Raw genomic sequence first — 141,709 nt, 5'->3', positions numbered from 1 at the left:
AACAAGCGCGATCAAGCACGAGTCAAGCGCGGGTCCACTCTCAGAGAGCGCTAACAGTGTGCTGTAACGGGGAGCAGCCGTTGGCTGTTAACGGAGTGCAATTACAGGCTGTTGCTCTGTTAGAGCTGCTGCCCTGAACAGAATGTAAGAAGAGATCTCTCACCGTTTGCAACGAGATGTGTAAGGAATGAAAACTTTTTTAAGTTAAGAAAATAGCAGAAATTTAGGTCTGCTAAAGGCTCTACGTACTTGTGGGAGTAATCATGTATCTACATATAGGAAACAGCAAAAGCTCCTAAAACAGGAAAGATATCTTTTATATTAATGCCTCTATCTTCCTTTTCTACTATGTAATCTATCTGTAAAGATTGCCCATTTCATTTCGTGTATCCAACTCTCACTCACCTTCTTTCTCGCTCTTTCTCTTTGTGTTTACAGGTGCGTGCCATGGAGCAGCGGCTGAGTGAGTGGCCCAAGCCTCCCGCACAGCCACATCCACACCCACAGCCGCAGCAGCAGCAGCAATCCCCCAATCACCAGCAACAGCAGCTGCAGCAGCAGACACCTACATCCGCGACAGCAGCAGCAGCAGGAGGAGGAGGAGCAGCAGCAGCCGCAGCAGCAGCACTAGCAGCAGCAGGAGTTCCAGGAGTCCCACCCCATCGAGGCTGAGCGGACCATCACCTCGTTGGAGATCCAGGTGGAGGAGCAGCGACAGTTGCGACTGCATAACGCCCGCCAGATCGAGGCGAAGGCGGCCAAGATCAAGGAGGGTGAACAATAAGCTGCGGGATCTCGAGGAGCAGAACCAGGTGCTGCGCGAGCAGAACGTCAAGTGCAACCAGCAGCTGGAGCTGCTGAAGAACCACATCGCGAACCAGTCGCAGCGGCACAGCATCGTTGGACCCGTGCGGAACAGTTTGAGCTTGGACGTACAGGACTTTGCCAGCGGATCGGCGGAGACGCGCAGGCGCAGCGAGAGCCTCGATCCCTCGCAGGAGATCATCAGTCGCCCGCTGACCAGCTCCTATCCGCACCACCAGCACCGGCGCAATCTCTCAATGGAGCCGCAGGAGCTCGAACGCAATCTGGTGGCGGCCGTCGACGGCCTCACCCTGGCCCCCCTCTCTAGCATCTCCAGCAAGGCGCCCTCGATGGGAGCAGTGGCCGGGGGGGGATCGCTGCCGCGTCCGGACAGCTCCGATACGGACACGGCCCACGACTATGCGGAGATATACACGCCCTCGGGCGAGAAGCTGCCCGCCTGGATGAAGAACAATCCCGCACTGATGGCCAGCGGCGGCAACAGCAGCACCACCACCACAACCACCAGCGACCTGGGCGTGCCCCGGCCCCCGACACCGCCGCTGCACCGCTTCCCCAGCTGGGAGGCCAAGATCTACCAGGTGGCCAACGATGGGTTGGCCGGCACGGGCACCAGCACCGCCGAGAGCACCGCCACCCACGAGCCAGATGCTGGCACCGCCACCGCCAACAATACCCTGTCGAACGGAAGGTCCCGCCACGGGACACACGGCCATGGCCATGGGGGACACGGACATGGACACAAGCATGGCACCGGCACCGGCACGGGCGGTGATGGCAATGGAACACTGGGCAGCACCGGCACACCGGGCACACCGCAGCCGCCAACGCGGCAGCAACAAACCGCCAGCGGCGGCTTCTGTGATATTTCGGTGCCCGTGTACGCAACGGTGAAGGGACGGGCCTCCCAGATCCGCTCGATGCCCTTCACCGGCGACTCGAGCGACGACTCCAGCGATGGGGAGGACCATGCCGTGATGCTCACCCACAATTCGCACAACTCCAGCAGCACGGACAACACGGAGACCTCCACCTCCGGCAGCGCTTCGAGCCCCTCCAAGAGCCTGAAGACCTCCTCGAGCCTTAGTCCCGCCAAGTGCAGTGGCTCCGAGAGCCCCAAGAATGTCAAGGCGCGTGGTATGTACCCAGAACTTGCGATAGCTCCCCCCCTCCCAACAGTAAACCCACCCTGCACCACCAGCCTTGAGCCACTCTGTTGCTGGTAGCCCCTAGCCACCCCCCCCCCCGCGTAGTACGTAGGTATCGTAGCCCCAGAGACGCACGGCACACAGCAGGAGGATATCCTGCAACTAACACACACACACACACACACAAACACAGTACCCAGCAATCCCTCAACGATCCCGATCCCGATCCCTGATCACATTCTTGCACTACCTGCAACCCTTTCCCAGTATTCTAGTGCTACCAAGTCCCTTTGGATGCCTTTTGGATGGTTCACTTCCGTTTCATTGCCGCATTCCGCATTCATTTTGATTTGTGTTTCATTTCCAGTTCAGTCTGAGTTCAATTTTTCCATAAATTCCGTTTTCAGTTTCAATTTCATTTTTCTATCTGTTCCAATTCCATTTATGTGCCTGTCACTGTGCCACTATCCACATCGTTTCTACTGTTAGTTATTCTTCCTATTTACCCTTTGTCGCCGCCCTTAGTTCAATTTCCTTTAACTCTCTTCCTTCTCCCACTTAATCTGATCCCAAATTCCCCTCCAAAAATGTTGCCTGTTCTTCTTACTACCAGATCCTTCTTCACTCCTCCTAGAACCTCCCCTCCTAGAACAAAATAAAACTAATTGAACAAAAACTAACAATTTGCGACAACTTTTGCCCATTTAAAACCATTTAAACCCATCAACCACCACTCAACCGATCCACCGATCCACTGATCCGCCCTGCCATCATGTAACCGACACTAACCCGCTCCATCCGCCACCCACGCACCGCACCACAGTCCATCTCCATCAGCCACGCACATCCACACAGCCACAGCCACAGCATCTGCACCTGCACCTGCACCAACCACTGCACCACCAACATCACCACACCACATTGCCCCACCAGGGGCTGACGCTGACGCTGTCGCCGACATTCCTGCCACTGGGCGCGGCAGGGCAGAGTACGCTGCCACGTGCCCACCAGGCTGCTGCGGCTACGGCTAAGGCTACGGCTACGGCTACGATGCGGCCACCAGTGCCACCGATCGTCTCGCCCCGTTGCATCGCCTCTGCATCCAGTACCCAGCACATGCGTGGCACAGTAATTTCAGATCTTTCCTTTGAATCAGGCCTCTCGGACGACTACGCCCTGCCCCCGGACGCCGTGTCGGAGTCCACCTGCATGGACGCCTCGATGCCGTCGCTGCTGATGCGCGCCTCCTATGTGGATTCGCCCAGCAAGAAGATTGAGTCCCTGGAGAAGGTAAGTCCATCCTGAGAATCCTCAGAGGAGCTCCTAGATCTAATCTGTGTCCCCTGCCCTTCAGATGGGTCACCTGGCCAAGCTGGGTGGCAAGCTGAAGACGTGGCGCAAGCGCTGGTTCGTCCTGAAGAACGGCTCCCTGAACTACTGGAAGAGCCAGCATGATGTGCAGCGTAAGCCGCAGGGGCAGATCCAGCTGGACGAGGCATGCCGCATCAATCGGGCGGAGGGAGCCTCCACCTTCGAGATAGACACCGGCAAGAAGGTCTACTACCTGACGGCCGACTCCCATGCCACCATGGACGACTGGATCCGCGTGCTGCAGAATGTGCAGCGTCGGAATGCCACCAAGCTGCTGCTCAGCCGCGACGACCAGAAGCCCACGGTCCAGGGCTGGGTGACCAAGGTGAAGAATGGCCATGCCAAGAAGTGCTGGTGCGTGCTGCTCGGCAAGATGTTCCTCTACTTCAAGGCGCCAGCGGAGACGGTGAGTTACCCGAGAGATTCCCACCACAGGGAATACTCACTCACTCCCTTTGTATCTGCTGCAGAATCCGCTCGGGCAGATCAACATGCGCGACGCACGCGTCGAGGAGGTGGAACACGTCTCGGACTCTGATTCGGAGGAGCGCGAGGATGCTGCCCAGGACCAGGCTCGGCTCACCGTTGCCATCTATCCGGCACACCAGGGACCCACCTACCTGATCCTGTCCGGCAAGCCGGAGCGCGACAATTGGCTCTACCACCTGACGGTGGTCTCTGGCGGCGGTCCCAGCGCTGGCACCCAGTACGAGCAGCTCGTACAGAAGCTCATGGAGACAGACGGAGATCCAAGTGAGGAACCAAACGCTCTCTCTCTCCAGCGAACGGCAGGCTCATTCACCCATTTGCTTGCTCCCTTGCAGATTGCGTTTTGTGGCGTCATCCGATATTGCTGCACACCAAAGACACCATCACGGCACCGCTCACGTCCATGCACACGGAGACCATGCAGCCGGAGGCCATTAAGCTGTTCAAGGTAAGCCTCAGACGATGGAAAGGGGGCAAGTCCGAACTGATGCCAAATGATACCATTCCCATTCGTTTTGCAGAGCATTCAGCTGTTCATGTCGGTGGCTGTGAACCAGCCGGGCATCGATTACCATGTGGTGCTGGCACAGAATGCACTGCAGCATTCGCTGGACATGCCCGAGCTGCAGACGGAGATGATCTGCATACTGATCAAGCAGACCTCCCGGCACATGGGCCAGAAGCTCAGTGTCGGCGTCCAGGTAAACAAGAAGCTGGGCAAGCAAACGCGCGTAAGTTTTTTTAGTTGCAAAGCTTCTTACATCCCCCCGCCACCACCCGGGCATCTCCCCACCAACCTCTGTATGTTTCACCCGTTAACCCCAATCCAACAAAAATAATGTTTAGTTGAATGAATAACCCGTACCCTACCCATAAAATAGTTGGTTTTTGATTTGATGTAGAGTGTTCTTCTTAACCCCCATCCTCCCACGAAATTCCCCTACTAACTTACAAAAACTTGCGCCTCCCGGCCCACGCCCCACCGAAAAGAAAAATTAGCACCATCTAGGCACCAGACTGGGTGAATTGTGAGGTACCAGCAAATGCCGAATGCCACCAGTCACATGCCACATCATGCTACCTACTATTGTTTGCTCCGCTTATCGATGAAACAGCAGAAAAAAGAGAGATATCTGTTGCACATATACTCTGAATAACTGAATAACACATACATACATACATACATATGTACAATGCCTAACAACTAACTTAAGTCTAAGCAGCATATCAATAGCATAGTAGAGCATGCCTAAATCTAATCACTCGTATTGTAGCCGTCTCTGAGATCATTTCCTAAGTTTCCTTTTCCAAGTTTTCGTTTTTGTAGCAGACAGACAATGAATTTCCCCCATAACTGTCATACATGCCATACATATGTACAACATCTATCTGTATATATATATATCACATATATATGTACACCTATATAGTGTATAGTATGTTAAACCAATCTGTATAAAGTATTTGCTGTAAATTGTACATACAAAGAAAACAAACATTAGAACCACAACAGATTCCATAGAACCAACACAGGCACAACCCACCACCTACAACAACAACATAAGCAACAACAACTAATACTACCAATGAATAATCCACCAACTCAATAAAAAAACCATCAACAAACAAATTAGAACATCAGCCAGCAGTACAGCAGTACGCATACATTTAACGCTCAGTGTTAATAGAGTTATTTCGCCATCTTTGTTTTTAGCGCTTTGAATGTCTCTCTCTCTCGCTCTCTTGCTCTTTCTCAATCTGTCTCTGTTTTTGCCTGGTTCATTCGTTCGTTATGCCGTTAAATGTTTGTTTGAAGCTTAAACGTTACACAACACTGAACAGTAAACACACACACACACAGATCAACAACACTGTTGAACACTGATTACATTGCTGATTGAGTAAACTGAAAATCAAAACAATCAAAACAAAAACAGAAAAACAACTGATGATTGATGATGGCTTCTCTTCCTTATTCTTATTCCTTATTTACTTTGAATTGCGAATTCGATTGATTGATTGATTGGTTGATGTGTGTCGTCGTCGTTTTGTGTGATCAAAAATCCAAAAATTGTTGAACCACGTTTCCCAACACTGCGTACCCACCGACCGATGACGACTCTTTTGACGAACACTTATTACAGCAACTACTGTTGTGCGCCACCCAAAGCCTGTTCACCTGTGATACCCAACAGGCGGGCAATGCCCATGCCAATGGCAGTTCGCCCACATCCATTCAGGTATGACGGGAAAATCTTTCGTCTCTCGCTTTTACGTTCTTTTGCCACTTATTGTTTTGTACACGTAAACGTACACGTACTCGTACAGTTGCGTTCGATTCCAGTAGTTCGATAACAGTAGATAACAAACAAAAAACACTCCTCTAACCCCCACAAATAAGACTAACCTTAACCTTGGGCCTTAACAATTAACTCGAACTCTAACCGAAACCGAAACCCATTCGGTATCTATCTGATATTGTATGCTGATCCATGTTTGTCGATCGATTAGGCACCCGTTGCCGCGCCCATCATTGACTGCAAGTCGAATCCGCCGGCGTACAGCTTCGTGCAGGGCTGGCAGCTGCTTGCCCTGGCCGTCTCCCTGTTTGTGCCCAAGTCCAGTCGCCTGCTGTGGTACTTGAAGCTGCATCTGTCGCGGAATGCGGACACCAAAACGGAGACGGGCAAGTATGCGGCCTACTGTGAGCGGGCCCTGGAGCGCACACTGAAGAACGGCGGCCGCGAGACGAAGCCCTCGCGCATGGAGGTGCTGTCCATTCTGCTGAAGAACCCATATCACCACTCCCTGCCCCATGCCATACCCGTGCACATGATGAACGCCACCTACCAGGTAAGGGATGCAAATCGGAGCATGTCGAGCTCACCTAAGTAACTCCACTCCCACGTCTGTTTGCTCCCTGCAGGTGGTTTCCTTTGACGGCTCTACGACCATCGAGGAGTTCCAGGCGACTCTCGCCCACGAGCTGGGCACCCGCGATGCCAGCAATGGCTTCTGCCTGTTCAGCGATGATCCCATCGAGAAGGATCTGGAGCACTATCTGGAGCCGCTGGCCAAGCTGTGTGACGTGATCAGCAAGTGGGAGACGGCGCTGCGGGAGAAGGGCTCTGGCAAGTTCGAGAACTCGCGCGTCATCCAGCTGAGCTACAAGAACCGGCTCTACTGGAAGCACACCATCAAGTGCGAGACGGACAAGGAGCGGCTGCTGCAGTGCTACCAGACGAATGCCCAGATCGTCCAGGGCCGCTTCCCCCTGTCCCGCGAACTGGCCCTGGAGCTGGCCTCGCTGATGTCGCAGATCGACATGGGCGACTACTCGCTGGAGAAGTCGCGCGACGTGGGCGTTGGCCTCAAGGGGCTCGACAAGTTCTATCCGTACCGCTATCGGGACGCCCTCGGGGCCGAGCAGCTGAAGGAGGTGCAGGAGCTGCTCATCTCCAAGTGGATGCTGCTCAAGGGCCGCTCCACGCTCGACTGCGTCCGCATCTACCTGACCTGCTGCCGCAAGTGGCCCTACTTCGGGGCCTGCCTCTTTCAGGCCAAGCCCCGCCAGAGCGAGACCTCGCACGTGGCCTGGCTGGCCGTCGCCGAGGATGCCCTGAACGTGCTGGAGTTGTCCACAATGGCGCCGGTGGCGCGCTATCCCTACAGCTCGGTGATGACTTTCGGCGGCTGCCAGGACGACTTCATGCTGGTCGTCTCCCACGACGACGGCACCCTGGCCGGCGGCTGCGAGCAGAAGCTGCTCTTTGCGATGAGCAAACCCAAGATCTTGGAGATTACCCTGCTCATAGCCGACTACATGAACGCCCTGGGCCACACGGTGCCCGGCACACCGCAGATGAATTCGCTGACGCGCAACGGATCACATCGCTCGCTGCGGACCTCGAATCGGCCTGCTCCCGGTGCTGGGAGCACTGTGGTTGCCTCAGGCCTTACCAGCATTGGCCTGGGCATTGGCACAGGCGGACCGGGCAGTGGCACTGGCTTCTCCACCAACGCCACCACCACGGCCCACAACACGCTCAACTCCCATGCCACGCACACTTTGAACTCCACCCACTCGCACACGATGAGCAGCTCGCATCACGCCACAACCGGCGGAGGTAGTCATCCTGGAACACTCAGCTCGGGCCACCATCATCACCAGCATCACCAGCAGCAGCAGCATCACCACCACCAGCCGGATATACTGAAGAGCACGCCCGACCATCAGCGGATCAAGTAGAGCATGGATCCTCCCGTATTGTACATAGGCGCCGGCATACGCATTCAAAAACCGGAAACATATACGACTAATCTACACGCCCACACATAAAGGGATACACACAACACACACACACATATATATATTTACGTAGAATAAGAGGAGCGTGGGATTCCACGCGATCCACTCCACAGGCACTACTCAGCACTGTTCTTTCCTAAACAACTAGCAACGGTACACGTACTCTAATCGTATGACTCGATTAATTATAGTCTCTCGAGTTTTTTTTTTTGATAGTCCTAAGAGCGTACCCCAAAAATACGAGCATGTAAGGTATCTGAAACAGAACACAAATTTTGAATCTCTTTTTCGTTAGTTTAGTTATTTTTTTTTGTTTTTGTTTTTGTTTCGTGGTTGTAGTTCCCTCAGATACAGATAAAGATAAAGATACATATATATATGTAGATATAGAGATACATATATAGTATGTGTGGTATATTCGAGTGTTCTTGCTCTTCGATGTGTAATGCTTTGTAATATGAGTCTCAATTGTCCCTCCATGCGCGATAACTGCCTTTTGAATTTATAGATGAGAAGAATAGAAGCCAGGAACAAGCCAAAACCAAAACAAAATAAGACCAGCATATAGCAAAAAGAAAAAAAAACACTAGCCTTAGCAACCAAAACCAAACCAAAGCAAAACAACAAAAAGAGAGATATTTTGTAAAGAGTTTTTCGAGCCAGATACAGAAAGTAGAAGAACATCTCCATCGATTACACTCGTATTAATTAATAGGTACTATGGTTTCCGCTTTGGGCGAGATTCAGGCAGCAGATTCAGCACTTTTATAGATACCTCAACTCACCACCCACCCAGCCCTCTAGATCATGCTAAATTTGTGTTGTTTTTAAAACGATTTTTAGCCCCCCCACTCTTTGGTGTCACAGAGCTTCTGTAGAGCACAGGTTTTAGGGCATTGATATATTGATATACAGAGCATACAAAATATACAGAAGCGATTGAAGATGGGGATTGGGGCACTCATAGAGAGACCTACTCGAGCATGGAATAGCATCGCTGATCCTTAGTTATCTGTTGGCTTTCGTTAAACTCACACACTTACATGCGCATATATAAAGATATATACAATATGGACACGTATATATATATACATATATAGAGGTGGTATACATGTATTCGGAATCGATATTTAACAAAATTATACACAAGCAAAAACTAATTATACAGAAGATTGATTATACATATAAACAGAGACAAACAGATGTATGTATGTATGCATGTATGTAAATGGCAAGCTGCGCCTTTTTTTCCTAATTGTAAAGATTTTATATAACCACATTTATGCGAGTACGAGCTATGTATGGAAAAGGGTGGGAGGGTAGCCCAACCCTAAGACCGGAACGAACCGAAACACCATTCTCATTGGTAAGCAGAATCAAACGTAGAAACGTATAATGTATAAAACTACATAGGCAAATGTATCACACACATCACTCGAACGAAACGAAATATATAAGTTTATATATATATAAAGGGAAATTAATAATTAAAACTAAACCAAACATCTGCCATGAGCATTTTCTGGGTGGGGATGCAATGGGGTACAATCAAATGGCGGGTATGTGTGTATTTTTTTTTAAACAATGTAAATTGATTTATTTGCCTTAATTTAGTAACTATATAAATTGCCTAAAACTTGTATCATTTCACTTTCTGTGCTTCCTTTTGTTTGCTTATTGCTTAGCTCCTAGTCGCAGTCGATTGGGTTCCCTAGGCACACTATCGTCATAGGCTGTTCCACATTTATATACGTACAAATTCGCACACACACACATACACTTAAAGTATTATAATTTCGCAGGGCTAAAACTTGCGGCTCACAAGACGGAGGCGGTGCTCATATCCAGCCGGAAAGCGGTCGAGACAGCCAGAGTGCAGGTCGGGCGGACGACGATCCAGTCCCAGAGGTCGATCAAATAACTGGGTGTCCACATCGATACGAGGCTGTCCTTCAAGGAGCACCTGGAGTATGCCCACAGGAAGGCCAGCGGGACCGCAGGATCGCTTGCTATGATACTATGATACTGCTGAACTCCAGAGGCCCAAAGCAGGCAACGAGGAAGTCGCTGACGAGCGTCGTGACGTCGCAAATCCTCTACGCCGCGCCAGTGTGGTCAGAGGCCGCGAAGGTGAGAAGCTATATGCGAGGTCTGGAGGCAACATATAGGCTTTGCGCCATTAGGATCGCGTGCTCGTTCCGGACCATCTCGGACGAAGCAGCGCTGGTCATCGCCGGGCAAATTCCTCTCGGGGAGCTTATCCGGAGAGGAAGGAGATGTTCGACGCCACGCAGGACAGTGAAGCGGCTCACTCAAAGCAAAGTGAGGTATCGCAAGTGCAAAGGTCGAGCAAACTAAATTTAATTCAAATCATAATAAAAATATTCAAGTAAACTATGGTGCAAACCATGACCATGGCCATGACCGTAACTGTGACTGCAACTGCGACTGGGTGTTGCGGGGGTGCTGGGTTAGATTTTGGGCTGAATTTTCGGGGTTTACGGACCGAGGAAATAGGATTTAGAACTTAAGTTATAAAAAGCTGCTGGATTCCATTGCAAGTTTAAATATTGCCCCTAAATTATGCATGCATATATATGTATGTATGTATATGTATGTGGCATATGATCCTGGTACATGTATGTGTGTTAGCCTAAATGTCTTTTGGCCGTTCGTCTTTGACGTTCAGACTGCCCGACACTGAGCACGCCCCACCTGCCGCTGCTGTTGCTGCCGCCCCAGTTTCGGCATCTAACTGACAACTGATTCTAAAACTAAACACAAACAGAGAGTGGGGGTGGGCGGGGGAACTAGCGAATATTACAAAACCCAGAAGTAGAGGAAAATTATGAAGAAAACGACACCGACAGCCGCCACCTTCATGACCAGCGACTTGCGGTTGAGCAATTTGGCATCCTTCTTATATTTTTGCGACATCAGCGACAGGTTCTGGGTCTTTGTGTCGAGGTCTGCAACCGAAAACAGAAACAAAAACAAAAACAGAGATTAGATACGAGGCTCAGATGTTGTGGCGTGGATGATCGAAAGGTATAGTTGTATATTGGTTTGGTTACCCGCCAAGACCGTGCCACGTTGTAGCACGTCGTCGATGTTCTGCACCATAATGCGCTGCACGTCCTGGAGCTGTGTGTTAATGTTGGTGATGTTGCGCCTGCGGTCCGTCAACTGCCTTTTCGCCTTCTGAATGTACACATCGAACTCGATGAAGGCATAGGGCCGGGTCACCGAGTTCACCCTCCGCCCGTAGTGGGTGTGGAACTCCTGGGCCAGGTCCTCCAGGTAGTTGAACGCCAGTCGCTTGGAATACATTTTATCGACCATGACCAAGTAGCAAACGTCATTCTCGATTAGATAGCTGCACGAAGGGAAAAGGGGAGGAAATTGAGCGATTGCCGGCTACGTTAGCTCCATTGCATCATCGTCTACATATACGACGTAGTACACAACAGGCGATCACTGCTGGTAGGTACTCACTGGAATAGATACGGTCCCGTCTCGATGCTGCTCCTGGCCGGCGAGTGTGTGCCCAGCTTGCGAAAGAGCATCTTCGCCTGATTCTGATAGTCCAAGATGCTTCGTCCGCTCTGAAAGTGAAAGTTTTGCGCTGTAGCTATTGAGCATGGAATGGTGGGATGTTGGGTTAATTGGTAACCTTTGACACTGACCTGCTCGTCATCCTGCATGGTGCCCACCAGTGGCAGGCCATCGATGACTCGGGCTATCATTGTTAGCATCGCCATTTTGAGGGCTCCTTCTCATTCGCTACGTGGACTTGGGTCTCGCGTCGTTCTGTTGCTTCAGCTTAGCGCTCTTTCTCTGGCCACGGCTGCACTTTGCCGCTGCCTCGTCCCGCTCCGCACCGTTGTTGTTATGGTCGCAGTGTTTGTAGCTCCAGCTACAATTCATTCAGCCTGTAATATTGTGATACATATATATATTTTTACATATGTTACATATGTAGAAAGGTTTCCCCCTGGCTACCATATCCACATCCATATCCATATCCGTACCTGTAACCTGTGCCTATTCCTGTTTCTGTGGTCGCTCCAGTGTCTCGCTTGTCTGCTGAACGAATGCGTGTGTCGTGGCCTAATCGGTGACTGGTCTCCTCTGGGGGGTCGGCATTGTTCGCATTTTAGTTTATGTGAAAACTATGTTGCAACGTTGGTTCGGCGAGGGGGACGGTCGCTAAAATCCGATTCGTGTTTTTGGCCTGAAACACGTCAGCTATAGAGCTGGAAAAAACATCGATGTAATATCGATAGTATCGATGTTGCTCAAAAATGTTCAGCATCGATGTTTTTTCTGCAAACATCGATTATCGTCACTTACAACCGAAAGACGCTCTTTGTAAGGGAAGGGAATATTTTATGCGAATTTGCTTACAAAAATTAATCTATTCTACTTACTTTAATATATAATAATTTGTGGTGTTGGCGTGGATCGTGGTAGCGCCATGGAAAAGTTTGTAAAAAGCAAGTATAATGAAATACAGTTAATTTTGTACAATGTGCACACATATGTATACATAGATGTATGCGAATAAATTTGTATACATGCATATACATATATGTATTCTCACTTTTTCGCATACTTGTTTACATATGTATGTATTTAAATGTGTAAAAAATTATCAAATTAACTATTTTAAACTAATTCCTTTAAAACAGTAACGGCAACTGTATTGGACGACGTTGGAAATAACGAGGAGGACATCATATCTAGTCCCAAGCGGACCAAAAAGGACCTCGCTAAAACCTAAAATCAACAAAAACAGCTTCCTATCAGATCTCAATAAAAAATTTAAGCCGAAAACAAATTTTTGTATATTTTCTGTCGATAATCAATTATAATCGATGTCTTCGTCCTAAAACATCGAAAACATGGTGGCAAACATCGGTGTTTTTCCAGCTCTAGTCAGCTATCGTTTATGCTATGTTGCCAAACTATTCCCGCAGTTGTTCATCAAAAAAAGCCAGATTTTACGGGAAAAAAGGGAATCGGCAGCACTGGTTTTTGTTTTGTTTGCGCCGCAAGGTGTGTGACGTATGACGTCAGAAAATTCAGAGCATTTAAGAAAAATAGCCACCTCACCACATAACTCACCGTGCGGGATTTTGTGCTTTCGAGCACACATGGTATATTTTGTCCGTCGGGGCTAGGGTGAGGTCCTTAAGAGGCCCTTAAAAAAGTTTGGCCGTCTTAATACTGGGGCCATACCTTGCCATGACCCAGTCGATAGTAAGCATTCAAAACGCTCTTCGGACTCATTTCTGTGTTTAAATTGTGAGCCACTATCGATAGTATCGATATTTTGATACGTTTTTGTGGTGTTGCCAGACTAGTGCAATTCGTAGTTGCTGCGGGCTGCCATACCATGATATTTTGTGATATGAAATTCTTAAATTTTGACATTCGGTTTAAAATTACTAGATAGTTAGCCCTCTCTGCCCCAAAAAAATTATTTTATCCAGTTCCTCAATGAATTTTGTTCAGGATTGGCTAGTTTTCAGAACTAGTTTTTATTGGATTGTTTACATAAAAAGGTTCAAACAAAAACGGCCAAAGCATAAAACGTAAATGTTGACTAAATGTGACGTCAGTGTTGCTGGTCAACCAAGTTTCTTCTATGCGTATGTACTTTTGTATTAATACAGGTAGCAACCCTAAGTAACGGATGATAAAAGTAAGTGACTTTTGAAAATAGTATCGGCAATGTGACACGCTGAGTTTACAACTAACTTCTGCTTGCTTTTCAACTCGTTTGTGCGTTTAATTCTAATTTCCCCGCGTAACTGTTTCTATTAAAAAATTAAAAAATCAAGCTGTCTTCTTTTTAAACTATCCATTCAATGATAATAGCCGGCATGTGTTTATACATATAGAGCATTTTTGACTGGGATTGTAAGTACAATTTTGATGTTGTACGTTATAATTATATTTTCAACTTGATATGCTTATGTAGATAAAGAATTGACAGTCTGTAGCTTAATTAAACCAAGCAGCTTCCATGAAGATAATGACAATTTAATAAGCACTATATCCATTTCCCACAGCACAATACCCATTCCATCTCATCATATATTATACGCCATTATTATACTTTGTATATTTAATAAAGTCAGTAAAACGAATAAAAAACGAAAATTAAATAACGTGTAAGATGCAGGGGCCTTAAAACCTGATTTTTCGTTTGGAAATTAGGTCTTTGTTTTTATTTAGACTTTTGTATCATCAATTCTCAGTCAGCGACTAAGAACAAAATAACAAAATTAAAAAGTGAATCAATGAATTTTTTAAATAACAAAATCCTACATTCCATTCCACAAATAGCTAGAATGACAAAATAAATATGTTAAATAACAAAAAAAACACAATCACTGTCCGCTGTCTGTTGTTTCAATTTCAATTATAGATTTTAAATAATTCAGCCTCGACCTGCCACGACTGTCCTCAGCTTCTCCGACGCCCCGATATACATATTTCAGCCCACTTAAGCCGCCTGCACAGCCAAAAGAAAGAAATAAAGAAAGTTCTGGTGAGTTGTATCGCTTTGTGATTTTATCAGGTAGATATAAAAATCTACGTAACAAGTTCTATAAACGTTTTGCTAGGACACGTGACCCTATTGACTGGGCGAGGTATGTGCAGCATGAGCGCGAATTCACCTTTCTGAATAAATTTGTATATAACCAGTACATTTCTGACGTTGAGAGGGGACTTAAAACCAATCCCAGGTCGTTCTGGCGCTTCGTAAGTTCCAAAAGATCGACGAGCTCGCTTCCTTCTGCTATGAGCTTAGGTGATTTGACTGCAAATACTGATTGTGGCAAAGCTAACTTGCTTGCTTCTTTTTTCAGATCAAATTTTGAACCTTATGCCGTTTGGCATGACTTAGGTAATCTAAATTCTATTCCTTCGGTCGTCAATATTGGTGCATTAGCTATATCTGACGCTGACATCTTGGAGGCTGTTGCCGATTTCGACAATTCTAATAAGCCCGACAGTGATGGCATTTCTCCCTTCCTTTTTCGCAATATGATATTGCTTTTTGTGATCCTCTCAAAATACTCTTCACAAGGTCTCTTGCCAAGGGTTGTTTCTGTGATAGTTGGAAGGCTGCCACGATTACGCCCATTTTTAAAAAAGGTGCTAAGAATTTGATCTCCAATTATAGACCAATTGCCAAACTTAGTAATGTGTCGAAGCTTTTTGAGCGAATCCTAGCCAAAAAGATAACATTCCTCATGAAGTCGTATATCAGCCCAAATCAACACGGGCTTATGGCGGGTAGATCCACGACCACTAATCTTGTCGCTTTCAGTAATTTTTGCACTCGTGCCTTTGAGTTGCACAGTTGACGCTGTGTATACTGACTTTGCCAAGGCCTTTGACAAAGTTTCTCACAGTGCCCTTATAGTCAAGTTATATCAACTATGGATACATTCCCGCCTGCTCGGTTGGTTCAGTTCATATCTTGAGAGACGGGAGTATGTGGTGTTGATAAATGGAAAGCATTCGGACCCATATGTGGCTACTTCCGGCCTTTCACAGGGAAATGCACTTGGTCCTCTGCTGTTCTTAATATTTATCAATGACATATGTCCCAGCATCCAAGACTCTGAGTATCTGCTCTTTGCTGATGAATTGAAAATTTTCCGGGCTGTCAAAACCTTAAGCGACAGTATCCTGCTGCAGCGCGATCTGGACGGAGTTGCTCGTTGGTGCAGACTTAACTCGCTCCCTCTCAACATTAGCAAATGCTATTCTGTTTCTTTTAGGAAGTGTGTCTTTAGTGTGATGGCCTCATATTCAATAGATGGCCATCCGCTTTTAAAACAGACGGAGATACTTGACCTAGGCGTCTTGTTCGACTCAAAATTTCTCTTTGTCGAGCATTTGAATTTTATACTGCCAAAAGCCTACGCTCTGTTCGGCTTTGTTAAGCGCAATGCATCCTAGTTCAGAGACCCATATACGAGGCTATGTCTGTACTCGTTCCTTGTACGCTCGCGGCTCGAGTAAGCTTCCGTTGTTTGGAACCCCACCGGGGCCGTGCAAAATTTCACGTATCGAGAGACTGCAAAGAAGGTTTCTAAAGTTTGCACTCCAACCCTTGTAATTATACCCGTACTCAAAAAAGAGTTAAGGGGTATATTAGATTTGTGGTAAAAGTGGATGTGTGTAACGCAGAGAAGGAACGTTTCCGACCCCATAAAGTATATATATTCTTGATCAGCATCAATAGCCGAGTCGATATAGCTATGTCTGTCTGTCCGTCTGTCTGTCTGTCAGTCTGTCTGTCTCGATGAGCGCCTAGATCTCAGAGACTATAAGAGCTAGGGCAACCAAATTTGGTTTCCAGACTCATGTGATATCCCACTGCTACAAGTGTATTTCAAAATTTCGCCCCGCCCCCTTCCGCCCACACAAAGGACGAAAATCTGTGACAGGCACATTTTTAAAGATACTATAAAACTAAAAACGCAGTAACGTAGAGAATGCCCATATCTACCAGACTGCCAAATTTGAATCAGATCGGATTATAATTATAGCCAGAATGAACAAATTAATTTTCAGTTGCTTCCTCTGCCCCCTCCTGCCAACGACCATGCAACTCATTTTCCTTCTCGCTCGCACACTCTGCCGCGTTCAGTGCGTGAGCAACCCCATAGCCGAGTAGATATAGCCATGTCTGTCTGTCCGTCTGTCTGTCTGTCCGACTTGTTGAGCGCCTAGATCTTTTGGTTTCCAGACTTATGTGATATCACACTGCTACAAGTGTATTTCAATTTCGCCCCGCCCCCTTCCGCCCACACAAAAGACGAAAATCTGTGGCAGGCACAATTTTAAAGATTCGATAAAACTAAAAACTAATCAGATCGGATTATAATTTTAGCTAGAATGAAGAAATACATTTTCTTTTGGTTCCCCCGCCCCGTCCAGCAAGAAACCACTCATTCTCTTTCTCGCTCGCACACTCTGCCGCGTTCAGTGCGCGAGCAACCCCTAGCGGAGGAGATGTAGAATATACATAATATATGTAGATAACAGATATAGCAAAAAAATGTAAAATGTAAAATTTTTTTTTGTAATTCTAAAATTAAAAAAAATTATATGCTCAAAAATGTATATACTGACTGAGTACGGGTATAAGTAGAGTCGCGTCCCCAGAAGCGACTCGCACATTCCATCTCGTTTATATTTTGTTGTTGTTTTTTATTATTTAAGGTAGAATTAAGCTAGTTTAGCCAGTTAAGGATATTTTAAATCTGTTGGCCAATAAATGAATAAAACATTAAAATTTAAGTCTACAAGTACAAAATTGAAGTGGTACGAAATAAATTTAAAATAAGATTAAATTCGTATAAATAATTTCAACACTTTCGTAGCAAATGAGCGACACGAGCGGACAACCGGGCAAGAGTCCGGCGCCCAAGGCTAAGCCAGAAGGCAGCGAGTTGCTGGATGAAGGGTCCAAGGACGTTTTCTTTGACTTGGAGGATGAAGATGTGGGGACCACCAGCTATTCGACAAGCAATTCGCTGTCGGATATATGGGAGCAGGGATTCCAGCAGCAGGCACAGATACACAAGCTCAAGAAGATGCTAAAATCGAAGTCGCACGAGCAGGACAACATGGCCCAACAGGCCGCAGAGACACGCAAGAAGCTGGAGGAGGAGCAGACACGTGTGGGCAGCATGGGGCAGCAGCTGAAGCGAGCCTGTCAGGAGAAGCAGCAATCGAAGGATCTACTGGCGGACACGCAGAAGAAATGCCGGAGTCTGGAGAGCCGCCTCGATAAACTGCGCGAGAAGAAGAAGTGGGCGGAGCAGTGCAATACCCAGCTTGAGTCCAAGTTGCAGCAGACCCTCATCCAGTGCAAGCAGCTCAATGAAAAATGCACCCATAGCGGCGAGATGCTGGATAGGAAACAGATCGACTTTGATAAAATCACAAAGCAATACAACGCCCTGGAGTCGGACTTTGAGGCCATGCTGCTGGAGAAGGAGGTCAAGATACATGAGTTGAAGGGCTCGCTCGAACTGGCCCAGAGTAGATGCCAGCAGCTGGAGTCAGAGAGCGTGCGCCAGCAGCAGTACATCAAGCAGCTGGAGGCCAGGCGGGCGACCTTGGAGCACAGCAATGCCCAGCTGAACAAGGAGCTGCTCCTGCTGCATGATCAGGAGCAGGAGGCACTACCTACCGTGGCCACATTGAGTGAGGAGAAAACGCGACAGCAACTGCGCCTTGTGCAAATGGAAAAGGAATGGGGCGCAGTAAAACAAAATTTGGCCACAAGCTATTCGCAGCTACAGCAGAAAATTAATCCGTTGATAAACGAACGGGATGCGCTGCTGTCCACGAAGCGGGAGACAGCGGATGCGTTGCGCCTGGAGCTGGATCGGCACCAAGGCCTCTTGGTAGCTGCCCAAACGGAGGTGGATCGACTGACCCAACTGCACGCAGAGACCTCACACGAGAAGGATGTGCTCAGCTACGAGCTGCAGGAGCAGCGCGAACAATTCGTCAAGCTCGAGCAAAGTCTACAGAGCTTCCAGTTCAATGCAGAGCAGCAGGCCAAAAGGCTGGCGTCAGAGAAGAAGAGTCTGCAGAGCGAGCTGCAGCAGTTGCAGAGCGAGCTGCCGCAGTTGCAGGCGATATGTGAGCCAGAGAACTGCAGTAGCTGTGCAGAGAAGTTGGCTGAAATTCGTAGTGCTGAGATTCAAATGAGCAGGCTGCAGAAGATCAACAAGAGGCAGGCGAAAATCCTAAAGGAACACTATGTGGATGTGGACAAGGCGTGGACGCTGCAGAGCCTCTGCGCCCGCACCACAACTGTGGACAGAGTCTGCTCACGGGGCTCAAGAGGAATGCCGAGCAATTCAAGTCGTTTATCAGCAGGAAAAGCAGGTAAAGCAGGGCGCCAGTAGTGATGCCACGCCCACCCATTCGAACATGAAACATTTTGGCTGAATTTTCTGCAATTATTTTTATACCCGTACTCAAAAAAGAGTTAAGGGGTATATTAGATTTGTGGTAAAAGTGGATGTGAGCAACGCTGAGAAGGAAACGTTTCCGACCCCATAAAGTATATTTATATATTCTTGATCAGCATCAATAGCCGAGTCGATATACCCGTTTGGCTATATTTGCTCTCCTCTACCTTTTTTCCACTGACCTTAACCGTTTCGTTGTTCAATGATTTTAGAGCACAGTTCTAACTCTTGCTTTGGTTTTTAGCAATGCCATGCGGCATGCGCCCGCTAAATGCTACCCGATACACAGCTTACCCGCATATACCCGCTACCCGCTATCCACTATCCGTAGCTTACACAGCTTACCCGATACCAAAGTTGTGTTCTTCTCGCCACGAACCGGGCTACAGTGGCTGCCGCAACGGGTAAAGGTAAATGCCAGTCCTCTTAAATATTGAGCAAATGGTTATTCAAATAAAAAAAGAAACGGCTATGGTTTCGAACACACACACACACGTACATATTACATATACTCATAGACACACTTGCTGTACATAAATAAATGCTTGAATAAACTTAATACATACATATATATATTTAAATTTATATAGATATATTTTGTGTCGGCCATCACCGCCGATTCAATACACATAAAATTTATGGATCTGGGCCACGTAACGAGGGGCATTCCACATCCGGAATGCACAGGGCAATGGTCATCCCGACGAACAGGAATACCTGCACTGTTCCCACCAGGATTTTCTTGAACATTTCCAAGCCCCACTCTGAGTCGTCCACTCGCGGTGCCGCGCTGAGCTTTCTGGAAGACTTTGCCCGTCCCCCGGCCAAACGTGTCGTCCGCTTCTTGGTCTTGAACCGAGGCCCACGGGCAATTGTTGATGGCTGTTCCTCTTCCTGGGTGCCGCATGGCACCTGTGGGGGAATGGGCAGCGAGGATATGGCTGTCAACAGTAGCTTCTCCACCATCGGCGTCCATTCATTCAGTGCCGCTCTGAGCTTTCTGGAAGACTTTGCCCGTCCCCCGGCCAAACGTGTCGTCCGCTTCTTGGTCTTGAACCGGGCAAGAGTCCGGCGCCCAAGGCTAAGCCAGAAGGCAGCGAGTTGCTGGATGAAGGGTCCAAGGACGTTTTCTTCTTGGAGAATGAAGATGAGGGGACCACCAGCTATTCGACAAGCAATTCAGCCATATCCTCCGAGTCCATTCCCCGCCCACTCCCCGCGCCGGACTCTTGACCGGTTGTCCGCTCGTGTCGCTCATTTGCTACGAAAGTGTTGAAATTATTTAATACGAATTTAATCTTATTTTAAATTTATTTCGTACCACTTCAATTTTGTACTTGTAGACTTAAACTTTTGTAGACTTTTGTAGACTCTAGGTTGTGGATTCGGTCAACGAATCTGACTAACTAAATATTATCAGTCGAATTTGTTGCTCAAGGCTACTGGCCAGCCTGCTGGGCTTCCTCTGCTAAACGTACAAAAAGTGTAGCCAAGTAAGCGTGTGATTTGGTTTTTTTTTTTTCATTGTAAGCAATTGTCACAGACAAATACTTACTTGCAGCTTACTTGCAGCTTACTGTTCACTGTCCACTGTCCACTGTCCACTGTCCGCTGTCCACTGTCCGCTGTCTGTTGTTTCAATTTCCATTATTGATCAGTCGCATATTTATGCATTAATTAATATTAAATAATATACACTTATCGAATAAGTCAGGTCGACCCATGTAACGGGAGACATAATAACAAACGACAAAGCATTGTAGCTGAGTCAACAATAACCGCTTCTTCAGCAATTCTGCCAACGATGCGATCGCTCTTCAGAGGGCAATAACACTGGTGCCATTGCTGACTATCACAATTGCCCAATAACACAATATCATATTATTCCCTTTTGCCATATTCTCACTAGACTCCGCACTTTCTGTACCTTTTGTTACCTATAAATAGAATTTAAGTTTGTTGAATAAAATCAGTATCAGAAACAGTACCATCACTGCCTGTTCACTCATTCTCTACAACTGCAATCAACAGAGGCTGTCGCCGTGTCTTCAGACCCTCATTTGCTCTACGTAGGAAACCTTCTCCGCAGTCCAACTGGTTCAAGTTCTAGTTGCGACGACAAATTTGTAAACGGTTTATGTACCGTATGCATACCAAATCACACACACACAGAAACACACATTAACATTTGGTGACCCCGACGCAGGAAAACCTGCAGATCACACTGAAGAAGTCACCAGGACTTTTCAACACAAACTGGCAGCAAGCCACATACTTACGGTAGAATCTCCTACCAATAAGTAGAGCAAATTGGCAGATCTGTCACTTTCAGCTCATCAGCCAACAAGATCAACGATTAATAATATCAAGATCACAAGTGCGTTTCACCAGCACAAAACCTCCATCCAGTACGTCGTCTGTACTTATACTTTGACCAACATCGGTTGCGAATAGGAGCGTATCCAGCTGCAAAGCGAATAAAAGACTCCCAACGGGTCATAGTATAAGTAAGAGGCGAAATGGATTCCCACAAGGAGGAACACGCTGTCACCACGGAGGCTTACAGAAAATTGCCTTCACTATGTCGCCGACAAAAGGCCATAGTAGAGTCCATAAAACGCATTCTGAGACAAATTCTCAAAGGCGGGAGGACGTACTTCAAGTGATTTGATAAAATCACTATGGACTCAAGCACAAGAAGTCCATTTTTCTATCCACGAGGAATATGATAACCCAGAAGAAGGAGGATACAAATGGAAGCCTACCTGACCCTGGAAAAAGAGGTTCAAAGAGCATTGGCAAAACCAGCCATATCAAACAATAATGACGTGCAGCTTCCACGCATCAATATTCCCAAGTTTGATGGGGACATACTAAAATGGTTCCAGTTCTATGACCTGTTTTCATGTATGATACATGAAACAAACATGCCCGCAGTTCGGAAGATGTGGTATTTAAAAACAACCGTAACTGGAGAGGCAGAAAGATTGATCCGACATATCGATCTAAAGGAAGAAAATTATTTGAGCGCCTGGGAAATTCTGATTGATACATACAACAATCCCAGAGATGTCGCTAGCACGGTATTGAACCGCTTCCTAAATTATAACACAGTTAATGACGACTCAAAGTCATTAACATAGTTTTACGTTACAATTAACGAATCCCTGGCATCACTAAAGGGATTGGGCATCAATATATCCACATGGGATCCAATATTGATTGCCGTCATCAAAAATAAGCTGGATGTCACTAACAGAGCCTTGTACGAGCAATCATTGGGAAGCTCAAAGGAAATACAGGCCTTGGACACAATGCTTCAGTTCCTAGAACAAAGAGTTTGAGTTCTAGGAACAGGCAAAAAGACACAAATGTCAATGTGCCAAACGGCACAACATGTGCAATAGTAAACACTGGAAAATCGAAGACGCCTCTCTGCTCATTCTGCAAGAAGGCAAGCCATTGGCTCTACAATAATTACAACCTGCAAGCTACAGCAAAAGTAGCAGTAGAAGCAAACATTGGACAGAGAGCCAATTTCAGAGCCTTGCTGGATTCAGGATCACAGATCAACCTGATCTCTGAACGAATGGCATCAATGTTGTCAGTAAAACTTAATGATACAACATTACGCATCGAAGGAATTGGAGGTCTTTTTATCCACTGTTTTATAGCGTTTTAACTGTTTTAAATCCGCTGTGAACTCAACTTGTTGAATCGTTCGTAGGATCATAGTGCGAGCACGCCTTAGTTCTCCTGCGCAAAGTGTCGTTGTAGGTGCTCTATTAGTTTTGTAGCAGAAGCGAAACATGTACGCTACAATACGTTGTAGTTTATTGAACGAGTTGCTATGTCTGCATGTGTATAACTCTTCTCCGAGAGAGCTAGATGCGATTGGCAAGCTGACATGCTTAGCCTTTCTCTCGAGATTGCTGGGCTCAATGATGGGTGGTTTTGTCCATTTATCTCCTGATCCGTGCAAGAATAATGGTCCGTATAGCCATAGACCATGATCCCTAAGCTTGCTTGCTAGGATTCCTCTTGAAAGGACGTCTGCTGCGTTGTTGGCTGATGAAACATGAAACAGTCGTCCACATAGAAATCGTTCTTCAATGCAGCAGATCCAATAGGTAATCTGTTTTGGCTCCGAGTTGCAAAATGATCCAGACAGAGCAGATGTGGTCCCATATGTGACTGTTTTTAAGCGATAGTACCTGATATCTTCAGATGGATTGTTTCTCCAGACTATCATCTGATGAAATTGATCCTCGGGATTTATCCACACTTGTCGGTACATTTTCTCGATGTCCGCTGTGAATACGAAAACGTAGTAGAATGGACATAAGTTCACTCTGAACTGTGGGTCCGGCATGCAGAATGTCGTCTAGAGACTTTCCGCTTGTTGAATTACATGATGTATCAAAAACGACCCGTAACTTTGTGCTGGTGCTCTCAGGTTTGAGTACACAGTGGTGTGGTATGAAGTAGTGTCTCTCCGGCACTTGAGTTGCTGGGACCATCTTCATGTGTCCAAGTCCTTCATATTCATTCGTGAATTCCACATAGCCTTTCCAGGTGTCTGGTGAAATCCGTCGCACTAATGCCAGGAATCTTTTCGTTGCAGTTTCCAAAGACCCCCCAGGGCTGAAGAGTGTTCGGAAAATGGGAGTTTTACTATCAACCTGCCATCCGATGCTGTTTGTAAGTTCTCTATAAAGTGAGCTTCGCAATGTGCTTCGATTGGCGTGCGTGGTTTTTCTTCCGTCTCTAAGTTGTCCAGAGTCCAGAATTTTTCCATTAGCTCGTTGAGTCCAATTGTACAAATGGATGCGAAGTTGTGTGCAGACCTGATTTTTCCTGCCACAGTCCATCCCAATTTTGTATTTTGCAGCAACGGGCCTCCTGAATTTGGCTGTTTTTGATCTGGGAGTAGTAGCGAATAATAGTGCTCTGCTCCGATGAGCATGTTTCCCTGTTTATAGAAATCCGGATCTGCCAGTGGGCAATTGGTTGGTATGTTCAAGTTCATTTCATCGAGTGCCTGCGCTGATTGATCAGCAATTATCTGAGGTAGTACGAATGCTTCAATTCTTTGCGTAAATCCGCCGTGAAGGGATTTTATTAGAACATTTACTCGTGCTCTGCTGGTCTTTGACTGAACGAGTCGTTTTTGATGCATCATGTAAATCAACAAGCGGAAAGTCTCTAAACGACATTCTGCATGCCGGACCCACAGTTCAGAGTGAACTTATGTCCATTCTACTACGTTTTCCTATACACAAGTACGTATTTACAGCGGACATCGAGAAAATGTACCGACAAGTGTGGATAAATCCGAGGATCAATTTCATCAGATGATAGTCTGGAGAAACAATCCATCTGAAGATATCAGGTACTATCGCTTAAAAACAGTCACATATGGGACCACATCTGCTCTGTCTGGATCATTTTGCAACTCGGAAACCAAAACAGATTACCTATTGGATCTGCTGCATTGAAGAACGATTTCTATGTGGACGACTGTTTCATGTTTCATCAGCCAACAACGCAGCAGACGTCCTTTCAAGAGGAATCCTAGCAAGCAAGCTTAGGGATCATAGTCTATGGCTATACGGACCATTATTCTTGCACGGATCAGGAGATAAATGGACAAAACCACCCATCATTGAGCCCAGCAATCTCGAGAGAAAGGCTAAGCATGTCAGCTTGCCAATCGCATCTAGCTCTCTCAGAAGAGTTATACACATGCAGACATAGCAACTCGCTCAATAAACTACAACGTATTGTAGCGTACATGTTTCGCTTCTGCTACAAAACTAATAGAGCACCTACAACGACACTTTGCGCAGGAGAACTAAGGCGTGCTCGCACTATGATCCTACGAACGATTCAACAAGTTGAGTTCACAGCGGATTTAAAACAGTTAAAACGCTATAAAACAGTGGATAAAAAGAGTTCGATCATTTCGTTATCTCCCTTACTAGGAGATGATGAGCTCATCCGAGTTGGCGGAAGACTCGAAGAAGCTCAAATTCCGTTCAACGCAAAACATCCAATCCTGCTACCGTACAACGACCCAATAGTCAAAATGATTATGCGAGAGCTTCATGAGGAAAATCTGCATTGCGGTGCCCAAGCATTAAGGGCAATCGCAAGACAACAATATTGGATTATCAACGACAAGACGATGGCTAGAAGCATCATACATAGCTGTATTAGATGCACCAGAGCCAGACCAAAGCTGATGCACCAGATCATGGGCAATCTTCCAGCACAAAGAGTCACGCAAGCACGCCCATTCCTTAACGCAGGCGTTGACTACTTTGGACCAATTATGATCCACCATAAAATCCGAGGAAAACGGCCAGATAAGGCAAACATTGCCATATTCTGCTGCTTCTCCACAAAGGCTGTACATCTGGAGTTAGTAAGTGACTTAACCACAGATGCATTCTTGGCAGCACTCCGGCGATTCCTTAGCAGACGCGGGAAGTGTCAGACTATTCATTGCGACAACGCAACAAATTTCGTCGGCGCAAATAATAAGCTAAAGGAATTGAAAGAAGCAATATTTAGCGAAAAGGCATATGCTCTGATCACAAATCATTGCAACAAAAAACAAGTGGATTTTAAATTCATTCCTCCTCGGGGCCCCATCGTTTGGCGGCCTCTGGGAAGCTGCGGTAAAATCAGCGAAAATGCTGTTAATTACAACCACAGAAACAGCATCCTTGACGTTTGAGGAGCTGAACACAGTCATAATCGAAATTGAAGCGATTCTCAACTCCCGACCCATAACTCCAATGTCAAATGATCCAACGGATACAAGTGCGCTTACTCCAGGGCATTTCCTGATCGGCGAACCTTTGACCGCAGCACCTGACACCTGACTCGTCAAAAGAAAACTCTGGTAAAGCGCTGGGAATTGGTTTCAGACTTAAAACATGCATTTTGGAAAAAAAGGTCTACGGAATACCTCCACGAACTACAAACTCGGCATAAATGGAAAACCACCGCTCCAAACGTGACCGAAGGATTATAAGTTTTGGTGAAGGAAGACAACCTTCCAGTAATGAAGTGGCCAATGGGTCGCATCATCAAAACTTATCCTGGGCAAGACAACCATGCACGAGTGGTTGATGTCAAAACATCGTCCGGTGTATACAAACGCCACATCAGTCGTCTCGCCCCATTATTCTCAGAGGAGGTAGCAACAAAACGCTCCAAAAATGCTATTCAAGACATTGCGGAAACAGAGGAGCCACCAACACAGCGAAAAAGGTAATCATTACCTACACTAACATCCACATTGTTTGTGTTACTTCTCATGCTGCCATTAGCATTTTCACAATCAATAAATGTGACGCAATTCGCAAACAAGCCTGGAAATTTCTATGAGAAACTTGGAACCTCAAGAATGACCATGATTGTATACTACGACTTGGATCCATATTGGAAGGATATGCAAGTCATGTCAGCCGGAATGTCCGAACTAAGACACATGTGCCCTGAACTAAAAAATGTCCCAGCCTGCAACTCCATATTTCAACACTTTCAACATTTGTACAAAGAACTACAAACAGGAAATATGCTAATGAAGGCCTCTCGACAACGCAGATCACCGCTGGATATAGTAGGAAACGTGGCACACCAGCTTTTCGGTGTACTTGACTCTATATATGATGAGAAAATGGCCAAAGTAATCGAAAAGGTACAAACCAACGAAGACTTTCTGCTACATCTACTACGAAATCAAACGTCAATTGTCGACTCCACAATGAACGTGATCAGGAAGGATAAGTCAGCCATGGACAACCGCCTAAAGGTATTGGAACAACAAGTGGCAACCATCAGCCGAGAAAGATGAACATATCACGGCGATCATCTAATTCAGTCATACCTAGGGCTCACAGCACAACTAACTCTGCTGACAACGAGTCTTCAACGTATGCAGTCTTACATATCTGATGTATTAATCGGCATTCACCATCGGACAATAAGCCCAACGGTAGTATCTCCTGAGCAATTAAGAGAGCAACTAGTCCAAATCCGGGATCACTTGCCAGCTGATAAAATGCTGCCTGTGACAACACAAAATGTGATACAATTCGGCCGCATGGCCACAAGGTACAGACTGCCCCACCATGACTTCTGCCGCAGCTGCAGGGACGAGGAGGAAATAGAGAGCATCCAGCACCTTCTCTGCAACTGTCCTGCACTCATGGGGAGGCGTCACCGAATACTCGGTGGCGCCTTCTACGAAGATCTGGACAGCCTGGCAAACATGCCTCTAGAGAAACTGGTGCTCTTTATAGAGGCCTCGGGATGGTTCGCGAAACCTCCCTAGGCAGCGGACAATATCCCGTGACGAGTGTGGGCATCACAATGGGCAGACTTGCCTCCGAGTGACCTCGACTTCAGTCGAGCAGCCCTATAAACCTAACCTAACCTAACAAGCTCATGCGAGTCGAAGGAACACTGACTGCCACACACGTCATTTTCAAGGTGACACTACCGTTAGTTTCAACAGTTCAGCTCGAAGTTTTCAGTATCATGCCGATTCCGGTCTGGGACTCAACAAGTTGGAGCTTGTTCAATCTCAAAACGACCATAATCACTGTGAACACTCACCGAGATCAATTCATGGGATTTACTCCAGAATAATTTCGACGCTGTTTTAAACTACTCAACGCAGAATACATCTGCTTTGATCATCAAACAGTCTTCAATGTCGACAATCGCTGTGAGTTTCAGTTGTTTAACAATAAAACAGCACCTTTATGTGAAGTGACCCACACGAAGGCGGACATGGTGTGGTCCAAAACTCAGCAAGCAAATAAATGGATTTTTGCAACACACTCTTCAACACACGACTTCAGGCAGTTTGCAACGGGTTTCCGTCAACCATACAACTGGAAGGAACTGGCTTACTCTCACTGTCACCTGTCACTGCTCGCAATACAGACATAAGCATCAGTACCTTCAGCACAACAATCAGTGAAGTCAAATCAACCTACACTCGATTTGGGGACATACGCTTACCAACGACACCCCCTTCGCCAGCAACTGTACAATTGGAGAACCAGACATCAGACTATCTTCAAGAATTGGAAGATTTACGCCTGCAATTAGTGGCAATCAATCAACAAAGGCTGCCACACCATCTCAACACAGTGCAGCATCATCAAATCGCTACTTATGCTGCCCTAGCAATATCAATGCTATTGATTATTGCGTTCATTCTCCGGAAGAAGTATCAATCATGGAACCCAAGGCAGTCAACAATCAACCAAGCAGACCCACACGGATCATCACCCCCGATCCCCATTCCACAACACTTTTCAGTCGACTTGGGCGACGGTTGAACACCAGTTCAACGGCCGGAGAATGTTCAGTCGCATATTTATGCATTAATTAATATTACATAGTATACACTTATCGAATAAGTCAGGTCGACCCATGTAACGGGAGACATAATAACAAACGACAAAGCATTGTAGCTGAGTCAACAATAACCGCCTCTGCAGCAATTCTGCCAACGATGCGATCGTTCTTCAGAGGGCAAAAACACTGGTGCACTTGCTGACTATCACAATTGCCCAATGACACAATATCATATTAAATCCAAATTAATTCAATATTAATTCCAATTCCCTTTTACCATATTCTTCCTAGACTCAGCACTTTCTGTACCTTTTGTTACCTATAAATAGAATTTAAGTTTGTTGAATAAAATCAGTATCAGAAACAGTACCATCACTGCCTGTTCACTCATTCTCTACAACTGCAATCAACAGAGGCTGTCGCCGTGTCTTCAGACCCTCATTTGCTCGACGTAGGAAACCCTCTCCGCAGTCCAACTGGTTCAAGTTCTAGTTGCGACGACAAATTTGTAAACGGTTTATGGTACCGTATGCATACCAAATCTTACACACACAGAAACACACATTAACAATTATAAACTTTAAATAATTCAGCCTCGACCTGCCACGACTGTCCTCAGCTTCTCCCACGCCCCGATATACATATTTCAGCTCACTTAAGCCGCCTGCACAGCCAAAAGAAAGAAATAAAGAAAGTTCTGGTGAGTTGCCGTTGCTGAGGCATACTGCCAGATACTTTAGCCAGATGACAGATGGTTGCAAATGAAAAAAAAAACGTCCCAAAAATTCCTCACAACTTCAAAAATCACATAGCTAGGAATAGTTGGCTAATACTCCGATAATACTTGAGATAATGGTGTATACTCGTAGCCGAAAAGCTTACTTAAGCGTGGCCCCACGATATATCGGACTGGGCCTAGTAGCCGGCCAGCTATACCTCTCGACTGAAGACTGAGCTGCACTCAATACAAGAAAAGACATTGATCTCTGATCAGCCAATGGTTGGCTGATTTAATCTTAACAAAAACCAAAAATAATTTCAGAAATTCAGCCAAAATGTTTCATGTTCGAATGGGTGGGCGTGGCATCACTACTGGCGCCATGCTTTACCTGCTTTTCCTGCTGCTTGATAAACGCCTTTAATTGCTCGGCATTCCCCTTGAGCCCCGTGAGCAGACTCTGCTGCGTGGTGAAAATGTCCACAGTTGTGGTGCGGGCGCAGAGGCTCTGCAGCGTGAGGGAATCGTCAAGTTGCAGCTCGACATCGAAGAGCTTCGCCTTGTCCACATCCACATAGTGTTCCTTTAGGATTTTCGCCTGCCTCTTGTTGATCTTCTGCAGCCTGCTCATTTGAATCTCAGCTCTACTGCAGTTCTCTGGCTCACATTTCGCCTGCCTTTTGGCCTTCTGCTCTGCATTGAACTGGAAGCTCTGTAGTATTTGCTCGAGCTTGGCGAATTGTTCGCGCTGCTCCTGCAGCTCGTAGCTGAGCACATCCTTCTCGTGTGAGGTCTTTGCGTGCAGTTGGGTCAGTCGATCCACCTCCGTTTTGGCAGCTACCAAGAGGCCTTGGTGCCGATCTAGCTCCAGGCGCAGCGCATCCGCTGTCTCCCGCTTCGTGGACAGCAGCGCATCCCGCAGCGCATCCCGCAGCGCATCCCGTTCGTTTATCAACGGATTAATTTTTTGTTTTTTTGTTTCACTGCGCCCCATTCCTCTTCCATTTGCACAAGGCGCAGCTGCTGTCGCGTTTTCTCCTCACTCAATGTGGCCACGGTACGTAGTGCCTCCTGCTCCTGATCACGCAGCAGGAGCAGCTCCTTGTTCAGCTGGACATGGCTGTGCTCCAAGGTCGCCCGCCTGGCCTCCAGCTGCTTGATGTACTGCTGCTGGCGCACGTTCTCTGGCTCCAGCTGCTGGCATCGACTCTGGGCCAGTTCGAGCGAGCCCATCAACTCATGTATCTTGACCTCCTTCTCCAACACCATGGCCTCAAAGTCCGACTTCAGGGCGTTGTACCGCTTTGTGATTTTATCAAAGTCAATCTGTTTCCTATCCAGCATCTCGCCGCTATGGGTGAATTTTTCATTGAGCTGCTTGCACTGGATGAGGGTCTGCTGCAACTTGGACTCAAGCTGGGTATTGCACTGCTCCGCCCACTTCTTCTTCTCGCGCAGTTTAACGAGGCGGCTCTCCAGACTCCGGCGTTTCACCTGCGTGTCCGCCAGTAGATCCTTCCATTGCTGCATCTTCTGACAGGCTCGCTTCAGCTGCTGCTCCATGCTGCCCACACGTGTCTGCTCCTCCTCCAGCTTCTTGCGTGTCTCTGCGGCCTGCTGGGCCATGTCCTGCTCGTGCGACTTCGATTTTAGCATCTTCTTGAGCTTGTGTATCTGTGCCTGCTGCTGGAATCCGAGCTCCCATATATCCGACAGCGAATTGCTTGTCGAATAGCCGGTGGTCCCCTCATCTTCATCCTTCAAGTCAAAGAAAACGTCCTTGGACCCTTCATCCAGCAACTCGCTGCCTTCTGGCTTAGAATTGGGCTTAACCTCTTGCCCGGTTGTCCGCTCGTGTCGCTCATTTGCTACGAAAGTGTTGAAATTATTTAATACGAATTTAATCTTATTTTAAATTTATTTCGTGCCACTTCAATTTTGTACTTGTTGACTTAAATTTTGTAGACTCTAGGTTGTGGATTCGGTCAACGAATCTGACTAACTGAATATTCCCAGTCGAATTTGTTGCTCAAGGCTACTGGCCAGCCTGCTGGGATTCCTCTGCTAAACGTACAAAAAGTGTAGCCAAGTAAGCGTGTGATTTGGGTTTTTTTATACCCGTACTCAAAAAAGAGTTAAGGGGTATATTAGATTTGTGGTAAAAGTGGATGTGTGTAACGCAGAGAAGGAAACGTTTCCGACCCCATAAAGTATATATATTCTTGATCAGCATCAATAGCCGAGTCGATATAGCCATGTCTGTCTGTCCGTCTGTCCGTCTGTCTGTCTTGTTGAGCGCCTAGATCTCAGAGACTATAAGAGCTAGGGCAACCAAATTTGGTTTCCAGACTTATGTGATATCCCACTGCTACAAGTACATTTCAAAATTTCGCCTCGCCCCCTTCCGCCCCCACAAAAGACGAAAATCTGTAGCAGGCACAGTTTTAAAGATACGGTTAAACTAAAAACGCAGTATTGTAGAGACTGACCATATATACCAGACTGCCGAATCTGAATCAGATCGGACTATAATTATAGCCAGAATGAAGAAATTAATTTTCAGCTGCTTCCCCTCCCCCTCCCGCCCACGACAACGCAACTCGTTTTCCTTCTCGCTCGCACACTCTGCCGCGTTCAGTGCGCGAGCAACCCCTAGCGGAGGAGAGATGAAATGTGAATGGAACATGTAAAATCTACATGTTAGATGTAGAATAGACATTGTATATGTAGATATAGATAGGAGATGTAGCAAAAAAATTTAAAATGTAAATTTTTTTTTTTTCATAAAATTCAAAAAAATCATAAGCTCAATAATGTATATACTGACTGAGTACGGGTATAAGTAGAGTCGTGTCCCCAGAAACGACTCACACGTTCCTTCTCGTTTTTTTTTTTTTTCATTGTAAGCAATTATCACAGACAAATACTTAACGTACTGCAGCCTACTTGCTGCTTACTGTCCACTGTCCGCTGTCTGTTGTTTCAATTTCAATTATAAACTTCAAATAATTCAGCCTCGACCTGCCACGACTGTCCTCAACTTCTCATACGCCCCGATATACATATTTCAGCTCACTTAAGCCGTCTGCACAGCCAAAAGAAAGAAATAAAGAAAGTTCTGGTGAGTTGTATCGCTTTGTGATTTTATCAAAGTCGATCTGTTTCCTATCCAGCATCTCGCCGCTATGGGCGCATTTTTCATTGAGTTGCTGGCACTGGATGAGGGTCTGCTGCAACTTGGACTCAAGCTGGGTATTGCACTGCTCCGCCCACTTCTTCTTCTCGCTCAGTTTATCGAGGCGGCTCTCCAGACTCTGGCGTTTCACCTGCGTGTCCGCCAGTAGATCCTTCGATTGCTGCTTCTCCTGACAGGCTCGCTTCAGCTGCTGCTCCATGCTGCCCACTCGTGTCTGCTCCTCCTCCAGCTTCTTGCGTGTCTCTGCGGCCTGCTGGGCCATGTTGACCTGCTCGTACGACTGTGCCTGCTGCTGGAATCCCTGCTCCCATATATCCGACAGCGAATTGCTTGTCGAATAGCTGGTGGTCCGTCAAAGAAAACGTCCTTGGACCCTTCATCCAGCAACTCGCTGCCTTCTGGCTTAGCCTTGGGCGCCGGACTCTTGCCCGGTTGTCCGCTCGTGTCGCTCATTTGCTACGAAAGTGTTGAAATTATTTATACGAATTTAATCTTATTTTAAATTTATTTCGTAGCACTTCAATTTTGTACTTGTAGACTTAAATTTTAATGTTTTATTCATTTATTGGCCAACAGATTTAAAATATCCTTAACTGGCTAAACTAGCTTAATTCTACCTTAAATAATAAAAAACAACAACAAAATATAAAAAATCAATCATGAAAAAGAAAAAAGTCGGAAAGTATCCATCTGACGGCTCTCTTCCCCTGGCAAAAGTCAAACCGCATCCCTGCTGGCAGCGCATTGTGTTGGCGGAGAGCCCTGGAGATGGGCTCATTATTGCCATAGTTGGTCCGATGCCGATCGACCACAAAAGGTGCATGCGCTCTTAGGCTCCTGGCAGGCGCACTGAAGCCAATCCGACTAAGCAGGTCAGGGCAATCAATGTTACCCACTAGTAGATTATACAGAAATATCTGTGCCGCGATGGTCCTACGATCCTCGAGAGAGGAGAGGTGCACAAGGCGGCATCTACGCTCATACGATGGCAAGGGGAGAGAAAATTGCAAGGGTTTGAGTGCAAACTTTAGAAACCTTCTTTGCAGTCTCTCGATACGTGAAATTTGCACGGCCCCGGTGGGGTTCCAAACAACGGAAGCGTACTCGAGCCGCGAGCGTACAAGGAACGAGTACAGACATAGCCTCGTATATGTGTCTCTGAACTGGGATGCATTGCGTTTAACAAAGCCGAATAAAATTCAAATGCTCGACAAAAAGAAATTTTGATTCGAACAAGACCCCTAGGTCAAGTATGTCCGTCTGTTTTAAAAGCGGATGGCCATCTATTGAATATGAGGCCATCACACTAAAGACACACTTCCTAAAAGAAACAGAATAGCATTTGCTAATGTTGAGAGGGAGCGAGTTACGTCTGCACCAACGAGCAACTCCGTCCAGATCGCGCTGCAGCAGGATACTGTCGCTTAAGGTTTTGACAGCCCGGAAAATTTTCAATTTATCAGCAAAGAGCAGATACTCAGAGCCTTGGATGCTGGGACATATGTCATTGATAAATATTAAGAACAGCAGAGGACCAAGTGCACTTCCCTGTGAAAGGCCGGAAGTAGCCACATATGGGTCCGAATGCTTTCCATTTATCAACACCACATACTCCCGTCTCTCAAGATAACCAACCGAGCAGGCGGGAATGAATCCCTAGTTGATATAACTTGACTATAAGGGCACTGTGAGAAACTTTGTCAAAGGCCTTGGCAAAGTCAGTATACACAGCGTCAACTTGAGTGTGCAACTCAAAGGTCGTGGATCTACCCGCCATAAACCCGTGTTGATTTGGGCTGATATACGACTTCATGAGGAAAGTTATCTTTTTGGTTAGGATTCGCTCAAAAAGCTTCGACACATTACTAAGTTTGGCAATTGGTCTATAATTGGAGATCAAATTCTTAGCACCTTTTTTAAAAATGGGCGTAATTGTGGCAGCCTTCCAACTATCACAGAAACAACCCGTGGCAAGAGACCTTGTGAAGAGTATTTTGAGAGGATCACAAAAAGCAATATCACAATTGCGAAGAAGGAAGGGAGAAATGCCATCACCGTCGGGCTTATTAGAATTGTCGAAATCGACAACAGCCTCCAAGATGTCAGCGTCAGATATAGCTAATGCACCAATATTGACGACCGAAGGAATAGAATTTAGAGTACCTAAGTCATGCCAAACGGCATAAGGTTCAAAATTTGATCTGAAAAAAGAAGCAAACAACTTAGCTATGCCACAATCAGTATTTGCAGTCAAATCACCTAAGCTCAAAGCAGATGGAAGCGAGCTCGTCGATCTTTTGGAACTTACGAAGCGCCAGAACGACCTGGGATTGGTTTTAAGTCCCCTCTCAACGTCAGAAATGTACTGGATATATATAAAAATTTATTCAGAAAGGTGAATTCGCGCTCATGCTGCATATACCTCGCCCAGTCAACAGGGTCACGCGTCCTAGCAAAACGTTTATAGAACTTGTTACGTAGATTTTTATATCTCCCTAGACCCTTAGTATACCACGGTAGCCTATAAGAGCCATGCACTCTTTTGGAAGCCCTACTTTCAATAATGTGACGAACAGTATTTACGAAACTGCAATAAGAAGCGTCAGCCACAGGATGCGACAGAACAGAAGCCCAGTTTATGTTCGACAAATCAACCCGAATAACATCAAGACTTTTATCAGTAAAGAAATAATCAGAAAATCGTTCCGCCCAGGGCGAATACCGATGGAATTTAGACGAAACTACCAAGGGCATATGATGCATGTCGCATTCTGCAATAGGCAATTCGCAACATTTAACACAGCAATCGATATCAGAACTAGCAAAAACTAAGTCTTGAATCTTATTTAACCTATTGAATACATTATTTACTTGGGATAAGCCCATACTAAAGCAGTCATCTATAAAAAGAATTTCTTGCGGCAAGTGAACATTGCTGGGCATCATAGCCGACGATTGAGGATCGGCGGTCCATACTAGGGAACCCAATTAAAGTCGCCAACAACGCAGAGCTGCTGACGGTTGTAGACTCTAGGTTGTGGATTCGGTCAACGAATCTCGACGAATTTCGTCCTCAAGTCAAAGAAAACGTCCTTGGACCTTTTATCCAGCAACGCGCTGCCTTCTGGCTTAGCCTTGGGCGCCGGACTCTTGCCCGGTCCACAACTGTGGACATTTCCACCACGCAGCAGAGTCTGCTCACGGGACTCAAGGGGAATGCCGAGCAGTTCAAGGCGTTTATCAAGCAGCAGGAAAAGCAGGTAAAGCAGTGCGCCAGTAGTGATGCCACGCCCACCCATTCGAACATGAAACATTTTGGCTGAATTTTCTGCAATTATTTTTATACCCGTACTCAAAAAAGAGTTAAGGGGTATATTAGATTTGTGGTAAAAGGGGATGTGTGCAACGCAGAGAAGGAAACGTTTCCGACCCCATAAAGTATATGTATATATTCTTAATCGGCATCAATAGCCGAGTCGATATACCCGTTTGGCTGTCTTTGCTGTCCTCTACCTTTTTTCCACTGACCTTAACCGTTTCGTTGTTCAATGATTTTAGAGCACAGTTCTAACTCTTGCTTTGGTTTTTAGCAATGCCATGCGGCATGCGCCCGCTAAATGCTACCCGATACACAGCTTACCCGCATATACCAGCTACCCGCTATCCGCTATCCGTAGCTTACACAGCTTACCCGATACCAAAGTTGTGTTCTTCACGCCACGAACCGGGCTCGCTGCCTCGCTGCCCATTCCCCGCCCATTCCCTGCGCCTTACTCTTGCCCGGTTGTCCGCTCGTGTCGCTCATTTGCTACGAAAGTGTTGAAATTATTTAATACGAATTTAATCTTATTTTAAATTTATTTCGTACCACATCAATTTTTTACTTGTAGACTTAAATTTTGTAGACTCTAGGTTGTGGATTCGGTCAACGAATCTGACTAACTGAATATTCCCAGTCGAATTTGTTGCTCAAGGCTACTGGCCAGCCTGCTGGGCTTCCTCTGCTAAACGTACTAAAAGTGTAGCCAATTAAGCGTGTGATTTGGTTTTTTTTTTTTCATTGTAAGCAATTATCACAGACAAATACTTAATGTACTGCAGCTTACTTGCAGCTTACTGTCCACTGTCCACTGTCCGCTGTCCACTGTCCACTGTCCACTGTCCACTGTCCACTGTCCACTGTCCACTGTCCACTGTCCACTGTCCACTGTCCACTGTCCACTGTCCACTGTCCACTGTCCACTGTCCACTGTCCACTGTCCACTGTCCGCTGTCCGCTGTCCACTGTCCGCTGTCTGTTGTTTCAATTTCCATTATTGTTCAGTCGCATATTTATGCATTAATTAATATTAAATAATATACACTTATCGAATAAGTCAGGTCGACCCATGTAACGGGAGACATAATAACAAACGACAAAGCATTGTAGCTGAGTCAACAATAACCGCTTCTGCAGCAATTCTGCCAACGATGCGATCGCTCTTAAGAGGGCAAAAACACTGGTGCAATTGCTGACTATCACAATTGCCCAATAACACAATATCATATTAAATCCAAATTAATTCAATATTAATTCCAATTCCCTTTTACCATTTTCTTACTAGACTCAGCACTTTCTGTACCTTTTGTTACCTATAAATAGAATTTAAGTTTGTTGAATAAAATCAGTATCAGAAACAGTACCATCACTGCCTGCTCACTCATTCTCTACAACTGCAATCAACAGAGGCTGTCGCCGTGTCTTCAGACCCTCATTTGCTCTACGTAGGAAACCTTCTCCGCAGTCCAACTGGTTCAAGTTCTAGTTGCGACGACAAATTTGTAAACGGTTTATGTACCGTATGCATACCAAATCACACACACACAGAAACACACATTAACATTTGGTGACCCCGGAGCAGGAAAACCTGCAGATCACACTGAAGAAGTCACCAGGACTTTTCAACACAAACTGGCAGCAAGCCACATACTTACGGTAGAATCTCCTACCAATAGTAGAGCAAATTGGCAGATCTGTCACTTTCAGCTCATCAGCCAACAAGATCAACGATTAATAATATCAAGATCACAAGTGCGTTTCACCAGCACAAAACCTCCATCCAGTACGTCGTCTGTACTTATACTTTGACCAACATCGGTTGCGAATAGGAGCGTATCCAGCTGCAATGCGAATAAAAGACTCCCAACGGGTCAAAGTATAAGTAAGAGGCAAAATGGATTCCCACAAGGAGGAACACGCTGTCACCACGGAGGCTTACAGCAAATTGCCTTCACTATGTCGCCGACAAAAGGCCATAGTAGAGTCCATAAAACGCATTCTGAGACAAATTCTCAAAGGCGGGAGGACGTACTTCAAGTGATTTGATAAAATCACTATGGACTCAAGCACAAGAAGTCCATTTTTCTATCCACGAGGAATATGATAACCCAGAAGAAGGAGGATACAACATGGAAGCCTACCTGACCCTGGAAAAAGAGGTTCAAAGAGCATTGGCAAAACCAGCCACATCAAACAATAATGAAGTGCAGCTTCCACGCATCAACATTCCCAAGTTTGATGGGGACATGCTAAAATGGTTCCAGTTCTATGACCTGTTTTCATGTATGATACATGAAACAAACATGCCCGCAGTTCGGAAGATGTGGTATCTAAAAACAACAGTAACTGGAGAGGCAGAAAGATTGATCCGACATATCGATCTAAAGGAAGAAAATTATTTGAGCGCCTGGGAAATTCTGATTGATACATACAACAATCCCAGAGATGTCGCTAGCACGGTATTGAACCGCTTCCTAAATTATAACACAGTTAATGACGACTCAAAGTCATTAACATAGTTTTACGTTACAATTAACGAATCCCTGGCATCACTAAAGGGATTGGGCATCAATATATCCACATGGGATCCAATATTGATTGCCGTCATCAAAAATAAGCTGGATGTCACTAACAGAGCCTTGTACGAGCAATCATTCGGAAGCTCAAAGGAAATACAGGCCTTGGACACAATGCTTCAGTTCCTAGAACAAAGAGTTTGAGTTCTAGGAACAGGCAAAAAGACACAAATGTCAATGAAGGAGCCAAAAGGCACAACATGTGCAACAGTAAGCACTGGAAAATCGAATACGCCTCTCTGCTCATTCTGCAAGAAGGCAAGCCATAGGCTCTACAATAATTACAACCTGCAAGCTACAGCAAAAGTAGCAGTAGAAGCAAACAATGGACAGAGAGCCAATTTCAGAGCCTTGCTGGATTCAGGATCACAGATCAACCTGATCTCTGAACGAATGGCATCAATGTTGTCAGTAAAACTTAATGATACAACATTACGCATCGAAGGAATTGGAGGTCTTTTTATCCACTGTTTTATAGCGTTTTAACTGTTTTAAATCCGCTGTGAACTCAACTTGTTGAATCGTTCGTAGGATCATAGTGCGAGCACGCCTTAGTTCTCCTGCGCAAAGTGTCGTTGTAGGTGCTCTATTAGTTTTGTAGCAGAAGCGAAACATGTACGCTACAATACGTTGTAGTTTATTGAACGAGTTGCTATGTCTGCATGTGTATAACTCTTCTCCGAGAGAGCTAGATGCGATTGGCAAGCTGACATGCTTAGCCTTTCTCTCGAGATTGCTGGGCTCAATGATGGGTGGTTTTGTCCATTTATCTCCTGATCCGTGCAAGAATAATGGTCCGTATAGCCATAGACTATGATCCCTTAGCTTGCTTGCTAGGATTCCTCTTGAAAGGACGTCTGCTGCGTTGTTGGCTGATGAAACATGCAACAGTCGTCCACATAGAAATCGTTCTTCAATGCAGCAGATCCAATAGGTAATCTGTTTTGGCTCCGAGTTGCAAAATGATCCAGACAGAGCAGATGTGGTCCCATATGTGACTGTTTTTAAGCGATAGTACCTGATATCTTCAGATGGATTGTTTCTCCAGACTATCATCTGATGAAATTGATCCTCGGGATTTATCCACACTTGTCGGTACATTTTCTCGATGTCCGCTGTAAATACGTACTTGTGTATAGGAAAACGTAGTAGAATGGACATAAGTTCACTCTGAACTGTGGGTCCGGCATGCAGAATGTCGTTTAGAGACTTTCCGCTTGTTGATTTACATGATGCATCAAAAACGACTCGTTCAGTCAAAGACCAGCAGAGCACGAGTAAATGTTCTAATAAAATCCCTTCACGGCGGATTTACGCAAAGAATTGAAGCATTCGTACTACCTCAGATAATTGCTGATCAACCAGCGCAGGCACTCGATGAAATGAACTTGAACATACCAACCAATTGCCCACTGGCAGATCCGGATTTCTATAAACAGGCAAACATGCTCATCGGAGCAGAGCACTATTATTCGCTACTACTCCCAGATCAAAAACAGCCAAATTCAGGAGGCCCGTTGCTGCAAAATACAAAATTGGGATGGACTGTGGCAGGAAAAATCAGGTCTGCACACAACTTCGCATCCATTTGTACAATTGGACTCAACGAGCTAATGGAAAAATTCTGGACTCTGGACAACTTAGAGACGGAAGAAAAACCACGCACGCCAATCGAAGCACATTGCGAAGCTCACTTTATAGAGAACTTACAAACAGCATCGGATGGCAGGTTGATAGTAAAACTCCCATTTTCCGAACACTCTTCAGCCCTGGGGAGGTCTTTGGAAACTGCAACGAAAAGATTCCTGGCATTAGAGCGACGGATTTCAGCAGACACCTGGAAAGGCTATGTGGAATTCATGATTGAATATGAAGGACTTGGACACATGAAGATGGTCCCAGCAACTCAAGTGCCGGAGAGACACTACTTCATACCACACCACTGTGTACTCAAACCTGAGAGCACCAGCACAAAGTTACGGGTCGTTTTTGATGCATCAATTAATTCAACAAGCGGAAAGTCTCTAGACGACATTCTGCATGCCGGACCCACAGTTCAGAGTGAACTTATGTCCATTCTACTACGTTTTCGTATACACAAGTACGTATTCACAGCGGACATCGAGAAAATGTACCGACAAGTGTGGATAAATCCCGAGGATCAATTTCATCAGATGATAGTCTGGAGAAACAATCCATCTGAAGATATCAGGTACTATCGCTTAAAAACAGTCACATATGGGACCACATCTGCTCTGTCTGGATCATTTGGCAACTCGGAGCCAAAACAGATTACCTATTGGATCTGCTGCATTGAAGAACGATTTCTATGTGGACGACTGTTGCATGTTTCAACAGCCAACAACGCAGCAGACGTCCTTTCAAGAGGAATCCTAGCAAGCAAGCTAAGGGATCATAGTCTATGGCTATACGGACCATTATTCTTGCACGGATCAGGAGATAAATGGACAAAACCACCCATCATTGAGCCCAGCAATCTCGAGAGAAAGGCTAAGCATGTCAGCTTGCCAATCGCATCTAGCTCTCTCGGAGAAGAGTTATACACATGCAGACATAGCAACTCGTTCAATAAACTACAACGTATTGTAGCGTACATGTTTCGCTTCTGCTACAAAACTAATAGAGCACCTACAACGACACTTTGCGCAGGAGAACTAAGGCGTGCTCGCACTATGATCCTACGAACGATTCAACAAGTTGAGTTCACAGCGGATTTAAAACAGTTAAAACGCTATAAAACAGTGGATAAAAAGAGTTCGATCATTTCGTTATCTCCCTTACTAGGAGATGATGAGCTCATCCGAGTTGGCGGAAGACTCGAAGAAGCTCAAATTCCGTTCAACGCAAAACATCCAATCCTGCTACCGTACAACGACCCAATAGTCAAAATGATTATGCGAGAGCTTCATGAGGAAAATCTGCATTGCGGTGCTCAAGCATTAAGGGCAATCGCAAGACAACAATATTGGATTATCAACGACAAGACGATGGCTAGAAGCATCATACATAGCTGTATTAGATGCACCAGAGCCAGACCAAAGCTGATGCACCAGATCATGGGCAATCTTCCAGCACAAAGAGTCACGCAAGCACGCCCATTCCTAAATGCAGGCGTTGACTACTTTGGACCAATTATGATCCACCATAAAATCCGAGGAAAACGGCCAGATAAGGCAAACATTGCCGTATTCTGCTGCTTCTCCACAAAGGCTGTACATCTGGAGTTAGTAAGTGACTTAACCACAGATGCATTCTTGGCAGCACTCCGGCGATTCCTTAGCAGACGCGGGAAGTGTCAGACTATTCATTGCGACAACGCAACAAATTTCGTCGGCGCAAATAATAAGCTAAAGGAATTGAAAGAAGCAATATTTAGCGAAAAGGCATATGCTCTGATCACAAATCATTGCAACAAAAAACAAGTGGATTTTAAATTCATTCCTCCTCGGGCCCCATCGTTTGGCGGCCTCTGGGAAGCTGAAGTAAAATCAGCGAAAAGGCTGTTAATTACAACCACAGAAACAGCATCCTTGACGTTTGAGGAGCTGAACACAGTCATAATCGAAATTGAAGCGATTCTCAACTCCCGACCCATAACTCCAATGTCAAATGATCCAACGGATACATGTGCGCTTACTCCAGGGCAATTCCTGATCAGCGAACCTTTGACCGCAGCACCTGACGTCAACACTGATCGTCAAAAGAAAACTCTGGTAAAGCGCTGGGAATTGGTTTCACACTTAAAACATGCATTTTGGAAAAAAAGGTCTACGGAATACCTCCACGAACTACAAACTCGGCATAAATGGAAAACCACCGCTCCAAACGTGACCGAAGGATTATTAGTTTTGGTGAAGGAAGACAACCTTCCAGTAATGAAGTGGCCAATGGGTCGCATAATCAAAACTTATCCTGGGCAAGACAACCATGCACGAGTGGTTGATGTCAAAACATCGTCCGGTGTATACAAACGCCCCATCAGTCGTCTCGCCCCATTATTCTCAGAGGAGGTAGCACTTCTCTTGCTGCCATTAGCATTTTCACAATCAATAAATGTGACGCAATTTGCAAACAATATTCTATGAGAAACTTGGAACCTTAAGAATGACCATGATTGTATACTACGACTTGGATCCATATTGGAAGGATATGCAAGTCATGTCAGCCGGAATGTCCGAACTAAGACACATGTGCCCTGAACTAAAAAATGTCCCAGCGTGCAACTCCATATTTCAACACTTTCAACATTTGTACAAAGAACTACAAACAGGAAATATGCTAATGAAGGCCTCTCGACAACGCAGATCACCGCTGGAAAACGTGGCACACGAGCTTTTCGGTGTACTTGACTCTACATTTGCTGAGAAAATTTCCAAAGTAATCGAAAAGGTACAAACCAACGAAGACTTTCTGCTACATCTACTACGAAATCAAACGTCAATTGTCGACTCCACAATGAACGTGATCAGGAAGGATAAGTCAGCCATAGACAACCGCCTAAAGGTATTGGAATAACAAGTGGCAACCATCAGTCGAGAAATCTAATTCAGTCATACCTAGGGCTCACAGCACAACTAACTCTGCTGACAACGTTTGCAGTCTTACATATCTGATGTATTAATCGGCATTCACCATCGGAAAATAAGCCCAACGCTAGTATCTCCTGAGCAATTAAGAGAGCAACTAGTCCAAATCCGGGATCACTTGCCAGCTGATAAAATGCTGCCTGTCACAACACAAAATGTGATACAATTATACAAGCTCATGCGAGTCGAAGGAACACTGACTGCCACACACGTCATTTTCAAGGTGACACTACCGTTAGTTTCAACAGTTCAGCTCGAAGTTTTCAGTATCATGCCGATTCCGGTCTGGGACTCAACAAGTTGGAGCTTGTTTAATCTCAAAACGACCATAATCACTGTGAACACTCACCGAGATCAATTCATGGGATCTACTCCAGAATAATTTCGACGCTGTTTTAAACTACTCAACGCATGCTTTGATCATCAAACAGTCTTCAATGTCGACAATCGCTGTGAGTTTCAGTTGTTTAACAATAAAACAGCACCTTTATGTGAAGTGACCCACACGAAGGCGGACATGGTGTGGTCCAAAACTCAGCAAGCAAATAAATGGATTTTTGCAACACACTCTTCAACACACGACTTCAGGCAGTTTGCAACGTATCTCCGTCAACCATACAACTGGAAGGAACTGGCTTACTCTCACTGTCACCTAGATGCACTGCTCGCAATACAGAAATAAGCATCAGTACCTTCAGCACAACAATCAGTGAAGTCAAATCAACCTACACTCGATTTGGGGACATACGCTTACCAACGACACCCCCTTCGCCAGCAACTGTACAATTGGAGAACCAGACACCAGACTATCTTCAAGAATTGGAAGACTTACGCCTGCAATTAGTGGCAATCAATCAACAAAGGCTGCCACACCATCTCAACACAGTGCAGCATCATCAAATCGCTACTTATGCTGCCCTAGCAATATCAATGCTATTGATTATTGCGTTCATTCTCCGGAAGAAGTATCAATCATGGAACCCAAGGCAGTCAACAATCAACCAAGCAGACCCACACGGATCATCACCCCCGATCCCCATTCCACAACACTTTTCAGTCGACTTGGGCGACGGTTGAACACCAGTTCAACGGCCGGGAGAATGTTCAGTCGCATATTTATGCATTAATTAATATTACATAGTATACACTTATCGAATAAGTCAGGTCGACCCATGTAACGGGAGACATAATAACAAACGACAAAGCATTTTAGCTGAGTCAACAATAACCGCTTCTGCAGCAATTCTGCCAACGATGCGATCGCTCTTCAGAGGCCAAAAATACTGGTGCACTTGCTGACTATCACAATTGCCCAATAACACAATATCATATTAAATCCAAATTAATTCAATATTAATTCCAATTCCCTTTTACCATATTCTTACTAGACTCAGCTTTTTCTGTACCTTTTGTCACCTATAAATAGAATTTAAGTTTGTTGAATAAAATCAGTATCAGAAACAGTACCATCACTGCCTGTTCACTCATTCTCTACAACTGCAATCAACAGAGGCTGTCGCCGTGTCTTCAGACCCTCATTTGCTCTACGTAGGAAACCTTCTCCGCAGTCCAACTGGTTCAAGTTCTAGTTGCGACGACAAATTTGTAAACGGTTTATGGTACCGTATGCATACCAAATCACACACACACAGGAACACACATTAACAATTATAAACTTTAAATAAATCAGCCTCGACCTGCCACGACTGTCCTCAGCTTCTCCCACGCCCCGATCTACATATTTCAGCTAACTTAAGCCGCCTGCACAGCCAAAAGAAAGAAATAAAGAAAGTTCTGGTGAGTTTCCGTTGCTGAGGCATACTGCCAGATACTTTAGCCAGATGACAGATGGTTGCAAATGAAAAAAAACGAGAAGGAACGTGTGAGTCGTTTCTGGGGACACGACTCTACTTATACCTGTACTCAGTCAGTATATACATTATTGAGCTTATGATTTTTTAGAATTTTAGAAAAAACGAGAAGGAACGTGTGAGTCGCTTCTGGGGACGCGACTCTACTTATACCCGTACTCAGTCTGTATATACATTTTTGAGCTAATGATTTTTTAGAATTTAAAAAAAAAAATTTTACATTTTTGCTACATCTGTTATCTACATCTAAATCTACAATGTATATTCCACATCTAACATGTAGATTGTACATGTACCATTTATATTCTACATCTCCTCCGCTTAGGGTTGCTCGCGCCTGAACGCGGCAGAGTGTGCGAGCGAGAAAGAGAATCAGTAGCGTCAGCAGCGCTGGAGAAGGAGAGGGAACCAACAGAAAATTCATTTCTTCATTCTGGCTATAATTATGATCCGATCTGATTCAGATTCGGCAATCTAGTAGATATGTTATTTTCTACGATACTGCGTTTTTAGTTTTATCGTATCTTTAAAATTGTGCCTGCCACAGATTTTCGTCCTTTATGGGGGCGGAAGGGGGCGGGGCGAAATTTTGAAATACACTTGTAGCAGTGTGATATTACATGAGTCTGGAAACAAAATTTGGTTGCTCTAGCTCTTATAGTCTCTGAGATCTAGGCGCTCATCAAGACGGACAGACGGACGGACGGACGGACGTACGGACGGACAGACAGACAGACATGGCTATATCGACTCGGCTATTGATGCTGATCAAGAATATATATACTTTATGGGGTCGGAAACGTTTCCTTCTCTGCGTTACACACATCCACTTTTACCACAAATCTAATAAACCCCTTAACTCTTTTTTGAGTACGGGTATAAAAAGTCCCAAAAATTCCTCACAACTTCAAACATCACATAGCTAGGAATAGTTGGCTAATACTCCGATAATACTTGAGATAATGGTGTATACTCGTAGCCGAAAAGCTTACTTAAGCGTGGCCCCACGATATATCAGACTGGGCCTAGTAGCCGGCCTGCTATACCTCTCGACTGAAAACTCAGCTGCACTCAATACAAGAAAAGACATTGATCTCTGATCAGCCAATGGTTGTCTGAATTAATCTAAACAAAAACCAAAAATAATTGCAGAAAATTCAGCCAAAATGTTTCATGTTCGAATGGGTAGGCGTGGCATCACTACTGGCGCCCTGCTTTTCCTGCTGCTTGATAAACGCCATGAATTCCTCGGCATTATCCTTGAGCCCCGTGAGCAGACTCTGCTGCGTGGTGGAAATGTCCACAGTTGCGGTGCGGGCGCAGAGGCTCTGCAGCGTGAGGGAATCGTCAGGTTGCAGCTCGACATCGAAGAGATTCGCCTTGTCCACATCCACATAGTGTTCCTTTAGGATTTTCGCCTGCCTCTTGTTGATCTTCTGCAGCCTGCTCATTTGAATCTCAGCACTCCAGTTTCAGCCAACTTCTCCGCACAGCTACTGCAGTTCTCTGGCTCACATTTCGCCTGCTTTTTGGCCTGCTGCTCTGCATTGAACTGGACGCTCTGTAGTATTTGCTCGAGCTTGGCGAATTGTTCGCGCTGCTCCTGCAGCGCATCCCGCAGCGCATCCCGTTCGTTTATCAACGGATTAATTTTCTGCTGTAGCTGCGAATAGTTTGTGGCCAAATGTTGTTTCACTGCGCCCCATTCCTCTTCCATTTGCACAAGGCGCAGCTGCTGTCGCGTTTTCTCCTCACTCAATGTGGCCACGGTACGTAGTGCCTCCTGCTCCTGATCACGCAGCAGGAGCAGCTCCTTGTTCAGCTGGGCATGGCTGTGCTCCAAGGTCGCCCGCCTGGCCTCCAGCTGCTTGATGTACTGCTGCTGGCGCACGTTCTCTGGCTCCAGCTGCTGGCATCGAATCTGGGCCAGTTCGAGCGAGCCCTTCAACTCATGTATCTTGACCTCCTTCTCCAACACCATGGCCTCAAAGTCCGACTCCAGGACGTTGTAACGCTTTGTGATTTTATCGAAGTCGATCTGTTTCATATCCAGCAGCTCGCCGCTATGGGCGCATTTTCATTTGAGCTGCTTGCACTGGATGAGGGTCTGCTGCAGCTTGGACTCAAGCTGGGTATTGCACTGCTCCGCCCACTTCTTCTTCTCGCGCAGTTTAACGAGGCGGCTCTCCAGACTCCGGCGTTTCACCTGCGTGTCCGCCAGTAGATCCTGCGATTGCTGCTTCTCCTGACAGGCTCGCTTCAGCTGCTGCTCCATGCTGCCCACACGTGTCTGCTCCTCCTCCAGCTTCTTGCGTGTCTCTGCGGCCTGCTGGGCCATGTTGTCCTGCTCGTGCGACTTCGATTTTAGCATATTCTTGAGCTTGTGTATCTGTGCCTGCTCCTGGAATCCCTGCTCCCATATATCCGACAGCGAATGGCTTGTCGAATTGCTGGTGGTCCCCTCATCTTCATCCTCCAAGTCAAAGAAAACGTCCTTGGACCCTTCATCCTTGGACCCTTCATCCAGCAACTCGCTGCCTTCTGGCTTAGCCGTGGGCGCCGGACTCTTGCCCGGTTGTCCGCTCGTGTCGCTCATTTGCTACGAAAGTGTTAAAAATTATTTAATACGAATTTAATCTTATTTTAAATTTATTTCGTACCACTTCCATTTTGTACTTGAAAAAACGTAGACTCTAGGTTGTGGATTCGGTCAACGAATCTGACTAACTGAATATTCCCAGTCGAATTTGTTGCTCAAGGCTACTGGCCAGCCTGCTGGGCTTCCAAGTGTAGCCAAGAAGCGTGTGATTTGGGTTTTTTTTTTTCATTGTAAGCAATAATCACAGACAAATACTTAACGTACAGCAGCTTACTTTAGCCAGATGACAGATGGTTGCAAATGAAAAAAAAAACGTCCCAAAAATCCCTCACTTCAAACATCACATAGCTAGGAATAGTTGGCTAATACTCCGATAATACTTGAGATAATGGTGTATACTCGTAGTCGAAAAGCTTACTTAAGCGTGGCCCAACGATATATCGGACTGGGCCTAGTAGCCGGCCTTCTATACCTCTCGACTGAAGACTCAGCTGCACTCAATACAAGAAAAGACATTGATCTCTGATCAGCCAATGGTTGGCTGATTTAATCTAAACAAAAACCAAAAATAATTGCAGAAAATTCAGCCAAAATGTTTCATGTTCGAATGGGTGGGCGTGGCATCACTACTGGCGCCCTGCTTTACCTGCTTTTCTTGCTGCTTGATAAACGCCTTTAATTGCTCGGCATTCCCCTTGAGCCCCGTGAGCAGACTCTGCTGCGTGGTGGAAATGTCCACAGTTGTGGTGCGGGCGCAGAGGCTCTGCAGCGTGAGGGAATCGTCAAGTTGCAGCTCGACATCGAAGAGCTTCGCCTTGTCCACATCCACATAGTGTTCCTTTAGGATTTTCGCCTGCCTCTTGTTGATCTTCTGCAGCCTGCTCATTTGCATCTCAGCACTACTGCAGTTCTCTGGCTCACATTTCGCCTGCTTTTTGGCCTGCTGCTCTGCATTGAACTGGACGCTCTGTAGTCTTTGCTCGAGCTTGGCGAATTGTTCGCGCTGCTCCTGCAGCTCGTAGCTGAGCACATCCTTCTCGAGTGAGGTCTCTGCGTGCAGGATGGTCAGTCGATCCACCTCCGTTTGGGCAGCTACCAAGAGGTCTTGGTGCCGATCCAGCTCCAGGCGCAGCGCATCCGCTGTCTCCCGCTTCGTGGACAGCAGCGCATCCCATTCGTTTATCAACGGATTAATTTTCTGCTGTTGCTGCGAATAGTTTGTGGCCAAATTTTGTTTCACTGCGCCCCATTCCTTTTCCATTTGCACAAGGCGCAGCTGCTGTCGCGTTTTCTCCTCACTCAATGTGGCCACGGTACGTAGTGCCTCCTGCTCCTGATTACGCAGCAGGAGCAGCTCCTTGTTCAGCTGGGCATGGCTGTGCTCCAAGGTCGCCCGCCTGGCCTCCAGCTGCTTGATGTACTGCTGCTGGCGCACGTTCTCTGGCTCCAGCTGCTGGCATCGACTCTGGGCTCTGCTGCAGCTTGGACTCAAGCTGGGTATTGCACTGCTCCGCCCACTTCTTCTTCTCGCGCAGTTTATCGAGGCGGCTCTCCAGACTCCGGCGTTTCACCTGCGTGTCCGCCAGTAGATCCTGCGATTGCTGCTTCTCCTGACAGGCTCGCTTCAGCTGCTGCTCCATGATGCCCGCACGTTTCTGCTCCTCCTCCAGCCTCTTGCGTGTCTCTGCGGCCTGCAGGGCCATGTTGTCCTGCATGAAGTTTTTTTTCTTTGTATTGTTGTTGATTTTTTTCGGTTTGAAATACCAAATTTGAAAATTAAAACTGCATTTGAAAAATATCGCACAAAAATATCTATATCAAAAATATAAATATATATCAATTTGTCAATATATATTCAACATACATCCCTGGGCTCAATTAAAATACTCTAAAAAAATATTTTTTTTCGCCTGAAAGCGGTGGCAAGGCGTACAATCTACATAATCTACGTAGTAAAAAAGCCATAATTGTCGCGCGGCGTCATTTGTTAACAGTTCCTTACTTCACTCACACTCGTGCAGTTATACAACACACACACACTAACAGACTTCGGCCCACACATAGGCTCCCAGCGACGGAATGAGCAGCCAGGGACACCACAAGATGCATAGATCGTCGTCCTCCACTGGGAAGAGTAACAAACCCGAGCAGGAGTTCACCGATGAAATCGATCTGTGCGACCGCTTCTCGGCTGACATGGCTCTACTCTGCATGAACGAGCACTACTCGGACGTGGAGTTTGTTGTCGAGGAGCAGCTCCTGCCGGCCCATCGCGTCATTCTCGCAGCGCGCAGCGAGTACTTCCGAGCCCTGCTCTGTCAGAGACGACACAACGACTGATTACGCTGGAGGTGTCGCTGGATCCGTTCAAGGTGCTACTCCGGTACATTTACTCTGTAACGTTGCTGCTGTCCACCTTGGACGAGGACGCCGTGATTGACGTCCTCGGCATAGCAAACCAGTACGGGTTTTACGTTTGTCAACAGTCGGGGCCCTCCCTGGCCACACTGATGAAGTGGAGAGTTGCTGTTGTGGTTTGCATTGCCTTGCCTTGCCGGTCTAATCCGGTTATCTGCTCTTTGGTTGTGGGGGGTCATGGCAGGCGTAATGGAATGCATGGATGCACGTGGCCGAGTGGGAGGAGGAGCACAGTGGGCACAATATAAGACATGGAAGCAAAGTTGAGGAAAAGCCTCATACAAATTTAAATAGCCAATTAAATGGGATAGACATTTGTGAATGGATCATTATAGTTAATGAGCATACAGAGGATATATCATCATCAAGATGTTAATTCTCCATTATAGTTGGCCATTCTCTAAAAGATCTGCAAGAGGTCTGAGGAAATTGTTAGGCCAGTGGAGCGACGCAGGAGAGAGAGGCCGGACAGAGAGCATGGATCCCGTCATGTGTGCGGGGTGCGGGGTTTCGTTACGCAAATGTTTGCCATATCCGCAATGGATATCTAAACACACACACACACGCACATAGCTATATGTATACATTGCATAAGGGTACAGTTTGTGTGTGTGAGTGTGTTTGTGGTAAAATAATATTTGTGCTTTGGCGCATGGCTGCTTTTTGGGGTTTTTATTAGCAGCGATTGCTTGGCGAAAGCTCGGCACTAAATGGCATTGAGCAGAGAATTGCCATGGAAATAAGGGCACTGAGACTGCAACTGTATGCAAAGGGGGTCCAATTAGTGGGGGACTCCCGGTACAAAATTATTTATCAACGATCATTAGTTATAGATCGCTGCCCCAGTTGTTGCTCTGCCCATTCAGTTCAGTGCAGTGGGTGGAATCGCTTGTAAGTTGTGAGGAATTGCACGCCCTCCATCACCTCCGCCAGACCTTAGCACTTCCAAGCCCCCACGCCCCTTCCTCTTTTGCCCTTTGCTTTGACCTCATTTGGTGGGCTGTGGGTGGTGCTGTGGTGTGGGGTCACTGAGGTTTGTCCTTCGTTGCTTTTGCCTGAATGGTGGCAAACGCAGTCGCATTCGCAATGGATTCTTTGTGCTCTCTGTCGTTTCATCATCCGCCCTGATTACCTTAATGCGAAGTGCAGTTGATATTTTTTGAATATTTAAAATTTTCATAAAATTTGGTATGTGTAGCGGCACATCCGTATCCCGGATCGCGAATCGGTTGGGATGCCCCGGGATGCATATCGTATACAATTCTGTACAATTAAGTGGTAAAACTTATGAAAACGAGAAGGAACGTGCGAGTCGCTTCTGGGGACGCGACTCTACTTATACCCGTACTCAGTCAGTATATACATTTTTAATCTTATGATTTTTTAGAATTTTAGAAAAAAAAAACATTTTACATTTTTTGCTACATCTGATATCTACATCTACATCTACAATGTATATTCTACATCTAACATGTAGATTGTACAATGTACATGCTCCATTTAGATTCTACATCTCCTCCGCTAGGGGTTGCTCGCGCACTGAACGCGGCAGAGTGTGCGAGCGAGAAGGAAAATGAGTTTCGTTGTCGTCGTCGGGAGGGGGACAGGGGAAGCAACGGAAAATTAATTTCTTCATTCTGGCTATAATTATGATCCGATCTGATTCAGATTCGGCAGTCTGGTAGCGATGGGCATTCTCTACGATACTGCGTTTCTAGTTTTATCGTATCTTTAAAAATGTGCCTGCCACAGATTTTCGTCTTTTGTGGGGGCGGAAGGGGGCGGGGTGAAATTTTGAAATACACTTGTAGCAGTGTGATATCACATGAGTGTGGAAACCAAATTTGGTTGCCCTAGCTTTTATAGTCTCTGAGATCTAGGCGCTCAACAAGACGGACAGACAGACAGACGGACAGACGGACAGACAGACATGGCTCTATCGACTCGGCTATTGATGCTGATCAAGAATATATATACTTTATGGGGTCGGAAACGTTTCCTTCTCTGCGTTACACACATCCACTCTTACCACAAATCTAATATACCCCTTAACTCTTTTTTGAGTACGGGTATAAAAAATGTGTCTGATGCCTGGCAAACAAAGGGAGCTCCAATCCAATTAAGTATTGGAAAAAACCATTTTTAAAACAAGTTAAATACGCGTAAAACGTACATACATAGGTAAAACAACAATTAGCGATGTGAATGTTTCGAACGTGTCTTGGGTTGGCGGCACTGGGAAGGACTAGATAACAAATACGGCGATGCAAATACGGTGCAGGATTGCAACTAAACTGAAGACGGCTCACAAGGACACACTCTGCAATGGGTGCAATGGGAGCATTGGGTGTAAGGGGTCTACGTCTACGTCTAAAACAATTACAATTTGACCACAGGAGTATTTAGAGTGGCGGACACTCATGAAACAAAGTACTGCAGCAGCCCTCAGCACTTAGCGTCGCTGGGGATGAAGGACCGCTGCTGCTTCTGCTGCTGTTGCTGCTGCTGCTGGTTCATTTGTCTCCAGCTCGACCAGGAGGGGTGTTGGCACAGACTCAACATCAGGTTGGGGCAGTGCAGCCTGCTCCTTTTCTTTCTCCTTTTCCTTGTCCTTCTCCTGCCGTAGAGGTGGTTCAGCTTGTGCTTCTGCAGGTGTGGATGTTGTTACAGGGGAAGGCGGCGCTGAGGAGACTTTGTCTGGTGTGTCTGGTTCAAGCTGTGCCTCCGCCTTCGCTTTCGATGGAACATCGAGCAGTGCATCAGCTGGCTGCGTCGAAAAAGGGATTTTCGTTTTGAGCTCGTTCTCGTTGGGCTCATCCGCCGCTGATGAGCCGATAGCTGCAAGGGCGGCTATAGCTGACGCTGAGGTGGAGGCAATGTTGTCATCAGTTGGGGTAATCGGCTTGAGCAGATTTCCCATATCTCGTTTGCGTTCCCGTTCACGCTCTCGTGCAAACTCCTTTTCCTTCTCCTTTTCCTTGAGATAGCTCTTGTCCTGCGAGGGGCACTCGAGATGGACGCAGTGGAATATCTGTATTTGGGACTAGTCATGAGTTGATTCGCGGCACCGGCCAAGCCAACGGATAGACAATTGCTTACCTCATTCGCGGTATTTCTGGTGCCCACAATCCGTATGAAGACAACGGGCCGGGGCGTGAAGTGAAATTTCTGCCATGAGCGAACCTTGTCATTGCGCCGGTCCACCACTATTTGCCAGTCGCGACGATTCGTCGAGGTCTCAATGTAGAAGCTGTAGGTGCGATCGTCGCAGTCTAACAGCAGCAGACGCATCGATCCCACGTGATAGGGCTTCCCTAGGCGGACAACGATATCGCCGCTGCCCAGCAGGTGGCAGGTGTATCCCGAGTCCCAGTCATAGCGCACATAGTCGCCGTTGATGAGGGCATTGCGGGTGCGGCTGACCCCGTCCGTGACAATGGCGGTCAGATCGACAGTGGCCACATTGCGCTCTGGGGCCACAAAGTGGCCGACCAAATCAGGCACATTGCTCGTGTGCATGGCCTCCAGTCCGACCACGTGAGACACCTGAGACCGATGGCGAGGGGGAATCCTCAATCGAGAAGAATCTTTAGATGCAAGGAAACGCCGCTGGCTTACCCGATTGACGGTGTTCTGTGTGCCCACGAGCCGAATGTAGCGGACGGCACGAGCCGTAAAGTACAGATACTGCCAGGAGCGGCAGTGGAACTCGCTGTAGTCTACCACGTACTCCCAGTGCATCATGTCGCCAGAGACCTCCACGTAGTAGGAGTAGGCCCGACTGTCCCGGTCCCACAACAGCATGCGGATGTGATTTATCATGAAGGTTCCCAGTTCGACGACAATGCCGGCTTCGTTTTCCGTGATCGAGTGTCACGTGTAGCCGTTCTCCATGTCGTAGTCGGTGACGTCTCCGTCTAGCAGGGCGGACCGGTAATCGCCCTGAATGCAATGCGAATCATGCTTTTCCGTGGCAACATTCTCATCGGGCCACAGGGCGGCCCTGTAGGGCAGCGACTTTGAGGTGCTCCTCTTTTGAAGGGCATCGAGTATTTTGTCCGGCTCGAGAATGTTAGAGGGTCGCACCACATGCAGCAAATCCTCGAGATTCATGAGTGGCAGACGGACGAACGAGACGACCATTTCCAAACGGCCTGAAAGATGTGCACCTCGGCGGCAAAAAAGGAGTCCCGTCGCAGCACTTCCTCTAGAGATTCCTGCAAGATTACATATGCATATACATTAGGGATTAACTGGTGCGTGTCTCCTGGTTGAATGACTCTGGCCCACCTTGGAGAGCATTTTGAACGAGTCGTGCTGCAGCAATTCGCGAGCATTGCGATCCATGAACGCGACACACATTGGTCAGCTCGTCCAGGTTGAAGAGGCGCGCTGCATCCAGCATCATACACACGTTGCTGAGGGCCAGATACTGATGCAGATATTTGGATATGGTCATCTCCAGGTCCTGGAACCCGTACTGGTTTGCTATGCCGGACAATCACGGCGTCCTCGTCCAAGGTGGACAGCAGGAACGTTCCAGAGTAAATGTAGCGGAGTAGCACTTTGAACGGATCCAGCGATACCTCCAGCGTAATCCGTCGCTGTGTAGTCTCTGACATGCCCCCGTAGAGCAGGGCTCGGAAGTACTCGCTGAGCGCTGCGAGAATAACGCGATGGGCCGGCAGGAGCTGCTCCTCGACAACAAACTCCACGTCCGAGTAGTGCTCGTTCATGCAGAGTAGAGCCATGTCAGCCGAGAAGCGGTCGCACAGATCGATTTCATCGGTGAACTCCTACTAGGGTTTGTTACTCTTGCCGCCCCCTGCCCTGAGGGAGTTCCTCGCCCGCCCCCTGCTTCCGTCCCTGCAGCACTTTCCCCTTTGTGTATCCTTGTGCTCCTTTTGTTTTGGGGGGCCCTGCAAACAAAGCGTTTTCGCTTCCATTTAGCAGCAAATTAGAAGCTGGCGCTTTGAGTTCAGTCTCCTGCCACGTTACGGGGCAGGATGCTGGGCAGCAGGGGGCCTGCAGGGGCCAGCTTAGGTGGGACACATGTGTGGAAAAAGAAAACTGAATAAAAACAAATTTCAAAAAAATAACTTTCGAAAGAGATTACATTACGAATTAATTAACAGTAAATAAAAGTGCTCTCTCCCATATACGCCCCACCCCCCTCCTTGACAAGTGTGGGCGTGTTTTTAATCACTACAACGCTGGGAGAGAGGGAGAAAGGGAGCCAGCAGAAGTCCACTTTCAGACTGTAACTAATTTCTGTGCAGCAGAGAGAGGGTTCTGTGCTGTTTCGGATGCTGCACAAACAAAAACAATTCCAAACAACAAAAACAACAACCGACTGGTTGTATTAGTCAGCGATTTTGTTTTTATGCGCAGTATTAAATGCAATGTAAAAAGGCTATTATGGGAACGATTTGAGAGCGAAAAATGTCAGTATATTTTGTGCGCTAAATGGAGTTTGGCGGTCATTTTCAAAAGTATATTAATATATGGAAGAATAAATATTTCAATTGACTTGTTTTGTCGAGTGTGACTGGAACCTCAGAAACGTCATTTTCAAAATATGCCGTAAATATGTTACATTCGGCTTGCGGCTCGTGGGGCAACGCCGGCTGTAACAAATGGCGCCCAATAATTTATTGTTCCAATGCATTTGGACTGACGCAACTCCAGGTGTCATTGTAACAAATGACTCCTGGACGTGTAGAGGGGAATGCATTGGAGAAATAAATAAAAATAAAATTTTTTGTAGAGAAGACGACGGCTCGCGAAATGCAGTTTAGCTGTCCCGGCAGAAGTCGCTGCTGCAGGCTTAAGGGGAGCGCAAAGCTGACCCTTAATGGCGCGGAGTGGCCAACGCTAGGGAGAGATAGTTGTAGTTAGGTAGAAAAGCTGTAGTGAGAGGACTTACGAGTTCCATGTTGCGTTTCGCCACAGTTCGATGTCGCTAGTGGACGTAAGTCACTGCTGTTCCACGAAGGAACTGGTAGTTTGCGACGGACACATTGCCTGGTGGTATCGAATAAATCTGTGATAGAATGTGATATGGGATAAGATAGAGTAAGTCATGTAGGTAAATGTTCAAGTTAGTTTCTCACCTGTTTGTTTGTAAATAGTCGCTTTCGTGTTTTGGTTTGGTTGTCTGTCCGCCGAGATGTTGTGAGGAGTCTGTGGCCCGGGTGTCGTAATGACAGTCCGCGATGCATCGGCTGTCACGGCAAATCGGTAGGATGGATGGCGGGGACAAGACACAAGAATGTTGAACTGGTGCACCGTGAGGCTTCTCGCTTATCGGCCATCACTCAAAGTGATGACTAGTGTAGGCGACAAGTCACACAAAAGGGGTGTTTTGTGAATGTAGTGTATCCGTAGGACGACTGTCAAGTGGAGCGCAGAAACTGGAGCGGTTGTTGGTCCCGGCTAGTCAAGTGTCCTCCTCTAAAAAGAACTATTCTGTGAAGAAAAGAATTGAAGGTTATTTTGTTGTGTTGTGTGTTTGTCCGAGAATATATGTTTTGAATTTTAGTTAGGTGTCGATCGATATATATTCTATTTATTTATTTATTCAAGTATTTATTGGGGAAATGAATATTAGCCTATTTGGCGGCATATTTATTAAGTAATTATTTATTTATTTACGTGATTATTTGCTGTCAGAGGGGTTATTTATTTTGCTTGTTATTTATTTGGGTATTTATTTATTTAGGTATATATAGTTAGTTTCGTTTAGATTGTTATAATCGTTTTCTTTGTGGTCCTTTGGTGGGAATGCCAAAAGCAGTAAGCAGCCGGCCATATCCGACGCGATCTCGAGCACACGAAAGACAGGGATCGTTAGGAGAAGTGTCCGGGGCGATGGCCGACCAAGATCGTAGTGATCTGGGAGCTGTGGGTGGTTTGCCGAGAACGCCAGTCCAGAACAGGGCAGAAGAGTGGCCGAATACACCATTCCTTCCTTCTGAATTGGCATCAGCAGCTAATGTAGCGATGGCTCAGGCGGGAGCGACAAATAGAGCAGCGCAGGCTGACTCTATAAGTCGGGTGTTGCAGGAGGAGTTACGCATGGGATTCATGGGGATGATGCGCGAACTCAATGAGATACTCCAGCCGATGAGACAGCAGCCACCACAGCTGACAGTTACGCAATGAGAAGACAACAACACCGAGCAAGGGCAGCGAGGAGCCATACCGAAGAGGAAACCGTCGAGTTCGACTGAAGCGGCCATACCGCCACCAAAACCACGTTTGTCACGGTCGGGGCACGATGGGAATGGTCCGGAACCGTCTTCAGGAGTAGGGGCGATGGCATCTGCAGACCAGCATCGACGGGGTGATCATCGGGCTCAAAATTGGCTAAACCCGATAACGAGGCAGCAAGGTACGGGTCGTAGCGGGAATAGAAGATTCGGTGGGAGAACAACCAGCAGCCCACGTGAGGAGCAGCATCCACAGTCGTCCCATTACCGATCGTGGCCTCGGTGGGGCCGAGTCGAGAAGTGGGACGTGACTTTCGATGGCGACGCCAATAAAGTGACCGTAGAGGATTTCGTTTTCCGAGTCGAATTCCTGCAGGCGCAAATGCGATGTCCCTGGGATGAGGTGATGAAGGGGTTACATCATCTGCTTACGGGAAACGCTCGGGAATGGTATTGGCAGTACGTACGGGATCATCGTGGTGGTAACTGGCAGGAGTTGAGGGATGATTTAGTTGCACGTTTCCGAGGCACAGCTTCCGAGTTCGACCGAATGAGAGAACTGCGGGAACGGATGCAACGGCCAAACGAGAGCGTGGAAGACTTTTTTCATGCCATGAGGAAGCTTTCTTCGAGGGTAGAGACGCCACCACCTGAAAGCGAGATGATAAAGATAGTGAAAAAGGCTCTCACAGATGAGATAGCGAGTTTCGTGTATGGCTTACGAGTGTACTCCATAGACCAACTGCGTGATGAATGCGTGGAAATAGAGGCACACTTGAAGCGGAAGTCCCGATCTTCGTGGCGAGGAGCACCAAAAGCCACCAACTTTGGCCGAGGAGCGAACGTCAGTGAGGTCGCGCAGGATCTGTCGAGAAGCAATGAGGAGGCATAAGTCTGTGAGGAGGCGCAAGTGACAAGGCGGGGTCCAGTAAAGTTGACTTGCTGGAACTGCGGGAAAACGGATCATGGTTTTCGGGACTGTATGGCAGCAGAGACGCGAATCTTCTGCTACCGCTGTGGAAAGCCCGATGCATATTGTCCGACCTGTCCGAATTGTGCGGGAAACGCGAAGAAGAGCGCGATTCAAGCAGGCGAAACACGCTCACAGATGGGGCCTGCGAACTGGAAGTAGAACATAAGAATAATGAAATAGATAGACATAGTTTGCATGCTAGGTTAAGGAACTTACCGTATGAAGAGCGGTTAAGGAATTACTTAAAGGTCCGTAATAGAATATTTTCCGACTTAAAGGTGGATGGGATGCGAGCACTGTCAGTTCGGGTAAAGAAGGCAAGATCCCGGTTTAAGCAGAGACGATCGGTGAGGAGACAGGTGATTGCCTCAGTACAGCGCTGTAGCAAAAGCTACCCAAGAGTATTCGCTGGAATCTCGATAATGGGGGAATCCATTAGAGGGTTGTTGGACTCAGGCGCTACGCACAGCATGTTAGGCAAGAATGGCCAGGAGTTCTTGGAGAAGCTGGGTGTAGTGGCTCGTCGCTATTCGTCCATAGTTAAGGTGGCAAATGGAGAAGATCGCGCAATCGTTGGTCGAGTGGAATTGGCTGTGGAGTATAAGGGAGAGATAAAGAGATTAACCTTTTTCTTATGTCCGTTCTTGGAGCAGGAAATTTACTTGGGTGTAGACTTTTGGCGGGCTTTTGCATTGGCTCCTGAGGTGATGGGAGAATGTCCTGTAGGTGCATCACACAGATTGGTAGAAGAAGTGATGGCTGACCAAGTCGCTCACTATGTAGAAGGACCGGAGAAGGAAATTGTGCAGGAGGAATGGGAGTTGTCGGAGGAGCAGAAAATCGTCTTGGATAAGGTGAAGGCAGAAATTCTGACATTTGAAGGGGTAGGCCTGGGCAAGACGTCGATAGAGACGCATAAAATCCAGCTTGTGGAGAATGCCGAGCCTGTAAAGGATCGACATTATCCATTATCGCCAGCGATGCAGGACGTGGTTTTTGTGGAGGTGGACAAGATGTTGGCTTTAGGAGTCATCGAGCACAGTGATAGCCCGTGGAGCAAGCGCACTACGGTTGTGCGACGGCCGGGGAAAAATCGGTTCTGTCTCGATGACCGAAAGCTCAACAAGGTGACCATCAAGGACGCCTATCCACTGCCTAGCATCGAGGGGATTTTGTCGCGTCTCGACCAGACGATATACATCTCCAGCGTCGATTTAAAATTCGCATTTTGGCAAATCGAGCTGGACGAGCCGAGCCGAGCCTACACTGCTTTCACAGTGCCAGGAAGACCATTATACCAGTTCCGGATAATGCCCTTCGGTCTTTGCAACGCTGCACAACGCCTATGTAGATTAGTGGATAAGGTTATTCCGGTAGAGATGCGTTCAAATGTATATGCATACCTCGACGACTTGCTGATTATATCCGAGAGCTTCGAACAGCACGTGAAGATCCTCCTACAGGTTGCAGAGCGACTAAGAAAGGCAAATTTGACGATAGGGTTAGGGAAATCTCATTTTTGCTTTAAAAACATTAAATACCTCAGTTTTATAGTGGGAGGAGGAACGCTCAAGATGGATCCAGATCGTGTATTGGCTATTTTACGCATTCCCGAGCCACGATCTGTCCGAGAACTGCGTAGTTTCTTGGGTACTGCGGGTTGGTATCGGCGTTTTATGAAGAACTTTGCAGAGTTAGCCGTTCCACTTACAGATGCCTTGAAAAAGTCGGGAAAAGGAGATTTAGATTGACGGATGAGGCAAAGCGAGCAATGGGAGAGCTGAAAGCTGCACTTACCTCTGCACCTGTCCTCGTACACGCAGATTTCAAGCGGCACTTTTACATCCAGTGCGACGCGTCGCATTATGGGGTAGGAGCCGTACTCTTCCAACGCGATGATGAGCAGAACGAGAGGCTGATTGCATTCTTCTCGGCGAAGCTGAATTGCCACCAGATAAACGACTCTATGACAGAGAAAGAGTGTTTGGCAGCTCTCATGGCGATTCTGAATTTCCGTCCGTATGTCGAGCTTATGCCGTTCACAGTCATTACTGACCACGCCAGTCTCAAATGGCTCATGACGATGAAGAGCTTGGATGGTCGTTTAGCTCGGTGGTCTCTTCAATTGCAAGCCTTCGATTTCGGCATAGAACACCGAAAAGGAGTGGATAATGTAGTGGCAGATACATTGTCGCGCAATATCGAAGAGTTGGAAGTGCATCCGAGCAGTGTTCTGGGTTTCGAAACGGTGGAGTTCGAGTCTGAGGAATATCAGGAGTTAAAGAAAGAAGTCAGAGAGAATCAAGAACGCTTACCTGATCTTCAGATTGTAGATGGAATGATATTCAAGCGCATGCGCTTTGAAAGGTTAGAGGACCAGCTGGAGGGATCTGTCTGGAAATTGTGGGTTCCGAGTTCGCTGACGGCCACATTGATAGACAAGGCGCATCTCGATGAAAAGACGGCGCACGGTGGTATTGCCAAAACGTTGCACCTTCTGCGTAGGCAATTTTACTGGCCAAAAATGGCTGTGGAAGTGCGCGATTACATCCGACGTTGTGACGTTTGCAAGGAGTCGAGAGCGCAGAATTACCGGATGCAGGTTGGGATTGGACAGGAGGTGATCACGGAGCGTCCATTCCAAAAGCTATACATCGATTTCTTAGGGAAATATCCGCGTTCGAAGAATGGTCAAGCGTGGATATTCATTGTGGTTGACCACTTCTCGGAATTCACTTTCCTGAAGACCATGAAAGCGGCCGCAGCGAAGGATGTAGTGGCGTTCCTCGTCCATGAAGTCTTTTATAAGTTTGGGGTGCCGGAGACTATTCACTCAGACAATGGGGCTCAGTTCATTTCCAAAACGTTCAGGGAGATGATCGAAGCGTTTGGAGTGACCCATTTGAGGACAGTGTATTCTCCACAAAGCAACGCAGCCGAAGGTGTGAATCGTACTGTTCTTAGCGCGATTCGTATGTATTTGGAGGACGATCACCGGGACTGGGACGTACATCTTCCGGAGATAGAGTTGGCCATAAGGAACTCAGTTCATGAGGCGACAGGCGTGACTCCGTTCTTTGCGGTCTTCGGACAGCAAATGTATTTGCATGGGTCATCCTATAAGCTGGCGAAACGTTTGCGTTCCATCGGCGAGCATGACATATCTCTGCTAGAGAGTCAGGACAAGCGACAACTCATTCAGGAGAGGATTCGAGATAGTCTGCATCACGCGTACAAACGTAGTAGCTTGAGGTACAACCAGAGAGCTCGGGTGTTTTATGCGAAGCCTGGACAAGAGGTATTCCGCCGTAATTTTGTCCTAAGCGACATCGGTAAATGCTTCAATGCCAAGTTCGCGCGCAATTTCGTCCGATGCCGTGTAGTGAAGCCAGTAGGAGAGAACGCATATGCTCTGGAGGATCTCAACGGTCGTCCCATTGGAGTCTACCACGCAAAAGACTTGAGGCTCTAGTTTTATGTGGGTGTGGCCTACGTTGGGCGCTGCAGAAGAAGGCACGCCGGCATGTGGTCGAGAGTAACCCTTAATCCGGTGGGCATGCCCACGCGTATGTTGTCCTTTCAAAGGTCCGTCGACATACTCGTGGTGGTGTTCCAGTCCCACCTCAGCGATAGATTGTCCAGGGCTGAGTCGAAGCGGCATCTATCGGTTTTCCAAGGAGGCTAAATGATGTAGGACAGTATCGGTGAGAGCGAGATTCCGTTACTGAAGAAAAGAAGGAAGAGGATAAGATTAGTTAGGTGTATTGGTAAAGGCAGGCATACATGAAAGGGATTAAATAGGAGTGCAAAAAATCTAAAACGTGGACATAAGAATTGCTGGTCATCCGAAGCAGAGGTACTAATTAATAGCAGAACTATAATCTAGGCCGAGTGGGGTTAAACCCGATTAGTGGAATTTTCAAAAAGTGAGTGGTGAAAATTCGAATTTAAATAAAATGTAATCCGTTATGCATTTCCCATAGCCTGGCCCGGAAGATTGCCCAGCGCAGCCGGGTCAGTGATTTTACCTGTGGGAGAGAAATTCTGGAGAGGATCGACCGCAGTGTGCCCGACGAGCCACCCTTCGAAATCTAACTGTGAGTCCGTTCCGTGTCTGTTGTGCGTGTGCCGTGGATGAAACCGAGATTTGTGAGGGGTGCAGGCCTAACCAGGTCAAACGAACGATCCGCGCAGAGTGACCAAGGACCGTGCCGCAGACGCAGTGGTGCACGTAGTCCGAGCCTGGGGACTCTGCAGGAGCCACCTCTACGCTCACCCCAAGCATTACCCTCGCATTTACACACTACACGTTCATATTTGCACGCAAAGTTCATTGCACTCACGATCGCCCACCGTTTATATATATTTTCTTGGGATCACTATTCTCACTCGCAAGCCGCTACGGACACATATGTGCCCGACAGTATTAGTATTGTCCATCGTGTTGTCCATATTATATGTGTTAATTGTTATTTATTATTAATAGTTTAAGTGAACCGTAACGTAAACAAACCCGATTTGTGAAACGCCAAACATTGCTCGACATAGACACAAAACAAAACATATGGTAGGATTAACCCTTGTGCGCGGCGCGGGGTCCCACAAGCCCACCGTTTTGGTAAAATATTGGTTGGTCATTTTTGTTGTCGATGGCCTTGTTTATATCTGCCCCTATGACCCTTAACAAGAGCTCTTGGTAGGTTAGTCTCGGGAGGGCCAAAAGAAATGTAAATCATTTCCCAATTTAATTCTGCATAAAAACGCCCATAGGTATATAGGTATATTCTCCTAATCCAGTTGGTATTTATTTGAGTGTTGTCGTTAAGTGAGTTGGTATTTTTTTTGTTATTATGTTATTTATTTAAATTATTTTTGTTTATTATCTAGGACGAAAAATTATAGTTAGGAGATGTATTTGTCGTATTATATTATATATTAAACTAAGGAATATTGAAATGATGAAGGCCTAAATTAATTTAGAGGGAGGACGCGTGGCGTAAGCCATGGATTAGACCAGCCGCAGCCGTTCCAGCAGAGGGTGGCCAAAATGAACGTTGTATTTGACCACAGGTAGGGTGGGCGCGCGAAGTGGAAACACCTAGACTTCACCCACTTGACAGCCGTCTATTTGTTTGGTTCTTTTTGTTTGTCTTGCAGTCTATTGTAGTTTTTTTTTGTCTGAATTGATGTCCCGAGAAGTCGAAATCTCAAACTTTGCTTACATTTGGTGGGCAAGGGGAACTACCCATCCCTGGGGTCGAGAGCTAGCCGGCGTTGCCCCACGAGCCGCAAGCCGAATGTAACAAATATACAATATAAATTGTAAGAGTGACCATTGTAAAATATATAAAATATACCTCCTCCAAATTAGAAGTGTGAACAAATAAAAAAAGCCGCGCCCCGCGCGTACCAGCAGCTGTGTATGGAGTGTGACCGCATTTGGTTAAGACAAAAGCCAGCAATGCTTTGGCAAAGCATCGAGTGATTTCGATTGAAGCCGTAACTGGTCACACACAAACCGGCACCGATTCCCACAAAAACAAAAATTTACCGCGTTTTTATTTATATTATATCTTGTTTTGCTACGTTAAATAGAAAAAGAGCCAAAAATGGATGGTATGTGCTGGGGGACATCATATGTCTGGTGGTACATATAATTTTGTATTCTCTGTGTATTTTTCGTGTGGCAAAGGCATGACCGAGGACATGTGGACGCCATACAAGCATCTTTATGGCACGATGCAGCAGGCGATTTCCCAGCCAAAGGATCTCATTGGCGAACTGGAGCAGTGCCTCAAGAAGTACAAACAGAACTTTTCCAATTTTCTACGCAATCCGGTAAGGGTCCACCCCCCCCACATAACCTCTGGGACTGGCCTCTGTCTGACTGACTGTACCTTTTACTTTCAGCCAAAGAATGAGAAAAGCCGCAATCAGCTAAGGGCGGGCATCAACGAAGGCATACCGCTGGGCGCCCAGGGTCACAAGCTGGTACTCTCCCAGGACCTGATCGATGAGGCCATCATATTGTCGGATATGTTCGATCTGGATGAGCTGTTTGCCGTGGAGCTGCTGTATACCGCCCAGCGTCAGCAGATGCATCATCCGGGACTGTCGCGTGGCCTGGTTGCCGTTTTGCTGTACTATGATGGCCGCAAGGCCATGGCCTGTGCCCTGCGCGATATGATGCAGACGATCAGCGGCGTATCCTGGGTGACAGAGCTGCCCAGAGAGGTAGGTGTACAGCATGGACTCTGCCTGTGCTCCAAGTAAATGGTCTAATGGGCTGTGCTCCCTTTCTCTCTCTATTTCTTGGCAGTTCCTCGCGTTGGTTAATAATTATGTGCAGAATCTGACGGAGGAATCGAATTTGTTGGGTCGCCTGCTCGATATACTCGCCGAAATGGATGTGGTCAAGGAGGTAAAGCATCCTACTCTCACACCCACAGCTCTTTAATTGCATTCCCGCCCTCCTCTCTGGACAGAACCTTATGCTGACCAAAAATCGCGCCTTTGGCTCCACAAAGCATCAGAATCAAGTGCTGGCCTTATACGAGGACATTCGCAAGGCTGTGGCCATGAGTCTCTTCAATTATGCCGCCCAACGTGGCCTGCCCCGTGCCAAGGCCATACGCCTAATGAAAATGCTGGCCGACTGCAAATGCAACGAAAATGCTGGCGGTAATATCGATGATGTGACGGTCATTATGCTAATGGCATTGCTCTACTCCTATGATACGTCCGTGCTGCTGGGCACCGATGTGGTCAATCCGTATACGTCACGGCTGCCCATTATGTGGGATCCGGAGTTTGCCAAGGGCTTCTATGAGGCTTTGTATGCCCAAGGCAAGTGGCAGACACCGCGCCTGGATGCCATCATCAAGTATAGCTTTGCCCTGGCCCTGGCCAGCCTGCGGCATGCACCCAGCCAGCTGCAGGCGCCCGCCAGTGCGCTTATACCACGCGATGAGCAGCTAATGGATGAGGCACTCGCCTCCAATGTGTTTGGCTTCATCTATCGCCAGTTGCTGGAGAATGAAATGATTTACAAGTGAGTTAGCGAGTCAATGGACGCCTAAACCTAAACCTAAACCCTTTGTGATGCTTTCGTTTTTGTGCAGCACGGAGTTCATTTATCGACGGGCGCATCTATTGATCACCGATTTCATTGACTTTATGCACGCGAAAGTGGCTGAGCTACGCAACCGGGCGGATGAGTCGGCACGCACGGTGATTAGTTTCCTGAATGAAGGCCTCGAACCGCCACCAAATTTGGATGCAAACTTTGAGCTGCTGATGCTGTGCGTGGCCCGTCTCTATGGCGATCGGCGGGCCAGCTACAGTCTGTGCAATGAATATTGGTGTGCCAGCGATACGGGCACAACGCCTGACCGCAGCAGCAACGACAATGCCGGCCTCTTTGCCCTGTCCAATAGCTCGCGGGCCGTGTCCCTATTCAAGTTCATTTCATTGGCCAGCGAACTGCTGCCACAGACGCTGTTCAAATCGTATCTGAAGATGATCACGGGCCTCACACGCACCAAGCTCGCGGCACGCAGTGCCTTCAATCTGCTCAAGAATTCACCATCGAGTGCCTCGAGCTATTCGATGGGCTGGGATCATTTCTTTCAGGCATTGGCCAGCTATTACAGGTGAGCGGAGGCGGGGACAATCAGCTTTTATTTCGTATTCTCTCTATTCCTTTCCTTTCCTCCCTTCCTTCCCTCCCTCCCTCTCGACAGCAACATGCGAACAGATGCCTCCAGCATTTTAGTCTCCAGCAATGCCCCGAGCTGCGAACATTTTATGCGCCGTGCCCTGCAGCCCCGGAACATAACGCAACGCGAAACGGAGCATCTGGTCGCTGTGATGGGGATTATGCGTGCGGTGGCCGAACACGATCGCGTGTCCCGTGTGATGATGTGCGATCAATCCAGCTGGCAGGCGCCACAGGTACTCCTGGGACTAGTGGCCTGTGCCGCACCGTTGGTGCTCAAGGCCGAGATTATGTTTACCCTGGCAGCGCTGGCCAAATCAAAGGACACGGCGCGTGCCATTTGGTTCCTGCTGGAGGAGTCACAGATTATACCCACACTGGGTATAGCGACGACGGCGGCGGCGGCCGGCCAGAACCAGTGCAGCCTGTCGGAGGAGATTGAGCAGAACGAGAGCCGCCTGGAGTCGTACAATCTGAGTCGCGGTGTGCTCCAGCTGCTCCACACACTGATGACCACCCATATGCCGCGCAGCTTGGGCGCTGGCGCACGCCAGCCGGGCTATGATCCGTATCTGAATTTCCTGATGAACGGTATACTCCTCAAGTTCTACAATCGTTCGTACAAGGATGCCAGCGAAATGTGGGAGGTGGGCGCCAAGGGATTGAAACTTTTGTTCTATCTGCTGGCCACATACCGACCGAAGGCGACCGATTTTATGGAATTGCGTGACGAGCATCCGTATCCGGGCTATCATGTGATGCTGCAGCTGCAAGTGAAATCGGATCTGGTGCGGCTGCTGTTGCGCATCATTGAGGATGCGCGCGAACGGCTGGACGAGTACAGGCGCTTTCGGGGCAAGGAACAGCTGGAGGAATGCGCCCTGTATGCCCTCCTGCTGCTCGAGGTGGCGGTGGCCAAACAGAATGCCTTCTTCGAGGCCCATTCATCGGCAAATAGTCCCATTTTGCTATCGGGACTGAATCGTATGCTATTGGACTTTAATCCGCGCACCCGACGGCCCGATTATGTGCTAAAAATCATCAAATTTGTCACCTACAACAACTGGCTGCCCCGCCACTCGCTGGCGGCCATCAAGATACTGAGTGCGGTGACCATGCTGCCAAATGTCGCCTCACAAATCCTCAATATGTACGCCCTGGGCAGCCACGAGCGGCTCGAAGTGCGTCAGGGATTTGTCGAGTGCCTGGAAATGGATGCCCGTTTGGCCCAACAGAACGAGGAGCTGCTCGATGCGATTGTACTCAATGATTATCAGGCCATGGGCGATGTACTCAATCATGGCGGACAACAGCCACCGAGTGTGAGCGTCGAGGACAATGAATCGGAGGCGGAGGCCACGCTCGATGATGGTGGCGACATGACACTGGGCCCCTGCTACGAGGTGGTGGCCCTCAACGACAAAATACCCGTCAGCATTGATCTGCAGATCAAGGAGGCTGTGGTACAGCTATTTGGCCTCAATATTTGTCAGGCGCCGCCAAATTTTGTTTACTTCCTGTTGGGCATCGATGTCCTGCGGGATTTTATGGCCAGGGATAAGCAACAGATTGGCATCGAAGTGCAGTGCTGTTGTGTGCATTCGTTGGTTTTGGTCCTAGAGAAATATCTAGAGGTTTGTACCCGTCTCTTATCTCTTTCTACCTTTGGGTGGGTTCTCACTCACTCACTCACTCTCGCTGTCTCCTTCTAATCCGTATAGAGTCAACGGCATAGCCAGGAGGAATACTGCCCACATACGGCCCATCTGGTGGAGAGCATCTATCAGTTGTTCCATGGCCTGTGCGCCAATCGACGCACCTCGGAAACCATTCTACGCTTCTTTCGCTTGACCTGCAATGACTTTCTGCTGCGACATCTCAGCGCCATGCCATTTCGACGGCATCGCGAGGATCATATGATGCATGCCATGAGCCATTTGCTCAACTGTGTGGCCGTTGAGGTGCGCCTGGCGGCCAATCATGGCCAAACGACGCGCTATAATCTGTTGTGCGACATACTGCTGCTGGGCGGCCAGTCGGAGGGGCAGCGTACGAATCCTGGCATGCCGCAGGACCTCACCAACAGCATACTGAGTGGCACAGCCTCCGCAAGCTTTTATGGCATGGATGTGGGCACCGCTACGGCGGCGATTAAGATGCCCGTCATGCCCGATAAGACCCAAGGATTGCATGCGAATCGTTTGCTCGAATGTCTAGTGCTGGAGGAGGCTACAGCAACCCAACAGCCGCAGTTGCAGTTCTTTGATACGGCGCTGATGACAACGCTGCTCAAGGAATGCGAATCCCGCCCCAGACCGAGTCCAGGCAGTGCCAATGCCGCTGGAACTGGCTCACACATGATGATAAATATCCGCAAACTTCATGACATTCTGCACGATGAATTGCGCACGGTGCAGAGCACCATTGCCACCGGACAGCGCAAGGCGATCAGCGGAGAGATCACCCTGCTGCTGCAGTATGCCGTCGAGGTGAACCGTGTGCGGACACAGCGCATGGCCACGCTCAAGTTTGTGGATGCGTGGTGCCAGCTGGTGCAGATACTGTTCAGCAGCATGCCCGAGGCACTGATGCCGCCGGCATTGAGGCGTCAGTACATCATTGATATTATCGAGAAGATGCTGCTCAAGGTGGAGCCCGTGCAGCCGCTCATCGAGATCTCCATACAGATCACCGAAACGATTCTGCTGCTGTTGGCCAACCTGCGCATCTGCTATTACCAGTTGGAGGATCAGCGTCAAAGCGACGACACCGATGCGACCATCATACAAAATGTTGGCCCTGCTGCTGCCGCTACCCCAGGTGCCACAGGGGCACTCAACAGCAGCAACAGCAACAACAACAATGCCAGCGATACGCTTTCACAGTGGAGAATCAGTGGCTTGCTGACGGGCAGCACGAGCAATCTACGCTTCATCCTGAAACGCATTGTCGAGTGGATAATGGTGAGCGGTGTCAAGTCACAGAAGCTGCGCATCAATCTCTATACGGCGCTGCTCAATTGCCTGCGGATCGTGAAGCGTCTGCGCACCGACGAGGAGGTGGACTTTCATGAAAGGTAAGCCGCCCCGCCGGCCCCAGTTTTATTTTTAGCCTCAATTTAAGTTTTATTTTTCTTTCATTCTTTCCCCGCAGCGTTGCCACACGCCTGGAGAGCACCACACAGACGGCATTTGATCAGCGGCACGAGAATAGGGATCGGCTCAAGGAGATGGCCTCGGAGGTGATTGGGGTGTACGGCGAGAAGCTGATCGATTCGATCTGCCACGATGCGGTGACCGGACACGATGTATGCCGCATGCTGGCGCTGGCCTGCCTGGAGATGATCTCCGAACTGGATGCGGTGAGCACGCTCACCGAATTTGTGGTGTCGCGCGGCTACCTGAAGCATCTTTTGGACAGCGTGGCCGATTCGGATGAGGCGCTGAGCGCCATACTGCAGCCGGTGCCGGAGCACCTGCGTCCGTTGTACGTGTACGAGGCACGATTGGCCTTCTTCACGCGTCTGTCGCAGACACAGCCGGGCGCCCGCATGATGCTCGCCGAGGGAACACTGGGCGTCCTGTCCAATATGCGGGTGTTCGACCTGCAGCCGGACCTGAAGGCCAACCAGTTGCGAACGCAGCCGGACGGCTTTCTGCCGGACACTTTCGAGCGTTTCCATGCCATACTGCAGCCGGCGCTGGTCCTTTGCGATGGCATTGTCAGCTCCCTGGGCTCGCAGAACAATTCGGCGGCCCTGCAAGTGCTCAACTTTCTGTTTGCCCACATCGAAATGGTGGAGACGATGTTGCGCACGGCCACGCCACTGATGGATCTGGGGCACCTGCAGCAGCTGGCATCGATCACAAATCTCTTTTCACGCACCACCACGCCCGAACTGTGCACCGATATGGACAATTGCCAGGACGTGGAGCGCGATCTGGAGTTGTATAATCGACTGAATCGCCTGCAGCAGCTGATGATCGTTGTCTTTAGTCGTTTCACGGTGACCGAGGCCACCATCCGGCAGATACTGAAGCAGCCGCATGTGGAGTCACTGCCCGAGAGCCAGAAGAGTCGTCATATCAAGTATTTTTTGGACATTGCCGCCAATCTGTCGCTCTACTGCCGCCATGCCGTGACCAGCCATGTACGGGACAGCACCACCTCCAAGTTTCTCCTCACGACCATTGTCAATGATGTGACACCACTGTAAGGGCGTTTGGCTATTGTCCGAATACTGTTCTCTTACTGTTATTCTCTTTATTGTAGCACTGGCAAGACAGATGGCAAGAAGCTGACGGCCATTATCCACACAATCATCGATCAGCTAAAGGGCTCCGTGGGCTACTATCTTTCGCAGAAGTCCCATGCCGACAATCTGCTGCAGCAGCGCTCCTCGCTGCCAAACATTTGCTTCGGTCCCAGCGGTAAGTGTCTCAAGGCTCGCGATCCACAAGAATACCGAATACAGCATGCTTGAGTATGGTATAGAAACAACATACATTGCGTGTGCATGACACTGCCAAAAGACACGTACACAGAGCTCATTCACAATCATTTTGGCTATCTTCTTTTCGTTGCAGGTAAAGAAAGCTACGTGGAGCTGAGCCAGCGGCACAGCGAGAAGCGCAACGAACTGATGCAGGCCGTTTTTATAGCCGAACAGAATCTGTATTTGCTGTGGATCCATTTGGACTTTTATATGCGCAATGCGGTGATCTTTGCCAGCGAGAATCGCAGTGCCATCAACGAGAGCAATCTGGACAGTTTCAGCGGCAACGTATCCGTGCTGCATGCCACACCAGATGAGATACTGCAACTGAAGCAGCATCTCATCTCCACATTTAACGAGACCTTCTGCTCGGAGCTGATCGCCGCCAGTGAAGAGCATACGGTTAAGTGCAAGGGCTTCAATGGTTCACTGTTGCGTCGCATCAAAGCTTTGGTGCAGTTTGCTGCCTCCAATGGAAATTCCAATGATAAGTCCTTCATGTAGTCTGGTATTTCCTTTATCCATTTACCCCGCATACCACCCCCCCAAAATTGTTATTTCCGAAAGTAGTTAAGTAATCGGATTCAATAAAGTTAAAAACAAAACAAACATTTATTTACTCTAACACTTTAAGACTTTAATCTTTATCAATGCCTGAATATTGTCCTTAACGCCTCGTTGCATCCAGGACGTAACTCTCCCGGTTGATCACGCGCCGACATGTGCCGTTTGACGTCAGTCCAGACTTCAGTCACGCGCTGCTGTCGCTTGTGGCGTCTTTCTTTCCCATTTCACGTTGCTCTTTTTAAAGTTTACTTTCCGTTGACGTCAATAACTCTGTCATCATCGGTTGGCTGATAACATCCTTTAATCCATTTACTCCCTACCCTCGCTACCCTTTGTCACGGTATCGTTGGAGGAAGGGTAAAAATGCTGCACTCCATTGGATTTGTTTGGCAGCACTTTTCACTGTAACGGTTAGTTTGGTATATTTTTGGTATTTTTGTCACTTGGAAAACATCGGGTGTTTCTGGCAAAAAAAAACACACAACAAATTTAAACGCTGGGCGGGTGCTGCGTGTAAGCCTAACGTTATAAGCAATCCAATAAAAAGGAGTCCAATCCCGTGGAAAATTGATTCATAAAGTGCATTAAATTATATGTTCTGTGCTGAGAGTCATAGCTAGCTAGCAATAGTATGCCAAATATAAAAATCGAGAAATATGATTTCCGAATATGAAGAGAGAACGATTAGCCCATTGTCGACCAGTGGGTATTTCGATTTACACACGAATATTTTGAAACTTGAAACATTTTTTACGCATTTCAGGTGAAAGATATTGTGGTAGTATTTATTTTGTAAGTAAATGGGAAGGATAAATCTACAAGAAGTTTATACAAGCAGCTTAAATAGAGGGGGCTTCAGCGGGTTAAGTTATTTTTTGACTCGGTATATTTACGGTATATTTCTGGGGTACAAGGATCACCCTGGCCACGAGACAGTTTGTTTTGGAAACCCACAAAAATTTGATTCAATTTTTGCGGTGGTTCTATGGTTCGCTTCGCATCTCGCATTCGCATTCGTCCTCTTCATTGTGTTTTGTATTAAAGGTGTGCGCGCACAATGAACGATTTAAATTTACGGGTAACAGCAATCAAGCTGTGCGCCCATCCCAAGCGTTTCGCGGAGCTGCGCGACGCCCTCGTGCCGGTGCCCAACAAGTGGACGGGATGTGAGTAGTGACAGCGCTGAAGCCGCCGCCGCCATCGCCACATCAAGCGACTCCATTTCCGCCACATGATGGAATTTCGATTTGTTCCAGCGCCCCATAGCTTTGTGCAGCAGTTTGCCACGGCCAGCACCAGTGCGGAGCAGGTGAGCGTCATCCGCGGCTGTTTCCATGCACTGCACGAGCAGCAGACCCAGGCTGGGCACGGTGACGGTGAGGATCAGGATCAGGAGCAACGTCGTCTGGCGGTGGAACAGTTTCTGGCCAGTGTGCTCTTTGCCAGTCCCCTCAAGCACTCGGTGCGCAATCAGCTGATCAAGTACGAAGCAAACCCACTAGGAAACAGGAACAACCGTGACACTTATTCCCCCCCCCCCTTTTCCCCCCTGGCAGGCTCTTCTCCGACCAGGCTCTGGCCAAGCAGCTGGGCCAGCCACAGCACACCAAGCCACAGCTGCTGGCCGCACTGCGTGCGGCTCTGCGCGAATTGGCGGCCACAGTTGCCAGCACCAGCACAGATACCCCGCTGACCCACGACCAGGTGAACGATGTGTTTGTGTCGACCAATGCGTGTCTGCAGAATTTCCCGTATGGCCGGGAGGCTCTGGGCCATGAGCTTGATGTCTTTTTGCCGCTCCTAGGTAGCGCCCTCGAACGCTATTGGCTGGACATCAGGTGAGTGCCCAGGATGCGGCTTTAGTTTTAGCCTCAATCAAAACGAATCGCGCGCCCTCTGCTCCGCTCTGCCCCTGTAGCAATAGCAGCGCCCTGGAGCTGTCACCCACGCGGCTCAACGAACTGTATCTGTTTGTGCAGAATGTGCTGCGCTTCCATGTGGGTGTGCTGTCCGAGTGGGGCGACCGGCTGGAGAGCGGTGTGCGTGTGCACCTGCGATCGGTTCAGTTGGTGGCCGAGGAGGTGGCCCGTCACAGGGATACACCGTGGGATGTGCGCTCGATCGCTGGCCTAGTGATTGGCAAGAATGCCCGATTCTTTGATCGTTTGGAGGCTTATCTGGACGAGTCGTCGCAGGCGATGCCCATCGAGTGCCTGCCCATACAGGCGGCTGCTCTGAATGTTCTGCTGCCCGACGATTATCAGCGATATGGCAGCCAGGCAGCGGACATTGTGGATCGCCTGATGGAGCTCACCAGCCACGAGGGCAGCCTCAACAATGTTCTCGTTTACATGGCCAAGCATTTGCATGCCTATTCCAAGAGTCTGGGCCTGCCGGTGCCGCATCTACTCGCTGGGCCGCCGCCTCAGCGTCAGGGCTACGAGCGCATCCTCTATGCGTTGCAGCGTTTCGCTTTGGCCAACATTTGCAGTGGCACGGACTCGGTGCGTCATATGTGCGGTGGCATCTTCATGCAGATACTGCAGCATGGCCAGGCCTGCGGTCTGCTGGGGCTATTTCAAGCGGTCTATCTACGTTTCGAGGAGGGCAGCAGCAGCACCAGCAGCGGCAGCCTGCTTGCTGGCTGTCTGGCAATGGAGAAACTTGTCAGCGTTCAGGGGGCACGCGAGGCTATCAGGCACTGTCCCAGCCTTTTTGGACGTGTGTTTCCCGAGTATTTGGGCGTGGATGATGCCGTCGATTCGCTCTTTAAAGGTGAGAGTCCCAAACAATCCCAATTTCTCAAACCCGCAGAGCTCCGCTTACGTTTCTCTCTCTCTCTCTCTCTCTCTCTCTTCCACACAGCCATGATGGTGGCATCGCGCAAAGAGCAGACCTTCGAGGATTGGTGCCAGCAATGGTTGAACCTGCTGCTGAGGGCCACACAGAACCAAAATAAGCGACTGTCAGCCATCGAGGGGCTGATCACGCAGGCCGTCAAAGAGGAGCCGCAGGCATTGCGTCACATTTGGCTGCAAAACGACACGGCCATACCCTTTAGCACCATCCTGACGGCCATACTGAGCGCACGCAACGACGAGTCAAATGAAATGCGGCAGTACCTGCTCGTGAAGCACAGCCAGATGCTACGAGACGCTGTGGTGGGGCAGGACGATCACCTGCGGCTGCTTACCTTGCGCTTTGTGGGCGCCGCCGCACTGCCCAGCCAGCCGGTCAGCGTCGAGGAGCGTGCCATTATTGGCTACTATCTGAAGCACAACATCAACAATCCCAGTGCGCACATACGCCAGCTGGGCTTTGGCCACATGCTGAAGGTCATACGACGCATCGAACTCTGCCTGGCGGAGCACAGGAAGCGTCCCACCGCCACTGGTGCCGACCAAATGGACTATCTGCGCGGTTTCATGGCCCTGCTGGCCGACAATCTCTTTCATTCGGCCAACTATGGACGACGTTGGCTCTCGCTGCGTCTTCTACAAAGCTGTGCGGTCATGTGCAGCCGCCTGGACATACCCATGGAGGATATACTGACCGCCAATCAGGCGGCATGCGTCGAGTCATGCCTCTGGGACAGCTACGAGCACAACAAACTGGTGGCTGCCGAGCTGCTGATCAAGCTGCAGCCATGCACACGCATCCAACCGGACACTGTGATGGAGCTGCTGGTGTCGCTGCGGCCGCCCGATTCGCTCACGGGTGCCTATCTGCTGCAGGTGCACTGCCAGGCCAAACAGGTGGAGACGCAGCTGGTGCCGTGCCCAGCCGATGCAGTGCGCTATCAGCCGCGGATCTATGCAGCGCTGCAGTGGTGCCTGCAACCGTTGCGCGAGGCTCTGGCTCTGGCCACCACAAATCTCGCAGAGGCCGCCAAATTGAGTCCGATGTACGGCCTGCTACTGGCCAGTCGCCATCTCATCGAGCTGCTTGCCATGCAGGAGCTGGCCAGGGAGCCCCTCTGGCGGCAGTATGTGCAGGAGCTGGTCGACGTCTGCATGGCCATTAGCGAGGTGGTGCTGCCCGTTGTGAGCAGTGTGGCGCCCGAGGGCTACTTGCCGGAGACCAGTGACCAGGAGACGGACCAAGAGGTGGCCAATGTCCTAAGGCGGCGTCTGGATGCTGAGGCGTTGCGTCAGATACGCACCACACCGCAGATGGTGTTACTCTGTGCTTGGCGCAGCATCAAGGAGGTATCCAACATACTGGGCGGTCTAGTGGAGCGCTCGCCCCTCGAGCAGGAGCACCAGCAGGCAGCAGCAGCAGCAGCAGAAGGACGATGCCACATATCTGCTGAGCGCCAGTCAGCTAACGGCCATTGGAGATCACTTCCTTTTGCTGCTGGCCGAGATTAAGCATCGTGGTGCCTTCGAGCAGGCCTATGTGGGCTTCAGCATGCTCTGCCGCCGCTTCTGGCACAGCGATGCGGCCGCGCTCAATCAATTGCCCACCGCTTGGGTGAACGAGGCACTCGATATGATCGAGGGAAAGCAGCAGCAGCAGTCCCTCGCATCGTCGCAGTCTCGTTTGTGTCCCACGCGTCGCAGTGCCGGCATACCCTACATGCTGCAGGCGCTCGTCTGCTCGGAGTTGAAGCTGGGCACCCACAACACGCTGCATCGTTGCATGATCCGGCTGCTGAAGGTGTGCGAGTCGCCACCGGCGGATAGTGATGCCCCCCAAGCTGGCGCTGAAGCGTCTGCCGGCGCTGCCCACTGCCATGCGCTCAACATAATGCGTGCCCTATTCCGGAGCAGCGAGCTGGCCGATCTGGTGGGTGAGTTTGTGGCACGCGGCATCGTTTGCACGCTGAATGGTCTGCTGGCCACCGACTGGGCGGAGCAGAATAGCGCCAGCCTGCTGCTGGCGACGCTCGTCGTCCGCGTGTTCGGTGTGGAGCGGCCGCGCGATGACTCTGGCGAGCTGCATGTACGCAATCGGATGACGGGACGCATTTTCTTCACGCGCTATCCGGAGTTGTACAACTACTTTAGCCAGGGCCTGGCCAGGGCTGCACAAGGGCCCAGGCCGCTGCATGGCGCTCAGAAGATTCATTTGCAGAGCATGCTGATGCTGCTCAGTCGCCTCTATCCCTCGTCGATGGAGGGAGCCGAGTCCACACTGAAGGTGAGGCCCAATCGATCGATGTCTGCTCCTCCCTCCACTGACTGTAACCTTTCGCTCTTTGCAGCTCAGCAATTTTGTGCCAGATCTGCTGAAGATCAGCCTCTGTGCGGATGTGTTGACCCGCGAGAAGGCCGCGTCGGTGGTTGGCAATTTCGTGGACGATCAGGATGCTTTGGTCCGGACAAGGCGCATCCTTGATCAAATGTTGGTGCTGCATGAACGATTGAACGTGAGTGTTGCCCTTTTGGGGTTCTTTTGGGAGGGCACTTGTTCATCCTCAGATACAACACCCGATATATATTTTGCTATCCATGTTCTGGCATCTACTTCCGCCTGCTCATATATCTATTATGATAACTGATTTCACAAGCATTTCAACAGATTTCCATTGCAACTCCCCCTTTTGGGATAATTTTCAGCGATAAATATCGAAAATTAATCATTGATAATTCCATCATCTCTAATCTATTTTTCTTGGTGTTATACATCGATTAAAGCCATAAACATTGATCCTTGATAATTTCTCCATGTTTAAACCATTTATCGTCCATCGATAAATATTGATAAATAATCGTTGATGCTTGGCACTGATTTTTCTCGGTGTAATCAATCGACTAGTTCGATACATATCGTTTTATAATACTCTGGATAATTTCTTCATTTTGAACTGATTTCTCCTGCAGCTATTTATTGTCTAGACTCTAGATCGATAAAAATTTATGTATATATCGATAAAGGATCATTTGGTATCAAGAACTACTTGCTCCTAACTACCCTAAAGTAATATTTCGCGCAAGGAGAAATCCTCTATTCGGTCAGATATTCCTATACTTAATCCCGGCCCTTATTTTTCTTTAGGTATTTCTTCTGTTCATTCTACACATCTTTTATCTTCTACTCTCCATCTCTATACTTTGTTGAGGCTTGCCATTATTTTCTTTCCATTTTCTATCCGTTCCTCTTCCACTCCAATTCGCAGGCACCGCCCTCCCAAGAGGATGCTGATGATGGTCCAATGGTGAGCCACAATCGTATCCATGGCCAGGAGCGGCTGCTGTTGGAGCTGTACCGACGCCTGCGCTGGAGCCGCCCGAATCTGAACCGAATGATGCTGAAGACATTATCAAAAGTGACAATTGATCTGCTCGACAGGAGCCTCTTTCTGTTCAACGGCATGCTGGAGGTGCTGGTGGCCATACTCGAGGATGTGGCGCATGGACAGGTGGAGGAGAGTGTAATGGTCGAGCTGCGGCGCGTGTACGAGCTGTCGCCTGTTCGCATCTATGAGGCTTGCCAGAGGGATCGCCTCTCGCCGAAGATCTTTCAGATCTTTGGGCTCCATCTGCACCGACTGGAGCACCTTCCGGGGTCCGCCATTAAGCACATTGTCACGGATCTGTGCAAATTCAGCGGCCCAATGCCCATGGCGATCGAGGAGTTGAAGGGTGAGCTGTTGCTGTACGTGGCCCTGCAGGATCTGCCGCCGCTTCATATCGATCTGGTCAATGCCGGCGACGTGAAGGTTTTGAGCTTTTCCAGCGACATTGTGCGCTACCACAAGGCCCTCACACCCGACCAGCGGCATGAGCTGGGCCGTGGCATCGCCTCGTCCCCGTCGGTGCACACCTGCCTCCGCCGTATGTACGTCTGGGGCCAGCAGGGCCCACCCAACTGCTGGAGCCTGCAGCTGGCCGGCCGCATTGGGATACTGCAACTGCTGATTCCCCTTAATCCCGCCATCGACTTGGAACGACTACTGGAGTTTGCGCTCGAGAACAACGCCGCTCACGTTCACTTTGGCCTGGTGCTGGCCATCAAGCGCCTGATGGACCGCCAGGAGGAGCTGTCGCAGCCCATCTGGATACCCCTGCTGGAGTATGCACAGATTCTGTGCTATGCCACACAGCCAGTCTATTTGCGGCACAAGGCCATCGGTCTGTGCGAGCGTATTGGCATCGAAATCTCACGGCAGCTCTTCCTCGGCGATTTGGAGACGCTCGGGCGTTTTGCCCGTCTGGTGCTCCTTCTGCTGGTGGACGATGACGAGGGATTGCGCAACGATGCGGCCGTGATGGCCGACCAGATGGATTGGGATAGGGTGCACCCGAAGCCGGAGCCCAAGAAGATTCTCGCAAATGTAGTGCTTAAAAAGTTCCTCAAAAATTTCATTGACAGCCTGGAAAAATACGGCAAGGATAATGGCTTTTTGTTGCGCCTATTTAGTATCATTATCGAGCCGTTCCTGCTGATGGCACAGGAGACACCCAGCCCGGAGCATGGCGCCTTGGGGGAGGATGGGGCGGATGTCGATCTGTTTGACAAGCAGGGATGCAATCTGTACTGTGAGACGCTGATGGTCATCCGCGAGGTGGCCGATAGCTTCACTGAGGCCTTCCCCCAGGACACTGCCCTGCTGTCGTCCATCGCAGAGGTGCTCCGTGCCAATGTCGTTTGGTCCAGAAGCGAATGGAATTAGAGCCACAGATGCTTAAACCTGAAAAGTTCAAAAAATGTTTTGGAATCAATGCATTTGGTTAGACGTTGTACATATCAAACCTATACTGAAATAAAATTATGTTATCCACCAAACTAAACATTCTGTACACTTAACAGAGCGCTCATCGTCAAGATCGACTCGAGGCGCACAAGCGAATGCTGCCAAAGAGAATGCACGAGAATTGTATTGACTATTTGTAATTTTATTTGCTGTTCATTTATCTGAAGACATGTTTAAGCCCTGTGAATTTTGTTTTTTTTTTTATTGAATAATTATAATAAAATGATACATCACCACTTAAATTTTACAATTACAAAAAACATTTGCCATAAAACTGCTATAAATTTGCCTTTGTTAATGTGTGATTGTGTGTGTGTTTTGGTATGCATACGGTACATAAACCGTCTACAAATTTGTCGTCGCAACTAGAACTTGAACCAGTTGGACTGCGGAGAGGGATTCCTACGTCGAGCAAATGAGGGTCTGAAGACACGGCGACAGCCTCTGTTGATTGCAGTTGTAGAGAATGAGTGAACAGGCAGTGATGGTACTGTTTCTGATACTGATTTTATTCAACAAACTTAATTTCTATTTATAGGTAACAAAAGGTACAGAAAGTGCTGAGTCTAGTAAGAATATGGTAAAAGGGAATTGGAATTAATATTGAATTAATTTGGATTTAATATGATATTGTGTTATTGGGCAATTGTGATAGTCAGCAATTGCACCAGTGTTTTGCCCTCTGACGAGCGATCGCATCGTTGGCAGAAATTGCTGCAGAAGCGGTTATTTTTGACTCAGCTACAATGCCTTGTCGTTTGTTATTATGTCTCCCGTTACATGGGTCGACCTGACTTATTCGATAAGTGTATATTATGTAATATTAATTACTGCATAAATATGCGACTGAACATTCTCCCGGCCGTTGAACTGGTGTTCAACCATCGCCCAAGTCGACTGAAAAGCGGCGTGGAATGGGCGGTGATGATCCGCGTGGCTCTGTTTGGTTGATTGTTGACGGCCTTGGGTTCCATGATCGATACTTCTTCCGGAGAATGAACGCAATAATCAATAGCATTGATATTGCTAGGGCAGCATAAGTAGCGATTTGATGATGCTGCACTGTGTTGAGATGGTGTGGCAGCCTTTGTTGATTGATTGCCACTAATTGCAGGCGTAAATCTTCCAATTCTTGAAGATAGTCTGATGTCTGGTTCTCCAATTGTGCAGTTGCTGGCGAAGGGGGTGTCGTTGGTAGCGTATGTCCCCAAATCGAGTGTAGGCTGATTTGACTTCACTGATTGTTGTGCTGAAGGTACTGATGCTTATTTCTGTATTGCGAGCAGTGCATCCAGGTGACAGTGAGAGCAAGCCAGTTCCTTCTAGTTGTATGGTTGATGGAGACCCGTTGCAAACTGCCTGAAGTCTCATTGTAGAGTGTGTTGCAAAAATCCATTTATTTGCTTGCTGAGTTTTGGACCACACCATGTCCGCCTTCGTGTGGGTCACTTCACATAAAGGTGCTGTTTTATTGTTAAACAGCTGAAACTCACAGCGATTGTCGACATTGAAGACTGTTTGATGATCAAAGCAGATGTATTCTGCGTTGAGTAGTTTAAAGCAGCGTCGAAATTCTTCTGGAGTAAATCCCATGAATTGATCTCGGTGAGTGTTTACAGTGATTATGGTTGTTTTGAGATTGAACAAGCTCCAACTTGTTGAGTCCCAGACCGGAATCGGCATGATACTGAAAACTTCGAGCTGAAATGTTGAAACTAACGGTAGTGTCACCTTGAAAATGACGTGTGTGGTAGTCAGTGTTCCTTCAGCGCGCATTAGCCTGTATAATTGTATCACATTTTGTGTTGTGACAGGCAACATTTGATCAGCTGGCAAGTGATCCCGGATTTGGTCTAGTTGCTCTCTTAATTGCTCAGGAGATACTAGCGTTGGGCTTATTGTCCGATGGTGAATGCCGATTAATACATCAGATATGTCAGACTGCATACGTTGAAGACTCGTTGTCAGCAGAGTTAGTTGTGCTGTGAGCCCTAGGTATGACTGAATTAGATGATCGCCATGATATGTTCCTCTTTCTCTGCTGATGGTTGCCACTTGTTGTTCCAATACCTTTAGGCGGTTGTCCATGGCTGACTTATCCTTCCTGATCACGTTCATTGTGGAGTCGACAATTGACGTTTGATTTCGTAGTAGATGTAGCAGAAAGTCTTCGTTGGTTTGTACCTTTTCGATTACTTTAGCCATTTTCTCAGCATATGTAGAGTCAAGTACACCGAATAGCTGGTGTGCCACGTTTCCTACTATATCCAGCGGTGATCTGCGTTGTCGAGAGGCCTTCATTAGCATATTTCCTGTTTGTAGTTCTTTGTACAAATGTTGAAAGTGTTGAAATATGGAGTTGCACGCTGGAACATTTTTTAGTTCAGGGCACATGTGTCTTAGTTCGGACATTCCGGCTGACATGACTTGCATATCCTTCCAATATGGATCCAAGTCGTAGTATACAATCATGGTCCATTCGGAAGTGGTCATTCTTGAGGTTCCAAGTTTCTCATAGAATATTCCGGGCTTGTTTGCAAATTGCGTCACATTTATTGATTGTGAACATGCTAATGGCAGCATGAGAAGTAACACTACCAATGTGGATGTTAGTGTAGGTAATGATAACCTTTTTCGCTGTGTTGGTGGCTCCTTTATTTCCGCAATGTCTTGAATAGCATTTTTGGAGCGTTTTGTTGCTACCTCCTCTGAGAATAATGGGGCGAGACGACTGATGGGGCGTTTGTATACGCCGGACGATGTTTTGACATCAACCACTCGTACATGGTTGTCTTGCCCAGGATAAGTTTTGATGATGCGACCCATTGGCCATTTCATTACTGGAAGGTTGTCTTCCTTCACCAAAACTAATAATCCTTCGGTCACGTTTGGAGCGGTGGTTTTCCATTTATGGCGAGTTTGTAGTTCGTGGAGGTATTCCGTAGACCATTGTTTCCAAAATGCATGCTTTAAGCGTGAAACCAATTCCCAGCGCTTAACCAGAGTTTTCTCTTGACGATCGGTGTTGACGTCAGGTGCTGCGGTCAAAGGTTCACCGATCAGGAAATGCCCTGGAGTAAGCGCACTTGTATCCGTTGGATCATTTGACATTGGAGTTATGGGTCGGGAGTTCAGAATTGCTTCAATTTCGATTATGACTGTGTTCAGCTCCTCAAACGTCAAGGATGCTGTTTCTGTGGTTGTAACTAACAGCCTTTTCGCTGATTTTACCGCAGCTTCCCAGAGGCCGCCAAACGATGGGGCCCGAGGAGGAATGAATTTAAAATCCACTTGTTTTTTGTTGCAATGATTTGTGATCAGAGCATGTGCCTTTTCGCTAAATATTGCTTCTTTCAATTCCTTTAGCTTGTTATTTGCGCCGACGAAATTTGTTGCGTTGTCGCAATGAATAGTCTGACACTTCCCGCGTCTGCTAAGGAATCGCCGGAGTGCTGCCAAGAATGCATCTGTGGTTAAGTCACTTACTAACTCCAGATGTACAGCCTTTGTGGAGAAGCAGCAGAATACGGCAATGTATGCCTTATCTGGCCGTTTTCCTCGGATTTTATGGTGGATCATAATTGGTCCACAGTAGTCAACGCCTGCATTAAGGAATGGGCGTGCTTGCGTGACTCTTTGTGCTGGAAGATTGCCCATGATCTGGTGCATCAGCTTTGGTCTGGCTCTGGTGCATCTCATACAGCTATGTATGATGCTTCTAGCCATCGTCTTGTCGTTGATAATCCAATATTGTTGTCTTGCGATTGCCCTTAATGCTTGGGCACCGCAATGCAGATTTTCCTCATGAAGCTCACGCATAATCATTTTGACTATTGGGTCGTTGTACGGTAGCAGGATTGGATGTTTTGCATTGAACGGAATTTGAGCTTCTTCGAGTCTTCCGCCAACTCGGATGAGCTCATCATCTCCTAGTAAGGGAGATAACGAAATGATCGAACTCTTTTTATCCAATGTTTTATAGCGTTTTAATTGTTTTAAATCCGCTGTGAACTCAACTTGTTGAATCGTTCGTAGGATCATAGTGCGAGCACGCCTTAGTTCTCCTGCGCAAAGTGTCGTTGTAGGTGCTCTATTAGTTTTGTAGCAGAAGCGAAACATGTACGCTACAATACGTTGTAGTTTGTTGAACGAGTTGCTATGTCTGCATGTGTATAACTCTTCTCCGAGAGAGCTAGATGCGATTGGCAAGCTGACATGCTTAGCCTTTCTCTCGAGATTGCTGGGCTCAATGATGGGTGGTTTTGTCCATTTATCTTCTGATCCGTGCAAGAATAATGGTCCGTATAGCCATAGACTATGATCCCTTAGCTTGCTTGCTAAGATTCCTCTTGAAAGGACATCTGCTGCGTTGTTGGCTGATGAAACATGACGCCATTGTAATTGGTTCGTCAATGCCTGGATTTTGGCGATTCGATTTGCCACGAATGTGTGGTATGTGGACGCCGATGCGTTAATCCAGGACAGTACAACGGTGGAATCAGTCCAGAAGATTCCTGATACTGTGTCAAGATTCATATGGAGATCCTTTCTAACTCGATTGGTGAGTTCGGCACCTAAAACTGCAGCGCACAGTTCTAGACGTGGTAGGGATTGTTTGGCGGTGGGTGCTACTCGAGATTTTGAGCATAATAGTCGTACAGAGACCTGATTGTTTTTGTAGGTGGCTCGTACGTACACTGCCGCGCCATAGGCTCGTTCCGATGCGTCTACAAAGGTATGTAGATCCTGGGTGACTGGCACTTTTCCATCATATACGTGCCGGAAAATCTCCATTGAGTTTAATGATTGTAGGTCCTCCCGGTACTCCTTCCATTCGTTTTGGAGTTGTAATGGCAGTTCATCGTCCCAATCGAGTTTAATCTCCCACAGCTGTTGCATAAATATTTTTGCCTTGACTATCACCGGGCAAAAGACCCAGTGGGTCAAAGATTTGGGCCAATTCTGAGCACACGACCCTTTTGGTGATGCGTGTTGCTTGGCCTTTTGTGGTTCGTCCTCGCAGTTGGTCTTGTTTTGGCATCCAAATGAGACCCAGCGTTTTCACGCTGTATTGCTCTAATGTTTCACCTAGTTTGACGTCGTTGACAATGTCCTCTTTAGGGATTCCTTGCAAGAGCTGGTCGTTGTTGGAGCACCATTTGCGAAGTTTAAGGCCGAACGGTAGCAATATTTTATTAAGTTCTTGTTGAACTTGTATCGCTTCCTGAATGGTATCCGCTCCAGTAAGACAGTCGTCCACATAGAAATCGTTCTTCAATGCAGCAGATCCAATAGGTAATCTGTGTTGGCTCCGAGTTGCCAAATGATCCAGACATTTCGTTGCCAGGAATGGAGCAGATGTGGTCCCATATGTGACTGTTTTTAAGCGATAGTACCTGATATCTTCAGATGGATTGTTTCTCCAGACTATCATCTGATGAAACTGATCCTCTGGATTTATCCACACTTGTCGGTACATTTTCTCGATGTCCGCTGTGAATACGTACTTATGTATACGAAACGTAGTAGAATGGACATAAGTTCACTCTGAACTGTGGGTCCGGCATGCAGAATGTCGTTTAGAGACTTTCCACTTGTTGATTTGCATGATGCATCAAACACGACCCGTAACTTTGTGCTGGTGCTCTCAGGTTTGAGTACACAGTGGTGTGGTATGAAGTAGTGTCTCTCCGGCACTTGAGTTGCTGGGACCATCTTCATGTGTCCAAGTCCTTCATATTCATTCATAAATTCCACATAGCCTTTCCAGGTGTCTGGTGAAATCCGTCGCTCTAATGCCAGGAATCGTTTCGTTGCAGTTTCCAAAGACCCCCCCAGGGCTGAAGAGTGTTCGGAAAAAGGGAGTTTTACTATCAACCTGCCATCCGATGCTGTTTGTAAGTTCTCTATAAAGTGAGCTTCGCAATGTGCTTCGATTGGCGTGCGTGGTTTTTCTTCCGTCTCTAAATTGTCCAGAGTCCAGAATTTTTCCATTAGCTCGTTGAGTCCAATTGCACAAATGGATGCGGAGTTGTGTGCAGACCTGATTTTTCCTGCCACAATCCATCCCAATTTTGTATTTTGCAGCAACGGACCTCCTGACTTTGGCTGTTTTTGGTCTGGGAGTAGTAGCGAATAATAGTGTTCTGCTCCGATGAGCATGTCGACCTTTCCCGGTTTATAGAAATCCGGATCTGCCAATGGGCAATTGTTTGGTATGTTCAAGTTCATTTCATCGAGTGCCTGCGCTGGTTGATCAGCAATTATCTGAGGTAGTACGAATGCTTCAATTCTTTGCGTAAATCCGCCGTGAAGTGATTTTATTAGAACATTTACTCGTGCTCTGCTGGTCTTTGACTGACCTCCAATTCCTTCGATGCGTAATGTTGTATCATTAAGTTTTACTGACAACATTGATGCCATTCGTTCAGAGATCAGGTTGATCTGTGATCCTGAATCCAGCAAGGCTCTGAAATTGGCTCTCTGTCCATTGTTTGCTTCTACTGCTACTTTTGCTGTAGCTAACAGGTTGTAATTATTGTTACTTGCTGCGCCAACCGTCGGTGCTCTTGGTTCTGTACTTACGCCCGATGGTATGTCCAAGTGCAGCAGTGTATTGTGTTTTTTGTCGCATTTGAAACATGTCCGACCTGGGCATGCATTTGTTTTGTGGCTTGTTTTAAAACAGTTGACACACAATTTCTGCTTTTGTACCCAATTTAGTCGTTCTGATGGTGATTTGGAGCGAAACTCATCGCATCCGTAGAGCCAATGGCTTGCCTTCTTGCAGAATGAGCAGAGAGGCGTCTTCGATTTTCCAGTATTTACTGTTGCACATGTTGTGCCTTTTGGCTCTTTCCTTGACATTTGTGTCTTTTTGCCTGTTCCTAGAACTCGAACTCTTTGTTCTAGGAACTGAAGCATTGTGTCCAAGGCCTGTATTTCCTTTGAGCTTCCCAATGATTGCTCGTACAAGGCTCTGTTAGTGACATCTAGCTTATTTTTGATGACGGCAATCAATATTGGATCCCATGTGGATATATTGATGCCCAATCCCTTTAGTGATGCCAGGGATTCGATAGTTGTAACGTACAACTCTTTTAATGACTTGGAGTCGTCATTAACTGTGTTATAATTTAGGAAGCGGTTTAATACCGTGCTAGCGACGTCTCTGGGATTGTTGTATGTATCAATCAGAATTTCCCAGGCGCTCAAATAGTTTTCTTCCTTTAGATCGATATGTCGGATCAATCTTTCTGCCTCTCCAGTTACGGTTGTTTTCAGATACCACATCTTCCGAACTGTGGGCATGTTTGTTTCATGTATCATACATGAAAACAGGTCATAGAACTGGGACCATTTCAGTATGTCCCCATCAAACTTGGGAATGTTAATGCGTGGAAGCTGCACGTCATTATTGTTTGATGTGGCTGGTTTTGCCAATGCACTTTGAACCTCTTTTTCCAGGGTCAGGTAGGCTTCCATGTTGTATCCTCCTTCCTCTGGGTTATCGTATTCTTCGTGAATAGTAAAATGGACTTCTTGTGCTTGAGTCCATAGTGATTTTATCAAATCACTTGATGTACGTCCTCCCGCCTCTGAGAATTGTCTCAGAATGCGTTTTATGGACGCTACTATGGCCTTTTGTCGGCGACATAGTGAAGGCAATTTGCTGTAAACTTCCGTTGGATGCTGGCTCTGATCATTCGATTGTGGTTCGTCATTTTTACCCACCTGAGCACTTGATGCCTGATTTAGCTTGTCCATGCTTTCAGTAAACATCGCAAGGTACGTTTTTAGTGTTTTACGCAAGTCCTCACGAAATTTAACGTAGTGGTCGGTCTTATATGCCTTTGATATCTTGGTGTCGATTTCGTTAAATCTGTTCCATGCATCCTCGAGAGCCGCCTTTTTTGTATGGAAGTACGTCATATTCTGTTTCCTTTCTGAAGAGGCTTTTTTGGTTTCTTATTCTTTTATCTCCAATTTCTTGGCATTTAAGCGGCCCGGGCCATTCGCCACTGACTTACCCGTTTTTATTCGCTTTGCAGCTGGATACGCTCCTATTCGCAACCGATGTGGTACAAAGTATAAGTACAGACGACGTACTGGATGGAGGTTTTGTGCTGGTGAAACGCACTTGTGATCTTGATATTATTAATCGTTGATCTTGTTGGCTTATGATCTGAAAGTGACAGATCTGCTAATTTGTTCTACTTATTGGTAGGAGATTCTACCGTAAGTATGTGGCTTGTTGCCAGTTTGTATTGAAAAGTCCTGGTGACTTCTTCAGTTTGATCTGCAGGTTTTCCTGCGTCGGGGTCACCAAATGTTAATGTGTGATTGTGTGTGTGTTTTGGTATGCATACGGTACATAAACCGTCTACAAATTTGTCGTCGCAACTAGAACTTGAACCAGTTGGACTGCGGAGAGGGATTCCTACGTCGAGCAAATGAGGGTCTGAAGACACGGCGACAGCCTCTGTTGATTGCAGTTGTAGAGAATGAGTGAACAGGCAGTGATGGTACTGTTTCTGATACTGATTTTATTCAACAAACTTAATTTCTATTTATAGGTAACAAAAGGTACAGAAAGTGCTGAGTCTAGTAAGAATATGGTAAAAGGGAATTGGAATTAATATTGAATTAATTTGGATTTAATATGATATTGTGTTATTGGGCAATTGTGATAGTCAGCAATTGCACCAGTGTTTTTGCCCTCTGACGAGCGATCGCATCGTTGGCAGAAATTGCTGCAGAAGCGGTTATTTTTGACTCAGCTACAATGCCTTGTCGTTTGTTATTATGTCTCCCGTTACATGGGTCGACCTGACTTATTCGATAAGTGTATATTATGTAATATTAATTACTGCATAAATATGCGACTGAACAGCCTTAAATTCGAATATTTTACATATTGTGTATTCAAAGTGTCATACCCATACCTCCACAAATAAATCGTTGATACGTAGCAAATGTGTATTAGCCGTGTAGTTATCATGTAAGAAAGGGACATTTTTGTAGAACTTCTTTGTTCAAACCTTATTTTATAGGTAATCAAATAAATGGGAGTCTTTAAAACAAGCCAGATTGCAGAAAATTGATTCATCTATCTGATAAAATCATATTTTCACTCCTTAAAGTCCTAACTAGCTAATAATATTAAATCGAATATCAAAATCGAGGAATATCAACGCAGCTTGTCAGTATATGTACGGTACATCTCTTGGGTATTTTTGGGCTCATAATTAAACGTAAAAACGAGTCGGGAGAGCGTTTTGAGTGCTCTCTTTCGACTGGGTCATGGCAAGGTATGGCCCCAGTATTAAAACAGACCAGCTTTTTTTAAGGGCCTCGTAAGGACCTCACCCAAGCCGACGGAATAAATATACCATGTTTGCGTGAAAGAACAAAATCCCGCACGGTGAGTTATATGGTGAGGTGGGTATTTTTCTTGAAAGCTCTAAATTTTGTGACGTCACACCTCATACCCTTATCCTTGCGGCGGAAATGAGTTCGGAGAGCGTTTCGAAATTGGTGGTGACTTTTCGTGGTGTGAGAAACATGTATCTGACGCAACAATGAATCTTCATTCCATACGCGTTCCCGTAAGATACATTTGATTTGTATTGGAAAAAATTCAGCAGCATGTGGAAATGTTGTACAACTTTGGCACGGAATGAGCAACAATCTGCATACCTTGGGAAAATGGATATTATGGACTTGAGATATTGTTTGTAATTTCAGGCTCCAGCTAATGCAGAAACTACTCAGTCTCTGTTTTAAAGATATTAACGAAATTTTGCAGCTAACGGGTACCAATAATAGGTATCAGAACCGGGATAAATGTGTATATAAAACACAAAACATATGCATTAATAGGTAAAAAACATCTCAATCTAAGAAAACTGCATTATTAATGTTTCAATGGAGCTTGGAAAAATAAATTTAACATTAATTAAAGAAAATACGGTATACAAAAGTCCTTACGCATAGAAGAAACTTGGTTGACCAGCAACACTGACGTCACATTTAGTCAACATTTACGTTTTATGCTTTTGGCCGTTTTTGTTTGAACCCTATTATGTAAACAATCCAACGAAAAAGAGTTCTAAAAACTAGCCAATCTTGTACAAACTTGATTGAGGAATTGGATAAAATTATTTGTTTAGGGCTGAGATTCCCAGCTAGCTAGTAATATTATACGGAATATCAAAATCGAGGAATATCAACTATCAAAACTATCGCTAAACCGTCGATAGTAGAGGCTAGCAGTAAAATATCGATGATATCGATAGTGACCTATTGACACCTCTATTTGTACATTTTCTACTTTTTTAAATTTATTTTTTTTCTTGTGATTTGTTTATCGAGTGCGTGTTCGCGCGGATATTATTGCCGATTCTGAAGAATACAAATGTAAGGGTCAAGCGGCATTTAATTAATGACTCGTGCCGTTGGTACCGCTCGTATTCGCATACATAATTTTACTTTTTGGCCAAATTGAATGCCAATTGGGAAAATGTTTGCATCATTTTGTGTGTGTTGCACGCCAAAGCGTTTTCTTTTTGATTGTCGACAAGGGGGGTGCGGGCGCGCGTGTGCTTGTGGGTGTGTGTGTGTGTGCGTGCGTGTGCGAGAGGGAGGGAGGGAGGGAGGTTGTCCCATGTCCCAGTCTCTGGTGTTTTTTTTTCATGATGGTGGATGCTTGACAGAGGGGAGGTGATAGCCTCTGCTAATATATGGAAACAGCAGACAAAAGAAAAGAACTGGAAATTACAATACAAAAAAAGTGTAAATGAACGTTTTTGGGGAAAAACGCGCCCTGTTTGTGGGATGGTGTGTGTGTGTGTGGGCAGGGTATATTAATTAGAAGGTAGGGCAGTGCAAAAGAGCGAGACCCAAAACTTGTTTGGGTGGGAAACATAAAAAAACGAGCTAAAAAACAAAGTCCCTTTCGAAAGAGCAGGCTCTGAGAGAGCGAGAGAGCGGCAATTGCCTTACATTAAAAATGAATATACCTTTTCCATGTGCATGTATGCATGTGTGTGTCGCGTGAATGGGTGTTCGTGTTCTCTTTCAATGTGTTTTTCTGTGTGAATGGGATTTCTCTCCCTGTGTGTGTGTGTGACAGCGTACGCGTACGTGCGGCTGTGTGCGTGCTGCATTATTTTTGTGACGAAATGAAATTGTTTACGTTTATGTTTATTTGCACACACAAACTCTCACACACAACACACGCACACACATTGTAGGCCGCTGTGGAAATCAAACAAAATGCAACAACCATTGCAATAACAACAAAACGTGCAACAAATTCAAACAAAACATAAACAAAAACAATAAGCAAGCAGCGAACAAGTTTAAAAAAAAAAAGTGCATTTAAATATTTTCGTGTGTGGGACTGGGGAAGCGGGTTAACCGACTTCCCGATTGAAGCGCCAAATGGGTATCGTTCGACGGTATCCAGTGCCATTGCCGATGCCCAGGAGTGCCGTTGCGTGGCTGAGCAGAAGCAGCAGGAGCAGCAACAGTAGCAGCAGCAGCAGCAGCAACAGAACAGCGGCCATCGACGTCGAAGTCAACGTCGCCGTCGTCGTTGTTGCCGCCGCAGTCCAAAAAAAGGCGGCCCAGTGAGTGCGAGCAAGTCAGAGTGAGTAACCGTTTAACCATTAACCGTTAACCGTTTCATCGAATGTTCTCGAAATCGAAAATCCTTTAAGTTTTCAAAATGTGTGCTTTTAGTTTTTCACTGAGAATTTCGAGGATTTTCCTGCTTCCAAAATGCGTATCCCTCCTGAAGGGAGGATTCCTCCTTATCCCTGTAGCCCTGCTCGCCCTTTACAATATACAGAGAGAGAGAGAGAGAGAGAGAGAGGAGTTGCCTCTTTCGTGTCTTATCCCGTTTTCCCCCCTTATTCGAGGGAACATTCTAGCGAGCATTTATTCCCTTTTGTTTGTCACGTGCGGACACTTGAACTAAATAAACGGTAGAAAACTGAGAGAGAATGTGGGGGCGGTGTGGGTGTGGGAAAGAAAGCAGAATCATCCTCTACCCCCAATGCTCCTCTTTTGTCGTACCCTGCACCCCCGTGTAATCATCCGTTCTGTCCGCAATCCAGAAAACCATTTCAAATAACTTCGTAAAGGGTATTCCCTTAGTCGGTACACATACATCGACTGTTTTTGTGTCCCTCCCGTTTTATTTATGCCGTGCGTTGCCACCCGCCTTTCGTTCTCGTTGCAGCCCCACGAGATGGTCTCGAAGAAGCGTTCCAGCGTCGCCGAGCGTGTCCAACGCTCAACGGCAACGGCAGCAGCAGCGGCAGCAGCAACAACAACACCATCTGCCCCTGCTTCAAGTGCGTCCGGAACAACGGGGAAGAAGCGGGTGGGAAAACAAGCGAAAGCCCCCACAGAGGAGACGGAGGAAAAGAAGTCAGCGTCAGCATCGGGCAAGAGGCAGACAAAGGATCCTTCAGCAGCAGCAGGAGGAGGAGCACCAGCCACAGAGAGCAGCAGCACCAGCAGTGGGAGTGGAAGTGGCTCCAAGTCCAGCGCCCAAGCAACGCCCAAGCTCTCGCCCGAGGAGCGGCAGGAGGATGGCAAGGCGCGGGCCATCAACAAGATGCTCAAGAATCTGGACATCAAGATCCATGGATTCGACAATCTGCTGCCCAGCGGTGAGGGGCCCCTGAATGTGGGCTCCATCTCCAAGTCCTCCATTTCGGAGAATGTCAAGACCAAGTCGCGGGCAGCCGCTGTCAAGGTGATAGCCAGCCTCAATCCCGGCAAAACGATGCCCGTGAAGCGGCCGCCGCGCCCCTCCCCGGAGAAGGACAAGGACAAGGACAAGGAGAAGCCAAAGCCGGAGACCAAAATGGAACCAGAGTCCACCATCGATGGCAGCTCAAAGGTGGCGCCACAGAACGATGCCAAGGAATCTCAAGGAGTCACGAAAGGATCCAAAAAGGCAGCGCAAACGCACGCAAAGAAGACAAAGGTGGAGACGACGGTGACAGCACCAGCAGCAGCAGTTCCAACTACGACGCCAACTGCAGCAGCTGCGGCTGCTCCTTCTGCACCTGCCGCAAAACAGGGCAAGCTGGCAGCCAAGAAGGGAGCATCGACAGCAGCAGCACCGGCACCAGAGCAGCCCCCAAAGCCCACCGCCAAGGTAGTCAAGGCCACGAAGAAGGCGTCGAATCCGTCCCAGCGCCTGCCCGACTCCAATACGGAACCCGTGCAAATGGAGCTGGAGGAGATTGTTGGCACAACAACAGCCACAACAACAACAACAAGGACAAGGACCCCGACACCCAATCGGACGCCAACAGCCACGCCCACACCCACACCCGTGGAGGTTCCCGGACCGCCAGCAGCAGTAGCGAAACAGCGACCGAAGATCAAGTACACAAAAACCTCGGCGGGATCGAAGGTTCGCCTGCAGCAGCAACAGCAACAGCTGCAGCAGCAGCAGGGTGCAGCGGGGGGCCACCAGAAGGCAATGCCCTCGTGGAGTCAAGGCGGAGCGGGGGCCAAGGATATTTACGACTTTAAGTCGGGCTCCGAGGATGAGGAGCCCATCAAGATGGTGCTGCCAGCGCTGAAGCAGTTGCGGGAATTCTCTGAAGAGGACAACAAGCCGCTGAAGCAGCCAAAGGAGAAACCCACTGAAGAGCAGAAGCAGGCAGAGAAGGAGCAGGAAAAAGAGCCGCAGGAGGAGCCGGAGACGAAGGAGAAGGCAAAGCCAAAGGTGGAGATGCAGATCAAGGAGGAGGAGGGAGAGCAGAAGGATAAGGAGAAGCAAAAAGATAAAGAGAAGCAAGTGGAAAAGCCCTCAGCATCCACAGCAGCAGCACAGTCCGAACAAGTAGCAGCCACAACCACAACAACATCCACATCCAAGATCAGTGCCACAGCCTCAGCCGCGGCCAAGAAGCAAGCGAAACGCAAGCTGGCAACATCCTCTTCACCCTCCCCAAAGGCGCCGCCCGGAAAGAAGAAACAGCCAGCGGCAAAGGCCGCAGCAGCAGCAGCAGCAGCTGCCAGCCCCGCCAGCGATAGCTCTGGGGAGAGCAGCGACTCCGAGGATGAGAAAAAGCTGAGCGCCTACAGCGGCCCCAAGCGGCATCGCATGGCCTCCCTCAATGCCCTGGCGAAGGTGCAGTGCCTCTACGAGAATGAATCGCGGACCGCCCACGAGTTGGGACTCTCGAAGGCCACACAACAGCCGCCACGGATACGCACATTGGATGGGAGTGACGATGACAATAACCACAAGGAGTCACCGCGCAACGGAGAGGACAAAGACAAAGAGTCCTCGTCGACGCCATCAACGCCACCGGCACCACCACCGCCCAAAGAGATTGAGCCCCGAAGGGAGCTGCGGTATGTGCCCGGTGGCAGGGGCGTGGGCAAGCACTGGGAGTTCGATAGCGACAGCGAGGGGGATGAAATGCAGCTGCCGGCCCTGCCACAGCCCAAGAAAAAGAAGCTGCAAAAAAAGCCGCCACCAAAGAAGGCGGCAGCAGCGGCTGCGGCGCCAAGCGGCAGCGAGACGGACGCCAAGAAGCCAGAGAAACCGAAGCCACCACCCAAGCAAGTGCCGAAAAAGCGAAAGACCCCGTTCACCGAGGAGCTGATTGGCGACTACAAGGGGATCCTGGCGAGAAAGCGAATGGCCAGCCTGAATGCCAGCGCCATTGTGGCGGCCACCTACGAGGTGGAGCGGCATCTGGACAAGAATCTGGCCAGCGACTGCAGCAGCTTCGAGAGCTACGACGAGCTGGAGATGCAGGCAGTCGTCCAGCAGTCCACCAAGATGATGCCGCTCAAAGCGGACGTGCACATCAAGAAGGAGCCAAAGGAGACCAAGGAATCGTTGCGCGAGAGGGAGCGCGAAAGGGAGCGTGAGAGGGAGCGCGAGCGGGAACTGAAGGAATCATCCCTCAAGGACAAGGTGCCGCCCAGCAGTCACATACTCATCGAGGAGAGCAACGACTCCAAGTACTCGAAGGAGACCAAGGAGACGAACACGGACACCACCACAACCACCAGCAGCAGCAGCGGCGGCGGCGGCACCACCACCAGCGGCGGCTATCGGGACTCGAGCAGCGCCAAGGATGCCAAGGACTGCAGCCGACCGACCTCCTCCAGCGTTGTGATCGTCCAGGACACCGATGTGACCATCACGGGCGTCTATGTGAATGCCAGCAATGGTGCGGCCCAGGAGGCCTACTGCAAAATGCAATATCGTGTGCAGTCCAGCGTCACCGAGGAGCGCGTGCTGCGACCGGGCTCCGTCGAGCCACCGAAATCCTATACGCCCTTGAGTGCGCTCTCCAGCATGCTGCCGCCCGGCGCCAGCTCCGGCCTCAGCGAGGGTAAGTAGTGATTCTCGTATGCCATTGCCATTCCTTCTCGCAAACAGCAATAGACCTACCATGTCCCGAATCTATTGGGGAATTACTTTGAGCTGCAGCTACAGCTGTCACTCTGAAACGATTTAAAACGTAGCACATTTGTCCCGCCCATCACAGCGCTTGGAAAATGATATATGTATGTATATTCGTATCCAGAGTTCCATTTAGTTCGAAATTTATTCTCACGTTCACGCGTGAAATTGCAATATTCCGCAGAAAAGTTATATGACGTCAGCTGTTTGTATTATTCGCCATAATATTGGAATATTTTTGTTCTGCATATGGGCATTTTTCAGGATTACACACACATTTCCATATAATTCCGCACCGATTTTATTTTTGTAATTTATTGAAATTTTAGTAATTTAACCAATTGACATTAAAACTAAATTTTTATTCGTTCATATTTTTGGTACTTTTAATACCATGTTTTCCCATGTTTTTTCTCATGTGGAAAATTCTTTGCAAAAGTCTCTTTTGCATATTCATATTTTTCATATTCACAACTAACTAAACAAAATCCCACCGCCCCCCGCTTTTGAATCGTTGTCCGCGAAGAATACGAAAAAATAAATCTTCTGTGCACATTTTTCCAAATAAATCTCTATTTTATGTTGAATATTGAATATTTGTTCACTCTCATGAAAATGCCCATAGGCGAGTATTCAACGAAAAACCCAAAACATTTGCGTGATTTTATACAAATTGTAAGAAAATTTTTGTTTCAAATGGGCCCCAAATATATTTTGGATATTTCCTTGTTAAATATTCGTGACCATTAGTTTATGGGAAATCGTAGAAAATAATTGCATAATTGATTCCGTTTCACCCCGTTAACCTTATCCCCCTTTATCACAGCTCATAGTTCGCCGCCGCTGCCCATTCAACCGCCAGCACCGCATGTCCTGCTGCCCGGCGAACATTTGAGCGCCGGCATGTACCATGCCCCCGATCTGGGGCTGCACACGGAGCATGCCGTGCCCGAGCATCATGGCCCGCCGCCGCCCTCATATGCCGCCGCTGCAGCAGCGGCCGCGGCAGCCGCTGCCTACCATGCCCATCAGCTGGGCCACGGAGCAGGCGGCGGTATGCTGCACATGCACCACCAGCACCAGTATGCCGCACATGCGGCGCACGCCCATCACTACCAGCAGGCGGCTGAGTACGCCCATGGTCCGCCGCCGCCACCACCTCCGCATCACTACGGTGGACCACCGCCGCCCCAGGTGCCACATTATGGGCCACCGCCGCCTGGGGCGCCACTGCCAGTGCCCGTACCGGTGCCAGTGCCGGTACCAGTGCCCGTGGCCGTGCCAGTGCCACCCGATCGATGTGATGTGGGATCGCCGCCACCCTCGTACCGGGCCAGTGCCTATCCACCGCCGCCGTCGGGTATTGTGCCACCACCGACAATAGGCGGCGGCTCGAGTGCCTTTTGTGCACCGAATCCGCACCACCATCATCAGCACCACAGCCAGCAGCAGGGGCCACCGCATCATCACGATCCCAGTGGTAAGTCTATCATTTTTTTATTTGTGTGTTTTTGTGTGGTGGTTGGAACTGATCATTTTGAATGCTATCGATAAATACTTTACAGGCGATAGCTTTAAGTTTCAATACTGCGAAATTTTAATTTTGGATTTACGGATTGAGATTCAATCCCCCCCCACCACGCACCACCCATCACCATATTCGTTTGCTGTATTCACACCACCAAAAATAAAATTCAATTTCTCTGGCAAAGTTCTGCCTTGAGTTTTTGTCGAAATATGGCAATCGAATAATCGATAAGTTGCCCCGCCCCCCCAATGCATTTTCAAAAGGATCGCACAAAAAAACTTTGTGCCCAAAACTCAATTGGGGATAAATTTCCATATTTCAATTTCATATTCCATTGGCAAGGGGCCAAAAAAATTCTCTCTCTCTCTCTCTCTCTCTTAGCGGGTACTTCTCCCTCGCTAAAAGTTTATGCCGGCAGCAACAAAAACAAATTCTCATTGATTTCTATTATCTTCAAAGAATGGTGGAAGGGGGGGGGGGGGGTGCACAAATTTTATATAGTTTTTGAAAAGTTTTTGCAGCCTAAAACTGCATTAAAAACTGGTAGGGGGTTATTTGGAATTTTGGGGCAGAGATTAGTTATTAGAGGACACTCCACAGGGGGGGCTGTGCACGCCTCCTCAAACAGATGGGCGATGTCTTGTTGGCTTTCAGCCTGCCTTCCTTCCGGCCAGCATCTTTCATCCTTCATCTATAGCCTTTTGCGGTTTGTTTTTTGAGCAACAAGAAGAACGAAAAATAAAAAAAAAAAAAAAAAATCATTGCATTTACTTAGGCGCGCGCAGAATAAGCCTTGCTGTCGCCTTGCTACGTCTGTGTTTGTGTTGGCGAAAAGCCGGAAACTGTAAGCAGGCAAGCAGCAAAACGGAAACAGAGACCAAAATGCAAGCAAAAAGTAAACACCAGAGAAAGAGAGAAGGAGAGAGCGGGAGAGCCAGATCTCCCTCCACAGCCGTAGACGGTAGGCAGGGGCGGCTGCCTAGAGGAGCCAGCCAACCTCCATAGATGTCATTTACCTTTCCACACACACACAGACATAGTGTGGCACTCACACAGAGGCTGGGATGTGCATATTACGTAGGAAAAGTTGCGTTTATGCGCCTAAAAGCAGGCAACATATTTTGTATGCCCATGCAGCTGGACGAAGGGAAAGAAGAATGGATTCAAACCCCCTCCCTGGAGACGATATGATGGGGCGAGATGACATGATGCGATGAGAGATGGGAATGTGAAATGAAATGATTTGGAGAATGCGCTCTCTGCTGCCGCTGCTGTCTGTCGGTTGCTGTGTTTTTTTGGGCGGGGGTTTTCACTTGGAATATCGATTCACATTGATTTGATCCGCAGTCATTCGCAATTTTTTTTTTTATTATGATTTTATACCAATTATTTGATAGCAAACCGATTCGGATAAAGCTTGAGATATTAATCACTAATTTTATGGCTGTACATATGTATGTATGAATGGTTCGCTTATGCTCTCTTTCACTTTGGCTTGAGACCGAGAATGCAGAAACAATATGCATGCAGTGTGCGTGATTTAAATGACAGATTTACGGGATGGGTCATTCAATGAATAGTTGAGTAGCTCACTCTGAATGCATTCACTTAAGCCTATGTGTGTGTGTGTGTGTCTGTGTGTGTGTGAACCAACTTATTCATTATCTTTTGCATTCATACTGGGATCATCGTCGATTTGCCAGTCAATGTGCATGCTACATAAGTAGGCTATCCTCCATCCACACACACAACCATCCACACAACCAACCAACCAACCAACCAACTCTCTCTCTCTCTCTTTTTCTCGATTCCATTCACATCTTGTCACTGCACTCCTCACTCCTGATTCCTTTTTCTCGCCTTTATTCATGTCCGCGTGAGTGTTTGCACTTTGCACGCTGCTGTTCCGTGGAAACTCTGCTGACAGTTGATAATTCATTAGCACATGTTCTATTTGACGTTCGTTCATCCGTGCTGCTGCTGACGGCGAACACACACACACACACACACAGCAGTAACAGACAGAGAAAGAGAGAGGGGGAGAGAGAGAGAGCGATTGTCGACTGTCTTGGGCTGCTGCGACTCTGTTACCAACGTCAAGCGCCGGCAGAGAGTCTGGCAAAAAAGCAAAAAAAAAAGAAGAAAAAGGATTTTGGCATTTGCCATTTTATTTTTTTTTTTTGAGATTTTTTATTTTTTTTATCCCATTCCGTTTTGTGCCGGTTCTTCTGGTCTTCATGGACCGTGTGTTTTTCTCGGGAAAAATGTTTTAGTGCGCATTTAGACGTCGTCGGACACGGCAACGATGCCTCTCGAGAGTCGCTCGTGTTTTGTGGGGTTAGAAGAGGAAGAGGCGGCAGAAACAAGGAGTTGAAAGATGATGATGATGATGATGATGATGATGCTGCTGATGATTCGCAGCGGTGGCAACAACGTGCTGCTGCTGCTGCTACTGCCACAAGGCGAATACGCAACGTGAATGGTGGCGATGCCACAGGGCGTATACGTAATGTGAAAGGCGCGGAACACAACGTGGCGTGGCATGGCGCGGCGTATACGTTTTGTGGGCAAAGCGCGTGTTTCGGCTGGCTCCTTCCCATCCTCATCCTCATCCCCACATTCGTTTTTGTTGTTGTTCAGTTTTGTGGTTGCAACAGCAACAAACCGGCAATTTATTGTCAATTTACCTCGTAGTCGAAGGCCCCACCCCGGCTTCTATTGTTGTTATTAAACAAAAGACGGGCGACGTCGCGCGTGTTATGAAAAAATAAAAAATTAGTAGAAAGAAAAAATGTAAAACGTTTTGTGTGTTTTTTTTTGTGTGTGTGTGTGTGTGGAATATGTGAAGGAATGCAATAATAATAATAATAACGTAATAATAATAGCTCGAATGCAATACACAAGCTCTGCCCCGCCCCGTCCCGCACGGAGACCGGAGAAAAAATACAAAAAAAAAAAGAGCGAGAGAACAAAATAGAAAAGAGGAATCGCGTGCCGGCTACCTACCGGCCTGTCAGCTGCGACGGCGATAGTGACGGCTTGGCCATTCGGTTAAGTTAAGTTGGCTGCCGCTTGCACGATGCGTTTTCAGCCGACGATTTTCAGAGCAAAATCATCCATTCAATCGCTTTCTTTGAGCCGGAAAAACAATATAAATTTTGATTACTTTGTGGGTTTTCTCTTGTTTTGTTGTTGTTGTTCAGCAAAGAATTTACGCGTTGCACACCACGGCGTATGGCAAGTAGTATGTAGCATAAAATATACCAGCAGTAAAATATCGACGGTATAAAAGGCATCGTTTAACAGCAGCCGAACAGCATTCGTGGCCGTTCGTTTGACTCTGGGCCGGCCAGTGTCCGGTTAGGGTCGGGGCTTCGTCCACAAATCTAATTAGCCTTGCATTTCTGTTCGCCAGTTAATTTTAATTGCAACTGATTTATGAACAACGCAATAATTTTTTTTTATTTTTTTTTTTCATCTCCTGACGGGCCGCCGCTGCTGCTGCTCCCTTTGCCCCGCTGTTGCAGCGCTGCATCTTTTTCTCTAGTCTCTGCATTATTGTGTTTTGTTGTCGTTCACTGATTCTCTCTCTCTCTCTTTGTCTTCATTGCCTTCGTTTGTGTTTTGTTTGGTTGGGCAGCGCGAGAGAAAGAGAGACAGAAGGAGAAGGAGAAAAAAAATGGCTAGAGCACTAGCATCCGGCTAAGAGTCTGAGGAATGCTCTTCTTTGTGCAGTGTTGGCACAGGCGACAAATTGGTCGCCGGCAAAGTAGGGAAGCTACATATACATATAGACGTATGCATGCGACTTTTAATAAAATGTCTCAATCAAAATGTTGAAGAAAACAAAAACAAATTAGCCAGAAAACAACGTCACGATTTAATTAAGAAAATGCATCTATCATATTTCATCTTAATCCTACAATAGAAATTTATCCAAATAATATTTTAACACATTTGTCGCCTGGCTGTCGCTGCCTCTGCCTTGCTTCTGTTGCAATTGTCTTTCTCCTTTGGGCTGCTGTTCTGCCGCTGCCGCTGCCTCTGCCGCGGCCGACTGTCGCTGCTTTTATCTCACTGCAAGTCGCGCCTTGCTTGGCTTGCCTTTTCTGCGCTCTCTCTGGCTTTGCGCTGCTCTCATCTCAGCTGCTCTCTTTTCCACTGTCCCTCTCTTGCTCTCCCTCTCTCTCTCGCTCTCTTCCCATTATCATGCAGCCAGTTCTTGAGCTTTGCGACGCTACAAAAAAAAAAAAAAAAAAACGGCAAGAAAAAATAAATGGGGAAAAAAGCTAACGGCAAAATCGCATTGCATCGCATCGCATCGTTGTTGTCGCTGGCTCTGCCTGCCTGCCTGCCTGGCCTGCCTGCTGCTGTCGTCATCGTTTTTGCTAATTTCTTATAAGAATTTTCTTGAACAATTTTCTTGTTGCTGCTGCTTCTGTCTCTGCTGCCGTCTTGCTTTTAATACCCTGACAAAAAAGGGTATGATTATTTTGCAAGGCCCATAAGGTTTCTGTAGCTGGAACTGTGAAGATTACTTACATTATCATACATATAATGTAAAAAGCGATTAAATCAAAAATCAATTGCTAATAAAGCTCTGTGATTGATGGCAATTTTCTGTACAGTTGAACAAAAAAATAAAACTATTTTCTATTTTCAAGGGTATCAAATGCGTCAGGCAGCCGATGCTGCTCTTTCGCTTCTTCTTCTTATTGGAAGTTGAGTTGTTGCTGCTGCTGCTGCTGTCGACGTCTGTTGGGCAGAGTTTTAGCAACGGCTTTTTGCTTGTACTTGCCGTCATCGTTTAACGGTGTTTCTAAGCAGGCATACATATGTATGTAGATGCATATATGTACACATATGTATGTATGTATGTACATGAGCATGTGAATGCGTGTGTGAGCTTGCACAAAAAGTGTTTCGCCATACTCCCCCCCCCAGCCAACCCTCCGCCTCTGGCTCTCTCTCTCTCTCTCTTGCATTCTCTCTGTTGCACTGTCGTTCCACTTATTTTTGGTCAGTTCTTTTTTTTTTTGTTTTGTTTTAGTTGCTTTTAGTTTCTTGTTGGAAACTCTTATCAGCTATCAAACGGTAATGAGAGGAGCCTGAAAGAGAGAAAGAGAGAGAGAGAGTGAGAGAGAGGACGAGTGGGGGAGAAGTAGAACAAGAACAAGAACATGGCATAATGCCATGAGATGGATGGGGTAGAGAGAGAGCACCACGAAGATACTCATAGAAGGAGAGAGGCGACCAAGAAATAGTAAGCCACGCAGAAAAAGAGAGAGAGAGGAGAGGGAGGTAGGTAGGGTGACATCAAAGTGAAAAGTGTAAACATTTTGAAAAGGAAAATCCCGTTGACACATTGCAGTCAGTCAGCCGCCCCCCTGTACCCCTGCCCATCCGTCTCCTGCGCCACTCGCCCTGCCCTCTCGTGCAATTTTGTTGCCATGAAATTTAGGCCACAAAAATGCCATCGTTGGCAATGTCCAAAAACAAAAAAAAAAAAGCAAAGCAGAAAATGAATGAGCACAAAAAAGAGAGAAACAGAAACAGAGGGGCAAAAAAAGCAAGCGGAGCGGCTATAGGAATTACGAATTGAGAATGCATATTGAGGGAACTCCCGTCTCTCTCACAGTATCCCCCCGACCTGCCTCCTCCCCCGCGCCAGACGTTCGGCCAATGTTCGACAAATAAATTCGAAAATTCGCGTTGAAAATAACTCAACGTGACACACATGCAACAAAAACAGCACAGCACAGTACACAAAACCCACAAAAAACTCGATGGAAAGGATGCTACCGAAGGCAGAAACACGAAGCATTTGATACCCTTGAATATGCATCGTTCCTCAATGATTTGTCTGCAAAATTTCGCATAAACGAAAGGACTGCCAACAGAAGGCCACAAACACAAATGGAGCTTGAAATTTGATAAAGTCGATTTTATTTATTATTTTTGTTTTTTTTTTCTGGCAGAAATTCTATAAATACATTTTGGGGAACTTCCCAAATTTTTTACCCAAGGGGGTTTTCCAATTCCTATGTACCTTGTAATATTTTCGTACCCAAAAATCTGGATTTTTGTGCTTACTCTTTCTTCTCTACTTACAAATATGTACCATCTGAGAGATCCATCGTAAATCATGAATAAACATATGTATTTTATACAGACCAAAATGCTGCCCTGACAATAAACCATATACCCCCTTTTACACCACAAAATCGTAATATAAAAATTCATAAGAGCAATGGAGGGATGGGATAAGGTAGAAGAGCAGGAAAGCTGTGGGGCAGCTGACAGATGGGAGAGAAGGGTGGGAGTGGAATTCCGTGGAGCAGTGGAACAGAGGAACAGGGAGTGGCAGAGGGATGCGAATGCTGGGGCTGGGGAAGGAAGACATCTGGAAGATTCTGACATATATGCATGACACACACCTTCTGTTGAAACGCGTTGGCGTTCGGGGGTTGCCCTGCCCCAAACCCCCCCACCATATCTAAAGATAACGTGACCTGTGTGTGACGGACGATATTTGAACTCTTCAAAACAAAAGGAAGGTAAGGGAAAAGAAAAGAAAGCAATTGGGATCCCATATATGAATGACAAACGAGTGTTGGCATTAAATAATTCAGCTAATGAATCTTTGGCCACGATTTTTGGGAGGAACTTGTTGTATCAAAATCACATTTGGAAACGTGGAAGCAAAAGTATCCATCCGCACATTCTGATAAAAGCCACATTGGCAGTACCCTTTGGAAAACATTCAACAACTGCCATTAATCGTTAAATTAACTTCAAATAGATGACGATTGAGAAAAGAATTGAATTACAGGCAGCAGATACCAGCCACCCAGGCAGTCAGGCAGCCAGGCAATTATCCATTCATTCTTATGAGCACTCCAGTTAAATGCCAGACAGAGACTTGGCATTCAAATGGATGAATCGATGATTGGATCCATGTGTGGTGTGTGAGACACAGTAATCACTGTGAATGATTCCCAACCACACCACCCACTGTGATATACATGAGAATGCATGAGAATCGGAGAGAGAGAGAGGGAGAGAGAGAGAGTGAGAGAGAAATCGAATTGAATTGCAATTTGGGCGGGCGATAAACCACAGCAATTCAACTATGATTCAATATCCTTGCACACGGCCAGGCCAGGGCAACGAAATCGAATTTGCTTTCGGCACCGTTGCCACAATTCCTGCCTGCATTTCGCATGCCACAGGCGGGGCATCCTTGTCATCAGAGTGTCAGGACCTGATGGTATTTTGGCCTCGCTTGACTGCCGGATCCACTCAGCCATGGCAACAGCCGGAGAGCTGGCTGACCTTTGGACACACACGCATAGCACAGCACAGCATAGCACAGCATAGCCAGACGCCCGTCCACGCCCACACAGATCCCATCCATAGCCATTTTCCAACCTCAATTAGGTCGGCATGGGCCTTGGTACGAGCAGACGAGCTTTTGCGGTCTCATTCGAAAAACGCAAACGCAATTTTATTGCACACGCACATTTCAATTTTCGGGGGGCTGGCTGCTGCAATATCGTTTACCGCTTTGCTGAATCGTATGCTGCAGGGGGGTATCCTGTTGCTGTTGGCCACTCCATGCAACTCCTTCCGTGCTAATCCTCTTGCTGATACAGAGTGTTATAAGTCCGCCTCCAGCTTCATGGTATACGGTATATACATACATATGTACGTCCATCTCCACCTGTTGGATTATGTGCGTGGATTATTAACGCTTGTTTGTTTTTGCGGATGTTGGCAGCAGCAATGGTTGGTGCCATTGATTGCCACAAATTCAAGGGAAAATGGGATATTGTGCATTCAAACTAAAGTGAAATTCCAAAGAAATTCTTAAATGAATTCAATGGAAATTCTCAAGTAAATATGCAGAAAAACACTCATTGGAAATTGTATTTAATGGTAAACGACATTTAAATAATTTTATGGGTTTTCATGAGTTAAGATTCCACACAGAACAGCATTTAGGAACACCACAAAATTAATCATCTACTTAACTTTATTCATGTGAATCTATAGATGAGCAAAATGAAAATTCACTGGGACAAAATGCATGAGATATACATATGTATGTATGTATGCCCCATAAAACTAGCGCATTCGGAACTGCAAGTAATTCCCTCTACAGTATGAATTCTTTGTAGATTTCTTAGAAGTAACGAAACAACAAAAGGTTGCTGCAGAACCCATTACATAATTTTCTATGGAATTTTACTCATGCAAAATCACATTTGGAATATATAGTGCTTAAAATTGGGTCCACACTCCACACATAAGCTATGATGTTATTACAGCTGATTTACCCGTTTTCAAGCAGTAAAATATGCCACAAAAATAGTTTAAAATGTTTTGATTGTATTTTTTCATTTATAGGGAGGCGGCTCCTGTTTTCCATTTTAGGCGCTCCTGTTTGCGCACATTTTCGTCATCAATTTGTTTCATTTTCTTATGTTCTGTTAAGCGCACAATTGGGTCTTTTACGCGCACAATTAATTGTGTCTGTTGTGCACACACAAAAGTCTCTGTTCCTCCGATGTGCCATTAATCAAATTCCGGCTGCGACAACACGTACATATGTATATTGTTATTGCCCTGATCAATTATTTCATATCAAAATTTGAGGTGAATCACATTTTATGGATGAACTAAAAATTAATTATACGAAAAAACAGAAGCTAAAATCCCTTGTGGCAAACATCCGCTGGTCGTGTCGATACGATACAAATGAGTCTGTTTGCTTATGGACTGGGATTTGTACAGTGAATCAACGTCATTCGGCATCGATGGGTGCTGGCTGCTAATGGGATCGGCGTAATAAACTAGCCATGCAAATATATTCCCACAAATCAACAAATGCCTGAGATGGAGATGTTTTTGGTTGTGGAATAATTATTGCTCTGATTCTCTACCAATGTCTCTCTCAGCAATTAGGAAGCCATTTGCAAGTACAAAAAAAAAAACACAAAAAAAACACACACACTTCCATTAGAAGTGTAAAAATCTAGAGAGAAAGAGAGCACAAATGTTAATTGCAAAAGAAAATCCAAAAGCTTTTCGGCTACACTAAAAATCTAATAAACTAATTTATAGTTTATAGTTTATAGTTTTAATAGTATTGATATTTATTATATAATTAATATAATAAATTGTTGTTTTTTTTTTTTTTTAAATTTTACTGAATGCAACTTTTGTTTGATATTTCTTAAACAAACAAAAAAAAAGCACAAACCTGTTTTTGTCACGAAAGATTTATGCCGGATTGTGATTCGATCCGATCCGATCTGATGGGGAGTCCTAACAGTAATCTGCTGCTTTTAATGCTGTAATTTTTGAATGGAAGATCCCATTCAGTTCGCAAAACTCTGCTCAAAATGGTATTACCCTGTGCCAGAGCCATGCAGAAATTACAAAATCAGATTTGACACGCAGAGCCCGCCGCAAAGAGAATCAACGGAACAGCAAAACAAAAGCAAATGGGAATATGAGGATGTGGATGTGGACCTGGACGCAGTAGCCGCAAAATGATTGGCGTGCAATAGCGTTAAGCGGCGTCCAGATAATGTTTTTTTTTTTTTTTGTGTGTGTTTTGTTGATGGCCTATATGCTGGCTCAGTGACGACGAGTCAAGGTCATACGAAAAGCGTTGTGCATGTGGCATAAATGTTTCATCAACTCTAAATGAAAATCACAAAGACAACTTGTCAAACGATGTGTGGCAGAGAGCATGTGGAACATTTCTGAATTGTGTACAAACATATATCCCCAGCGTTGGATATTGATTAATTGTCGTGGAATCCATGTGTCCCGCTCGCTAATGGGAACTTTAAAAATGTGTATAATATTGATTGCTAAAAATCGATATTATAATTTAAACTTATAGCTATACATATGTACACATGTGCATATGTACATATGTATGGTAACCGAAGTTCAAGTGGCAAGTACATATATCTCCATCGACTGGAATCGCTTGAGCTTGAGCTTTTGCACATTGTCCTTGAAAGCCAGCCCCTAATGCATATTGTCATCGTTTTTACCATCGTCCTGCCTGGCTGTGGACTGTGTGGGGGCTATGGTCTCTGTCTTTGGGCTCTGACGCTGGCCATTGTTCTGTTAACTGAATTGCCCTTGATGACTGGGTTGGCTTATGGATTCGTTGGCTTTGCCAAAATAGGGTTGTGCCGGGAATTGTGCTGGCTGCCAGGGTAACCACCAACCCACACCACCCCATACACAAAATATACAAAAAAAAAAAAAAAAATACGTAGCCGAAGCCTTGACATTTTTAAAAAACACATCGTTGACTGAAACGGCTCTTTCCGCTTGCCTCTTCTATATGTGATTTTCCTTTATTTTCAGTTTTGTGTGTGCCTGTGTGTGTGTGTGTGTGTGTGTGTGTGTGTATGTTCCTCCCTTTCGTTGTACGACGCGTCCTTGTCGCTTATTTGCAAACCCCGTTTAATGCGCTCTTCCACTTTGTCTCTGCTGCCTGTCCAGGCCCCCCCCCATGCCCCAACCCACCAACCACCATGCTTTATGCCGCACACGCCCCTCTACATATTCATTACGGCGTTCATTGTCTTGTTCAGCGGCGCAATGTTGATTTTCAAGCGAATGACGGAGGTCAAGGGGCAAGACACGTGTGGCTGTGGCTCTGTTTGGTCGAGGGCTCATTGGGAGGGGAAGAACCAGCGAGCGCCATCCAAGTCCCTATGACTAATAGACCTGCCCATAACGTGAGACTTTAAGGCAAGCAAAGCTCCTGTCTGCAACTACGCGTATTAGAATTATACAAAATAATATATATAGATCTTCTAGCGCCTATTAATACATCTAAAAGTATGGCGAATATTTTTAATATCCCCAGACAACTTGGACTTTGAAACTCTACAAATTTTAAGTGTGATATTTAATTTTCATTTAGGTGTTAGTTTTCTTCTTCATAGTTTGCTAAAATTGATTCGTTATTAAAAAAAAGAAAAGATCACTATCAAATTCAAAACTCTGCTGAATTTCGATGTCCGCGCTGTTGCATTTGACTGGCACTTTTTGTGCCGCAGAAGGCATTCAAAGGGCAGGACTTAATAAGCTACATCAGGATGGAAATGCTGTATATAAAAATGCATTACCGTGAATCTGTCGCTGGTGGCATTCTGGGAGCCAATGGCCTTTGTTTTGGGACTGTCGCTGGTCTTGGGTTTTGGTTTGTTTTTTGCCTGGCCTTTGAGCCACGATGGAGACTTCGTTTAGAGCGCGATGAATCTCATGAGGTGTTGATGCAAATTATGGAAAATAATGCTCCTCGCCCTTGCAGTCGTCGCTGCAGTGGCCAGGATTGTTGCGCGAGTCGCAGACACAGCTTGAGACGTGATAAAAAATTTAGGAACATTCGATTGGAATACTTTGGGTTCGATTATGTGGATGCCTGTGTCACACTCACTGAGAATAATTAAAATCGTATATGCGTATATTGTAAGTTTTTCCTTTTAGTCCCTAGATCGTTCCGGTACAGAAAACTTTAAATAAAATTTAATTGTGAATGATAATTTTTCAAGGATTGTTTGTCTGGTGGCTGGTGGAAATTCCTTAACGCCCATTCTTTCACCTTCAACTTGAGCTATTACCATAATAATAATCATCATCATTACAAACCAGCACAATCATCATCATCATCATTATCGTCATTATAATCATCATCATCACCTGGCCTGACGTTTGCAGTCTCATCTCTCATACCATCCCCATGGCTCATGGCTGGACGGCTCATGGCTCACATGAGGCCCCGTAGGCGTCGATAATTGTTCTATTAGGGAAATGAGTTCAGGTAGCAACACACTCATCATTGCTGCCACTGCTGCTGCCGCTGCTGCTGTTGCTGTTGTGGCTGTTCCTGTTGTTGCATCACGCCCACCTTACCCTTGATTGTGGGCCTGCCCTCAGCTCACATCTCTTCTGGTCTTCTGGCTCTGATGGGATCTGATGGTCAGGAGAGAGCCTCTACTCAGTGGCCCTGTGGCTTTTGGCGTATGCATTTGTGTCAAGGTTGTCGACTGGTCAACACACCAGCTGCTGTCTGGAACAGGGCAGGAGAGGCCTTTCGTGGGTATAAAGATGGGGAAACTGACGAAGATGATGATGGTTATGCTGCTGATGCTGCTGATGCTGCTGCTGTTGCTGTGGTGGACTCAAGTGCAGTGCGAAACTTAAACATGCAAATTACAATGGTTATGGTGTTGAGCCGCTTCTAGGAAGTCGTCAGTTGTCGATGGCTTGGCCCTGAACATCATCTACATATATTCACTTAACTGGCGCCTCAACCAACGAAAAATAGGCCTATTTTTGGAACCTAAATATAAGTACCACTGGGCAGGATATATGCAAAGTTTCGAGCGTGTGTCTGGCAGCCTTGACTTTGTTGAATAATAAATGGAGATATCTAGATATCCTTTATGCACAAATAACATTGCTAACCGAATAATCGATCTGCAACTGAAAGGGGGACTATGCCTCATTGGGGTGGCTTTTCCTGAACACAGTTCTCTTAGTCTTAGAAATGCTGCAGTTTTCTGTATCATGTTTCCAATTGGCATTGGAATGGCAGGCGGCCATTTCTTTGGAATGAAAGTGCTTTATTTTTGCTGATCGGTTCCAGTTGTGCCAGTTCTTTCACAGCAACATTCAAATGATTCACAGGGTATTGCCAGGGCAGTGTTTACTTTGCGTTTCATATGTGCGAGCTGTTGTCGGGTTTCATTATCGGATCACTCGATCGATCGGTGGGTTATGTTCTTACTCTCTATCTCGCTTTACTTTTCGCTGCTGTTTCTATCTCTATATATTTCCTCTCTGTTTCGGTTTATATCTTTTTATCTTTGGGTTTAGCTGATCTTCGTTTTGGGTCTCATTTGCATGGTTGGACGAGTCCAAAAGTCTCTGGGAAGTCCCTTTTGGACGAGGAGAGGGGTGAGGCTACGTTTCGTTCTCACGTCCGTCCATCCGTTGTTGCTTCTTTCTCTTCACTGCTCTTCTCTAGCTCTTCGCTCTTCTCCTTCCTTCTTCTTGCTTGCTGCTCTGTGTGGCAGCTTTTCCTTCTTTTTTTTTTATCTTGTCGCTGTCGCTGCTTTGGTCATTATAATTTTCCATCCCATGTGCGGGTAAGCGTGACCATTTCGACTTCATTCTACCCCCTACCCCGACGTGCAGATCCACCGCTCTCATCCCGCCACCCCCCTCCACCTTTTGCTCCCACTCTAAGCAATGGACTGTCATCGTGTGTGTCCATTTCCATCTCCATCTCCATTTCCGTTCCAATTGTGTCGCTTTTGCTTGATGCCAAGCAACAACAACAAAAACCAACAAAATCTCTCACGCTTTGCCAAGTTGTCCAAAAATTCGCCAAATTGCAAGAAGAATCGTAGCGGGAGATAGAGAGAAAGAGAGAGAGTGATTGTGAAAAGCCAGAGAAAGAGAACCAAAGCCAGAAGCAGGGAAGGAACAAAGGACAGCCAGACAAAGAGAGAAGGAAAAAGCCAGAGAAAGGAAAGGAGAAAAACCGAAAAGCTATAGAAGTAGAGGCAAAGGGAGGAGTTTAAAAAGAGAGCAATAGAAGAAGCAAAAGGATAAGCAAAAGAAGAAGCAAAATAAAGATCGAAAAAAGTAACCAAAGGCAGAAAGACTAACCATAAAGGCTAGAAGAAAGAGCCGGACAAAGAGTGATAGAAAGACTTGATGAAATAGTGTGAGAGCGTGAGGAGAGGAGAGGAGAGGAGAGAGAGAGAGGAGCCAAAGCAAGTTGGCCGGCCAACAATGAATAATAATGATGATAATGATGATGATGGTCAAGAGCATGATACATTTTTTGGCGCAACAGCAAACAACTTCCACAAATGCATGGAAAAAAACATAGAAAACAAATTAAACATCAGCTTACCCCAGCTCTCTCAGTCTCCGTCTCTGTCTCTCTCCCTCTCTATCTCTTTCTGTCCGGCTGAAGTGGAGTTTTCTCCACTCTCCACAAGAAAAACAACTTTCTCCTGCTCGCTTGGTCTCTGCCCTTAATGGGTTAAGATACCAAAATGTATCTGCATCTTTCAGATGCAGTCAGTCCCTTTTTTAGTTATATTTTTTGTGGGTCTCCTCGACTATGTGAATGATTCATTGAATGAACGCGAATGACTCACATTTTGGGTCAATCCAGACACAAAAAAAAAAAATGAAAAGAAAAACAGAACCATAATAAAAAAAAAAAAACAGAACCATAATAATAATAATTATCAACGGGACACTTGGACACCCAACCACCCCCACCCGCACCCTTACCCGCACCCGCACACACACTCTCCTACGGTTTCAGTTTTGTGGATCGCTTTCGTTGTTCTCTGTTCCATTTCTATGGGGCCGCCCCTTATCTTATCCCTAGAATGCGCACCAGCGTTTGTGCAAAAAAAAAAGCCACACAAAAAGAATGGCAAACAGATTTCGTTGAAATTAAATGAAAAAAAAAAAAAAAACAATAACAAATATAAAAGCAGTTTTATCTTTATCAACAAAATAGCAACTGAACGGAAAAAAATTTAAAAAAAACACGAAAAAAGAAAAAAACAAATCAAATGGAATGGAATGCCAAACAAAAACCAATGTTCTTTCCTATCAAAATAAGAAAGGTTTTTTTCGCAAAAGCACAAGTAAACAGATCACAGGGGAATCGAATTTACAAAAAAATTCTTATCAGCAGATTGTTGTCAAGCTTTTCGCTTGAGTTGGGGAGAGTAAGTGAAAATCGATGGGTGGGCAGCGAGGGGCAGATGAAATTAATACTTCACACAGAGATTGTCTGTTAATTATTCTTGTCATAATTCATGTGGGTTTAAATTAGATTAAAAAAAAACCCCAAATGAAATCTGTTTAGATTATGGGGATGTGGATCACCTGGCAGGTTCTATAATTTCCAAGAACTTCATTACCAGTGCCAGGGTAGAGATAAGAGTGAGAGAATCGAGGAAAGAATGCAAGATTGAGTCTGACAGTCTACAGTAGGAAAAATACGACGCATGAAATCTACTCCTGGATCATCTGACCATCTAAACTAACATCATTCTGATAGCACATAGTATTAAAGTGCAATCCATTATGTTTCCATACGGACAAAACCCACATGGATTCCATGTGGACGGTAAATTAATTAAAAAAAAAAAAATACAACCGTACGTTAAACCACTTAAGAACTTCTCCTTTACAAGAACTCACTGCCTCATAATTTTGATGGAAAAAAACGTGTGGAAAATAGTTTTTCAATTAAGTTTGCCTGCCCCCCCCTTTACGCCTGCCACTACTGGAAATTGTTCCTGCCACTCGTTCCCCTTTTTGCTGTGTCCCTGGATAACTCGATTCAAATTTATTCCGATCAAAAGCGCCTCTTGACGTTGATGACGTTGTGGATGTTGATGGCTCCCCCGATGACATTTTGGCCACTCTCCTTCGAAGCGACTTTCTTCTTCCTTCTCCCTCTCTCGCTCTCTCTCTCTCTCTTGACCAACGCTCGACGAAAGTCACTGGTGGAGAGGGCGGTAGGGGAGTGTAAGAGTGAGAGACGACCAGAGACTCGTTCCGGTTCGTGTCTGCTCGTGTCGGACATCCTTCTACCAATCAGAGAGCAGCTTGAACACTTCGTGTGTCTCTGGCCGTGTCTTCGTCTTCGCGCTGGCCTGTCTTCGTTTTTGTCTACTTCGCTGTCTGTCTTCAGCGTTTTGCTTCGTCGTCGTCGTCGTCGTTGTTGTTGCATAATGACCAAAAACGACAAGTGTTGCCCACAACTACAGCAACAGCAACAGCAAATACAAGAGCAAACACAAAACGCAATACACGCGAATGTAAAAGCATTTACAGCAGACAGCAGGCAGGCAGGCAAGCAGCACCAGCACCAGCAGCAACAACAAATCGAAGAGCAGAGAGAAACACACAGAAAACAGCCAGCCGAAGTGTCTCTTTAGGCAGCAGCACTTCATGCATCGGCTTGCTTCGCGCTCTCTCTCTCTCTCGAGGCGACTGTGTGGTTCGTTCGGCTCGCTTCGTTTCGTTTCGCTTCGTTTTGTCGCTCGCTTGGAGGGGTTACCGTTTGTTACAGTGCTGTGCTGCCCGTCCGTTCAGTGCTGCCCTACCTGTCGAATCGCTTACAACGCGTGAAACGCATTGGCGGAAACCGCGCGCGCGCTAGTTGAGGAAAAACACGCATTTCAACGTCGTCGTCGTCGTCGCTTCGTCGTCGTTGTTTAGCCAGCCACCAGCAGCCGCCGCGCAACAGCAGCAGCGGCGTCAAATGTAAAGCTTATTTTTTTTGTCGTGTGTTTGATTCTGTGCTTTGTTTTTATTTTTTGTATTTTGCGCAGTGCGTTTGCTTGAGACAAAAAACAAAAAACAAAAAAGTGGCATTGCTCATACGCCCCGTCTCTGGCGCAAACACACAGAGCCAGCTACATAAAGTGCCTGCGACTAATACACACACACACACACACACACATACGCGACGGAACCACATACGCGCGCGTTTTTTGTCGCTGGTGACGTGCAAAAAAAATCAAAGAAAAATAAAAACAAACGCCAAAGAAACGCAAAAATTCGCAATAAAATCTCAATTTTTGTTTGTTTTTTTTGTTGTCTTGTTGTTGTTTTTTTTTTTGGCGAGAAAAGTGCGCGGCAGAAGAAAATGCATTGCTAAAAATGAAAATTAAATAAAACAAAAAACAACCAAAAAAAATAACAAAATAAATAAATAATTAATGATTAAAATATCATAAATGTAAGCCACTTCACAGACACACACGCAAACAGAGATAGGGATATACGTAAAGAGATAGAAAGAGAGAGAGAGAGAGAGAGCAACAAGTTTGCGTGCCACAAAATTTCCATTCGGCAATTCGCTTGAATTTTTGATACCCCCCATTAGTAGATCAAAATGGAGAGGGGGCATATTGGTTACTATTAACCAAAAAAATTCGATATATTGCGATTATGTGGAGGATCTCTAACATTTCGGGGATACTCTCAACTTTCGACCAAAAGAACATCCCTCCCAGCTTTCCCAGCATTTTATCAGAGTTCCTACTTGTTATTATTATTTGTAAACCTATGGAATCTCTCTGCTTAGCAAAGCAACAACACAGCAAAGGGTGTCCACATAGTCGAATTTACATAATCCCCCAAAAATATATGTACACACAGATGTATCAGTCATATTTGACTTTATTCGGTTGACTGTAATTGCAGTTTTGTGTTTTGAGTTTTACTTTTAGTTGGAAATTCCCCACCTCCGCCTGCCATATATTGTAGTAGCCAAGAGCAGCCAAGAACTTTGTTTATCTATAAAGGTATTAATGTTTTTGTTTGATCAGCGCCTGTATTTAATTTTTTATAATTTCTTATTTCGCTTGGAATTGCAATTTGCGCTGCTGTTTTCGCGTGAAATTTGTATTGCGATAACAGTTGTAGAGTTTATCCGAAAATGAAAGATATCATATTTCTGAGAATGGTGGCGATATCATAAAGGGGGCTTTCGAGCAAGAACTAAATGTTGATCGTATCGTTTTTGCTGCTGCTGGACTCAACACATTCCATACGAAATCAATTCTTTGGTCCCATGAAAATTGCACGGGAATGAACAATTTTTTATCATGAAATATAGTTTTTATTGACTTTCTGGGAAGTATGGCTTTTTGTTAGGATAACCCAAAATTTTTTTATAATTTTCTTAAATTGATTTTTGCGAATTATTTTTGTTGAAATGCGCCTATAAAATCAAAATTTGTTCTGCAATATTGGTATTTGTTTGTAGCCGTTCGCTTATGGTAACTTTTTTTTAGACGTCATGGAATAGAGTAGGAATCGAGCTGTATTGAGGCCTTGTCTCTTAACTGTTAACTGTTGTTGCATGGGCACACCATTTGGTGGAACAGTTGGCATATAAATACATATGTATGTACTTATGCAGATCCCTTCCCCCCACCCACCAAACCAAAATCCTTAATGTACTTCCTACTTCGTAGTCCTTTTCCTTGTGTTTGGTCTTCTGGTCCTGTTCCTGTGCCCTCAAACTCCTTGCTCTTGGTCTCCTACTCCGCTTGGTCTTCTCAGGGTCTTCTGTTCCTCTGTTGTTTTTTTTTTTTAAGGCCTCTAAGTACCGGTAGAAAAGTACGCTGCTTGCTCCTGTTGTTCGTTTTGGAACTGTAATTCCTCTACACTTTTTATATATATAGCATCTGCGCCGGGTGTTACCCAACAGCAGCAGCAGCAGCAGGAGAGGGAGAAGCAGAAGGTAGCTGGAGACGGCGACGGTGAAGGATGAGTAGGGGCAGGGGGCAACGCTGGAAAGACAGACGGCGGCGGCGGCGGCGGTTTCAATGTCAATAAGCGGCTGTTGCCACACTCACTCGCTCACTCGCACACTCTTTTACGGCTTGTGCACGCGCTCAGGACGTGCACAGGGACACACGTAAGGACACGCACACGCATGCACATGCCCGCCAGAAGGAAGCAACAGTTCGTCCTCATCCTTGGGCTGCTTGTTTATCCTATTGCCTGCTGTTTCTGCTGTCGTCTCTCTCTCTCTCTCTCTCTCGCTCTCTGTCTTTTGTATCTTCTGTCTACCTGCTCTTCAGTTTACTGCTTCTTTTACTCTCATTTGTGTTGTTCTCCGGAGACAGAGACAGAGAAAGAGAGAACTGTCTTTCCAAGTGGAAAATGTAGTGGTTCACGTTGGGGGTAGGAGGTAGGGGATGATCTCATGACACACATTGCTTTCGGTTGATATCATCATCGTTAAGATCATCAATATGTATTATAAATATTGTACCCAGAGAGAGAGCCGAAAGATCACAGCCGAAAGATAACTTCCATAAAATGGGAAATATTATAAAATATAAATAAAGTAACTACCTCTCCCTTTTTTGACTATCGAATGGGATCTCTGTACGAGTATATTGCTTGAATTTATTGTTGGTTGCTTTCGTTCCACTGCAATGTCATGCGTTAAAACATATTGAATATCTATTCGGAATTAAATATGTAAATAGATCATGGAAGCCTCGTAGCGTTATCTCTGAGTGTCCTTTCACTTGTGGGAAATTTTGTGAGGCTAAGCGAAGTGAGAGTATTTCCATGTCGCCTTTGGATGATTTATTTTTCGCTTTTCTCTCTCTCTCATGTCAAAGTTTTCTTAAGGGTTTGTTGTCTTCTAATCCATCCCCTACCTTTCACATACTGTTTAAGGGTTACATATATCATCCACACACACACACACACACACAGAGTGATAGAGTGACACAGTGGAACAGGGGCAGGAGGAGAGGGGAGCTTGCTTAGATTGCGACGCACTTTGAAATGTCCTTGAGGGGCATGGCATTTGTGTCTGTTGTTGTGCCACCGTTTTGGCACTGCCCCTAGGCCCACCATCTATGGGAACGGAATATTATGGTCCGAGAGACTTTTTATTCGAGTGAAAAAAAAACAAGAAGAAAAATTTGCATTTCTGCAGCACCGCACCGGGCACCGCACCACGATATTGGCAACGATTCAAGCAGTCGTTTCATGTGTGTGTGTGTGGAATGGAGGGGAGTGGAGTGGAATGAAGTGTGTGTGTGAGTGTGAGTGTGGATACGAATCGATTGGCAAACTACTCATAAATAAACATGAGTCTCTCTGAGGCGATCGTTAAACGAACTGCTGCACAGTGGTGGGGGGTGGCCCCCCCCCCCCTTCCCCCCTATCCCCCATCTATTGCCCTCTCTAGTGGATCGACATAACTGTGGCAACAATATTCTGTAAATGCAATTAACTGTTGTTGCTGCGCAATTGAATGTCATACACTCAGACACCCAGACAGAATGTATGAATGGAAAGGAGGGAATGAGGGACGGAGGAGGAGTGGCACACGTCAACAGAAAGATAGAAAGATAGAGAGAGCGAGAGAGAGTGTGAGTCCAGAGCACCTCTCTGTCTCTCTTCGTGCTGTTTTTTTTTTGTCTTCCAATGTATCATCTTTGTTATGGGAACATTATTCATACGTTTCTGCAATGCCGTGCACTTGAATGCATTCAATTCAATTCCCTTACTTGGTTAAATGTGAGCGCATTCATTCACCAATTATATAATGCGAAGAATATTCTGTTGGCTTATGAATGATGTGTTTCATAAATAGTTTTGAATATTCACGAGAATTTAAATATTGTGGACATTAATTCACTGTGTTCTGAGCTTCAGCTTCTGGATGCTTTCTGTCTTTTTTCTTTTTAGTGCGTTTCTTTCATAATTTGTATCTTAACATAAAGCTACCAGTGAATGTCAATCACTTAACTGAACATGAATAGTATGAATCGTTCCTTTTGTAATAAATTAATCTGTTATTTTTTTTTGCACTTATTCGTGGGATTTGTGTTAAATTTTGATCAAGCTTTTCGTTCAGTCATTAAATTACGTTCAATGTAGATATCCCTATATACAATAAATGCAATGAATGAATGGCCTTTTAGGGTCAATAAACTATTCACTTGTGAGTAGCAGAATGCATTATTCATATTCATTTGTTCACTGTATTGAATCAAGTTTTAGCTACTAAAGAAAATGTTTCATTCAATTTTAACTAATTAAATGTGGATCGATTTTCATCAGTAATTGATTTTTTAAAACATATTCAATCCATATCCATTATTAAATCAGATAAGATACAAAAGATATAGGAATCACAATCGTGGCTTAAATCAAGCATTTGTAGGTTTTATGAGCTGCTTCTTAATTTTCTAAAGCAAAAATTATGCACAAATGCCGAATGGATTTTATCTGCCATTCATTTGGATATCTGCGCCTTCTATGGACATATTTTTATTTTTTATTTTTTTGGCGCAATGCTTACTTTTGGTTAATTTTAATTAAATAATTTTTTTAAGATATTTTTCTTAATATATTTCTGGTTCTCTGGCTTTTTCTGGCTCTTCTTTAGTTTGTTCCTCTTGTTCTCCCTTTGCTGTTTTGGGCTGTTCTTGTTCTTCTTCCTCTTGTCATTGTTCTTCTGTGTCTGCATGTTCTTAGGCTTCTTCCGGCTATTCTTTCACTTCCCCCCATCGCCTATTAATTTTCCGCCCACACACACACATCCCTGCACTCAAAGTCTTCCGCTCGGTTCTGTCTCTGAGTCTTTCTGTCTTCCGCTCGCTCCATCGCTGTTCTGTTTCTGCTATTTCCTTGCCTTACTTATCGTTTACTTTTGAGAGGGCGGTGGACGGCCGACCGGCCGGGCTTTTCTTGTCGCTCGTTGCCCGTCGCCGTCTGCTGTGACCTTCGCATAGCAAAGCGTCGCCATCGCCAGCGTCGGTCGTCGGTCGTCTCCGTCTCTCTGTCTCTGTCGTCGTCAAGAGCTTCGCTTATTATAAAAGTCCACGCTTTATCGCATAGTTGTTCACATACTACTACTAGTCGGATCGGTGTATAAACGTTCGTCGTATGTTAATTCCAGTCAGCCCCCCCACCCGTTACAGTCCCAGGCTCTGTCCATAAACCCTGCCACAGCTACTACTTATGGGCCCCTGCAACGCTTCAAGCAACTCCTCCCCCGTCCCCCGCCAGCCCCACGACTTGGCTAGTGGAACTTTGAATACTTGGAATACTCCCCTAGGGATCAGTCATCCATTGAAATGTAATCACTCAACCCACAAGGAATTCCACATTCGAATCGAGAGGGAGCGAAAAAGGAGCTCTGATTCCCTCATTCGCTGTCTGTCTCTCTCTCTCTCTCTCTCTCTAGATCAGTTTTTTCTCTGATTCTCTCTCTTTGGAAAACTCCTGCTTTGTTCGTTCTCTTTTCGCCTTCCTCTAGATCACTCCCTTGGTCGCTCTTTCTCTTTCTCCACTCCTCAATAGCTCGAAATTTTAGTCTTTTTCTATTTCTTTTCTAGAACAATCCGTTAGTCTTTCTCTCTTTCTCTGTGGCTCCGTCGTTGAGGCTCTTTCAGACTGTCCCTCTGTCGATCTGTATCGTCTGAACCTTAGTACTCTCTCTCTGTTGCTCTTCAGTGACTCCTCAGTAGCTCTTCAGTTCTCTGTAGCTCTTTTGTGGCTCATCTGTGGCTCAGCTGTGACTCTTCTGTGGCTCTTTTGTGACTCTTCTGTGGCAGTATTGTTCCGTCTGTCTCCCTCCGTCTCACCGTCGTTCAGTCGTTCAGCCTATCCGTCTCTCTGCAGTTTAGTTTTTCTGTCTCTTCTTTCGTTTAGTATATTATTCCCTTAGTCGCTCCGTAATTCAGTCTTTCAGTCTCTCTGTCTCGCCGTCTTTCAGTCACTCTGTCAGTCAGTCACTTACTTGCTCACTCGCTCGTCCGTCACTCAGTGGGACAGCAGCAACACCAGAGACCAGAGGCCGACAGACCCAAAAACCGGAAGTCATTCAAAATGTGGCTTTTGGTCGAAACATGTTTCTACTTCTCTTCATTTCATTTCAGTTCATTTGATTTTTGTTGTTGTGCCCATTTTTATTTGTGTTTTTGTTTTGCCTTTGCTTTATTTGTATTTGTATTTGGATTCCTCATTGGTAGAAAGTACATCTCGAATAACGCGCCGCAAGTGTGAATTCCATTGGATAATCAACACACAAGACTTCAAAATGAGGCGATCAAATATTAAACGGGGAGATGCCTAGGGCCATGGAAATTAACAGAGAGAAATGTTTCGTTTAAGGGGTGGGGGGGGGAGAGAGAGAGAGAGAGAGAGAGAGATAGATGGAGTGGAGAGAGAGAGCGCCACAGAGGGAAGTAAAATTTACAACTTTGCTCAAAATTCCAAGAGAAATCTTTTGGTTGTGGAACTATTTTGCTTCTCTTCTTGTGCTCTCTATCAAAAAATATGATAGATGGAATGTCATATGCTCTGGCTTACGTATTCTGATAGCTTCAAGTTCCGGTTCGAGCCATGGGAACTTCAGATTCTTTGCCTGTGTGCTCCCCGGGGAGGTTCTTCTTTCCCTTACACCAAATGTGATATCACAAGAACTCTACTTGTAATCAACACATTAACACAACATTCTTTTGAGACTGTGACACTCGCAATTCGAACAACAATCAACAACAGCTAAGGCAACAAAACAAAACAGAAACCCTGAAAAAAATAAAAAAAAACAAAAGAAAAAACCCAGAAATAGATTTTCAAAGGCAAAAAATTCTCTGTTTTTGTATTCCCCTGAATCACATATGGATTCTTTTGGTATTGTGGCTTTTCCGTAATGTTTCCCAAATAAAACAATTATAATGTTTGTTGTCCAATTTGTTGTTGTTTTCATTTGACAGCAGCTGAGTGGGGAGATTTTTGTTCAGTTAGTTGAACTTATTTAGTCAGCTGGGTAACTCAAAGTGAACTACAGAAGAAACCAAAGATGAATGCATACGATTCGTGGCTCCAATTTCCAGTGTCCTTTCGCTCAGGGAAAGTTTGTAAACTTATTGAAAGCATCATACAATGAAGGTGGTTCAAAATTTCAATCAGTCAATCCAATTTTCCATCACCCACAGTTTATTCATCTTAAGATTTTGTATTCTTGCACCATCATTGAATGAAAATGTTTATCAAAAAAAGAAACTCAGAAGGGTTTTAACCCACAAATTATAAGGAAAATGGAGTCCTAGAAATATATTTATAATACACACTGGAAATGGCACATATAGATTTTTATACAGATCGTAGAGAGGTTTTCTTTCAACAAAAGGTAAAATTCCCAAACTCGAATCTAAAGCGATTTCGAATGTCTGAATGAAGTGGAGAGTGAAGAGCCAACAGATCTGTGTCTCATTATGTGCCTGTGCGGTGTGCGGATTGTGTGGCAGAGACATTTCCAATTGGGTTTCATATGTAAATTTGCAAATCAGATTTCATCTGTAGCCCCCCAGTTCCCGGCGTCCGCTCATCCATCCACTCGATTTATCTGTACCCGTACATTGTGTCTCTGGGTGTCTCTGACTGTGGCATTATGCAAAAATGCTAATTGAAATGTGTTAATTTGATTGGCAGAGGTCTCCACCGGCAGAAACACAACCGTCCGACCGACAGCTTGGGACGCGATTTCTGAGCAAAGCTCGCGTTTTCTGGACGGTCTTTTTTGTTTTTGTTTGTCGGTTTCAGTTTTTGCGAGTTTCGAAAAGTTAATCGTAAAAACTAGGCAGCAAAGCTAATGAATAAATATCAAGTCGTAAAACAAACAAAAAATAACAGCAGCAGCAACAACAAAAAGAATTTAGCAAAACGAGATAATAAAAAACGCGCGCACACACACACACACACACACCCAAAGTGGCGATAAAAAACGCGCGCACACGCATACATTTACCTGATAATTGCCAAAACTAGCGCAAATGGAAAACCAACTTTAACTTAAACCAAAAAAATAATGCAAAAAAACAAAAAAAATAAAAACAAATAAAAAAAACCAAAAGTAAATATTAACCAAAAAAAAAATAAACGAAGCTGGAAAAAACGCGCAAAAATACGCGACCTGGTGATATTTGGAAGCGATTTATGGCGAAGAGAAACAGCGAAAGAGAGCAAACAGGAGAACAAAAGCGAGTGGCCGGCCAGAGTGTGTGAGAAAGAAGAGATGGGTCTGAGAAGAGATTTCTGGGAGAGATAGAGAAAAAGAGTAAGAGAGAGAGAGAGAGAAAAGAGTGAAAGAAAGAGTGAGCAAGAGAGAGTCAGAGAGTGAGAGAGTGAGAGAGAGAGAGAGAGAGTTAGAAGTGTGAGTATTTTGTTCATCTCAATTATCTTCTTCGTCTTCTCTGAATCTCTCAATGTTTTCAACTACTATTCGTTGTTTCTGTTTTCTATTCGTGTGTTGCTCGTTTGTTGTTGTAATTATCTGAATGTATGCATTCACAAATCATTCATCATTCACTCATAAATGCACTTGTAAACTTATCATACCTATTCAATCTACATATCTATACATGCCGAGAAGTGCATTCAATACTCATTCAATGAATCGCCTATTCTACGCATTGATTCAATTAACAAAACGAATGTGTATTCACTATTTTATATTGCACTTGCAACATTCGTATGAAACTGTGTACATCTATTCATAAACACACTCTCATATATTTATTTGGGGAGAGAGAGAGAGCCATAAATGTGACTAACTAATTTTCCACTCTTTCTCCACTCTTTCATTCGCTTGACATTCATTCATTCATTCATGAATATTTACCTTCTCGTATATAAAACTTCTGTTCTTTGGTGATATTTTTGTAGCTAATATGAACATATTTTTAAATGGAATCTCTACATATGATAAAAGCATTCAGCAGAGCTTTAACTTTATTCAAGTGTGTGTATTCATATTTCCTATATATGTATGTAGGTACATATGCATATTGCGTATGATATTCTTTTATGTATTCATGATAACGTTTCATGAGTGTATTCACATATTCGCAATGGAAATCATACCTTGCATACAATATTTTTGGGCTTATTCATTCCACATATGGTACCACATTTATGCACCCCTTGGTATGGGTGCATTTACATTCTTATTCAACCCTTCTAGGTTTATCCACAAGTGCATTTATGAGTGTAACATTATGAGCGCATTTATGAGTGTATTCAAATCAAATATCTGGACAATATCAATACCATATGCATGGGCCCTAAATGAGTATTCATTCACGAGACGTCACCCTCTGCAGCCCCTTCCCTTGCATCCACCCTTGGCTGGGTAACTCCATCCCGTAACTCGAGACGAACCCAGGAAGTGCGCAATGTGTCCGAGATCCCCCGACACGACGACATTCCGCTCACAATCCGCCCCATTCACAGATCCGCTGTGTACTCTAGAGTGAATAATGAATAAGGACACGCCCACTTGCTCCTGGTTTGGGTCAGGAATGAGAGGGGGAGGGCGGGGCGGGACAGCCGGCTGTTGTTGTTCCACTTTGCTGGTTCGTTCCTTCCTTTCTGCAAAGATCGGTCTTTGAATCCCAAAAAAAAAAAGGAAAAAAAAAAAAATGTGTTGCACATGTCGATGCGGAACAGCTGACTCCTGGTGTGCCCCAGCCGCATCTCACACTGGCGATCTTTTGTGGCTTTTGTGGCAGGTGCCAAAACAAAACCGCAAAATATTGTTTTCTTCGTTTCTCTGGTGGCTGGTTGTCTTTTGTCCTTACCTGTTGTTGCCTCTGTTTTTTGTTGTTTTTTTTTTTTGTTACCTGTTGTGTTGGCCATGGCTGTGGCTCTTGGCTCTTGGCCTGTCCGTCAGAGCGTTGCGGGCAAGAGCGAGCGGACGAGCAATTTAATTGAATTTTATTTCAGTTTTCTTGAGCGGCATTAGGGGTAACGCCCCTGCCTCTGTTGCTGCCCCTGCCATCTCCCCCTCCCCTGCCTCTGCCCCATGACAGCCTGCTGTTTCCTTATCTTTTGCCGGCAATTTCAATATCATTTATGCGGCTGCTCTGCCTGCCACTTGCCACTCTTCATTTTATTTTTATTTTTTGTTGTTCAGCTGTTAATTCCAAAAGTAAATTATGTATTTTGCATAATTATAATATTTGACTTTTACTCTTGACTGCACGCCATGCTGTCCGGCATTCCGTCAGTCCTCCAGGAAGAAGCAAACAAAAAATGCAGCAAGACAGAGTGTGTGAGAGAAAGAGAGGAAGCTGCGAGAAGATACCCTTGGATACATTAGTTATAGTGCACCAAAACTGTAGATTGGGCACATTTTTTCTGGTGTTCTGTTGTGTTCTATCTAATATCTAATACTATCTCTATTATTATATTTTATGGAAAAATATACGATCATAAAAGATCGGAAGATTTTCACAATCTTAAAAAATGTTTAATTATTTTTTATGTATTATTTTTTTGAAGCAACAATTGTTGCATCTCTCATGGCATTTGGGGTTATCTGTTTCCTTTTGCTCTTGCGAAATTTGTATCATTAAAAGAAAGAACTGAACACTGTTGCATTAAAATCTCTCGCATTTGATGGCTTCGCAGAGGCATCTTGCTCTTCATAATAAGTAGACCCTCTGCAAGGGCATCAAAAGTATTTATTTAGCTCCTTATTATGCCTCGTGCTATTTTTATTTTTTTTTGGTTTCTTTCTACTTAACTTTGTTTATCTGCTTTGTGAAGCGTTCTGGTCAAATTCCTGTTCTCAGGTCGCGCGTCTCTTTCCTTTTCTTGGAATCTTTTTGGGGCTTTAAATTCGTGCAGCTAGTGTACGGGGCAGCCCTTAAGAGACTAGTTAGAGGAATTAATTGGAGTATTTGGAACTGAAATCGGCTTGCATTGGAATTTTCAATAATTTTTTAATAAATAAGCAAATCGCCACGCGTTTGCTTTATATCCTTTATGTCGCCGCTGTCTCGTGCTGTTCCACCTTTCACCTGCTCACATACATACATACATATGTACATGTGTATTGTAAGTGGAAGATAAATGGATGAAATAAGTATATGGATACTGTCTCTTTATTCGATGGATTCCTTGGCTTGTCTGTCGATTGGAGAAAGGTGAAAGTTGCATCGTTTTTGGTTTTTATTTTTTTTGGGGGGGCAACGAAGCAACATCGAACATCGGTATATCTGGGGCTATTCAGGATTCAGGTTGTATTTGTTATTAATGTTTTGTTTTGTTGTTGTTGCATGCCGCCTCTCCCCCGCCCCGCATCCACCATTCGTTGCAGCAGCAGTGGTAGCAATAGCAGGTGCTGTGGTGGGCGTTTTGTCGTGGGGGCGTGGCACATGTTGCGTGCACTTAATGATGCGTAATTATTCACTTAGTTGGTTATGCCACAAAAATGATGATGACGATGACGTTGTGGGCCTGAGACTGGTACTGAGCCCAGTCCCTTAATTGCAAGCGTTTCCCCGCTAATTGCCCGAACCACGATCCCAAAAGATTGGAGGGTGGGGAGATACCAAGGGAGGCACTCTCTAGGAACGGCGGCAGGAAAACAGAGAGAGAGAGAGAGCTGTAAAAGGTGTCTTACATGTGTGTGCCTTGCGATGCCGCCCCAAAGTGTTTTGCTTTTATCGCATTTGTATGTAATTCTCACGTGATTCATAAGCGGACGATTAGCGTTAACTAAGTGGTAAGAGCCAAGAAGGTAATAATGCTGAGGAAAAGACAATGGATAGACCAAGAATTAGAGAGAGGGAGACAAAGAGAGAGAGAGAGAGAGAGGAAGCCGGAAATGAAAATGCAAAAAGATAACTTAAAGGGGGTCAACGGTTTTTTAAACTAGTAGGACGTCTCAATCACCCCCCGGGCCGAACGGGGGGGGGGGGGGGGCGGGGGGGGGGGGGGAACGGCTTAATTATGATCCGACTTAGATCGGCGCTGGTAGCCAGAGTGCGTAGTTTTAGTGGCCGCCGCCTGGGGGGGAAAGGAAATAATGGGGTGATATCACTGGGGGCCATGGTTGCCCAGCCTTTGCGCGGGCCGCGGCAGCAGACAGAGGCGCGGACAGACGGCAGACGGACCGACCGGCTTCGTGCGCGCGGGCGCGACCCCCCCCACCCGTAGTAAAAAAAGGGCCTTATAACTCATGCATCGAATATCGATTGCTATCGTAGAACTCAATTTGATTGAGTTTTTTTAACGAACAAAGTTTCGTTATAGTGGAGAGCCAAAACTCTTGCTATGGGAAAGACATTCTACTGTCAATAATATAATCGATAAACAATCAATGGAATTAAATACTTTGTGAAAATATATAAAATAAACTGCATTCCATTAAATTTGAACAGAAAGGGAAAAGAGCATACATAATGGACATAGAATTATATCACATTAAACCCGAAAAATATTTGACTATTTGTTACTTTCGTTGCTACTTTTGTTAGCCCAACGTCTGCCTAATCGACCGAGGGGCACTGTCGCATTACCCGCCGAAATCAAGCAGTTATTCTCAAGAATATTATTTTCATTGCTTCGCTCGTCTACTTTAGTCGCTTCTTCTCCCTTATACCTTTGACGTTATACTTCTACCATTGCTTTTTGTTGGGTGACAAAACGCCGAATGACAGACTGCTCTCCCACTCGAACATTCTGCTACTCTCTCTCCGATTCTCTATCTTTATGTGGGTGTGTGTGTGTGTGTGTGTGTGTGTGTGTAGGTCAAGTGCATCCATTGACAAATTGTTGCCGGCTCGAATCGTGCTCTCGTGTGTGTTCACTTTATACAATTTCGTATTGCATTTGACAGCCAATTGACATAAAATACAAACATATCCACACAAAGATACATATGTACATATATACGTACATTATATATACACGTGCAGCACGAACAACACGAAGAGCTGCACGTGTCATGGAACTCTCTAGCACTCGCACTCACACTCCCATCCAAAAGTCTCTCACTCGATTGTCCAGCAGAATGCACCCGCTCTGCTGCCCTCTCATGTAGAAAATAAAGTGCAATTATTAAAGGTGTCCGGGCATTCGGTTTATGCTTTATGTCGGAATTCCCAATATGCGCATTTCAAAGTTTACTTCTAGTTTTTGCTACTTCTAATACAATTTTTCTGTTTTTTTTTTTTTGTTTTTGGTGGGACTTGTGGTTGGAGCGCTTGCATCAGCCACCCCACCTTACACAATATGACACTTTGTTTTGGAGATTCAGCTCGCTCGCTCTACCTCTATCTCTCTCTCTCTCTCTCTCTCTCTCTCTCTCTCTCTCTCTCGCTCTCTCCCAGAACATCTGCAAGACTGCTTGGCTGCTCTCTCTTTCTTCTAAAGCTCGTTCGCGAGTGTTCTCTATATGTGTCTCTGAAGAAGATTGCGCTCCCGTTTCTAGAGTGTACCTCCTCAAAGTAGAATGACATTGCTCTCCCGTTCCGTTCCATCTCCAAGAGATGGTTACTCTCCCGTTTCGTTTCGTTCCGTTTCCTCGTTCCTAGAAAAATAGTAGTAGAATAGGTATTGGTCTCCCGTTTCGTCGTTACCTTTCTTCCACACAGTAGAATAAGAATAAGCTGCATTTGTCCGCTTATCATAATCATTATCCAAATCATCATCGTTCCCCACTGGCCCTCCTGCCTCCTGTGCCGCCTTTACCAATCATGCTTGTGTGTGATGTCACTTGCCAGAAAGTGCTACGTGCCGATGCCCCTGTCGCAGTCGCAGTCGCTGCCGAAGTCAGCTTTGGCGTTGGCTTCTCAGCTACCACCATTGGCGTCAAATTTCACACGCTGGCAACTTCATTGGTTTTGTTTTTGTTGTTGGAGTTCCGTTTGCTGTCGTTTGGCTTTTCGGCTTCTCGGCTTCTCGATTCTTCCGAACATACACAGACACGAAACACAGCACAGACACAGACACAGGCACAGGCATAGACACGCACGCACTCAGTCCGAGAGCGGGCGACGACAGGCAGACAATTAGGGAGTGAGAGAGTGGAAGTGGGAGGGCGAGGGCGAGAGAGTGGGAGAAATTTATGGTTTGAGTGGGAGTGGAGTGTAAGCAGGAGATGGAGTGTGAAAGGGGGAGGTGGTGTAGTGTGCAAGGTATCCCAAATGTAAGGTAGGGCATGTTTGTTTGTCCCTCTCTCTCGCTGCCTTTGTGTCGACAGAGTTGAATTTTTAATCGAGGCTGCTCCATCGTATGGCCTTACCTTATATGTAATTTACCTTGGTAAAGAGTGAGTGAGAGTGTGAAAAGGACTTCAAGTGGGAGTTGCGGTGAGATAGTGGGAGAGAGGGAGAGACAGAGAGACATAGAGCATGTGTGTGCACATGACTTTTAACAGCTGTTCGTTGCGGTTTCTGCTGCTTTCACCCCAAGCCCCCATGCCCACATGCCCACCGCCCTTGTTTGTACGTGTGTATGACAGTATGGCTAGGTGTTGCCCTCTGGCGTCGATTTGTGCTACTAGCTGCTACCTCTGATATGTCAATTTTCAAACACCCCGCGGCCTGTGCGATGCCCCCTCCCCCGATGACACGACACCTCTCTTTTTCTCGTTCACCTGCATACGATTATGCTCCGCTTCCCCCTCCACTCAAACTCAAACACACACACACACCTGGCATTTGCTTTGATTTCGAAAAAACGGCCGAAATAGAACAAGAACAACAAATAAGAGCGGAGATGTTTTGCCAGTTTATAAAAATGCAAAATAAATTTAATATTATGTTTAAATAAAAATAAAACTATTCATTACAAAAAAAAAAATGTTTTTTTAAAATACAAAAAGTTAATAAAAAAATATTAAATTAAAAAAAAAACAACAACAAAAAGAAAAAGAATGTAAGTGAAACCGGGAATTTAAATATGAAAATCAACGGAAAAAAATCGCTGGAAAAACTACCAAAATGCAAATTCGCGCGGAATAATCCAACGATAAATCGCCCCAAAAATTTAAAATCGTGCAATAACGGGAATACCTGAAAAAGGAGGCTTCACCGTCTGTGTTACGACGAGTGTGTTGAAGTGTATCTGTGTGTGCTAAATGGATTTCTTGTATCTTTCAGCTATACAAATGCAGAAACTTTTGTAAAAAACTTTTGAAAAATCTAAAAAAAATAATCCAAATACGCAGGAGAAAGGAAAAGTAATTGGACAATGGAAAGCGAATAAACAGAGAGAAGGAGAGAGAGAGAGAAGGAAAAGCAAACCGTTGAAAAAGAATAACATTAAATAAAAGAAATTAAAAAAGAAAAAAAAACTGTTGCCTTAACAATGAAACTTCCTTGTTGACATATATGCATACATATACAAGATACAAATACATATATACATATACTATATACAAAGTACATATACATACATACAGTATACCCTATATACAAGAATATTATTATATACAAGAACCTATATACAAGAAGCAAACGCAAGTAATTATACAACAACCAAGAAAGGAATCAAGAAGGAATCAAATATAAAGCAATAGAAATAGTTTTAAAACAAACCATAACAAATAACAAATATATACATAATAAATATACATATATTTTGTATACAAAACCAAACAAAAAATTAAAAAATAAAAAAAAGTATAAAAAACGAAAAGAAATTATAGGAAAGGAGGAAGCTAAAGCTAAAGCTGAGGAAAAGCTGGAAAAAAGTCGCAAAAGGTCGGTCCAAAAATGCGCCTAAAAGAGACAACAAAAAAGTCAGCAACAACTGCAACTGCAACAAGAGCAACACCTCCTCTGCCACTGGGAGTGTCCCTCTCTGGAGATTTCCTTAAAACGCTTCACATTTCAACGCCGCAGCACCAGCAGCAGCAACAACACTTGCCACATTCACAGAGGCCGCATTATCTGCAGCTGCAACTGCAACAGCAGCAACATCAATATCAATATCAGCGCTGCTCCAGCGTGGGCAGCACCACCAGCAGCGGCACCTGTGAAACAGAACGCTCCAACCTTTCGTCAGCCTCCTCTTCCTCCTCGCTGTCGCCAGCAGCCTCTCTCTCTGCCATGATGCAGGGTCCGGCAGAAGGAGCTGCAGCAGGAACTGGAACGGAGGGAATGGGAGCAGGATCTGGACCTGGATCTGGACCTGGACAGGGGCCAAAAGAAGATGCAACAGCGGCCGCTGTTTTGGCCGCAAACATAGCCGAATCGTTCACATTTCTGCAACAGCATGCGGCGCATCATTTTCGCGACATTTTGTATGCGGCCCACATGCTGGGAAGAGGTAAAACATTCAGCAGGGCGGTGGTGTGGAGTGGGAAAGATGGTGGGGGGGAGGGGGAAAGAAGAGGAGTGCCTGCCACCAAGGGGCAGTGCAGGGAGGACTACTGGGGGATTGTTGCACGACCAGCTGCTGGCTGAATGGAGCCGCTTAACTGGTTTTTGGTTTTGGTTTGGATCTTTTTTTTTTTTTTTTTGTTTGTGTGTTTTTTTTTTTTTTGGCCTGGCCAACTTTCACTTTATGCATTGTTGCCACATTTCACAATTGCAATTGCACCTCTGCCTCGACTTGCACCACAGATCTACAATCAGCCAATGATGATGCTCTAACCAGATTCCTTTCCGCTCCTCTGCTTCTTTCAGGCTACTATCAGCCGGCTGGACCGCTGATCTCGCCCCATGTGATTGCCGGCGGACCACCGCCACCACCGTCGCAGCAACAGCAACAACAGCAGCAGCAGCAGCAGCAGCAGCATCTACTACAGCAGCAGTCGCTTAAGAAGCTGCAGGAAGAAGAGTCGGGCTCCGGCTCACCCACGCAGCTGCAGCAATTGCAGCTGCAGCAGCAGGCAGCCGAGGCTGCTGAGCAAGCAGCAGCAGCAGCAGCAGCGGCAGCGGCGGCATCCCAGTCGCAGCATCAGCCGCCACACCAGCCACAGCCGCAGCATCTCCTGCAACATCATCAGCATCAGCAGCAACCGCCGCAACCTCAGCCGTATCCGGCCAGTGCCGTGGCAGCCGCTGCCGCAGCGGCTGCTGGCCATCCGGGCGTACCGTATTCCCGCTCAATGCACGCGGCTCAGATGCACTATACGACGGCCTATCCGCCAAACTACTATTCGCCGTATCCGGGCGAGGTCATGTGCTATTCGCCGCCCGCCTATCAGCCCTACTTTACCAGCAAGGTATACCAGACGGGTCCGCCGCCACCGCCGCCCTCGCATCCGGGACACCATCCCGCTGTTCATCAGCCGCCACCGCCGCCAGGCGCCTATCGACGCTATCCGTACTACCAGCACGCAGGGCCACCACATCCGCAAACACACCCGGAGCTGTACGAGCAGCAGCAGCAGCAGCCGCCGCCACCGCCGCCACCACCGCAAGCAGCCACCCAGGCGGCCAGTCCGCAGCAACAGCAGCAGCAGCAGCAGCAGCAGGCCACATCTGTGGGAGGAGTGGGAGTAGGTCCGGCAGGGAGTCAACTGGTGCCCGCGCATCACCACCATCAGCAGCAGCAACAGCAACAGCAGCATCAGCAACATCAGCAGCAGCAACAGTTGCAACAGCCGCAGCCTCACCAGCCGCCGCACCTGGATCACTATCCGGGGCCCCCGAGCTATTACGCCGGCTACAGTCCGGGAGGAACAGGGAGTGCCGCCGGACAGTGCTATACACGCGGCCTCCAGGGACCGTATATGGGTAAGGAAAAGTATGGTTCATAGGCAGCGTCCCAGTCCCAGGAGCAGATCCTTCCATAAAGATCCTTTATTAATATTTGTCTCTTTCTTCCGCTTGCAGAGTATCCGCCGCAGTGTCCGTGTCCAATGCAACAATCGTGTCCAAAAAACGTCCATACTGGGCCTCATATTGGTAGCAACATCAGCAGCAACAACATCAGCCAACAGAACAGCAACAGCAGCAACAGCAACAAAACAGACAGCAGCAGCAGCAGCAGTGCTATGTTGCAGGGTGCTAAGAGCAGCAGCAGCAGCAGCAGCAGCAGCAGCCAGAGCACCGCTGCCACAACACCAGCAGCGACAGCAACATCGTTGAATACCAGTAGGGGCCCAGTGAAAAATGTCACCAAAAACAACATGAACAACATTTGCAACAGCAACAAAAACAGCAGCAGCAGTGGCAGTGGCAGCAGTAACAGCAACACTGAGACATTGACAACAAATACGCGTGCAACAGCAGCAACAAACACAGAGGAGATGCGTGCAACAGCAGCAACCAATACGGAGGAGATGCGTGCAACAGCGGAGAGCACACGTGCCACAGCGGCAACAAACACAGAAACGCAGACGGCAACAGCCGTGGCCGTGGCCGTTGCCACAGCGACGACCAACAATATGGGAACGCAATGCCAGATGCTGGTCAAGACGGAGCTGAAGAGCGACCTGTCGCATCCACAGGTGACGCAGAAGATGCAGTACGAGGCGCATGTGATGCCACCGCCCACGCCGCCCGAAAGCTACTGTGCCAGCGACGACAAGTTGCTGGAGGATCAGGACCAGGAGACGGAAATGGAATTGGTTTTGGGTATGGGAATGGGAATGGGTCTGGGGCTGACCCTGGAGAAAGGTCACAGTCACAGTGAACAGCACATTGAGGCGTATGATCTGACATCTAGCACACCCCCGCCACCAGCACTGCAATCAGCAGGAACAGGAATAGGCGGAGCAGCAGCAGCAGCATCCGGAATTGCAAAGGCAGGAGCAGGTGGCGTGGGAGTGACGCGAAAGGCGAGGATCGGAAAGAGCATGGCCAGGGAGATGGTTTTTGCAGCACAACAGCAACAGCACGAACAGCTGAAGCAGCAGCAGAAGCAGCAGCAACAACAGCAGCAGCATGTGGAGAAGAAACAGCAGCTGGAGTTGGAGTTGGATTTGGAACAGGAGAAGCATTCAGGAGCAGAACCAGAGTTGCCTTTTTTACTTAAAGCTGAAATCAAAGCAGAGACCAAAATCAAAATCGAGCAGGATGACGGACGTCTGGCGAGCAGCACTCCACTTATCAGCCAACTGCCGGATGTGAAGCCAACAATCAAAACGGAGCCAGAAGCGGAACCCAAACCTGAGCCTGAACCCGAACCCGAACCCGAAACACAACCGCAACCACAACCAGAAGCACCAGAGGAAATACCAGAAGAAGCAGCAGAGACGCCAGCACCCAGCAAGCAACGCATCAATCTGCTTGCCTCGTCCACATCCTCGGCTGCCGCATCTGCCTCCGGCAAACCGACGAAGAAGCACCACAGCTACAAGAGCCTGATCAAGCAGGCCGAACCGCGGAATTATTTGTGTCCGGGCAGGACGTTTGTGCGGCGGCTCGGCCGAGCACCGGCCAAGTATGCGAAGAGGCGGCAACAGCTGCTCGTGCAGCGCCAGCAGCAGAGGATCCGTGCCCAGAGGCGCGAGCAGCTGAAGCAGCAACGCCAAGAGCGTCAGCAGCAGCGCGAGGCAGAAGCAGCAAAGCAGCAGCAACAGAGGTGGCAGAAGATGCAACAGCGGCAGCTGCAACAGTAGCAGCAGGCTGCTCTGGCCAGGAGGAAATAAAACATGTGACCAGCGGCGGAAGTGGCTCTTCGCCCAAGCGTGCACATCCACGGAAGCAGGAGATTGCTGCCCTTCATCTGCTGGAGTGCTTGGACACGTCACTTAGTCGAGGGTATTTCAGTGATCCCGAGCTGAACAGCTGTCGCAGTCAGGCGAAAGTGGGGGGTAGCGGTGGCGGTATCTATGCCGCACCCTCACCTCTGTTGGCCAGCCCCCATTCAGTACCCCAGCCGGTGGCCGAGAAGCGTTCCAAGTCGGAAACCAAGAAGCCGCTGCTGCCATCAACCACAGAACAGCCCCCGGCAAAGAAGCTGAGAAAACAGGGTAACATCAAGGCCAAAGCGAAGGGCAAGAAGGTGACAGCAGCAGCAGCAGCACCAGCAGCACCACCAGAACCAGCGCCAGTAGGTGGAGAGGCTGCAGCTAGAGCTGGAACAGCCGAGGCGAGCGCAACAGCAGCCTCAACCTCTGCACCAGTAGCGAGATCATCATCAGCGTCACCTCCATCTGCAGAGACAAATAACAATGAGTACCAGACGGCAGATTTGCAAGCTCAAAAGCTGCAGCAGCAACATTCCGAGGAGCAACACAAATTCCTGGTGCCGACAGCTGCAACAGTCGCAGCCGCAGCAACAGTAGCCACAGTAGCCACTGTTGTTGCCCCCACCTCAGCAATGCCCACAGTTACGCCCGCGTCTATATCTGGATCCACATCCACATCACGCCAAAGTCAACACACGACGCACACGAAGCGAGCGCGATCCCGCTGCAAATTTGGTAATCGAAAGCGCCAGAAGCATCGTCCGGGCGGAGTTAGCTACGAGCTGGACGAGACACAGCCGCCAGCGATAAAGGCGAATGTGGTGCCAAAGTGGAATAATGGCTGGATGTGGGCGGGCAAGGCCTTTCAGGGTGCCGTATTTCTTACTGTAAGTCACAACCACCAAACAAAAATCCAACTGAATCGAAGCTTACACACATATATTTCCCTCTCTACCCTGAAGAGCGATGATCCGTTGGTTTTGCGCACTTGCTATCCGGCAATGCGACATGTGGAGGGCGACATCATACGGACACGGGACTGCGTCCTGCTCAAGGCCAACGAGGATAATGAGCTGCCGTATGTGGCCAAGGTGGCGCATCTCTGGCAGAATCCTGAAGATGGTAAGCGCCACTGCCCGTGTGGGCTGTCGTTCTTCTTTCTCATCTCGATTATAATCCGTTTATAGGTGAAATGATGATGTCGCTGCTGTGGTACTATCGGCCAGAGCATACGGATCAGGGCCGTCAGCGCAACGATTGCCCGGACGAGGTGTACGCCTCGCGGCATCGCGATCATAATTCGGTGGCCTGCATTGAGGACAAGTGCTATGTGCTTACCTTCAGCGAGTACTGCAGGTGAGTGTCGGGGAAATCCCTGTTAGATTAACTCTGGCCCCATATGCAATCATTGCCTAACTTGCCTTTGTTTTATTTAGATATCGTCGCCGCCTGCGTGCCGCCGAGGAGGATATGGAGGATGTCAGCATTGTGCCGCGTCGGCCGAGCAGTTGCATTGCTAATGCCAATGCCAACGGCACTGCTGGCGCAACCACCACTACCGCCATCGTCAATTGTTATCCAGTGCGTACAGTGCCGGAGCACACGAATCCGGAGCTGGTCATGTTCTGTCGCCGTGCCTACGAGTTTCGGACACGCCGCCTGCTCAAGCTGCCCCAAAAGAGTGCGCTTGCCGCGTGCAGCCACAGCTAGCGCAAGGCTAGCACTAGCTAATCGATCCTTAGCATACACTTAAGCCTCGTTCTAAGCACACGATGATGAGAGCAGGATGGGATGGGATGGGATGGCAGCATACGAGGATGCCAACTGTTTTTGTTGGCATACAAACATTAGCATAAATTTGGATGTAGTGTTTTGGGAGTAGGATGAGTGGAGAGGAGAGTGCCCCTGACAGAGGCCCCCCACTACAGAGGACGAGGCACAAGAGGGAATAATCGATGGATGAGGGATAGAAATTGTTTTGATCAGTCTACAGTTTACAGTATTGTTAAAGATATTTTTTGGGTCTCGATTGTTGAAAGATATCTACTATCTGTGGGGTGGGGGGATAGATCGGTTCAAGCAGCAATTATCGTACCGCACTTGCGACTGAAGTATTCGTTGTTCCTATTCAACTGTCGTTCGGATATGGAAATTGCTGTCTGATTGTTGCCCCAATCAAGGACACAAAAACACACACACACACACACACAAACACGCGCGTATATATATACATACACTATGCATACCTCTGTCGGGGCAGGACATGCACACACACAAAAAACACGCACACACACACATACATATACATGACCAATATGTAGGCGAAAGCTTTTCAATTACGATGTGAAAAACTGATGTGAAAGATGTACGAGAAGGTAGGATGGACAGAAGGAAGGAAGGTAAACGGCGTTATAGAATGAGGTATAGAAAAGAACTTTAGAACGTTAGAGCGTTAGAGAGCTGAGCATTAACAAAAATAATATCTTACATTTAATTACAATCAACTATTTATTTTGACTTCCCTCCCCCACACACACACACACGCGCACAGATACTTTTGTTATTAAGTTTTATAAATGTATTTATTTTGTTTATTGATTTAGCCGTTTGCTTATGGGAATGTGTTGCTTGTGGAACAGGCGTATAAGACTCTTTCTTCTGATAATCATAATATATGATGGCTGAAGATTTCGCACAAAATCGAAACGCTTGTTGCCCATTTCCCCCCCCCCAATTTCTAGAGTTTTTGCTAGACATTCTCGTTGTACAAATTGTGTACTCAAACATTTGAAATTCTTACGCCCCCCACATGTACTACGCGTCCCTCTATTTATAGGAGCCATGTACAGCCAATGCTCAGGCAAAAAAAAAAACACCACACATTTTGCGCACAGACACATTAATTAAGAAACTAAGAACCGATATCCTTTCGACATGAGATTCCCGACTCTGGAAAAAGTGGAAGACTTGACATCCATTTTTTTTTACTATAGTTTTTTTTTCCGTTGTTGTTAGGTTTTGTAAGCGAATGAAAAACAGACACAAACACACACAAACATTAGAATTTGATTATGTATTTTAGAACTGTTTTCGTTTTAATATATTTTGAAAAGAAATTTGATTTCAATGAAATGATTTTGCTCTTTTTTTTGCGTTCGTTCGTTCGTTCGGAAAAGATGAGAAAAGTCCTTAAAAAGAATAACAGAAACAACAACAAGTCACATTATTATATATTATAAATAAATTTAAAAAAAATAATAAAATAAATAACTGTATTTAAAAGTAAGGAACTTTTTTTTTTTGTAATATTTAGTATAATTTAATTAAATTTTAGTTTGTAAAGCCTAGCGTTTTTAGTTGTTAAGTTGATATTTAAATATGATTTGTTTTATACCAAATACACAAAAATTTGTAACGCAATGTAAGAAATTTATTTATGCACACACACACAAACACACACACATATATCTATGCACACGTGTATAATCTTATGGATATATGTATACAATATATAAATTATATGTATTATTTTTTTAAACCAATTCTGTTCTTTTGATTTGTATATTTATTTCGTGGGTAATGCGAAAGTCCCAGAGACTTATCTTGGGTATTATTTGTAATGGTGAGTCAACTGTAGGCGCTAGTAGGCGTGGTAGAGAGAAAGAGAGAGCGAGAGAGCCATGGAGAGCTACGTAGAATGAAAGTACGCTAAGAGGAGACGCTTGAGAATAGAATGAGCAGCATATAGACCTACACCTACATTATAGGGAGCATAGCCAGACATACATACATATATACATATGATACGAAATACCAAAATACGAATACACAAACAGACGCACAAAACGATCAAACAGATACCGTACGTATACGTATTATATACCCAGAGGAGTGGAACGATAAAGCGACGAAGAGGACGGAATTCAATTAGTGAAAAGCAAACAGACACCAAACAAGAAATTGTAGCCTAAATTACCAATAAAAAAAAACCAACAAAAAAAAACAAAAAACACAGACAAACATTATATTTGTATGCCATATATATAGTATATATACATATATATATATATATATATACACACAGTACATATACACACACCTATACATAAACACACACACACACACACCTATGCATACATATATAGGTATAAATATAGATAACTATATAGCCTTGTTCCTGCTGGACAAAAATATATATATTTCTATAGGAAGGCAGCCCACAGGAAGCAGACATAGAAAAACAGCAGCAGCTGCAGCAGCTGCATCAGCAGCGGGAAACCAACCGAACGAACCGATTTGCCGATTTGTATTATAAGTAGGAAGGGATGTGTCTATCCTGTCGAATGATTGAGGGGCGACCGTTCTTCAAGGCCAAGTACAGTCAACCACAGAAAAAAAAAAACACGCACAAAACAATGTTACACTCACACAGAAATGCCTCTAAATACAAAACAAAAAAAGAATACAAAAGAAAAACATAAACAAAAAAGGTAAAAATCCGACTTTTTTTTTTCTCACTTAAGTTTGTTTAAGGAAAATGTTACCCATTTATTGTAGCTCGTAGAAATGTCAGAAATCGTATTGAATGTCTTTATTTAGATCAATGGTTTAACATTACAATTTAACGAATGATTTTTCCATACAAATATGTATTTAGTTAATAGTTTTATGTCAGTATGTAAGTACTCGTATGTGTTGCCCTTAAGTAAATCACACACATTTCCATAATTTTCATCATTTCCATCTACATTTCCATTATGTAATAACACTGAAGATCAAACACCAAAAAAACCAAAAAAAAAAACAAAACAAAAACAGCAACAAGATTAACAGTAACAAGATTAATTTTAAAAAAGAGCTAGATGAACAAAAGTAATGCAGAATAAGTGGAACAACAACAACAAGATCAATAAATCAAAACCAATATAACTATTGTTTATTACTAGAGAAATAAATTTATTTTTTGGCAAATTACCCGAAATCTCTTCACTCTTTGATAAGTCATACCCAAAACCAAATTTTACACGGTCAACCCAATGGATAGATGACTCAAGGAATCTTTGGGAGAATACTTCGACTGCAATAAGTTTTACAATCATAATTTCAAACGCAAAGGAAACAATTATTTACCATATTTTGAGTGTATTTAATTATTTCGACGATCATTGAAAGATAGGTAGAAAGATGTCCAAAAAATATTAGTTAATTTTATTAGACGGGGCATTCGTTTCAAACTATTTTTCAAAAAATATATAGTTCTGCGTAAATTATTCATTGAAGTTCGAATCACATGCATAGGCCACACATGTTTAATGCCTGGCTGCATGGAGACAGAGGTCACATGTCGCATGTTGATTCCAATTGCCTTGATTCCCACGATTTAATTTCGAACATACCCATCCATGTATTGATGAACTTCGGGGTATGGAAGCCATAGTGCCAGTTGTGACTAATGTTTTTGGTTGCATACTCTTCCATTAAGGAACTCGAGCTGCTTTCTCAGACTTGTCATCGAAGATCAGGGTTGGACTTGAAGCGGATATTGGATACAAATATGTACATATGTTCTGTAGTTTGGATAGATATGCTATCTACGAATTGCGGCTCCAAAAAGGTTGTTAAAAGATTACGTTTGGGTTTTCGCGTACAATTGAATCATATTACATGGTCCCATGGATATTGTTTGCTTTACGCACATTCCCGGAATGATGAACAATTTTGGGAGTAAAGTCAAGCACCAACAAAAAATGTGTATGGTACTTGTTTTATTTCAATTAATTTAATTACATTTTTTATAAAGCCAACGCCTTTCGTGCCTGTTGTCTACGCATAAAAATCTACTGCAAAACTTGTGAGCGTAGCTGAATAGGGACTCTATTCTATTAAGGAATACTTTGATGTACTTACTACTTTGCTGTGTGATCATTGGAATGAAAATTGTTAAATGTATTTATAATAACCAATCGTAGCGTATTATACTCTTCGATGAGATTAACATTAGCTGGCGCTTTCTTCACACATCGCGCTGACAACAAAGTTGTGAGTCTTTAAGCTTGATAAACATCGAATGCACGTAGGACTGACAACAGACAACTGAAATCAAAAGTGAAACAAACAACATTGACATTGACAAGCGTCAGAACAATTAATTTAATTGCCGGACAAATTGCTGGCTCAGAGCTCAGTTCTCTCCACCCTACCCGCAACATCTGGAAGAAAGTCAGAGCGAGTCATACTGAATATTGGATGTGCCAATTTGTATGTGGCTACAAATTCATGTATCTGGTGTAATCTGAAGGAAAGACTTGCCTTTTTGTATCTAGTATGAACTTAAATATCTATGGGAATCCATTCGAAGTGTGTGAAATTCCGTACTTGTTTTTCTGAGTGTATGTAAACATGAATAAACTCGCGCGAATGTATCATCTTTTGGGTGTCGATGAGCTCACTATTGGGGGACCCGCTTGTGACTCAGTTACTCTGTTGTCCCAAAAGCTTTATCAACAGGTGTCTTCTCGTTTGATTCCATATGCATGCATATATGTATATAGGTGGGTTCATATGTACTCACATAGGTGTGTATGAGTATGTTTTTGTTTTTGTTTTTGTTTTTGCCTTTGTTTCAAATTTAATTTTCGTTTTTGTTTCTTGCTTACATTTTGGTCGAGAGGGTGGCACGATTAGGCAGCTAATTACATGGGCGTTTCTCGTCTAAACATATCAATTATGTGGGCGTGCCAAGTGTGGACGATGAGCGTGTGGGATCGGAATCAGAATCAGAAACAGAATCGGGTACGGGTACGGGGCTCGTTAGTCACTTAAACTACGCAGAAACTATAATTAGCCTTTGCCTGTGAGTATAAAAATAAACACGTATGGCTCTTAATTTGCCCAAAAAATCCAAAAAGGGAAAAGACTCCCCATTTTTGGGGAAGAATCGCGTACTTTGGAGATTGTGGCAAGGCATGAAAATTGGGGAACCCACCACAAGGTTGTATCAATTTGTAGAAGTTGCCATAATTAGAATGTCTATGGGCGTGATTATGGGTAAATAATTGAACAAATTTACTCTTAATTTACATATTTCATGACATATAAGTAACGAACTAATTTTGCTCCACAGTTGCAGAATGGCAATGCGATTGTTGAGGGTAATTGTACCCATGAAGCCTTTGAATGCTGACTGAATGTTCCCTCTTTTCTGGCATGGGTACACCTACACACATACTCATATTTTACATATTTTAAGCAGTTCTTTCCTCAAAATTGATGGCACAATATTCAGATATTAGTATGCATATATTGTATATAAAATTTCTTAAGCTGGGCTTCCATATTTCCATACTCTCAAACCATATGCCGATTCAACCCTAAACTTGAACGATTAATAATTAATTAATTCCGCAGTTAAACTCAGAATAAGTGGGTAAAACTGCTTCGTAACAGCTGCTACCTATTTACGTAAATGCAGTTCCACTTAGACAATTTTCTTTGAGGCGCCTCTCTCTGCTGCTGCTGGCATGCCCCGTGCTGTGGTGCCAACTAATTGTGGGAGTCTGATGCTCAATTAGCTACAACAACAAAAACTGCAGCAGAAGTAAACAAAAAACCACCATTGTCTCTTGATCTCCACTTTTCTCTTTTTAATGAACAATTCACACGTTTGGACAATTTACATAAATTAAACTTAGAAATTAAGCAAAAAAAAAAAAATTATATAAAAATAAAACCAACAAAAAGTTCCCCCGCTCAAGATCTCCTGGCCTGTAGCCATGCCGCGCCAAGGGCCAGGGTCAGGGCCATGCCCAGTGTGCCGGTTATCGATGCTGCTCCGCCCCTATAGCCATAGCTGCCGGGATATCTGGAATCCATATTGTAGCCCGGCTGTCCGGGCAGTGGCTGCTGGTTGCCCTGACCGTTGTAGGAGAAGGGCCGGCCGTGCTCGTCCGTGCCGCTCACATAGTAGCCACCGTTGCCACCCGCACCGCCATATGTGCCACGAGAATCGACGCCCGCATAGCCGTAGCTATACTGTGGATCCTGGCTGCTCAAGCTGCCCGGCGGATGCATGCCTGCCGCACCCGTTTGGGCATTCGACCAGGCGCCAACACCGCCATTCCCATTGTTCCATGTGCCGGATTGGCCATTCACTGCAACAAAAATCAAGACAATTACAAAAAAAAAGAACACTTTATTAGAATTATGTATTTTATATGCCAAACAGAAGAAAAATGTTTGGGAAGTTTTTTTTTAAAGATTTGTTTTGTGGTTTAAGTTTGATTTTCGTAATTTTTTAATTTGCATTTTTCCGCGTTATGTGCGTTTGTTTTTTAGCATTTTCTGTATACTTCACAAAAGTTTCATATTTGTTTTTTTAATTAGCTTTTTTCTCCATGTTTTTTACAGGTTTTTATTCGTTTTGTGTTAGGCTTCTCAGCGTTTTAGAAGTTTATCTTTTGCGTTTTTGTGTTCGCTTGTTGTGTTTTGTAACAGGCTTATTTGGCTCCACTTTTCCATTGTTTTCGCCTGAACTCGTTCGTGCATTGTGCTCTTCCCTGGTGTACTGTCATTAGGTGATCGACCCCACACCCACTCACCCGCTACGAGCCCGGCCAGCGCCAGATAGATCACAATGCTACCGCTTAAGTACCGATTCAGACGCGTTTCAGACATGTTTACCGCTTGCACGCTTGGCTCCAACTAAATCGCATCCAGAGCGTTGTCAGTGGTTTTAAACTCGTTTTCCCCTGGGCCTGGCTCTCAGACAGCAGCAGCAACAGCAGCAACAACAACAAGAATCACTTGATCACTGTTAGCATGGTATCTTGTTGCTTTAACAGCGAGTCATCATTTGTTGTTGCTGTTGTTGTTGCTGTTGATTTTAATTGTTTATTCAATTACCCTTTTTTTGTGGGTAGTACGGGAGGGGGAGACTGCTGGTGAACCCAATGGGAAGTCAACGAGTTCTTAATACATCTCCCTTTATTTTTGCACCCTAAATCAAGAAGATCCAGCTAACATATGGGAAGTAGACAGCGTTTTACTCATCACAAATTTAATTGAATTATTCTAGAAATTTTCTTTTAATTTTCCAAAGCCCAGAACTAAGTTCAGAGCTTCCCAAGCACTATAAAATTTAATTTAATTTCATTTTAATTTTATTATTTAATAAATTTGTTTTGCTAGTTTTCGGGGTTTTTTCGTCAATATGTTAGAAATTGTTGGCCGGTATATAGAAAGTAGCTATATTATATTATTAATTGGGGGGGACATATACATAATTTTTCTATATTTTTTATGCATATATCGGATTTAGTTTACTTTCAGCCCAAATCCAAGATTCATTCATTTTGGAAATCATTTTCCATTCACATTTAGCTGGCATCCAATCTTTTTCTTGTGCTGCTGCTGATCCAACAGGTCATCTGACAGTTGTAACGCGACAAAGCAACTCCTCCCAGCCATATAATTTATTTTCAAATACAGAACACGCAAATTGATGCAATGTAAGTAATGTTGATGCGGTCGAACCTTTTTGTGGCGACGTGAGAATCGCAGGCTGGTCTGTGTGTCTCTGTGTGTGTGTGTGTGTGTGTGTGTGGGTGAGTTTTTTTCCGGTATAGAACACGTTAATTTGTTGGCTCATTAATGGAATGATGTGCACGACACAGGCCTGGGGCCAGGGCCAAAGGGTTGTCAAAATGTTGATAGTCATACGACAAATAGTAAATGTCTCAACCGATACTATTGCTTGCTACGACTTTGAAGATCCCCCCCGAATCGCATTCAACTCGACTGTATTTCTTTGGTCTCACATTTTTTATATATAGTAGTTGTATAGTTGTTTGTAAATATAGTATGTATGTAATTCACACATTCCAAGGGAAGAGCAGCAGTGGCTAAACGGTAGTCAAAAGACAAACAATGCACTCGCGTTGTTAGTACGAGGCCTAGGCCGGCAAAAAGAAAGGGAAAAGTCGCAGCACAATTGTGGGGCAAGTGCAAATTATTTGCTTTCTCGGTGCGGCTTGTGACGTAAACTTTGGGGCTATTGTGGTGTCAGGGTATGCGAGTATGTAGGTCGGGCTATATGTCCATCCATATAGTGCCATACGAAACGATCAGACAATATGCGACTGAGAAACTTTGTATTTATTCATTATATTCCATTGACGTAACTTTTTTCCAG

The 141,709-nt window shown here is 46.1% G+C and overlaps 10 protein-coding genes, 1 long non-coding RNA gene and 1 pseudogene across 14 annotated transcripts in view; 5 read left to right on the top strand and 7 right to left on the bottom strand.

Annotated features, from left to right (window-relative positions):
* The window catches only part of LOC111078240 (uncharacterized protein CG43867), a 140,740-nt gene extending 132,276 nt beyond the window's left edge, over positions 1–8,464 (top strand). The window contains 11 exon segments of the mRNA XM_022372815.2: positions 439–662; positions 664–771; positions 773–1,962; positions 2,797–3,263; positions 3,328–3,750; positions 3,815–4,097; positions 4,169–4,281; positions 4,355–4,564; positions 5,978–6,073; positions 6,345–6,686; positions 6,760–8,464. Coding sequence (XP_022228507.2) covers positions 439–662; positions 664–771; positions 773–1,962; positions 2,797–3,263; positions 3,328–3,750; positions 3,815–4,097; positions 4,169–4,281; positions 4,355–4,564; positions 5,978–6,073; positions 6,345–6,686; positions 6,760–8,082 — 4,779 coding nt within the window. The 3' untranslated portion in view covers positions 8,083–8,464.
* A 2,023-nt stretch (positions 8,465–10,487) lies between these two features.
* LOC111078243 (vesicle-trafficking protein SEC22b-B) lies at positions 10,488–12,397 on the bottom strand. Its single transcript, XM_022372825.2, has 5 exons — positions 12,174–12,397; positions 11,829–12,074; positions 11,638–11,747; positions 11,217–11,518; positions 10,488–11,111 (listed from the first exon to the last, which is right to left on the bottom strand). The coding sequence occupies exons 2-5, from the start codon at positions 11,901–11,903 to the stop codon at positions 10,963–10,965; spliced, it is 636 nt and encodes a 211-aa protein (XP_022228517.1). The 5' UTR covers positions 11,904–12,074; positions 12,174–12,397; the 3' UTR covers positions 10,488–10,962.
* A 5,371-nt stretch (positions 12,398–17,768) lies between these two features.
* LOC111078248 (tropomyosin alpha-3 chain-like) lies at positions 17,769–19,097 on the top strand. The gene has a single exon (XM_041594487.1). The coding sequence runs from the start codon at positions 17,769–17,771 to the stop codon at positions 19,095–19,097; it is 1,329 nt and encodes a 442-aa protein (XP_041450421.1).
* A 10,444-nt stretch (positions 19,098–29,541) lies between these two features.
* On the bottom strand, positions 29,542–46,898 carry LOC111080866. The gene is made up of 2 exons (XM_041594531.1): positions 46,465–46,898; positions 29,542–30,196 (listed from the first exon to the last, which is right to left on the bottom strand). The coding sequence occupies exons 1-2, from the start codon at positions 46,879–46,881 to the stop codon at positions 29,594–29,596; spliced, it is 1,020 nt and encodes a 339-aa protein (XP_041450465.1). The 5' UTR covers positions 46,882–46,898; the 3' UTR covers positions 29,542–29,593.
* On the bottom strand, positions 46,899–47,631 carry LOC121404652 (centrosomal protein of 290 kDa-like). Its single transcript, XM_041594532.1, has 2 exons — positions 47,495–47,631; positions 46,899–47,433 (listed from the first exon to the last, which is right to left on the bottom strand). Exons 1-2 carry the CDS (start codon positions 47,501–47,503, stop codon positions 46,912–46,914), a joined length of 531 nt encoding a protein of 176 aa, XP_041450466.1. The 5' UTR covers positions 47,504–47,631; the 3' UTR covers positions 46,899–46,911.
* Positions 47,632–48,016: 385 nt separating this feature from the next.
* LOC121404646 (trichohyalin-like) lies at positions 48,017–49,136 on the bottom strand. Its single transcript, XM_041594486.1, has 2 exons — positions 48,952–49,136; positions 48,017–48,905 (listed from the first exon to the last, which is right to left on the bottom strand). Exons 1-2 carry the CDS (start codon positions 49,134–49,136, stop codon positions 48,017–48,019), a joined length of 1,074 nt encoding a protein of 357 aa, XP_041450420.1.
* Positions 49,137–52,291: 3,155 nt separating this feature from the next.
* Positions 52,292–54,647, bottom strand: LOC111080862 (annotated as a pseudogene).
* A 716-nt stretch (positions 54,648–55,363) lies between these two features.
* LOC111080867 lies at positions 55,364–59,512 on the bottom strand. 2 transcript variants are annotated; one of them, XR_005968120.1, is made up of 9 exons: positions 59,439–59,512; positions 58,698–59,378; positions 58,252–58,626; positions 57,785–58,184; positions 57,530–57,712; positions 57,056–57,455; positions 55,965–56,319; positions 55,778–55,894; positions 55,364–55,725 (listed from the first exon to the last, which is right to left on the bottom strand). It is a non-coding gene; the product is annotated as an uncharacterized LOC111080867 (long non-coding RNA). The 2 variants fall into 2 exon arrangements; XR_005968121.1 differs by having other exon boundaries at positions 55,965–56,314.
* A 4,024-nt stretch (positions 59,513–63,536) lies between these two features.
* On the top strand, positions 63,537–70,852 carry LOC111080863 (nuclear pore complex protein Nup205). The gene is made up of 11 exons (XM_022376707.2): positions 63,537–63,651; positions 63,728–63,873; positions 63,946–64,269; positions 64,355–64,456; positions 64,521–65,086; positions 65,157–65,687; positions 65,778–67,386; positions 67,474–68,828; positions 68,906–69,964; positions 70,025–70,182; positions 70,339–70,852. Exons 1-11 carry the CDS (start codon positions 63,645–63,647, stop codon positions 70,749–70,751), a joined length of 6,270 nt encoding a protein of 2,089 aa, XP_022232399.2. The 5' UTR covers positions 63,537–63,644; the 3' UTR covers positions 70,752–70,852.
* Positions 70,853–71,722: 870 nt separating this feature from the next.
* Positions 71,723–78,713, top strand: LOC111080864 (thyroid adenoma-associated protein homolog). Its single transcript, XM_022376708.2, is given in 8 exon segments — positions 71,723–71,980; positions 72,071–72,296; positions 72,371–72,652; positions 72,733–73,589; positions 73,680–75,082; positions 75,084–75,956; positions 76,021–76,185; positions 76,936–78,713. Coding segments are annotated over 8 exon segments (5,412 nt in total). The 5' UTR covers positions 71,723–71,871; the 3' UTR covers positions 78,433–78,713.
* An 11,125-nt stretch (positions 78,714–89,838) lies between these two features.
* On the top strand, positions 89,839–133,721 carry LOC111082043 (actin cytoskeleton-regulatory complex protein PAN1). Of its 3 annotated transcripts, XM_041594543.1 has the most exons (12): positions 89,839–90,166; positions 90,761–93,899; positions 94,797–95,450; positions 128,564–129,619; positions 129,719–130,135; positions 130,253–130,773; positions 130,825–131,365; positions 131,410–131,858; positions 131,922–132,407; positions 132,483–132,642; positions 132,708–132,876; positions 132,957–133,721. In XM_041594543.1, the coding sequence occupies exons 2-12, from the start codon at positions 90,770–90,772 to the stop codon at positions 133,228–133,230; spliced, it is 7,857 nt and encodes a 2,618-aa protein (XP_041450477.1). In that variant the 5' UTR covers positions 89,839–90,166; positions 90,761–90,769; the 3' UTR covers positions 133,231–133,721. The 3 variants fall into 3 exon arrangements, with proteins under 3 accessions (XP_041450477.1, XP_041450476.1, XP_041450478.1); XM_041594544.1 differs by lacking the exons at positions 89,839–90,166; positions 90,761–93,899; positions 94,797–95,450 and adding an exon at positions 127,601–128,204; XM_041594542.1 differs by lacking the exons at positions 129,719–130,135; positions 130,825–131,365; positions 131,410–131,858; ... (2 more) ...; positions 132,708–132,876; positions 132,957–133,721 and having other exon boundaries at positions 128,564–128,671; positions 130,602–130,749.
* Positions 133,722–139,140: 5,419 nt separating this feature from the next.
* Positions 139,141–140,223, bottom strand: LOC111078844 (PE-PGRS family protein PE_PGRS26). The gene is made up of 2 exons (XM_022373736.2): positions 140,118–140,223; positions 139,141–139,670 (listed from the first exon to the last, which is right to left on the bottom strand). The coding sequence occupies exons 1-2, from the start codon at positions 140,191–140,193 to the stop codon at positions 139,270–139,272; spliced, it is 477 nt and encodes a 158-aa protein (XP_022229428.1). The 5' UTR covers positions 140,194–140,223; the 3' UTR covers positions 139,141–139,269.
* Between the last annotated feature and the right edge of the window lie 1,486 nt (positions 140,224–141,709).

This window comes from Drosophila obscura, unplaced genomic scaffold (assembly GCF_018151105.1).
Source record: "Drosophila obscura isolate BZ-5 IFL unplaced genomic scaffold, ASM1815110v1 contig_29, whole genome shotgun sequence".
In the NCBI taxonomy this organism is placed as follows: Eukaryota; Metazoa; Arthropoda; class Insecta; order Diptera; family Drosophilidae; genus Drosophila; species Drosophila obscura.
The sequence above is the reverse complement of the archived record's forward strand: the minus strand, read 5'-3'. Positions and strand labels throughout refer to the sequence as shown.

What these genes read in the sequence shown, in the direction of transcription:
- LOC111078243 (XM_022372825.2), bottom strand. Translation starts at nt 11,903, where the DNA reads ATGGCGATGCTAACAATGATAGCCCGAGTCATCGATGGCCTGCCACTG. An exon ending in CCATGCAGGATGACGAGCAG is followed by an intron (nt 11,748 to 11,828) that starts GTCAGTGTCAAA and finishes TTTCACTTTCAG; the next exon opens with AGCGGACGAAGCATCTTGGA. An exon ending in ACGTGGCACGGTCTTGGCGG is followed by an intron (nt 11,112 to 11,216) that starts GTAACCAAACCA and finishes TTTCGGTTGCAG; the next exon opens with ACCTCGACACAAAGACCCAG.
- LOC111078248 (XM_041594487.1), top strand. Translation starts at nt 17,769, where the DNA reads ATGCTAAAATCGAAGTCGCACGAGCAGGACAACATGGCCCAACAGGCC.
- LOC111080866 (XM_041594531.1), bottom strand. Translation starts at nt 46,881, where the DNA reads ATGAAACAGATCGACTTCGATAAAATCACAAAGCGTTACAACGTCCTG. An exon ending in TTAATCCGTTGATAAACGAA is followed by an intron (nt 30,197 to 46,464) that starts CGGGATGCGCTG and finishes CGGGATGCGCTG; the next exon opens with CGGGATGCGCTGCGGGATGC.
- LOC121404646 (XM_041594486.1), bottom strand. Translation starts at nt 49,136, where the DNA reads ATGGCCCTGCAGGCCGCAGAGACACGCAAGAGGCTGGAGGAGGAGCAG. An exon ending in AAACTGCGCGAGAAGAAGAA is followed by an intron (nt 48,906 to 48,951) that starts GTGGGCGGAGCA and finishes AAGCTGCAGCAG; the next exon opens with AGCCCAGAGTCGATGCCAGC.
- LOC111080863 (XM_022376707.2), top strand. An exon ending in CCAATTTTCTACGCAATCCG is followed by an intron (nt 63,874 to 63,945) that starts GTAAGGGTCCAC and finishes TTTTACTTTCAG; the next exon opens with CCAAAGAATGAGAAAAGCCG. An exon ending in CATTTGCTTCGGTCCCAGCG is followed by an intron (nt 70,183 to 70,338) that starts GTAAGTGTCTCA and finishes TTTTCGTTGCAG; the next exon opens with GTAAAGAAAGCTACGTGGAG.
- LOC111082043 (XM_041594543.1), top strand. Translation starts at nt 90,770, where the DNA reads ATGGTCTCGAAGAAGCGTTCCAGCGTCGCCGAGCGTGTCCAACGCTCA. An exon ending in GCATCATCACGATCCCAGTG is followed by an intron (nt 95,451 to 128,563) that starts GTAAGTCTATCA and finishes TGCTTCTTTCAG; the next exon opens with GCTACTATCAGCCGGCTGGA. An exon ending in CTGGCAGAATCCTGAAGATG is followed by an intron (nt 132,643 to 132,707) that starts GTAAGCGCCACT and finishes ATCCGTTTATAG; the next exon opens with GTGAAATGATGATGTCGCTG.
- LOC111078844 (XM_022373736.2), bottom strand. Translation starts at nt 140,193, where the DNA reads ATGTCTGAAACGCGTCTGAATCGGTACTTAAGCGGTAGCATTGTGATC. An exon ending in GCTGGCCGGGCTCGTAGCGG is followed by an intron (nt 139,671 to 140,117) that starts GTGAGTGGGTGT and finishes TTTTTGTTGCAG; the next exon opens with TGAATGGCCAATCCGGCACA.